The sequence below is a fragment of the Taudactylus pleione genome, unplaced genomic scaffold, assembly GCF_031769625.1.
Source record: "Taudactylus pleione unplaced genomic scaffold, aTauple2 ptg000303l, whole genome shotgun sequence".
Taxonomy (NCBI): domain Eukaryota; kingdom Metazoa; phylum Chordata; class Amphibia; order Anura; family Myobatrachidae; genus Taudactylus; species Taudactylus pleione.
This window is the reverse complement of record NW_028284704.1, coordinates 3,734,706-3,861,278: the sequence shown is the minus strand read 5'-3', so window position 1 is coordinate 3,861,278 and position 126,573 is coordinate 3,734,706. Positions and strand designations below refer to the sequence as shown.

Sequence of the window (126,573 nt, the reverse complement as noted above, 5' to 3'; positions counted from 1 at the left end):
TACAATTTTGCAGTGAAATGGATGTAAAGTTGATTTACAGGGACAGCACCAGGTTTTAAAGATTAGTACATGGAGAGGTCATTGGTATTCAGACCGCTTCACAGTACATTACACAACATCCCATGAGGATGGGGATTGTAGTCCTCACACTGCTACTTAGGCTGTACCACATAGGTACTGGCAGTGAGCTGCCGAGCATTACCACAATGCCCAGCTGCGCACATATTAGACAGTTGCGGCACTCACCGACAGAAAGTTTTCCTGGGTACCTCTACGGAGGGCGGTGAGGCAGAGCTCGCCCTGTTTTGCCCACCGTACTGAATTGAACACCCCCTGCAATGGGTATGCAGTCGGGAAGCCGGCGGACCTAATCCCGACAGCCGGCTTCCCGACTGTCATATCCTGGCAAGGGTCTAAAGACAGGCGCCGATATGCTGACGCTTGTCATTAGACATATGTCGGGAGCCCCAAACGAAGGGACGCAGAGCGCGGATAGCCGCAGGGGGGAGGGTTAGGTTATGGTTCCCGGGAGGAGACTTAGGGTTAGGCACTCCCCCGGGAGTTTAGGCTAGGGGAAGGAGGGTTAGCGTTAGGCACCCCCGGGGGGGGGGGGACTTAGGGTTAGGCACCCACCCTGGGGGCCTCAGGGTTAGGTGGCAGGGAAGGGGGGGTTAGGCACCCCTAAGGGAGGGTTAGGGGATAGAAATAGGTTAGTATATACTTACCTTGGGACGATCAGGATTTCCTCCTCTGCCGGGATGCCGCTATCGGGATTCCAACCGCCGGGCATGGTTCTGGTGGTAAATCATACTGATTCCAAGCCATGTGTTGAGGTGCACTTACTCTCCACCAAATAGTCTCTGGAAATTATTTTAACATGGTTTTAACTATCTTTTTTTAACATAGAGCACTCCAGTGTAGAGATGGCCTTTTGTCTTCCATTGATGGTGTTATCGGAGGTCTACACTGATGGCATGAAACCATAGGTGGTTTACACAGATGGCATGAAAACTCCATCAACAGCCATCTGTGGAGGAGAGGACTTCACGTCGAGGGGTGGATCTCCACAATCAATGGCACAACCATTGCCCATCATTAGCAACCCATCGATGGTTAATGGCCTTCCCCACTCCAGTGCTTTGCCATTAGGAGGATGTATTCCATATGATAGGATGACAATATGTCCATCACTAGCTTTTTTGGGACTACATTTCCCAGCTTTCTTGTGTGATAATGAAATAGAATCACCACGAGACTGTGACTGATTTAGAGGTGGACACAATGTGGATGTCGAAGGCAGTGGACCGATTTTATGCCACTGCTCATGCTCCACAGACAAACTGCTCATGCACGGAGATTGATTAGCGATGTTGGAAGCAGTGAAGATTTATTTGCAAAGTTAGTGACAGGTAGTGATCATTTGGGGGGAATAACGGGGTGTGGCTAGAAAAGCGCGTCACCCACGGTTTCTGGGCATGTCCTAGTCAGACACTGCAAATTCGTTCGCAGTTGGACTGACCTCGGCGCCTTAGTTGAGATGGACACTCTGAGACACCCTAGGGTTGCTCAGAAGTTTGATGGTGTGACCGATTTTCCCAATGTTCCATCTCTTGTGTGTAAGCAGCGTATGTGACATGCCGGCAGTGGGTGTCTCTGTACACAAAACATCGGCTGAGTCATTAGCATATTTTTGCAAGTCCGCTGTGTTCAAAATCTCAGTTGCGATTGCACCTGCATCGATCTCTGAATCAGGCCCTGTGTCATGTGATCCTATGTGATGTGTTACCTGACGGGTCTTAATATGAAACATGCATGCTCCATTGCTTCACTGACTATGCATTCCTGCAGAGTAAATGCTTTAGGGCCTGATTGAGAGATGTATGCAATTCTGATATTTACACCATTGTTAGCCATTGGGCACATGCAGTGTTTGGTTTGCGATTACACAGGCACAGAGTATTCACTCTCAAAGTGAGTGACAAGTAGTCAGCGTTTGGGGGAGGTAACGGGGGTGGTTAGAATAACGACGGCGCATCGTACCATTTAAACGCCGTTTTCTGGGTGTGCATAAATCAGCCACTGCGTTAATGCTTGCAGCAGATGAGCCCTCTCCATGTCTGGAGACTTTCTCGGGGCTGGGGGCCGCATGATCTGCATTTGATTATTCCGGTATTTCTGGTTTTGTGCGAGAGCGGCGGACGTGAGATACTTTCAGTGGGCGTCTCTAAGCACTGGACGGCAAGTGAGTCATTAGCATAGTTTCGTGATTCGATCCGTGAGAGATCGCAGCTGTGCTGACATTTGCGAACAGATCTGAATTAGGCCCCGAGTATCACGAGTCATACAGCCAGACCGTGAATGTGGAAAGGCTGGAGGGGTGGCTGACCCTTTTAATACCTTAAGTTTTGGCATTGATAAATACTTTTGGGATACACATTCCTGCCAGCATAACAAAATTCTATAGAAAACTCCCACCTTTGTATGACTGGCATTCAGGACAAACACACGAGCAACAGAAGGGGTCTGATCACAAGCCATGGGCCATTTCCACAATTTCTGTAACACTGGACTGTCTCCTCTATCCCATCCGCTTTCCCTGGGTATCCGGTTGATAGATCTACAGTAAAAAGGTCGACATAGTATAGGTAGACAGGTCCCCACACATGGTGCAATCTACAGACAAAAGGTCGACATGAACAGCCGGTCGACACAAAAAAAAGGCAGCCCTGATTTTTTTGTATATTTTTTTGGGATTGGGCACTAGAATGGACAGTTAGGGTCAGGCACCTACCCCGACGTTTCGGGTTAGGCACCTGGAGGGATGGTTAGGGTTAGGCACCAAGGGGAGGGTTATGCTGGCTATGCACGGTGCGATAGGCACCGTGCGACGGGGGATCCGACGTATCAGGTGGTCCCCACACATGGTGCAATCGGGTGGCCGACCACCCGATATGCCGGCTCCCCCCTCCTCCTCCCGCATAATGCTGCATGGGATCGCACATCGCATCCCCTGATCAACTGAACCTGCAGTAAGATCAGGGGGTGCGATGTACGCAGGGCCGGCCCTAGCCCAAATTTTTTGGTAAGCAAGTATTTTTTGGCGCCCTCCTATGCAGTGCCCCTTTTACAGTGCCCCCGGTAGTGGTCCCCCCTATGCAGTGCCCCTTGTGCCCCCATTAGTAAGCCCCTTATTTAGTGCCCCCAGTAGTAATCCCCCCATGCAGTGCCCCCAGTAGTGGTACCCCCTATGCAGTGCCCCCAGTAGTGGTCCCCCCTGTGCAGTGCCCCCAGTAGTAGTCCTCCCATGCAGTGCCCCCAATAGTGGTACCCTTTATGCAGTGCCCTTTATGCAGTGCCCAGTAGTAGTTCCCCCAGAAGTAATCCCCCCTTGTAGTAGCCTCCCTTGTAGTGTCCCCAGTAGTAATCCCCCCTTGTAGTGTCCCCAGTAGTAATCCCCCCCCCGTAGTAGAGACGTAATAAAAATAACAATACCCCACTTACCTGAAACCCCACTCCTGGTCCCGCTGCCGCTATCAGCTCCTCCGTCCGTCCTTCCGGGCCGCTTTGCATCATGGGAGAGACGTCATGACGTCTCTCTCATTACCCACTGCGGGAGCCGGAAGATGCCCGGCTCTGGCAGTAGGAGCAGCAGCCGATGAGAGTCTGTCTGACTCTCATCAGCTGCTAAAGCAAGCACACAGCTGCCGGCGCCGGCGGCTGTGTGTTTGTGCTGTGTAGTGCTGACCGAACTCCGTCCGGTCAGCGCTACACACGCGGTGCAGCTGTGTCACAGAGACACAGTCTGCCCGCGGCCCGCATGGTACGCAGCTGAAGCGCCCTCCACTATGTGGCGCCCTACGCAGCTGCGTACCATGCGTAATGGGAGAACCGGCCCTGGATGTACGACCCCATGGGTGCGCGCTTGGTCCAACATCAGGCCCATACACGGTGCGATATAGCAGCCAAATTGTACCAATCAGTCGGATCGGCTGCTTTATCGCACCGTGTATGGGGACCTTTAGCGTTAGGATGAAGATTAGAGCTAGAAAAAAAAAAATTCAGGTGTTGACTATTTTTGTGTCGACCATTTTTGTGCCGTCCTTTTGTTCATGTCGACCATTTGTATTTGTCGACCTTCTTACATGTTAACCTTTAGAGTGTGTCGACCTTTTGTCTGTCTAACATCTGGTGTCTACCTCGACATAGTCAACCTTTTTACTGTAGATTTATTAATCCACAACCCTTTCCCTGAATACACTCTTTGAAGGCCAATGGCTCCCGTAAAACGGCTGCTCTGCTTTATACATATCTCCCAATCTTCCATTCCAGTTGGGACAAAGCTGCCTCAATCGGGACAGACCTCTCAAAGCTGTTTGTTACAGTCATTTTTAAATGACCAGTAGTATACATAATTCATTGATAGAAAGGGGACTTGTACTGTGGGGCAATGTATCACTATAGTGATGTTGGTAGCAGGATTGGCACAGCAAAAGTCCAGTTGGATATGGGGCAAATGTGTTTTATTTTGGGCAGGATGGGCCTGATCCTGAGTCACACGCAATCCGCACGCAGTGTCGAAGTTCACGTAGTTATGTGATTTTTTTTTTGTTGCAAAAATGCATGTGAGATAATTCCTGAAAACCCAAAATAAAACAGAAAAGAAATATACCTACTATCAGTTTTACCCCTATAGTGCATGGTTCCAGCTGCGTGCCAATATTAATGCTACAGGGGGATTTTGTTCATATTTTGATCAAAACATTTAAGCTTACAGCCCGTCTTCAAGAGACCCCAATCTCTGCAAGTCCCTTACTCTAGCACAGTGTTGGCTAACCTTGACACTCCAGCTGTTGTGGAACTATATATCCCAGCATGCCCTGCCACAGTTTTAGCATGCCCTAATAGCAAAACTGTAGCAGTGCATGCTGGGTTATGTAGTTCCATAACAGCTGGAGTGTCAAGGTTAGCCAACACTGCTCTAGCAAATAGTGATAGTGCTGACAACAAATGTCTTTCTGTTCTAAAAAAAAAAGAATATATATTACTGTTTGGTTAGCATTACTTTGCCGCCCTGATATCTGTCTGAATCATTACCTCCTCGTATATCCTGGTGTCTATATAACTGTACAATATTACCTAGATAAATACAGCATATATGAATGAAGACACATACTATACAAAGCAACAATGGAATTGAGAAGGGGTGGTGCATAGCCACGCCCCAAAGTTGTCATGGCCACACCCCTCCAGCGACAGCACAGGATCTATGTATTGCCTATGAGACATTGCCACACACCACACAAACTTGGCCATGCCCCCCAAATTACCAGGGCCCAATATTTTTCTTGTCGCCCCTGCACAGCAATTAATTTTTCTTAATGTCATCTTTTAAGTACAGTACACTTTATGATACACACATGGATTCACAGTACTATACATACTGTAGATAAATATACAGTGCTTAAATCTTTTGCAAAAACTTTGGTAAATACATCCATAAATTATTATTTACATACAGTACGGAGAGACGGATAGAGACATGGCCAAACACACACACACATAAAGTACATACACACAATTTGTTTTTACAGTTTCTATACATTTGAATGGTACTTGTAGACTACTGTAACAATGCATTCTGTATCATTCCCCACTTCACACTATTACCTCAAGTCACAAATGTACGAGTTCCTGGTGAACAACAGCAGGAGATATGCAGTGCAACAATTAGTTGTTAACAACACTGTTACTATACCAATATTTTGTATTACAGGGCAGTGCCACTGACAGCTCTATTACATGATTGTGAAATGATTACTGATCTGGTCTATGAACTGCAATGTTCTGGCTTACATACCTGTAATGTTTCCAGGCAAAGCTGCAAACATTTTTAATAGCCAGGAAATAGGGGAGAGAGCATACTACTACCCAATCCTGGCACCCACAGAATCAGAGGTACCCTTCTCAGATGCGATCACCAGGGGAACACCCCTGCATTGCAAAAATAATTATACATTCCAGCAGTGGCGTAACTGGGGCAGGGGGAGTTGGGCACGTGCCCTGGGCACCGTGGGACCGGCTTAGCAGGGGGCGTGTGTGTGTGCCGCCGGCCACGGTACCGGCCCGTCCTAGTTATCCAGTGTACTGCCGACCACAGTGAGTGCGGTCAGGGCTGCACATTTACACAGGACCTAGCGCCGGTCCTGTGTTGCACAGCTGAGCCCCTTCCCTCCCCCTGAGCGCTTGCCCAATAGTGCCAGGAGGAGGGTGGGAGGCGGGCGGGCTCAGGCTGTGCTAACACACACATCACCGCCACGCGGCGGCGATGTGTGTGTTAAGCAGCAGCCAATGAGAGTCAGACAACTCTCATTGGCAGCTGCTGCTGCACACACATCTCCGCCAGCGCTGGCGGAGATGTGTGTGTTTAACAGCAGCCAATGAGAGTCAGATAGACTCTCGTTGACTGCTGCAGCGCCCAATGCAAGAGCCGGCTCCCTTCCAGCTCCTGCAGTGGGTAATGGCGTCTCTCCCATAATGCAAAGCGCAGCGGCGGGAGCTGGAGCAGGAACGTGGATGCAGGTAATTTTATTTTAATTTAATTTTTTTGCTATGTATTTTGGGGGGGGGCAACTCTACTGGGGGCAGTAATCGGGGGGACTACTACTGGGGACAGTAATCGGGGGGACTACTACTGGAGGCACCACTGGGGGGAACCTCTACTGGGCGCACTAATTTGGGGGACTACTACTGGAGGCACCACTGGGGGATCTCTACTGGGGGCACTAATCAGGGGGACTACTACTGGGGCACTCCATCAGGGACCACTACTGGGGAGACTTCTACTGGGGGCACTATATAAAGGGCACTGCATAGGGGGGGACTACTACTGGGGGCACTACATAAAGGGCACTGCATGGGGGGGACTACTACTGGGGGCACTATATAAAGGGCACTGCATAGGGGGGAATACTACTGGGGCACTATATAAAGGGCACTGCATAGGGGGGAACTACTACTGGGGGCACTATATAAAGGGCCCTGCATAGGAGAGGACTACTACTGGGGGTACTATATAAACGGCACTGCATAGGGGGGGGGACTACTACTGGAGGCACTATATAAAGGGCACGGCATGGGGGGACTACTACTGGGGGCACTATATAAAGGGCACTGCATGGGGGGGACTACTACTGGGGGTACTATATAAAGGGCACTGCATAGGGGGGGACTACTACTGGAGGCACTATATAAAGGGCACTGCATAAGGGGGGACTACTACTGGGGGCACTACATAAGGGCACTGCATAGGGGTACTACTACTGGGGGCACTATATAAAGGGCACTGCGTGGTGGGGACTACTACTGGAGGCACTATATAAAGGGCATGGCATGGGGGGACTACTACTGGGGGCACTATATAAAGGGCACTGAATGGGGGGGACTACTACTGGGGGTACTATATAAAGGGCACTGCATAGGGGGGGACTACTACTGGAGGCACTATATAAAGGGCACTGCATAAGGGGGGACTACTACTGGGGGCACTACATAAGGGCACTGCATAGGGGGGACTACTACTGGGGGCACTATAAAGGGCACTGCATAGGGGGGGACTGCTACTGGGGGCACTATATAAAGGGCACTGCATAGGGGAGGGCTACTACTGGGGGCACTATATAAAGGGCACTGCATAGGGGGGACTACTACTGGGGGCACTATATAAAGGGCACTGCATAGGGGGGGACTACTACTGGGGGCACTATATAAAGGGCACTGCATGGGGGGGACTACTACTGGGGGCACTATATAAAGTGCACTGCATGGGGGGACTACTACTGGAGGCAGTATATAAAGGGCACTGCATAGGGGGGGATTACTACTGGGGGCACTATATAAAGGGCACTGCATGTGGGGGACTACTACTGGGGGCACTATATAAAGGGCACTGCATAGGGGGGACTACTACGGGGGGCACTATATAAAGGGCACTGCATAAAGGTGGACTACTACTGGAGGCACTATATAAAGGGCACTGCATAGGGGGAACTACTACTAGGGGCACTATATAAAGGGCACTGCATGGGGGGGACTACTACTGGGGTACTATATAAAGGGCCCTGCATAGGAGAGGACTACTACTGGGGGTACTATATAAACGGCACTGCATAGGGGGGGACTACTACTGGAGGCACTATATAAAGGGCACGGCATGGGGGGGACTACTACTGGGGGCACTATATAAAGGGCACTGCATGGGGGGACTACTGCTGGGGGTACTATATAAAGGGCACTGCATAGGGGGGACTACTACTGGAGGCACTATATAGGCACAGCATGGGGGGACTACTACTGGGGGCACTATATAAAGGGCACTGCATGGGGGGGACTACTACTGGAGGCACTATATAAAGGGCACTGCATAAGGGGGAACTACTACTGGGGGCACTACATAAGGGCACTGCATAGGGGGGGACTACTACTGGGGGCACTATAAAGGGCACTGCATAGGGGGGGACTGCTACTGGGGGCACTATATAAAGGGCACTGCATAGGGGAGGGCTACTACTGGTGGCACTATATAAAGGGCACTGCATAGGGGGGACTACTACTGGGGGCACTATATAAAGGGCACTGCATAGGGGGGGACTACTACTGGGGGCACTACATAAGGGCACTGCATAGGGGGGGACTACTACTGGGGGCACTATAAAGGGCACTGCATAGGGGAGGACTACTACTGGGGGCACTATATAAAGGGCACTGCATGGGGGGGACTACTACTGGAGGCAGTATATAAAGGGCACTGCATAGGGGGGGATTACTACTGGGGGCACTATATAAAGGGCACTGCATGTGGGGGACTACTACTGGGGGCACTATATAAAGGGCACTGCATAGGGGGGGACTACTACTGGGGGCACTACATAAGGGCACTGCATAGGGGGGGACTACTACTGGGGGCACTATAAAGGGCACTGCATAGGGGGGGACTACTACTGGGGGCACTATATAAAGGGCACTGCATGGGGGGGACTACTACTGGGGGCACTATATAAAGTGCACTGCATGGGGGGACTACTACTGGAGGCAGTATATAAAGGGCACTGCATAGGGGGGGGATTACTACTGGGGGCACTATATAAAGGGCACGGCATGGTGGGGACTACTACTGGGGGCACTATATAAATGGCACTGCATGGGGGGGACTACTACTGGGGTACTATATAAAGGGCACTGCATAAAGGTGGACTACTACTGGAGGCATTATATAAAGGGCACTGCATGGGGGGGACTACTACTGGGGTACTATATAAATGGCACTGCATGGGGGGGACTACTACTGGGGGTACTATATAAAGGGCACTGCATAGGGGGGACTACTACTGGAGGCACTATATAGGCACGGCATGGGGGGACTACTACTGGGGGCACTATATAAAGGGCACTGCATGGGGGGGACTACTACTGGGGGTACTATATAAAGGGCACTGCATAGGGGGGACTACTACTGGAGGCACTATATAAAGGGCACTGAATAAGGGGGAACTACTACTGGGGGCACTACATAAGGGCACTGCATAGGGGGGGACTACTACTGGGGGCACTATAAAGGGCACTGCATAGGGGGGGACTGCTACTGGGGGCACTATATAAAGGGCACTGCATAGGGGAGGGCTACTACTGGTGGCACTATATAAAGGGCACTGCATAGGGGGGACTACTTCTGAGGGCACTATATAAAGGGCATTGCATAGGGGGGGACTACTACTGGGGGCACTATATAAAGGGCACTGCATGGGGGGGACTACTACTGGGGGCACTATATAAAGTGCACTGCATGGGGGACTACTACTGGAGGCAGTATATAAAGTCACTGCATAGGGGGGGATTACTACTGGGGGCACTATATAAAGGGCACTGCATGTGGGGGACTACTACTGGGGGCACTATATAAAGGGCACTACATAGGGGGGACTACTACTGGGGGCACTATATAAAGTGCACTGCATGGGGGGACTACTACTGGAGGCAGTATATAAAGGGCACTGCATAGGGGGGATTACTACTGGGGGCACTATATAAAGGGCACTGCATGTGGGGGACTACTACTGGGGGCACTATATAAAGGGCACTGCATAGGGGGGACTACTACGGGGGGCACTATATAAAGGGCACTGCATAAAGGTGGACTACTACTGGAGGCACTATATAAAGGGCACTGCATAGGGGGAACTACTACTAGGGGCACTATATAAAGGGCACTGCATGGGGGGGACTACTACTGGGGTACTATATAAAGGGCCCTGCATAGGAGAGGACTACTACTGGGGGTACTATATAAACGGCACTGCATAGGGGGGGACTACTACTGGAGGCACTATATAAAGGGCACGGCATGGGGGGGACTACTACTGGGGGCACTATATAAAGGGCACTGCATGGGGGGGACTACTGCTGGGGGTACTATATAAAGGGCACTGCATAGGGGGGACTACTACTGGAGGCACTATATAGGCACAGCATGGGGGGACTACTACTGGGGGCACTATATAAAGGGCACTGCATGGGGGGGACTACTACTGGAGGCACTATATAAAGGGCACTGCATGGGGGGGACTACTACTGGGGGTACTATATAAAGGGCACTGCATAGGGGGGGACTACTACTGGAGGCACTATATAAAGGGCACTGCATAAGGGGGGACTACTACTGGGGGCACTACATAAGGGCACTGCATAGGGGTACTACTACTGGGGGCACTATATAAAGGGCACTGCGTGGTGGGGACTACTACTGGAGGCACTATATAAAGGGCATGGCATGGGGGGACTACTATTGGGGGCACTATATAAAGGGCACTGAATGGGGGGGACTACTACTGGGGGTACTATATAAAGGGCACTGCATAGGGGGGGACTACTACTGGAGGCACTATATAAAGGGCACTGCATAAGGGGGGACTACTACTGGGGGCACTACATAAGGGCACTGCATAGGGGGGACTACTACTGGGGGCACTATAAAGGGCACTGCATAGGGGGGGACTGCTACTGGGGGCACTATATAAAGGGCACTGCATAGGGGAGGGCTACTACTGGGGGCACTATATAAAGGGCACTGCATAGGGGGGACTACTACTGGGGGCACTATATAAAGGGCACTGCATAGGGGGGGACTACTACTGGGGGCACTATATAAAGGGCACTGCATGGGGGGGACTACTACTGGGGGCACTATATAAAGTGCACTGCATGGGGGGACTACTACTGGAGGCAGTATATAAAGGGCACTGCATAGGGGGGGATTACTACTGGGGGCACTATATAAAGGGCACTGCATGTGGGGGACTACTACTGGGGGCACTATATAAAGGGCACTGCATAGGGGGGACTACTACGGGGGGCACTATATAAAGGGCACTGCATAAAGGTGGACTACTACTGGAGGCACTATATAAAGGGCACTGCATAGGGGGAACTACTACTAGGGGCACTATATAAAGGGCACTGCATGGGGGGGACTACTACTGGGGTACTATATAAAGGGCCCTGCATAGGAGAGGACTACTACTGGGGGTACTATATAAACGGCACTGCATAGGGGGGGACTACTACTGGAGGCACTATATAAAGGGCACGGCATGGGGGGGACTACTACTGGGGGCACTATATAAAGGGCACTGCATGGGGGGACTACTGCTGGGGGTACTATATAAAGGGCACTGCATAGGGGGGACTACTACTGGAGGCACTATATAGGCACAGCATGGGGGGACTACTACTGGGGGCACTATATAAAGGGCACTGCATGGGGGGGACTACTACTGGAGGCACTATATAAAGGGCACTGCATAAGGGGGAACTACTACTGGGGGCACTACATAAGGGCACTGCATAGGGGGGGACTACTACTGGGGGCACTATAAAGGGCACTGCATAGGGGGGGACTGCTACTGGGGGCACTATATAAAGGGCACTGCATAGGGGAGGGCTACTACTGGTGGCACTATATAAAGGGCACTGCATAGGGGGGACTACTACTGGGGGCACTATATAAAGGGCACTGCATAGGGGGGGACTACTACTGGGGGCACTACATAAGGGCACTGCATAGGGGGGGACTACTACTGGGGGCACTATAAAGGGCACTGCATAGGGGAGGACTACTACTGGGGGCACTATATAAAGGGCACTGCATGGGGGGGACTACTACTGGAGGCAGTATATAAAGGGCACTGCATAGGGGGGGATTACTACTGGGGGCACTATATAAAGGGCACTGCATGTGGGGGACTACTACTGGGGGCACTATATAAAGGGCACTGCATAGGGGGGGACTACTACTGGGGGCACTACATAAGGGCACTGCATAGGGGGGGACTACTACTGGGGGCACTATAAAGGGCACTGCATAGGGGGGGACTACTACTGGGGGCACTATATAAAGGGCACTGCATGGGGGGGACTACTACTGGGGGCACTATATAAAGTGCACTGCATGGGGGGACTACTACTGGAGGCAGTATATAAAGGGCACTGCATAGGGGGGGGATTACTACTGGGGGCACTATATATAGGGCACTGCATGTGGGGGACTACTACTGGGGGCACTATATAAAGGGCACTGCATAGGGGGGACTACTACTGGGGGCACTATATAAAGGGCACTGCATAAAGGTGGACTACTACTGGAGGCATTATATAAAGGGCACTGCATGGGGGGGACTACTACTGGGGTACTATATAAAGGGCCCTGCATAGGAGAGGACTACTACTGGGGGTACTATATAAACGGCACTGCATAGGGGGGGACTACTACTGGAGGCACTATATAAAGGGCACGGCATGGTGGGGACTACTACTGGGGGCACTATATAAATGGCACTGCATGGGGGGGACTACTACTGGGGTACTATATAAAGGGCACTGCATAAAGGTGGACTACTACTGGAGGCATTATATAAAGGGCACTGCATGGGGGGGACTACTACTGGGGTACTATATAAATGGCACTGCATGGGGGGGACTACTACTGGGGGTACTATATAAAGGGCACTGCATAGGGGGGACTACTACTGGAGGCACTATATAGGCACGGCATGGGGGGACTACTACTGGGGGCACTATATAAAGGGCACTGCATGGGGGGGACTACTACTGGGGGTACTATATAAAGGGCACTGCATAGGGGGGACTACTACTGGAGGCACTATATAAAGGGCACTGAATAAGGGGGAACTACTACTGGGGGCACTACATAAGGGCACTGCATAGGGGGGGACTACTACTGGGGGCACTATAAAGGGCACTGCATAGGGGGGGACTGCTACTGGGGGCACTATATAAAGGGCACTGCATAGGGGAGGGCTACTACTGGTGGCACTATATAAAGGGCACTGCATAGGGGGGACTACTTCTGAGGGCACTATATAAAGGGCATTGCATAGGGGGGGACTACTACTGGGGGCACTATATAAAGGGCACTGCATGGGGGGGACTACTACTGGGGGCACTATATAAAGTGCACTGCATGGGGGACTACTACTGGAGGCAGTATATAAAGTCACTGCATAGGGGGGGATTACTACTGGGGGCACTATATAAAGGGCACTGCATGTGGGGGACTACTACTGGGGGCACTATATAAAGGGCACTACATAGGGGGGACTACTACTGGGGGCACTATATAAAGTGCACTGCATGGGGGGACTACTACTGGAGGCAGTATATAAAGGGCACTGCATAGGGGGGATTACTACTGGGGGCACTATATAAAGGGCACTGCATGTGGGGGACTACTACTGGGGGCACTATATAAAGGGCACTGCATAGGGGGGACTACTACGGGGGGCACTATATAAAGGGCACTGCATAAAGGTGGACTACTACTGGAGGCACTATATAAAGGGCACTGCATAGGGGGAACTACTACTAGGGGCACTATATAAAGGGCACTGCATGGGGGGGACTACTACTGGGGTACTATATAAAGGGCCCTGCATAGGAGAGGACTACTACTGGGGGTACTATATAAACGGCACTGCATAGGGGGGGACTACTACTGGAGGCACTATATAAAGGGCACGGCATGGGGGGGACTACTACTGGGGGCACTATATAAAGGGCACTGCATGGGGGGGACTACTGCTGGGGGTACTATATAAAGGGCACTGCATAGGGGGGACTACTACTGGAGGCACTATATAGGCACAGCATGGGGGGACTACTACTGGGGGCACTATATAAAGGGCACTGCATGGGGGGGACTACTACTGGAGGCACTATATAAAGGGCACTGCATGGGGGGGACTACTACTGGGGGTACTATATAAAGGGCACTGCATAGGGGGGGACTACTACTGGAGGCACTATATAAAGGGCACTGCATAAGGGGGGACTACTACTGGGGGCACTACATAAGGGCACTGCATAGGGGTACTACTACTGGGGGCACTATATAAAGGGCACTGCGTGGTGGGGACTACTACTGGAGGCACTATATAAAGGGCATGGCATGGGGGGACTACTATTGGGGGCACTATATAAAGGGCACTGAATGGGGGGGACTACTACTGGGGGTACTATATAAAGGGCACTGCATAGGGGGGGACTACTACTGGAGGCACTATATAAAGGGCACTGCATAAGGGGGGACTACTACTGGGGGCACTACATAAGGGCACTGCATAGGGGGGACTACTACTGGGGGCACTATAAAGGGCACTGCATAGGGGGGGACTGCTACTGGGGGCACTATATAAAGGGCACTGCATAGGGGAGGGCTACTACTGGGGGCACTATATAAAGGGCACTGCATAGGGGGGACTACTACTGGGGGCACTATATAAAGGGCACTGCATAGGGGGGGACTACTACTGGGGGCACTATATAAAGGGCACTGCATGGGGGGGACTACTACTGGGGGCACTATATAAAGTGCACTGCATGGGGGGACTACTACTGGAGGCAGTATATAAAGGGCACTGCATAGGGGGGGATTACTACTGGGGGCACTATATAAAGGGCACTGCATGTGGGGGACTACTACTGGGGGCACTATATAAAGGGCACTGCATAGGGGGGACTACTACGGGGGGCACTATATAAAGGGCACTGCATAAAGGTGGACTACTACTGGAGGCACTATATAAAGGGCACTGCATAGGGGGAACTACTACTAGGGGCACTATATAAAGGGCACTGCATGGGGGGGACTACTACTGGGGTACTATATAAAGGGCCCTGCATAGGAGAGGACTACTACTGGGGGTACTATATAAACGGCACTGCATAGGGGGGGACTACTACTGGAGGCACTATATAAAGGGCACGGCATGGGGGGGACTACTACTGGGGGCACTATATAAAGGGCACTGCATGGGGGGACTACTGCTGGGGGTACTATATAAAGGGCACTGCATAGGGGGGACTACTACTGGAGGCACTATATAGGCACAGCATGGGGGGACTACTACTGGGGGCACTATATAAAGGGCACTGCATGGGGGGGACTACTACTGGAGGCACTATATAAAGGGCACTGCATAAGGGGGAACTACTACTGGGGGCACTACATAAGGGCACTGCATAGGGGGGGACTACTACTGGGGGCACTATAAAGGGCACTGCATAGGGGGGGACTGCTACTGGGGGCACTATATAAAGGGCACTGCATAGGGGAGGGCTACTACTGGTGGCACTATATAAAGGGCACTGCATAGGGGGGACTACTACTGGGGGCACTATATAAAGGGCACTGCATAGGGGGGGACTACTACTGGGGGCACTACATAAGGGCACTGCATAGGGGGGGACTACTACTGGGGGCACTATAAAGGGCACTGCATAGGGGGGGACTACTACTGGGGGCACTATATAAAGGGCACTGCATGGGGGGGACTACTACTGGAGGCAGTATATAAAGGGCACTGCATAGGGGGGGATTACTACTGGGGGCACTATATAAAGGGCACTGCATGTGGGGGACTACTACTGGGGGCACTATATAAAGGGCACTGCATAGGGGGGGACTACTACTGGGGGCACTACATAAGGGCACTGCATAGGGGGGGACTACTACTGGGGGCACTATAAAGGGCACTGCATAGGGGGGGACTACTACTGGGGGCACTATATAAAGGGCACTGCATGGGGGGGACTACTACTGGGGGCACTATATAAAGTGCACTGCATGGGGGGACTACTACTGGAGGCAGTATATAAAGGGCACTGCATAGGGGGGGGATTACTACTGGGGGCACTATATATAGGGCACTGCATGTGGGGGACTACTACTGGGGGCACTATATAAAGGGCACTGCATAGGGGGGACTACTACTGGGGGCACTATATAAAGGGCACTGCATAAAGGTGGACTACTACTGGAGGCATTATATAAAGGGCACTGCATGGGGGGGACTACTACTGGGGTACTATATAAAGGGCCCTGCATAGGAGAGGACTACTACTGGGGGTACTATATAAACGGCACTGCATAGGGGGGGGACTACTACTGGAGGCACTATATAAAGGGCACGGCATGGTGGGGACTACTACTGGGGGCACTATATAAATGGCACTGCATGGGGGGGGACTACTACTGGGGTACTATATAAAGGGCACTGCATAAAGGTGGACTACTACTGGAGGCATTATATAAAGGGCACTGCATGGGGGGGACTACTACTGGGGTACTATATAAATGGCACTGCATGGGGGGGACTACTACTGGGGGTACTATATAAAGGGCACTGCATAGGGTGGGACTACTACTGGAGGCACTATATAGGCACGGGATGGGGGGACTACTACTGGGGGCACTATATAAAGGGCACTGCATGGGGGGGACTACTACTGGGGGTACTATATAAAGGGCACTGCATAGGGGGGACTACTACTGGAGGCACTATATAAAGGGCACTGAATAAGGGGGAACTACTACTGGGGGCACTACATAAGGGCACTGCATAGGGGGGGACTACTACTGGGGGCACTATAAAGGGCACTGCATAGGGGGGGACTGCTACTGGGGGTACTATATAAACGGCACTGCATAGGGGGGGACTACTACTGGAGGCACTATATAAAGGGCACGGCATGGGGGGGACTACTACTGGGGGCACTATATAAAGGGCACTGCATGGGGGGGACTACTGCTGGGGGTACTATATAAAGGGCACTGCATAGGGGGGACTACTACTGGAGGCACTATATAGGCACAGCATGGGGGGACTACTACTGGGGGCACTATATAAAGGGCACTGCATGGGGGGGACTACTACTGGAGGCACTATATAAAGGGCACTGCATAAGGGGGAACTACTACTGGGGGCACTACATAAGGGCACTGCATAGTGGGGGAACTACTACTGGGGGCACTATAAAGGGCACTGCATAGGGGGGGACTGCTACTGGGGGCACTATATAAAGGGCACTGCATGGGGGGGACTACTGCTGGGGGTACTATATAAAGGGCACTGCATAGGGGGGACTACTACTGGAGGCACTATATAGGCACAGCATGGGGGGACTACTACTGGGGGCACTATATAAAGGGCACTGCATGGGGGGGACTACTACTGGAGGCACTATATAAAGGGCACTGCATAAGGGGGAACTACTACTGGGGGCACTACATAAGGGCACTGCATAGTGGGGGAACTACTACTGGGGGCACTATAAAGGGCACTGCATAGGGGGGGACTGCTACTGGGGGCACTATATAAAGGGCACTGCATAGGGGAGGTCTACTACTGGTGGCACTATATAAAGGGCACTGCATAGGGGGGACTACTACTGGGGGCACTATATAAAGGGCACTGCATAGGGGGGGACTACTACTGGGGGCACTACATAAGGGCACTGCATAGGGGGGGACTACTACTGGGGGCACTATAAAGGGCACTGCATAGGGGGGGACTACTACTGGGGGCACTATATAAAGGGCACTGCATGGGGGGGACTACTACTGGGGGCACTATATAAAGTGCACTGCATGGGGGGACTACTACTGGAGGCAGTATATAAAGGGCACTGCATAGGGGGGGATTACTACTGGGGGCACTATATATAGGGCACTGCATGTGGGGGACTACTACTGGGGGCACTATATAAAGGGCACTGCATAGGGGGGACTACTACTGGGGGCACTATATAAAGGGCACTGCATAAAGGTGGACTACTACTGGAGGCACTATATAAAGGGCACTGCATGGGGGGGACTACTACAAGGGGCACTATATAAAGGGCACTGCATGGGGGGGACTACTACTGGGGGCACTATATTAAGGGCACTGCGTGGCGGGGACTACTACTGGGGGCACTATATAAAGTGCACTGCATGGGGGGACTACTACTGGAGGCAGTATATAAAGGGCGCTGCATAGGGGGGGATTACTACAAGAGGCACTATATAAAGGGCACTGCATGTGGGGGACTACTACTGGGGGCACTATATAAAGGGGGACTACTACTGGAGGCACTATATAAAAGGCACTGCATAGGGGGGGACTACTACTGGGGGCACTATATAAAGGGCACTTGATAAGGGGGGGACTATATAAAGGGCACTGCATGGAGGGGACCACCTCTGGGGACATTACATAAAGGGCACTGCATAGGGGGGACTACTACTGGGGGCACTATATAAAGGGCACTGCATGGGGGGGGGGACTTCTACTGGTGGCACTATATAAAGGGCACTGCATTGGGGGGACTACTACTGGGGGCACTATATAAAGGGCACTGCATGGGGGGGACTACTACTGGGGGCACTATATAAACTGCACTGCATGGGGGGGACTACTACTGGAGGCAGTATATAAAGGGCACTGCATAGGGGGGGATTACTACTGGGGGCACTATATAAAGGGCACTGCATGTCGGGGACTACTACTGGGGGCACTATATAAAGGGCACTGCATAGGGGGGACTACTACTGGGGGCACTATATAAAGGGCACTGCATAAAGGGGGACTACTACTGGAGGCACTATATAAAGGGCACTGCATAGGGGGGGGGACTATAAAAGGGCACTACATGGGGGGGACCACTTCTGGGACACTACATAAAGGGCACTGCATGGGGGGACTACTACTGGGGGCACTGCAGAAAGGGCACTGCATAGGGGGGGACTACTACAGGGGGCACTATATAAAGGGCACTGCATGGGGGGGACTACTACTGGGGGCACTATATAAAGGGCACTGCATGGGGGGACTACTACTGGGGGCACTATATAAAGGGCACTGCATGGGGGGACTACTACTGGAGGCAGTATATAAAGGGCACTGCATAGGGGGGATTACTACAAGGGGCACTATATAAAGGGCACTGCATAGGGGGGACTACTACTGGGGGCACTATATAAAGGGCACTGCATAGGGGGGGACTATATAAAGGGCACTGCATGGGGGGGACCACTTCTGGGGACATTACATAAAGGGCACTGCATAGGGGGAACTACTATTGGGGGCACTATGTAAAGGGCACTGCATGGGGGGGACTACTACTGGTGGCACTATATAAAGGGCACTGCATGGGGGGGACTACTACTGGGGGCACTATATAAAGGGCACTGCATGGGGGGGACTACTACTGGAGGCAGTATATAAAGGGCACTGCATAGGGGGGGATTACTACTGGGGGCACTATATAAAGGGCACTGCATGTGGGGGACTACTACTGGGGGCACTATATAAAGGGCACTGCATAGGGGGGACTAATACTGGGGGCACTATATAAAGGGCACTGCATAAAGGGGGACTACTACTGGAGGCACTATATAAAGGGCACTGCATAGGGGGGGGACTATATAAATGGCACTACATGGGGGGGACCACTTCTGGGACACTACATAAAGGGCACTGCATGGGGGGACTACTACTGTGGGCAATATATAAAGGGCACTGCATAGGGGGGGGATTACTACTGGGGGCACTATATAAAGGGCTCTGCATGGGGGGGACTACTACAGGGGGCACTATATAAAGGGCACTGCATGGGGGGACTACTACTGGAGGCACTATATAAAGGGCACTGCATGGGGGGGACTACTACCGGGGGCACTATATAAAGTGCACTGCATCGGGGGACTACTACTGGAGGCAGTATATAAAGGGCACTGCATAGGGGGGGATTACTACTGGGGGCACTATATAAAGGGCACTGCATGTGGGGGACTACTACTGGGGGCACTATATAAAGGGCACTGCATAGGGGGGGACTACTACTGGGGGCACTACATAAGGGCACTGCATAGGGGGGGACTACTACTGGGGGCACTATAAAAAGGCACTGCATAGGGGGGGACTACTACTGGGGGCACTATATAAAGGGCACTGCATGGGGGGGACTACTACTGGGGGCACTATATAAAGTGCACTGCATGGGGGGACTACTACTGGAGGCAGTATATAAAGGGCACTGCATAGGGGGGGGATTACTACTGGGGGCACTATATATAGGGCACTGCATGTGGGGGACTACTACTGGGGGCACTATATAAAGGGCACTGCATAGGGGGGACTACTACTGGGGGCACTATATAAAGGGCACTGCATAAAGGTGGACTACTACTGGAGGCATTATATAAAGGGCACTGCATGGGGGGGACTACTACTGGGGTACTATATAAAGGGCCCTGCATAGGAGAGGACTACTACTGGGGGTACTATATAAACGGCACTGCATAGGGGGGGACTACTACTGGAGGCACTATATAAAGGGCACGGCATGGTGGGGACTACTACTGGGGGCACTATATAAATGGCACTGCATGGGGGGGACTACTACTGGGGGTACTATATAAAGGGCACTGTATAGGGGGGACTACTACTGGAGGCACTATATAGGCACGGCATGGGGGGACTACTACTGGGGGCACTATATAAAGGGCACTGCATGGGGGGGACTACTACTGGGGGTACTATATAAAGGGCACTGCATAGGGGGGACTACTACTGGAGGCACTATATAAAGGGCACTGAATAAGGGGGAACTACTACTGGGGGCACTACATAAGTGCACTGCATAGGGGGGGACTACTACTGGGGGCACTACATAAGGGCACTGCATAGGGGGGGACTACTACTGGGGGCACTATAAAGGGCACTGCATAGGGGGGGACTACTACTGGGGGCACTATATAAAGGGCACTGCATGGGGGGGACTACTACTGGGGGCACTATATAAAGTGCACTGCATGGGGGGACTACTACTGGAGGCAGTATATAAAGGGCACTGCATAGGGGGGATTACTACTGGGGGCACTATATATAGGGCACTGCATGTGGGGGACTACTACTGGGGGCACTATATAAAGGGCACTGCATAGGGGGGACTACTACTGGGGGCACTATATAAAGGGCACTGCATAAAGGTGGACTACTACTGGAGGCACTATATAAAGGGCACTGCATAGGGGGAACTACTACTAGGGGCACTATATAAAGGGCACTGCATAGGGGGGACTATATACAGGGCACTGCATGGGGGGGACCTCTTCTGGGGACACTACATAAAGGGTACTGCATAGGGGGGGACTATTACTGGGGGCACTATATAAAGGGCACTGCATGGGGGGGACTACTACAAGGGGCACTATATAAAGGGCACTGCATGGGGGGGACTACTACTGGGGGCACTATATTAAGGGCACTGCGTGGCGGGGACTACTACTGGGGGCACTATATAAAGTGCACTGCATGGGGGGACTACTACTGGAGGCAGTATATAAAGGGCGCTGCATAGGGGGGGATTACTACAAGAGGCACTATATAAAGGGCACTGCATGTGGGGGACTACTACTGGGGGCACTATATAAAGGGGGACTACTACTGGAGGCACTATATAAAAGGCACTGCATAGGGGGGACTACTACTGGGGGCACTATATAAAGGGCACTGCATAGGGGGGGACTATATAAAGGGCACTGCATGGAGGGGACCACCTCTGGGGACATTACATAAAGGGCACTGCATAGGGGGGACTACTACTGGGGGCACTATATAAAGGGCACTGCATGGGGGGGGGACTTCTACTGGTGGCACTATATAAAGGGCACTGCATTGGGGGGACTACTACTGGGGGCACTATATAAAGGGCACTGCATGGGGGGGGACTACTACTGGGGGCACTATATAAACTGCACTGCATGGGGGGGACTACTACTGGAGGCAGTATATAAAGGGCACTGCATAGGGGGGGGATTACTACTGGGGGCACTATATAAAGGGCACTGCATGTCGGGGACTACTACTGGGGGCACTATATAAAGGGCACTGCATAGGGGGGACTACTACTGGGGGCACTATATAAAGGGCACTGCATAAAGGGGGACTACTACTGGAGGCACTATATAAAGGGCACTGCATAGGGGGGGGACTATAAAAGGGCACTACATGGGGGGGACCACTTCTGGGACACTACATAAAGGGCACTGCATGGGGGGACTACTACTGGGGGCACTGCAGAAAGGGCACTGCATAGGGGGGGACTACTACAGGGGGCACTATATAAAGGGCACTGCATGGGGGGGACTACTACTGGGGGCACTATATAAAGGGCACTGCATGGGGGGACTACTACTGGGGGCACTATATAAAGGGCACTGCATGGGGGGACTACTACTGGAGGCAGTATATAAAGGGCACTGCATAGGGGGGATTACTACAAGGGGCACTATATAAAGGGCACTGCATAGGGGGGACTACTACTGGGGGCACTATATAAAGGGCACTGCATAGGGGGGGACTATATAAAGGGCACTGCATGGGGGGGACCACTTCTGGGGACATTACATAAAGGGCACTGCATAGGGGGAACTACTATTGGGGGCACTATGTAAAGGGCACTGCATGGGGGGGACTACTACTGGTGGCACTATATAAAGGGCACTGCATGGGGGGGACTACTACTGGGGGCACTATATAAAGGGCACTGCATGGGGGGGACTACTACTGGAGGCAGTATATAAAGGGCACTGCATAGGGGGGGATTACTACTGGGGGCACTATATAAAGGGCACTGCATGTGGGGGACTACTACTGGGGGCACTATATAAAGGGCACTGCATAGGGGGGACTAATACTGGGGGCACTATATAAAGGGCACTGCATAAAGGGGGACTACTACTGGAGGCACTATATAAAGGGCACTGCATAGGGGGGGGGACTATATAAATGGCACTACATGGGGGGGACCACTTCTGGGACACTACATAAAGGGCACTGCATGGGGGGACTACTACTGTGGGCAATATATAAAGGGCACTGCATAGGGGGGGGATTACTACTGGGGGCACTATATAAAGGGCTCTGCATGGGGGGGACTACTACAGGGGGCACTATATAAAGGGCACTGCATGGGGGGACTACTACTGGAGGCACTATATAAAGGGCACTGCATGGGGGGGACTACTACCGGGGGCACTATATAAAGTGCACTGCATCGGGGGACTACTACTGGAGGCAGTATATAAAGGGCACTGCATAGGGGGGGATTACTACTGGGGGCACTATATAAAGGGCACTGCATGTGGGGGACTACTACTGGGGGCACTATATAAAGGGCACTGCATAGGGGGGGGACTACTACTGGGGGCACTACATAAGGGCACTGCATAGGGGGGGACTACTACTGGGGGCACTATAAAAAGGCACTGCATAGGGGGGGACTACTACTGGGGGCACTATATAAAGGGCACTGCATGGGGGGGACTACTACTGGGGGCACTATATAAAGTGCACTGCATGGGGGGACTACTACTGGAGGCAGTATATAAAGGGCACTGCATAGGGGGGGGATTACTACTGGGGGCACTATATATAGGGCACTGCATGTGGGGGACTACTACTGGGGGCACTATATAAAGGGCACTGCATAGGGGGGACTACTACTGGGGGCACTATATAAAGGGCACTGCATAAAGGTGGACTACTACTGGAGGCATTATATAAAGGGCACTGCATGGGGGGGACTACTACTGGGGTACTATATAAAGGGCCCTGCATAGGAGAGGACTACTACTGGGGGTACTATATAAACGGCACTGCATAGGGGGGGACTACTACTGGAGGCACTATATAAAGGGCACGGCATGGTGGGGACTACTACTGGGGGCACTATATAAATGGCACTGCATGGGGGGGACTACTACTGGGGGTACTATATAAAGGGCACTGTATAGGGGGGACTACTACTGGAGGCACTATATAGGCACGGCATGGGGGGACTACTACTGGGGGCACTATATAAAGGGCACTGCATGGGGGGGACTACTACTGGGGGTACTATATAAAGGGCACTGCATAGGGGGGACTACTACTGGAGGCACTATATAAAGGGCACTGAATAAGGGGGAACTACTACTGGGGGCACTACATAAGGGCACTGCATAGGGGGGGACTACTACTGGGGGCACTATAAAGGGCACTGCATAGGGGGGGACTGCTACTGGGGGCACTATATAAAGGGCACTGCATAGGGGAGGGCTACTACTGGTGGCACTATATAAAGGGCACTGCATAGGGGGGACTACTACTGGGGGCACTATATAAAGTGCACTGCATGGGGGGGACTACTACTGGGGGCACTATATAAAGGGCACTGCGTGGCGGGGACTACTACTGGGGGCACTATATAAAGTGCACTGCATGGGGGGACTACCACTGGAGGCAGTATATAAAGGGCACTGCATAGGGGGGGATTACTACTGGGGGCACTATATAAAGGGCACTGCATGTGGGGGACTACTACTGGGGGCACTATATAAAGGGCACTGCATAGGGGGACTACTACTGGGGGCACTATATAAAGGGGGACTACTACTGGAGGCACTATATAAAGGGCACTGCATGGGGGGACTACTACTGGGGGCACTATATAAAGGGCACTGCATGGGGGGACTTCTACAGGGGGCACTATATAAAGGGCACTGCATGGGGGGACTACTACAGGGGGCACTATATAAAGGGCACTGCATAGGGGGGACTACTACTGGGGGCACTATATAAAGGAGAACTACTACTGGAGGCACTATGTAAAGGGCACTGCATGGGGGGACTACTACTGGGGGCACTATATAAAGGGCACTGCATGGGGGGACTACTACAGGGGACACTATATAAAGGGCACTGCATGGGGGGACTACTACTGGGGGCACTATATAAAGAGCACTGCATGGGGGGACTACTACTGGAGGCAGTATATAAAGGGCACTGCATAGGGGGGATTACTACAAGGGGCACTATATAAAGGGCACTGCATGTGGGGGACTACTACTGGGGGCACTATATAAAGGGCACTGCATAGGGGGGACTACTACTGGGGGCACTATATAAAGGGGGACTTCTACTGGAGGCACTATATAAAGGGCACTGCATAGGGGGGACTACTACTGGGGGCACTATATAAAGAGCACTGCATGTGGGGGACTACTACTGGGGGCACTATATAAAGGGCACTGCATAAGGGGGACTACTACTGGGGGCACTATATAAAGGGCACTGCATAAAGGGGGACTACTACTGGAGGCACTATATAAAGGGCACTGCATACGGGGGGACTATATAAAGGGCACTACATGGGGGGGACCACTTCTGGGACACTACATAAAGGGCACTGCATGGGGGGACTACTACTGTGGGCAATATATAAAGGGCACTGCATAGGGGGGGGATTACTACTGGGGGCACTATATAAAGGGCTCTGCATGGGGGGGACTACTACAGGGGGCACTATATAAAGGGCACTGCATGGGGGGACTACTACTGGAGGCACTATATAAAGGGCACTGCATGGGGGGGACTACTACCGGGGGCACTATATAAAGTGCACTGCATCGGGGGACTACTACTGGAGGCAGTATATAAAGGGCACTGCATAGGGGGGGATTACTACTGGGGGCACTATATAAAGGGCACTGCATGTGGGGGACTACTACTGGGGGCACTATATAAAGGGCACTGCATAGGGGGGGACTACTACTGGGGGCACTACATAAGGGCACTGCATAGGGGGGGACTACTACTGGGGGCACTATAAAAAGGCACTGCATAGGGGGGGACTACTACTGGGGGCACTATATAAAGGGCACTGCATGGGGGGGACTACTACTGGGGGCACTATATAAAGTGCACTGCATGGGGGGACTACTACTGGAGGCAGTATATAAAGGGCACTGCATAGGGGGGGATTACTACTGGGGGCACTATATATAGGGCACTGCATGTGGGGGACTACTACTGGGGGCACTATATAAAGGGCACTGCATAGGGGGGACTACTACTGGGGGCACTATATAAAGGGCACTGCATAGGGGGGACTATATAAAGGGCACTGCATGGGGGGGGACCACTTCTGGGGACATTACATAAAGGGCACTGCATAGGGGGGACTACTATTGGGGGCACTATATAAAGGGCACTGCATGGGGGGGACTACTACTGGGGGCACTATATAAAGGGCACTGCATGGGGGGACTACTACTGGAGGCAGTATATAAAGGGCACTGCATAGGGGGAACTACTACTGGGGGCACTATATAAAAGGCACTGCATAGGGGGGACTACTACTGGGGGCACTATATAAAGGAGGACTACTACTGGAGGCACTATATAAAGGGCACTGCATAGGGGGGACTACTACTGGGGGCACTATATAAAGGGCACTGCATAGGGGGGACTACTACTGGGGGCACTATATAAAGGGGGACTACTACTGGAGGCACTATATAAAGGGCACTGCATAGGGGGGACTACTACTGGGGGCACTATATAAAGGGCACTGCATAGGGGGGGACTATATAAAGGGCACTGCATGGGGGGGACCACTTCTGGGGACCTTACATAAAGGGCACTGCATAGGGGGAACTACTATTGGGGGCACTATATAAAGGGCACTGCATGGGGGGACTACTACTGGTGGCACTATATAAAGGGCACTGCATGGGGGGGACTACTACTGGGGGCACTATATAAAGGGCACTGCATGGGGGGGACTACTACTGGAGGCAGTATATAAAGGGCTCTGCATAGGGGGGGATTACTACTGGGGGCACTATATAAAGGGCACTGCATGTGGGGGACTACTACTGGGGGCACTATATAAAGGGCACTGCATAAGGGGGACTACTACTGGGGGCACTATATAAAGGGCACTGCATAAAGGGGGACTACTACTGGAGGCACTATATAAAGGGCACTGCATAGGGGGGGACTATATAAAGGGCACTACATGGGGGGGACCACTTCTGGGACACTACATAAAGGGCACTGCATGGGGGGACTACTACTGGGGGCAATATATAAAGGGCACTGCATAGGGGGGGGATTACTACTGGGGGCACTATATAAAGGGCTCTGCATGGGGGGGACTACTACAGGGGGCACTATATAAAGGGCACTGCATGGGGGGACTACTACTGGAGGCACTATATAAAGGGCACTGCATGGGGGGGACTACTACCGGGGGCACTATATAAAGTGCACTGCATCGGGGGACTACTACTGGAGGCAGTATATAAAGGGCACTGCATAGGGGGGGATTACTACTGGGGGCACTATATAAAGGGCACTGCATAAGGGGGACTACTACTGGGGGCACTATATAAAGGGCACTGCATAAAGGGGGACTACTACTGGAGGCACTATATAAAGGGCACTGCATACGGGGGGACTATATAAAGGGTACTACATGGGGGGGACCACTTCTGGGACACTACATAAAGGGCACTGCATGGGGGGACTACTACTGGGGGCAATATATAAAGGGCACTGCATAGGGGGGGGATTACTACTGGGGGCACTATATAAAGGGCTCTGCATGGGGGGGACTACTACAGGGGGCACTATATAAAGGGCACTGCATGGGGGGACTACTACTGGAGGCACTATATAAAGGGCACTGCATGGGGGGGACTACTACCGGGGGCACTATATAAAGTGCACTGCATCGGGGGACTACTACTGGAGGCAGTATATAAAGGGCACTGCATAGGGGGGGATTACTACTGGGGGCACTATATAAAGGGCACTGCATGTGGGGGACTACTACTGGGGGCACTATATAAAGGGCACTGCATAGGGGGGACTACTACTGGGGGCACTATATAAAGGGGGACTACTACTGGAGGCACTATATAAAGGGCACTGCATAAGGGGGACTACTACTTGGGGCACTATATAAAGGGCACTGCATAGGGGGGACTATATAAAGGGCACTGCATGGGGGGGGACCACTTCTGGGGACATTACATAAAGGGCACTGCATAGGGGGGACTACTATTGGGGGCACTATATAAAGGGCACTGCATGGGGGGGACTACTACTGGGGGCACTATATAAAGGGCACTGCATGGGGGGACTACTACTGGAGGCAGTATATAAAGGGCACTGCATAGGGGGAACTACTACTGGGGGCACTATATAAAAGGCACTGCATAGGGGGGACTACTACTGGGGGCACTATATAAAGGAGGACTACTACTGGAGGCACTATATAAAGGGCACTGCATGGCGGGACTACTACTGGGGGCACTATATAAAGGGCACTGCATGGGGGGACTACTACAGGGGGCACTATATAAAGGGCACTGCATGGGGGGACTACTACTGGGGGCACTATATAAAGGGCACTGCATGGGGGGACTACTACTGGAGGCAGTATATAAAGGGCACTGCATAGGGGGGATTACTACAAGGGGCACTATATAAAGGGCACTGCATGTGGGGGACTACTACTGGGGGCACTATATAAAGGGCACTGCATAGGGGGGACTACTACTGGGGGCACTATATAAAGGGGGACTACTACTGGAGGCACTATATAAAGGGCACTGCATAGGGGGGACTACTACTGGGGGCACTATATAAAGGGCACTGCATAGGGGGGGACTATATAAAGGGCACTGCATGGGGGGGACCACTTCTGGGGACCTTACATAAAGGGCACTGCATAGGGGGAACTACTATTGGGGGCACTATATAAAGGGCACTGCATGGGGGGACTACTACTGGTGGCACTATATAAAGGGCACTGCATGGGGGGGACTACTACTGGGGGCACTATATAAAGGGCACTGCATGGGGGGGACTACTACTGGAGGCAGTATATAAAGGGCTCTGCATAGGGGGGGATTACTACTGGGGGCACTATATAAAGGGCACTGCATGTGGGGGACTACTACTGGGGGCACTATATAAAGGGCACTGCATAAGGGGGACTACTACTGGGGGCACTATATAAAGGGCACTGCATAAAGGGGGACTACTACTGGAGGCACTATATAAAGGGCACTGCATAGGGGGGGACTATATAAAGGGCACTACATGGGGGGGACCACTTCTGGGACACTACATAAAGGGCACTGCATGGGGGGACTACTACTGGGGGCAATATATAAAGGGCACTGCATAGGGGGGGGGATTACTACTGGGGGCACTATATAAAGGGCTCTGCATGGGGGGGACTACTACAGGGGGCACTATATAAAGGGCACTGCATGGGGGGACTACTACTGGAGGCACTATATAAAGGGCACTGCATGGGGGGGACTACTACCGGGGGCACTATATAAAGTGCACTGCATCGGGGGACTACTACTGGAGGCAGTATATAAAGGGCACTGCATAGGGGGGGATTACTACTGGGGGCACTATATAAAGGGCACTGCATGTGGGGGACTACTACTGGGGGCACTATATAAAGGGCACTGCATAGGGGGGACTACTACTGGGGGCACTATATAAAGGGGGACTACTACTGGAGGCACTATATAAAGGGCACTGCATAGGGGGGACTACTACTTGGGGCACTATATAAAGGGCACTGCATAGGGGGGACTATATAAAGGGCACTGCATGGGGGGGACCACTTCTGGGGACATTACATAAAGGGCACTGCATAGGGGGGACTACTATTGGGGGCACTATATAAAGGGCACTGCATGGGGGGGACTACTACTGGGGGCACTATATAAAGGGCACTGCATGGGGGGACTACTACTGGAGGCAGTATATAAAGGGCACTGCATAGGGGGAACTACTACTGGGGGCACTATATAAAAGGCACTGCATAGGGGGGACTATATAAAGGGCACTGCATGGGGGAGACTACTACTGGGGGCACTATATAAAGGGCACTGCATAAGGGCGGACTACTTCTGGGGGCACTATATAAAGGGCACTGCATAGGGGGAGGACTACTACTGGGGGCACTATATAAAGGGCACTGCATAGGGGGACCACAACTGGGTGCACTGAATGGGGGGGGGACTGCTACTGGAGGCACTATATAAGGGGCACTGCATAAGGGGGGTCTACTACTGGGGGCTTACTACTAGACGCACAAGGGACACTGTACTTTGAGCACTAAATAGGAAGGACCTCTACAAGGGTTACTGTATAATGGGAACTAATGGGGAGCTGCGCAAGGGGGACCACTACTGGGGGTACTGTACAAGGGCACTGCATAGGGCCTACTGTATAAGGAGCACTACAGGGGTTAAGATGCATATGGAAAGGAATGTTAAGCGTGTCCTGTCAACACGCCCCATTGTTAAGTGACCCTGCCCCTTGTGACCACACCCATTTTTTGCAACAAACGCCTTCGGCACGGGGGGGGGGGGCGGCTCCATTTTAAAATTTGCCCTCTGCTCCAAATACCTTAGTTATGCCACTGCATTCCAGAGATGGGGATGATGTCCCCCGTGCTGGGTTTAAGAAAGTCAGAGGCAGCTTTAATTGATAGAAGAGTCCACTCTTCCAAATTATATGGCTCCCTTGTGATTATTGCCTGCTGATCACCTGTGATGACCAGACAATGGGCCTGATTCAGCAAGGATCGCTATAGCGATTACGCACGCAGTCTCACTGCGAAGATATGCTAATGATTGGAGGGGGCAGTGACAGTCTCCGTTTCTCAACTCTTTTCCGTCATAACTTTTTTTTCTCAGCGCCTAGGTTTCATTGTTAGTTACTCTTCAGCAGGGCTGCCATGAGAAATTGTGGGGCCTGGTACTGACAAAATAGACAGCCCCCTCCTCTTCACGGGTATGGGGCAGAGGTGGGCAGAGCTGTGGATAATGTGGGTGGAGCTACTTCAGGGGTGGGGCATCAAAAACAAGATATAATTTGTGTGGCTACCACATAGAAAATCAGTGATATTGGTGTTGGAATGTGATGAGCGCTAACTTCAGAAAATGGCCTCAGCACAAGAGTGAAAAAAATCCTCATCAGCAGAGGTTAAAAAGGAAATAGAAAAAATGCTAAATCAGATTTACTTAGATTTAAAACCGCAATAGAAATTAATGCTATCTGTCTAAAGTCGCCCATACATCAGGCATCCAATCTTATGATCCGGCGATTGGATCGGAAACGCCGATCCGAAATGCCGACCAGCGGCCATTGATGTTCCACGATCCGTCACATGTTAAATATCACCGATGTGCCATTTTTTTGATCGTGATCGGCATATCTGTGAAATCACCGATCCTGCGGTGCAGGATCGCAGGAACGCATTGATCCGTCACTTATGTATGGGGGCCTAAAGATGCCGATGATCGGGTGGCTTTGAAAACATTCTGGTTAGTAAATCTATCCCTTTGTGTTAAGCTGGGTACACACATTGCCAACGAATCCGCCGATGGGCGACACAACGGCTTATCAGGAAAGCTATACAGACTTTCCAATTGGCTGATTGATGTGTGTTCCCTGACATCACAACTAGGTGGGCATCTGAATTTGCCTGCTCAGTTCAGCTGTCAGTTACCAGCGGTCCCTGTAGATATTTCGGCCATCTGTTGTTCTGCAGAGCACATGCGATATGGCTGTGAACTACGTCGTTTACAGACATAACGGGGGTACACACCCGCTGACGTGCTCGTGATATATAGCACAGTTGACATAAATACGCCCACTGCTGCCTTCTCATATCCGTCCAATATCACACTCCTGGTAATCATCGGTACCATCTAGGCAAATGAAGCAGTCAGGCAGCATCTACGGCAGGTCTGACCAGCCGCAAACACTGCAGCTCTCCTCACACGCAGAGAGGTCTCATGCTGCAAATGTAATCGCTACGGCTAATTTTTGCATGCACATTAAACGGCGTTGAAACTATCAGGCACGCCTGCGTTTACTTAACCGCCCGCCGTTACCTCTCCCAAAAGCTAACCACATAACACTTACTGCAGACCCTCCAACATGACCCATTCCATTAGGTACAAAATGCTCTGCTCCTGGACTTCTATCTTAATTGATGATTGCAGCCACCTGTGGTGAAACACATGTCTCATCAATTACCTACTCAACACAGGTGTCTGCAATCAAAAATTAGGTGGGAAGTCCAGAAGCTGAGCATTTGGTACCTGAGGGAAGGGGTCATGTTTGAGGGTAGGTTACTGCTGAATCAGGCCCTGAGACCTCTGCATTGCTATTATTATGTAGTATGGGAATCTCATTTACTGGCCTTTGCAGTGTGCTGGGCAATTCTGTGTTTTTTCTTGTCTAGATTAGCCCCTTCCTTATGGAGCGTACACACGGTCAGATTTGTCAGATGAACGACTGAACGATTAAACGATTTGAACGATTTGGACGATTTGACCAAAGTTTTGAACGATTTGAACGATTTGAACGATTGAACGATTTTTGACTGCATTAAAATGAATGGAATCGTCCAAGTCTGACTGCAAACCCATCAGATGTCAGATATCGTTATCTGACAAACGGGAACGCGCATCGTTGATCGTCCATCGTTCAGGCATGTCAGATATGAACGATTTTCCTTCAGATATGAACGACTGAACGATTTTTAAATCGTTATCGTCCATATCTGAAGAAAAAATCTGATCGTGTGTATGCACCATTACAAGCATCTTTGATGGAGCAATAAATTGATTTGAGCAACTGGCATTCTGTGTAGAACACCTTATTAAAACCAGGTGAAATGGAGACTTGGGGGTAAATTTTATCAAAGGTCGATTTTGCATTTTGAGTGATTTGAGGTGCGATTTTCATTCAATTTGTATTCGATTTTGCTTTTGGGTATTCACTAAAGGGCAAATTGAATGTAAAATCGAATTTCAAATCGAATTTTTAGTCAAAGCGGCCTCAAATCGACCATCGGAAAAACATTGGTACTTTTACATAGCCCAACACGCAAAACCCTTATTTACTATCATTCGATTTGAAATCGACCTCAAAATCGGACTTCAAATCGAACTTCAAATCACCAAATGAATAGACCTGTTTCATGCTTTCGATTTGAGCATGAGCAGGTCGGATTGACACAGATACATGCAGACGTCAGTGAGATGCCTGCGTGTATCTGACTGTAAAAAGTAATTAAACAGTTAAGCTGCATACACACACAACGATTTTTTTAATGAACGATTTTAGTAAACGATTTTTTCCCTTGAAAAAATTTACTAAAATCGTTTACTAAAGTTGTTCATTTACTAAATGTCATGAACCATTTTTATGAACTACAAACGATTTTTGCATATTCCCTTAATGAAAATCGTTGAGTTGACAAGTCTAACTGAACGACAAACTACAAACGACAAACTACAAATGTGAACGCGCATGAACGATAATCGTTCATCGTTTGACTCAGAAAGTGAACGATTTTTGCCATCAATTATCGTTAAACGATATCGTTTAACGATAATCATTAAAAAAATCGTTGTGTGTGTATGCACCTTTAAAGTTAAAAAAAAAATTGACGTGAGGTCCACCCCAAAACAGAACCAGCCCCGGACTGTTCATACCCAGGTCTGGTTGACTAAGTACAGGGAAAAAATTACGTAGGGTCTCCCTGTAATTCACAGAAGCAGCCCTGGACCCTTTCTAATGGGGGACTGATGCCACAGCCAGGGGAGCCCTATCACCGGGCCCCCCAGCTGCAGCATCAGCCCTGACCGCTAGTCAGCCCAGGCCAGGGATCCCTGGGGAGTTGGAGACCCTTCCAATAAAGGGGTCTCCCTCTCCAGGGCACCCCTAGGCTAGGCTAATGTGTTAGTGTAGTGTAAAAATAGAAGAATAAAAACATTGTCTTTACAGTACAACTGCAGGTCCCAGCAAGCCTCCCCCGCATGCTTGTACTTGGAGAACTACAAGTACCAGCATGCAGGGCATTAAGGGCCCACTGGGACCTGTAGTTCACCTGTAAAGAAATGTTGAAAGAAACACACACACCTTACACAGTATAAGTTTAATACATACATACATACACACTCACACATACTCACCTATATTACCTCCAGTGGTCCCCTTGTCCAGTAGGCATCCACGGTATTGTTAAAATAACAATACGATAAACGCGACCCTTGTACATAAGCAATAACCATCCTAAAAAGGATGATTATTCCTTCCCGAATGAAGCGCACAGACGCGGATTCCTCCCTTGAAGGTCCGGGTCTGAGCGTTCATTGCCTGAGAGAGGTCAGGCGCCGCCTCTCAGCCAATGAACGGCTCCCTCCATTGAACTCAATGGTGGGAACCGCAAGATAAACTTTAGTTACCCTGTGGCTCCCACCGTTGAGTTCAATGGAGGGAGCCGTTCATTGGCTGAGAGGCGGCGCCTGACCTCTCAGCCAATGAACGCTCTGAACCGGACCTTCAAAGGAGGAAGCCACGTCTGTGCGCTTCATTTGGGAAGGTATATTCATCCTTGTTAGGATGAATATTGCTAAGTACGCATTTATCGTTTTGTTATTTTAAGAAGACCCATGGAATGGGTCATGTTGGAGGGTAGAGTATAGAATGTTGTGATATATGACTAAATTGATCCTGAAACTAATTGTAAATAATAACGCAAGAAAAAAAATGTATGCATCTATTTTACTCCTTTTCTCATGTCTCAGGTATGTGATATCCACATTCCTGTAATCTTCATACTCTGAACTTTATTCATTCAACTTATTTAAATGTATGTGATATCTTAAATTGTTGCAATAGCCATTACCTATTTTTGTGATGTTGTCAGTGAAGCATGGTTTATGATGGCATACTGGGCTGTTGTTTACATAGTCAAACACAAGGCAATTTAACACCTTAAGGCCCCCATACACTGCACGATACACGTGCCGATCCGACGGATCGGCGCAATATAGGTGCTATATCGTGCCGTGTATGGGCACGATATCCTACCTGATATCGTGCTGCGTGCTCCCGTGGGGTCGTACATCGCATCCCCAAATCTTCCTGCAGAACCATCTGACCTGGGATGCGATGTACGATCCCATTCAAATGGAGGAGGGGGGAGCCGGGATATCATGCGGTCAGCGGGGACCGCACGATTGCCGGCGGTGACAGCATGATCCGTCTGCCGACGGATCGGCAGTCGCCCTACCCAGTGCGTTGCACCGTGCATGGGCACCATTAGGTCAACTGTCTCAGATGTAGCCTGTGTTAATCAGCCACAGTATATCTTACTAGTTAGATCTAAGAGAGCTGTGCTTAATTGAGCTTTGCATCCCTTGCACGAAGTAGCTTATGCACAAAGTATCCAAAATTAACAGTTAAAAAAACTGTTGCACAAACATTGAACAACATCAAAAAGCAGGTGATTTCTAAATGGAAACTATATGTATTTTGTATTCTAAATCATCATGTACCAAATATTATTCATTCTTATTTCACTCCATGGCATGTTCTCTAAGGCTATTACATCCTTCACTCTCCCTGCAGCCCACCCCTCTGTGCACATTGCTGCCTCAATAATCTACACCCCTCTTGTGAATTCACATGAGCTATTTACTTATCTTTCTAAATAGACAATAACATCCACAACCTGACGCCATAAAAAACTTTCATACAAAACCCACAACTATATTTATATATCTCTCCTTCTACTTCTATTAGCTGGTGATATATCACCAAATCCAGGCTTTCACACATGCCCTACTCACAACGCAATATAAATCCAGCAAACCTCAGACACATCACATGCCTCCCATCACCCTCCAAAACACTGAAATGTGCCTTATGGAATGCACACTTTGTCTGCAACAAACCAACATCCACCCATGACCTCTTTATTTCAAATAACCTCAATCTTCTGGCATTAACAGAAACATGGCTCACACAAACAGACACTTCCTCCCCTGCAGCGCTCTCACATGGTGGCCTACACTTCACACACACCTCCAGGCCTGGTAACAGTAAAGGAGGTGGAGTAGGAATACTACTGTCCCAATCTTTTACATACACAGTTCTCCCACAGGTACCATCCCTTACATTTACATCATTTGAAGTACATTCTATTAGGACTTTCTCTCCTTTCTCTCTGCACATTTCTGCTATCTATCGCCCACCTAGACCACCCAATCAATTTCTGGAAAATTTTTCTGCCTGGCTCCCTCACTTCCTATCTTCTGACATCTCCATTATCATCATGGGTGATTTCAATATCCCCATTGACAGTCCACAATCCCCTCATGCCTCCAAACTTCTCTCCTTAACATCCTCTCTTGGCCTCTCCCAATGGACTGACTTCTCTACTCATCAAGATGGCCACTGCCTTGATCTCGTATTTACCAGACTATGCTCAGTCTCTGATTTCACTAATTCTCCTTTCCCTCTCTCAGATCATAACCTTATCACCTGCACACTCTCCTCCATTAACGTCAACCTCAATGCCAAGTAAATCAACCAAACCTCCTCAAACCCACAGAGATATTAATGCTATTCATTTTCAATAACTATCCACCTCTCTGCAACAATCACTCTTACCTATTTCTAATTTCACTTCTCCTGAGACTGCTGTATCACACTTGAACCAGACCCTAGAACTAGCCCTTGAAGTGGCTCCAGCTACCCATCACATTCCGCGTAGACTTAGACGTCAACCATGGCATTCCAAATTCACAAGACGCCTACAAAAACTCTCATGTAAAGTAGAACGTCAGTGGCAAAAGTCTCATACTCCAAGTGACTTCCTTACATATAAGACTATCTACCACTCTTATCGTAATGCACTGGATAATGCCAAACAGACATATTTCCAATCTGTTATCTCTGCCCAAGCCTCTAACCCCAAGCAACATTTTAATACATTTACATTACTACATTACTACCCCTCCGTCACCCAACCCACCTGCTACTATCAGTGCACAAGAGCTTGCTTCCTATTTCAAGAACAAGATTGATAATAAACAAAATGAAATGGTATGCACTTCCTCAGCCAGGTACTTGTTCAATTCTCTTCCTGAACCCAGTGGCATGTTCTCATCATTTGACCCCACTAATGAAGATGAAGTATCTACACTCTTCTCATCCTCCTACTCTACTACCTCTCCTCTTGATCCTATGCCCTCACATATCAGTAAAGCTCTGTCTCCTGTGCTCATTCCACACTTAACTAAATCTGTAATCTATCTTTCTCTACTGGTATCTTTCCATCACTGTTCAAGCATGCAGTGATCACTCCCATTTTGAAAAAAAAAACAATTCTGACCCTAACTCTCTCTCAAATTACCGTCCTATCTCCCAGCTACCTTGCCACTCCAAGCTACTGGAGAGACTTGCCTACACTCGCCTCACACACTTTCTTAACACCCACAACTTATTGGACCCACTTCAGTCAAGCTTTCGTTCTCAACACTCCACTGAGACAGCACTGACTAAGGTAGTAAGTGATCTGGTCACTGCCAAGGCTAAAGGCCATTATTCACTTTTAATTCTTCCAGATCTCTCTGCTGCCTTTGACACTGTTGACCCCTCTCTTCTCATACAAACACTACAATCCCTAGGTCTTCAAGACACAGCCCTTTCTTGGTTCTCATCCTACCTATCTAATCGCTCTTTCACTGTTCGCTTTTCTGATTCTACCTCCACTTCGCTACTTCTATCAGTTGGAGTACCACAAGGCTCAGTATTAGGTCCTCTGCATTTCTCAATCTATACCACCTCTCTTGGCAAACTAATTAGCTCTTTTGGTTTTCAGTATCATCTGTACGCAGACGATATTCAAATTTACCTATCCTCCCCAGATTTGTCACCATCTGTGCTGGTCCATGTTACTGAATGTCTCTCTGCCATTTCATCTTGGTTTTCATCTCCGCACCTCAAACTTAATATATCCAAAAAAGAATGAATTATATTTCCACCGGCCAATAGTAGTTACCAACCTGATATCTCTATCACTGTTGACAACTCGACAATCAACCCCACCCCACAAGCTCGCTGCCTAGGTGTCATCCTTGACTCTGAACTGTCTTTTGTTCCCCACATTCAATCTGTCTCTAAATCCTGTTACATACATCTAAAAAACATAGCCAAAATTTGACCATATCTTACGCCAGACACTGCAAAAACTCGAATACATGCACTCATTATTTCCCGCATTGACTATTGCAATAGTCTCCTTATTGGTCTTTCCAAAAACAGGCTCTCCCCACTACAATCCATTTTGAATGCAGCTGCGAGGTTGTTCTTTCTCACCAAACGTTCAGTGTCTGCTGATCCACTCTGCCAGTCCCTCCATTGGCTGCCGGTCTTCTGCCGTATTAAATTTAAAATACTTACACTCACACATAAAGCTATTAACCAAACCATACCAACATACATCTCTTCACACATCTCAAAATATGTTCCAAGCCGACATCTCCGCTCTGCACAAGATCTGCGTCTCTCATCCCCGCGCACTACTTGTTCCCATGCACGGGTACAGGACTTTTTTCGGGCTGTACCCACCCTGTGGAATGCCCTCCCATGCATAATAAGACTTTCCACTAGTTTCCAAACATTCAAGCGTTATCTGAAAACTCACCTCTTCAGACAAGCTTATCAAATTCCAGAACTGCCCACCTAACCTTTTTTTATAGCTTCCCTATCTAACTCTCTTCTCATAGTAAACACCTATCACATCTTCTCTTTCTTCAATTTAACATCCTCCTAACCCTAGGCCAACTTTCCAGTGTGATTGGCTTATACAGCCCACCAAGAACATCTGCAAACGGGCTGGACCAATTTGCAATATGTAGCACCTATCCTTGTGTATCAACACCTATTTCCCTATAGATTGTAAGCTTGCGAGCTGGACCCTCTTACTCTTATGTATGTCTTTTACGTATGTCTTGTATGTATGTATGTCTTTTACCCAGTAAAATGTTAATGTTGATTCAAATTGTAAAGCGCAACGGAATTTGCTGCGCTATATAAGAAACTGTTAATAAATAAATAATAATACTCTCTTGGAATTAAAAGAACCTTTCACCTCTCTAGTGAAGGAGGATATCAGGTGACAAAGCTCAAACAAAAATGAATCGCTCCATGCTCCGATGCTGAAGTAGATGGAGAGGCTGCAGAATACTGGCAAGTCCTCTCCACAGTAATACCCCTTTTATACTAAAGTCCTGGGTCTGACCCAGGATTTGGAACACTGTTCCAAATCAAGTCAGATCCGGGACATACCCCTTTTACATCCCGTCGCCAATCCAGGTTATTCCCGGATCGCCATTGTTCATACTGCACCCAGGTGGGACACTCCACCAAAACAATGGTCTCACAAATCGATAAATGCTCCTCACCTGGAATGAGTGGCATAAAGAAAGGTCCACCAGATGACAGGATGGATGAGTCCACGATGGAGTGTCCCACCTTGGGGGGGTTACCTGTGGATTTTTTAAGATTTTTATGAACTCTTTCTGCTATGAAATACATTTTTATGGAGAATGCCTTTTTATTGTTGTATGCTGCTTCATGAATTTCAACTATGAGGTCATTTCTCGTATATGGTCTCTGATTGGAAGCACAAAGAAACCTTTCGAGGAACGTCTACACCTGTACGGTGAGCTCAGGGCCTGATTCAGAGCCAGACGCTCTTTCAGAGCCAGCTCGCTCTGAATCAGTGCCCTCCCTATCTTTTTTTAGAGTGGCCTCCTGGCCGCTCGCATAGCTGTGGGTGACCATCGCGACCATCGGCTTGCGACGAGACCCTTGTGGTAGGGTCTCGTCTTCCACCAGCACTGGAGTGCTTTTGGCTCTACTAGAGCCAAAAGCACTCCCACTGACTCCGTCAGGCAGCAACGCCCCCGGCACGCCCACCAAAGGGGGCGTGCTGTCACTCAACATTGACAGCACGCCCCCTTTGTAGCGAGACCCATAACGACAGCTTGCCCGTTGCTATGCGGGTCTCGCGCATGCGCACTTGGCCAACATCGACCCGCTTGTGAGCGCTCACGAGCGGGACTGAATCAGGCCCTCAGTCCCAAAAGGGACATTGTTTGTGCTAGATGCATGCCTGCTGTTAACGTGTGGTGAACACTAAAGGGGATGCAGTCAGGAAGACGACGGTCGAAATGCCGACTGCCGGCTTCCCGACTGTCTAATCCCGGCAAGGTACTAATGACAGGCGTCGAAAGCCTGTCATTAGACCTACGCCGGGAGCCTGACGCCCGGCATACCGAATGAAGGTAAGCCGGGCGCGGACAGCCACGGGGGGAGGGGGAGGTTTTAGGGCTCCCGAGGGAGGCACCGCCCCTAGAGGGTTAGGGTTATGCTAGGGGAAGTTAGGGTTAGGTACCCCCGGGGGAACGTTAGGGTTAGGCACCACCCTGGGAGACAGGGTTAAGCTGCGGTGAAGGGGGGGGTTAGGTTTAGGCACTTAGAGGGGGGTTAGGATTAGGCACTTAGGGGGAGGTTAGGGTTAGGCACCCCTAAGGGAGTGTTAGGGGGGGGAGTAAGGTTAGCGATACTTACCTTAATTATGCGGCCGGAGCAGGGGATGGCTGGCAACTTTTAGCCTGAGGGGAAAATGCATGCAGGCGGCCCTGGCAGAGGAGTAGCGTGTAGCCAGGGTGCCCGAAGAACGTGCGTGCTACGGCGCCCCCCCCCAAGTGTTCCAGGGAGGAGGCGGGTCCATATGGGATTAATAAAGTAAAAATAAAGATTAGGGGCAGCCCCGTCATGGTGCCCATATGCAGTGTCCCCCTGTGCCCCAGGAGAGGACCCCCTTATGCAGGCCTCCAGTAGTGATCCCCCCTATGCAGTGCCCCTTATACAGTGCCCCCAGTAGTGGTCCCACCTATGCAGTGCCCCTAGTGCCACCAGTAGTAAGCCCCTTATATAGTGCCCCCAGTAGTGGTACCCCCTATGCAGTGCCCCTTATATAGTGCCCCCAGTAGCAGTCCACCCTCATGCAGTGCTCCCAATAGTGGTAACCCTTATTCAGTGCCCCTTAAATAGTGGTCCCAGTCGTAGTCTCCCCCCTATCCAGTATCCCCAGTATTGCCCTTTTTATAGAGCTCCCAGCAGTGGTCCCTCGATGCAGTGCCCCCAGTGGTAGTCCCCTCCCCCCTATGTAGTGCCCCAAGTAGTAGTCCCCTCCCCCCTATGCAGTGCCCCTAGTAGTTGTCCCCTCCCCTTGTAGTGCCCCTAGTAGTAGTAGTCCCCCCTTGTAGTGCCCCTAGTAGTAGTAGTCCCCCCTTGTAGTGCCCCCAGTAGTAGTCCCCCCTTGTAGTAGTAGTCCCCCCCTTGTAGTGCCCCCAGTAGTAGTCCCCCCAGTTGTAGTCCTCCCCTTGAAGTGCCCCCAGTAATAATCCCCAGTAGTGGTCTCCACCTTGCAGTGCCGCCAGTAGTGGTCCCCCCTTGTAGTGCCCCCCCTTGTAGTGCCCCCCGTAGTGATCTCCCCCTTGTAGTTCCCCCAGTAGTGGTCTCCCTCTTGTAGTGCCCCCAGTAGTAGTCCCTCCCTCTTGTAGTGCCCCCAGTAGTGGTTCCTCCTTTGTAGTGCCCCCAGTAGTAGTAGTATCCCTCCTTGTAGTGCCCCCAGTAGTAGTAGTCCCCCTCTTGTATTGCCCCCAGTAGTAGTAGTCCCCCTCTTGCAGTGCCTCCAGTAGTGGTTCCCCCCTTGTAGTGCCCCCAGTAGTAGTAGTCCCCCCCATGTAGTGCCTGCCCCTCCCCAGTAGACACACGTAATTAAAAAAAAAAAAACACCTCAATCCCCGCTCCCGCCGTCGCCATCCGCTCCTCCGTCTGTCCTTCCCGGGCCGGGCCGCTCTGCATTATGGGAGAGACATCATGACGCCTCTCCCATTGCCCACTGTGGGAGCCGGAAGATGGAGCGGCTCCTGCAGTGGGCGCAGCAGCAGTCAGTGAGAGTCTGACAGACTCTCATCGGCTGCTGATCAAATCAAACACAGCTGCCAGTGCCGGCGGCTGTGTGTTTGTCACTTGTGTAGCGCTGACCGAACTCCGTCTGGTCAGCGCTACACACGTGGTGCAGTCTGTGGTGCACCCTGCCCCCCGGCCCAGCCCGTCACTGCGCCGGAGGTATTACATACTGATTCCCACTAAAGATACCTTTCAGGGAATGCATCTCACTGTGATTAGGTGGGTGGAGAAAAGTTCTCCACCTTTAGATACAGAGTGTATATAGACTGTGGATTAACTACGTGCTTTTTTTCTTCTATGAGATGTAATACCAACATCTGAATTTAGAAGAGATCATCCTAATGATAGCGAATTTGGGTGCTGTGGCTGCAGTCAGGGAGCGCAGGACGCTTGAACATTTCTTTGTATGGGTCAATATCTCTCCGGAGGTCTTCCGTCCCCTTGTGGAATCGATGCCCCGTTGAGTTGCTGCATTTCGCCAGGCTAGAGGGGGTCTTGCAGAATACTAGCCATCTATCCCATGACTTTTGCCACTTCAGTGTCTTCTAGCTTTTGTAATCGTACCTGTTATCTGCATAGACAGTGACGGTTTATTTAATGACCCAGATAATTTTTTTAATAAACTCTGGAGAATTTTTTTTTTATATAAAATACCAATTTGTTTTGCAATTCCCCCATGTGTGATAAACCATAGGATGCATGTGCATACCTGATTCCATGGAACTTTATGTACAAGGGAGAGATGTTTCCTGGAAATGACTTGGAATCATACGGTCACTCTCCAGCCCCTGCAGCACAGCTCCCCCCCAAGCCCAGTGTACTGAACAAGAGGCTGGGCTGAGCTTACACACTGAGCAGTGTGCAGGCCGGGCTATACCAGCATTTGTCTTTTCTTTTCTAACGGAACATGATGTTACTGAGCACTGTCTGCCTGGTTCTGCTGGCCTCCTCTGTGCCCATGACTGCCCTGTCTGAAGGGCAAACTTGTAAGTAATGTCAGTTTGACTTTATTTTCTTCCTCTCTTTAGGCACTTACTTGTTTCTATGTTATTGAGCATAGTAATATTTAGTCAAGATAAAACATCCAGGAAGCTTTAGAATTCTGTAACTCAGTGACTCAGGAGCAGTCTGCTCACACACAGCGAATTATTTTGATGAAGTAATATATATAAGAGCATTAATTGCATCTTAGTGTCTGAGAGGAATGTAATCCAGCGTACGTTTGTGTATCCTGTGATCTGAGAGGATGTTCAGCTGAGCGCTTAGCCTGTGGCCTGTAAACATTGATCAAAAGTTCATATCACGTATCTAGTTTGTTCCCGGTATTGTTCACGGACATCCTGTTGTTTTTCACAGATGCAACTCTCTAGAGCAAGGATTGTACTGCAGATTGGATTATTTATTTTATACTGTCACTTGTATGTTATTCTCCTTGTCTTTTCCTTCTGTTTATTGCTCTTAACAATACAAATCCCTTTGGAAATGGTTATTCAATTCTGGCAAACTGTTGTCTAAACTCTGAGCCTGATTCAGAGCCGGACGCTCTGACCAGAGCGCTCGCTCTGAATCAGGGCCCTCCTACCTAAACTTGGAGCGGCCTCCTGGCCACTCGCATAGATGTGGTTGACCACCCACAGCATATGCGAGCGGCCAAAAAGATGGTCGCGATGGTCAAGACCATCGCGACCATCGGGCTTGCGACGAGACCCTGCGGTAGGGTCTCGGTGACCGCAAGCCCTGGAGTGATTTTGGCTCTATCAGAGCCAAAATCACTCCCACTGACATCACTAGTGATGTCAGTGGGGCCGGACCCAGATGGTAGGCGTTCCCATAGGAACGCCTCCGTCTGGCAGCCACGCCCCCGGCATGCCCACCAAAGGGGGCGTGCTGTCACTCAGTGTCGACAGCACGCCCCCTTTGGTGCGAGACCCGGAGCGACGGCTTCCCCGTCGCTAGCCGGGTCTCGCGCATGCGCACGATGGAGCAGCCTCCGTCGTGCGCATGCGCAGTAGGGCACCATCGACCCGCTTGCGAGCGCTCGCGAGCGGGTCTGAATCAGGCCCTCTGTGTCATCCCTGCCTGTCTGCCTCTCTCCGATAGATTGTAAGCTCTCACAAGCAGGGCCCTCTTCCCTCAGGTGCTTTGCCTTCCAAACCTTTGGGTTCAGCTTGCATGGCTTTTGTGGGCATTACGACTGCAAATATAGCATTTAGTATATAGCTTGTATCTCATGTTCTGCAATGTTATGTACTGTAAATCTTTTGCACTGTTTCTCTTTAAGGCCCCCGTGTATCAATGATCACTTTTGCAACGCGATCAGGGAATGCCAGTAACGCCCATGATCGCATTGCAGAATGCGATCATAGCGGCCGGATGTATCATCCGGGACATGCAGGGACGCGGGCTCTGATTGGAGCCCTCCCGCGATGTCTCTGGAGAGCTGCCGGCCAGTGCAGGGCGTGCTGCAAGTTCACAGTCTGAACATGCACACCCGCAATTGCCGGGTAGGGTTCCGCCGAATCCCTCCGCTGGCTAATTATGTGCGCTGTAGCCTATAGGTTGCGGGGACCAATATCTGGAATGCATCGCATATCGCATCGGATATTGGTAAATTTGGCAGCATCGCTTCCCCCATAGAAACCTATGGGGGAGGCGGCTGCCAGCGGCACTGGAGAAATCACAGCAGGTATCGGAGATACCTGCTATGGTCCCGCCTTAATAAATACGGGGGTTACTTAATATTTGAGATAAACCACCAAAAACGGGTGTTTTCAAGGATTATGGGGCATATGTATCAAAGCTTGATGTGAGATAAATTGTGAAATATATATCACCAGCCAATCAGCTCCAAACTATCATGTCTTAAACACAGCCTGCAAAATGTAAGTTAGAAGCTGATTGGTTGGTAATATATATCTCACAATTTTATGTCACATCAAGCTTTGATACATATGCCCCTATACCTCAAATACACTTTGATAAATGGGCCCCTAAGTACTTTGTAAGGCGCTGCGGACCCCTTGTGGTGCCATATAAATAAAGCATGCTAATAATAATAATCATTATTATTATTATTATTATTATTATTATTATTATTATCCTTAATTTATAAAGGTTCCGCAGCGCCTTACACAGTACATAAATGAGCACACAAGAAAAACAGTTATTAGCCGTACAATACAATGCAGGACAAGGACATGGTTTATAGACATAGCTGCATAACACAAGCAGCAGGACATAAGCAACCAAGTGTTAGGTGCTGTTGTGGGGAGTTAGGAGTAAATGATACTATCTGTAGGGGGAGGAGAAGCACATGAGGGACGAGGGCCCTGCTCGTGAGAGCTTACATTCCAAAAGGGGAGGGGCAGACAGACAGTGGGAACACAGATGGGGTAGATAGTGAGGAAGGAGCATGGAGCAGTGGGTTAGGATGTGTGTGCTGTGGAATGTGTGTATATAAGATGACCTGATGTTATGTCAAAATTAATTCCTTCATTCATTTATCTCTATGTCAACAAATAGATTTTGATTATGTGTTATTTACATGAGAGATGTACAAAATAAAGTTGTAGCACCTTAATTATTGTGTGTTACATTGTAGCATCTAAATACAGTACATCCAGATAAAAATGCAGCTATTATGGGACTGTCCCGCCATCCTGATACAGTAGTGACTACTTTAATCCTAGCTGCTGGGTACTATGCCATGCTCCTATCAGTGGGTGCATCTCACATGCTAGACCCACCCACAAATGGGTGCAGCCATGCCCAATCATCATCATCATCTAGCTCTTACTTGTGAATAAGAGGAGTATTATTTATTTTTCGTGGACTCTAAATATGCTTAGAAGTTATTTTTATTACTACAGGTTGAGTTTCCAATATCCAAATATCCCGAAATACGGAATATTCCGAAATATGGAATATTTTTAGCATGACTCAGATAGTGACACCTTTGCTTTCTGATGGTTCTATGTACACAAACTTTTTGAAGACGTAAAGTTATTGAAAATATTGTATAAAATGACCTGCAGGCTGTGTGTATAAGGTGTATATAATACATAAATGCATTCTGTGTTTAGATTTGGGTCCCATTCCTGAGATATCTCATTATGATATGCAAATATTCCAAAATACGGCATATGTCATATTAGAATAACCCTGTTCCCAAGCATTTTGGTTATGGGTGACTCAATCTATATATTGATTGTATCCATGAATGTCATATCTGTAAGATGAATTCGGGAAACGGAATGTGTGGCACCTTATCAATAACCGTTGATGATGATGATGATATTATTTCCTTTGTGACGTCTCTCTTTACAATTGATCCCCCTAATATCAGCTCCCACACAAGTCATCATCCTACATATCCGCCTCCTAGTGCTGCTTCAGAGCTCTTCATAAAGGGAAACTGGTATTTTACACTGATTCCCATCAGTTCTACAATTCCATAGTTTATTGAGCATGTTTATAATGTATAGGTGGTATTATACTAAGGAGATACACAAAATACGTTAACCTATTTCTCAATTGTATAAATTATTTGATATGTAAAGGAAAGTATAAAGGGCCATGGGTTTGTAATTTTGTACGCTAAGATGGCAGCATCTGTGGGGGTGCAAAACATTACACCAGGTGATGTGAGGGCTTTGCGGACTGACACTGGCCCTGATTCAGAGCCGGACGCTCTGAATCAGGGCGGCATTTTTTTTTTTTTTTGAGCCGGCCTCCTGGCCCCTCGCTAAGCTGTGGGTGACCACCCACAGCTTTTGCGAGCGGCCAGGTGATGGTCGCGATGGCCGCGACCATCGGGCTTGCGATGAGACCTTTGTGGTAGGGTCTCGTCCATCGCAAGCCCCAGTGGACTTCCTGCTCTAATAGAGCAGGAAGTCCACCTACTCACATCACTAGTGATGTCAGTAGGGCCACCCACAAACGGAAGGCGTTCCCTTGGGAACGCCTCTGTTTATCCAGCCACTCCCCCTGCCCACCTCCAAAACTGGGCGAGCTGTCAATCACAGTCAACAGCCGCCCCGTTTTGGTGCGAGACCCGTAGCGACGGAGAGCCCGTCGCTGGCTGGGCCTCGCACATGCGCACGCCGGATGGCAGCACATGCGCATAGGGTAAACATCGACCCGCTTGCGAGCTGGTCTGAATCAGCCCCAGTGTTCCTTGCCAGGTGCAGTTGAGGCACACAAGTTTACCTATTTTGGCAGTGAAGTGCAGAAATGTGATTTAATTTTGTAGAACATGAGTATTTAAACATCACGCGGTACATACAGGCAGTGGTGTAGCCAGGTTTTGATGGGGGAGGGGGGTGAAGATGGGAAAATAGGTGCCCCAGACCCAAGTGCTTCACAATTCAAATATCACTAAGTAAACAAAAGCAGTTATAGTTACATAATATCTGGACACTCCTCTGGTTAGCAGGACGTCCTCTGATTCCTACCAGGTCGTGGGGTGCAGGTTCCTTACACTGCACAGCAAGAGGGGAAGGTTCGGGTGCCCCAGCAGCTGCGTAGCCAACCTTTGTCTCCACATTTCCAGATTTACACAATTTCAGATGGGGAGCTGCATGTAAGGAACCATTCCCTGCCTTTTGAGCAATAAAGGATTTCAATTCTCTACCACTTCTGGGTTTTTAGAGATTTGGGCCTCTTCTATACAGTATGCAGTTTGTAATTTCCAGCTTGTGTAGCAAAGTTAATTTTTTGTGACCAATGTAATAAAAAATTGTAAACATACACAAGTGACACATGTAATAAGGACAGTCCCCAAGGACCATACTTTTTGTTAAGCAATAAATATGGATAAATTGCATAGTATTTCAGGAGGAAACCTGGAAAGGTTAAATTAATGAAATGTGTAGCCCATCAAGTGGGCATGCGTCCTAAAATGTGCACCCGGCCTGGACAAGTAGGCACAAATGCACACATAAAGATCCTCTGTGGCAAGGAGTCTGGGACACACTCTGACATATATACAGTATGGCAGTGTGCACTAAGAAACTTCTATATGATTTTCATTGTAAAATAAACTGTTTTGATATTTGAGGAAACAAAAATCACTGTCACATGTTGTGGAATTTTTGTTAGTTGGGATTTTTGAATCCTCCCTCCTGAACCCATCAGTAATTATACATAGTTACAGAGTTTATTATCAGTGAACTCTGTGTGGGGGGTGGAAGGAGATGTAGGAGGTGTGAATAGGACAGAACTCAGTATTCCTTTCTCCAGCAACTCATCCCCCATCCTCCTAACAACTTTGTTTCCTGTCTCACTTAGGGCCTGGTTCAGAGATAGTTGGTAATGCAGTCGCATTTGCAGCCGCTCTCGCAATAACAGTTGCGGGAATATACAAATGCTAATCTCAGCCTTCCCTTTGTACGGAACTGTGCAATGACGTGTACGAGCGGTAAGACGCCCACTTTCAGGCTGCGAAGTCTGTGCATTTGCCATAGAGATTGTAAACACTCCAACATCGACGAAACATCGGTCATGCCATTGCCACTTGCAGTAGTCTAGAGTTTACTCTAGCTGCTCTAATCAAATGCAAGTAAACATGGCCTCTGTAGCTATAAATTTGCGATAATGAGCACAGCAGCGTTCCCAGACATGTCTGTGACACTCCCATAACACGCCCATAAATCAGCCCCTTATTTGCAAACACTTTAGTCTCCACTCTGATAAACACAGGGATCACAAACACCTACTCAAGTGTTAGCAATGCCTTACGCAACTAAGAACAGCATAGGACCAGGGGCGTATTTAGTCTGGGTGCAAGGCATACTTGCCTACCCTCCCGATTTGGTCGGGAGCCTCCCGAAAATCGGGTGCCACTCCCGACCTTTCTGGAAGGCGGGCAATTCTCCCGGCTGCCGCCCAACCCTCCTATCTCCCCCGCAATGACCCCTGCAACCCCCGCAGCGGGGGGGCCGGGGGCCCCGCCCCCTGCTACACAATGCCTATTTTATCGGCATTGCATAGCGGGGGCGGGGCCAAACTGACCCGATCGCGTGACCCCGCCCCCACCACGCCTTCAAGTGATGTCACCCACCCGGCAACTCCCCCTTGTACCGGCCACGCCCCCCCCTGTTCTGCCGATCTGGCTGCTCCCTCCCGGAAGGAGCAGCCAGAAAGTCGGCAGGTATGGTACAAGGTGTGCGGTGCACATGGGCGCTGGGTCCAGGGGGGCCCACGCACCACACACCCTGCACCCAATATCATCTACTTACCTCTCCGTCGGCCCAGCGCTAGCTGCAGTACTGCAGAAATCACTGGGAAAATTGCCACCACGGCCATTTCCCCAGTGATTCGTTCATGCGCAGTAGAGATGTCCCGGCAACACGGCGCGGATGCCATGTTCCCGGAGACCTGCGCATGTGCAGTAGACTCTGGCACAATGCCAGAGTCTACTGCAGCGCCGGAGAGGAGGGGGCCCAATCGGACACTGCAAACGGGCCCCCTCCTCTCTTAAAGCACTTCTGCATAGGGCACTCAGTTCACACGTGCGCAGTTAAAGGTTGCTGAATTTTCAGCGCTTGTGCAGTTGCAAAAACATCGCTCATATGCGTAAGCATCGCAAATACGTCCGTCTCTGAATCAGGCACTCTGTCCTTTTTCCTAATTCTGTTTTTCGAGATGGTGGTAGTGCAGCTTTAAGTTACTATCAACTTTACGTCTGTGGCGTTGGAGATTCAGATTTTTGATATCGCCAATTTGTCTAACTAGATTTAATGCAACGTGTCCTGGTTGCGGTGCTATGTAAGGGAAAGCAGTCGTTTATAAAACAAAATTTGTTTTGTGACAGTTTTTAAATAATTGTGTGTGAATAACCTTTTTGACTGAATACTGCATATAAGTACAATTACTGCCCTTTGGTTTGGAGCCTTCTGCGGGTGATGTTTGCTCAGAATTAGTTAAAAAACAAAACTGTGCATAAGACAGGGCTTGCTGGTTGAGTGTTTGTTCCCTTGCATGCTAATGTAGTTTTCTTCTGTACAAAAATCTCTGAACAATATCTTTACAAATGAAAATAACTTTGTTCCCTGTACAAAGTTATGTCTCCTCAGGCTGCATCACAGTTTCTTCATCGAAAGCGGCGTGCCAACTCATTTTTTGAAGAGAGTAAAGGTGGGAACCTTGAAAGAGAATGCATTGAGGAACTGTGCAATAAGGAAGAAGCCCGCGAGATATTTGAGAACGTTCCTGAAACAGTGAGTAGAGCAAATACTTGTTCTGTTTTATCTTCTTCACTTTAGTGATTCCAAATTCACAGCTTTATTTGGTTGGAAGAAATGTTCAATTTTCAAAAAGTTGGAAACTGGGTGTACTGCACCACTGATCCTTCACTTTGCATAGATGTATAGTTATATTACGGTATACTTCTTTTTGCAATCAGTACTTCTCAAACAAATCAGGGAAAACTGCACAAATAAGATTTCCATTCTGCCCTTCTATATGTGACTACGGGAACAGTCCAAGCCTGTAACTTTTAAGGTGAGGAGTGTTTACCATTATCTAAAAACAATATTGCAACACGCACCATCAGCAGCGGAGAGCCCAGGACACACCGCTCAACAGGCGTGGTAGTCTGAACAAAAGTCCATGCCGGTGTGCAATTGCGACAGTTGGATTCTTGGGGAATGGTTACTGTGACAACCAGAAACGCTGACTTCATTTAGGGACATATCTATGTAATAAGCGAGAAAGCGTGTCTGTCTGCCTGTCCGTCTGTTTGTCCTTTATGCACGGCCAGAGTTTTGGACTTAGGGCCTGTTTCAGCAAGGAACAAACGCACTTGCCCGATGTTTTAGCTCTGCGTATGCATCGCATTTCACGTGCGCGAACTAGCTATTGCGATGGGTACTGCGTCTGCAGAGGCAACGCAGACCTAGAGATAAGTGATTGACAGGAAGTGCCGTTTTGTGGGGATGGACGGGCAAACGCAGGCGTGTTTGTGCGTTTGGACAGCATTTTGCATATTCATATACTCGCAGCAGATGGATGCGTTCGTCTGCATCCATGCGTTCCTTGCTGAATCAGGCCCTTAGTTCCGCCAAATTTGGCACGGTGGTATAGTTTGACCAGGATTAGGTTTTTGCCTAGGTTTGAACTTCTTTAGGGCCACACGCTGTTACATAATTCCTAAAAATGGAGACACTCTTACATTACACAAGTTCCAGGGCTGGCTCAAGTGGAAATTGGCAGTCTCACAAAAACCAGTGTAATGACGGCCATACATGGTGCGATAGCACTGTGCGAGGCGACAGGGGATCCGTCGACTGACATCGGGTGGTCCCCACACCCAGTGCGATCAGGTGGCTGACCGCCCGATATGCCGGCTCCCCCCTGCCTCAACCACATAGCTCTGTATGGGATCGCACATCGCATCCCCTGATTGACTGGTTTTGCAGTACGATCAGGAGATGCGATGTACGACCCCACGGGAGCGCACTTGGGCCGACATCAGGCCCATACACGGTGCGATGTAGCAGCCAAATCGCACCAATCAGTCGGATCGGCTGCTTCATCACACCGTGTATGGGCCGCTTAAAAGCTGCAAATGTATCCTTTTAAGCTTACAGGCTGAGCAAGTTTAAAATTTTATGATATATGCAAGTTCATATTAAATCCAGAGTTAAGCTGGGTACACATTCAATGATGTGTACCCAGCCGACTTGTCGTGCGACGGGGCCCGGCGGAAGTCCTGGCATCTGCAAATGCATACACACTTGCCGATGTCGGACGCATGCATGTCCGACGGGCGACATCGTCAGCAAGGGCCATGCTGCCGAATGCAGCATGACCCTCGTTGACGATGTCGCCCATCGGACATGCATGCAATGCAGGTCCGACGGTCGAAGTCGCTGATGATGCGTGGGAGCGTGCATCATCAGCGACATCGAGTGTACTCACTAGACGATGTTGCCGACATGTCGTTTGATCCGGCTGAATCGGACAACATATCGTCTAGTGTGTACCAGCCATTAGTCCTTTTTAAAGTGACCATAATGAGTCAGCCCTCTGTGTTTGCATGCTAGTACGTAACTAGAAATTTATGGGCCACATAGCAAGATCTTAAAAGGACCCCCCCAGAGGTAAAAAAACACATACATTTGCCCACTCACAGAACCCATTCATTTATGCCACACAGAACCCATTCAGGTTATGCCTCACAGTAGTACCCCTTATACACATTATACCACACAGTAGTAGTGCCCCTTATACATTATGCCACACAGTAATGCTCCTTACACTACACAGTAATGCCCTTTACACATTATAACACACAGTAATGCCCCTTACACTACACAGTAATGACCCTTACACATTATAACACAAAGTAATGCCTTTTACAGATCATGGGCCGGACTCAATTAGCCACGAAAAGCTGCGGTTTGGTGTAAAGTTTTTACAGGTGAGAACTTTCAGAGCAGGTGAAAAGTTGTGCAAAATCCCTATTTTTGTTTAAAAATTTGGGGCCTGTTTCAGCAAGGAACGCACGGTAGCAGACACACGCACCCGTCCGCTGCAAGAATATTCTAATCAATGCACACACACGGAGAACGCAGCACAAGATGCAGACGCCCATCCCCATATTAAGCCGCTCATCTCCCTTTACTCACAACCTGATCAGTATGCAAGATAGTAGAGCAGGAAGCTCACTGGGGCTTGCGACAGATGAGACCCTACCACAAGGTTCTCGTTACAAGCTTGATGGTCGCGTCCATTGCGACCATCACCTGGCAGCTCGCAAAAGCTGTGGGTGGTCACCCACAGCTTAGCGAGCGGCCAGGAGGACGTTTTTTTAAAAAGAGCGGCCGCCCTGATTCAGAGCGAGCACTCACTTTTTGCGAACGGCTCTGAATCAGGGCCTTGATTCACTCCCCCTAATGACAAGTTAGGCAAAACTATTTTTTTATCCAGTTTAGTCAATTTTGGGGTTAAAAAAAAATTAAAAGTAGTGAAAATGGGATTAAAGTAGTGGGTGATGTGTTTTGGGGGGCTGTGTGGATAGCCCCATTGCAGGTGTCTGCAGCTGGTGTATTTTTAACATTTTGCACTTTTTACTAAAAAATATACTTGCACCTATTTTAATGTACCCTCAATTTAACTGCAGCATTTATTATGTCCAAAAAAATTGCTTTTATAATTTTTCCACACTTATGCAAATCTGCATAAAACAGCCATTTGACACAATTTAAGAACCCCAAATACTTTTGTTAGGGCCACTAATACACTTCTAAAATGATAACCTATGCCAGTTCCCTAAGGGGTAGAGACAGATTTTCCCAAATTCACCAGTACTTTTTGCTGGTTACTCCAAGAATAGTTTTCACGTCTTCTATTTTTGGATAGTACGAAAAACAGGAGTGCGCATAAGGCGTGAAAATATTGCGCCAAAATACGCAAATTGTATGAAAACTTCTCAGATGTTAAGTTTTAGCTTTTTCGCGTCTAATTGAATTTCCCCCATGTCACAAAGTAGTAGTGCCCCAAATAACACATTATTCCACATAATAGTAGTGCCCCTTACACATTTTGCCACACGGAATCCCGACCCGGGACTAAAGTTAGGCATCGAAATCCCGACGCCTATTTGTAGCCCAACAACGAAATCCCGACAGCGGGGATCCCGAACAAAGGTAAGCGGGGCCCTGTAAGCTGTTAGCCGGCAGGACGGGAGGGTTAGTATTAGGGGCCCAAGGGGGAGATTAGGGTTAACCCCCCAGGAAGGGTTAGGGTAAAGCTATGGGGGGGAGGGGGTTAGGCTCAGATACCCCCGGGGGGAGGTCAGGGTTAGGCAGCCCCCCCCTGAGGGTTAAGTGTAGGGTGCGGGAAGGGAGGTTAGGGTTAGGCTCCCCCGGAGTGAGGTTAGGGTTAGGCACCACCGGGGGGGGGTGTTAGGGTTAGGCACCACTAAGGGAGGGTTAGGGGGGGAGAGGGTTAGGGCTATTCAGCCGCCGGGACTTCATACCCATACCCATTATGCCACACAGTAATGCCCCTTACATATTATGCCCACCCTAGCAACTCACCTTCCCGTGTCCCTCCAGCAGCCTCTCGCCTCCCCCTGTGTGCCATCAGAAGCCAGCAGGTGTGGATTTGGTGCCGGCCGCCAGCTAATTACAGGTGGCTCACCAGAAAGCAGCGGCAGACATAGACAGCGTCGACATACTTTGAATCTGGTGCCAGTCGTGAGGCAATCAGAGCTAGCAGACCGGCTGCACTGTTTTTCCATGTCTGTCTGTCCATGAGCGAGCTGTAATCAGCTAGCGGCCGGCACCAAATCAACATTGCTGACAACCGGGCCCCCCTCAACAGCCATGACTGGACCGGCCCACCTTGTGCGTGTGACTGGGTGCAGGGGAAGCAGCGGGCTACAGAGGCAGCTCGGGCACCATAGCAGCTGCACCCCTATAACCCACGGTAGTTACGCCACTGTTTGCATGCATGTTAGCAAATACTGAGGTCCTTTTCAGGATCAATGGAATGGGGTTATAGGCAAGGACAATGTAAACAAATAAATAATTCAGGAGTACCTCAAGGTCCAGTCTTCAACCTGGGCAACGCCGGGTATCCCAGCTAGTTTGTTATAAATTGCGGTCTGTCCCTGAATATTAATAATCCTTATCACCACATATCGCAGCAATAAGTGCTTGAATGTATCAGTCTGAATCTCCGCGATTCGGGACACGTGCTCTTATAAGAGTCCACCCTGGCAATCAGTAAGAGGTATAGTGATCTGCTTATAGACCCATTTTGCGGCTTTTGCACATGCGCAGCTTTCCAGCTGCGTATGTTTAAGGCGGAAAAGCCTGCAATGCGCATTGGGATATCCTAAAAGATCCCTCTCCAACAAGGCTGCCCCAATGCAGTCAATGGACTAACGCATCTGAAGATGGAGTTAGTCAACGCAGGCAAGATCTTGGTTAAATACCGTTCCCATAGAAAACTATGGAAATGGCTGCTGTCAGAAAACAGGGATAAATTCTGCCCATAAACATGCGTAAACAGCAGTTCTGAGGACAGAATTGATTAACAAACAGGCCCATTTCTCTCTGAAGGACACTTAGGTGACTGTCACATGTGTAGGTGGTAGCTGGTCCTGCATTAAAGATGTGGCTGGGTTACCCTGGGACATTCAGTCTTGTTTATAACATGTCAGTGTGGTTTTGCAATTGGCTGCATTCCTCTACTTATACAGTATATATAACTGTTTTTTTAATTATTGATTTATCTTTCACCTAAATCCAAAGTCTTTAAATGTGTAGCAATAACATTGGGCTTGTGGGTGGACTTTCAGAAATTCCCAGTCATGTCAATAGTGCTTAGCTCAGTGGTTCCCAAACTGTGCGCTGCAGCTCCCTGGGGTGCCTCCATGGCCTAACAAGACTGCCCAGTGTATTTTTATATTTTATTTAATTTTTCTGTCCTTGGGGAGTGGGGCGGAGCGGGAGGGGGTATTTATTTGTGATGAGCAGGGAAAGCGTGCAGGAGCAGTCCTATCAGCTTAAAGCAACAGCCAGTGAATCCTGAGGCTGCCTGTTGCTGAATGGGGTCCTACAATGCATTGTGGGAGATTAGACAGGAAATGTCTGATCTGAGGAGCGATGCTGCAGAATGGTGCTGGTGTTCACAACTAAAGGTAAGTAAGGGCGGTACATGGAGAGGGGCAATTGAAGGTACTTGGTGGTGGAAAAGAGAGAGACATGGGGGGCATAGGGAAAGACATGGAGAGGGGCATAGGGAAAGACATGGAGAGGGGCAAAGGGAGAGACATGGAGGGGGCAAAGGGAGAGACATGGGGGCATAGGGAAAGACATGGAGAGGGGCATAGGGAAAGACATGGAGAGGGGCAAAGGGAGAGACATGGAGGGGGCAAAGGGAGAGACATGGAGAGGGGCAAAGGGAGAGACATGGAGGGGGGCAAAGGGAGAGACATGGAGGGGCTAAAGGGAGAGACATGGAGAGGGGGCAAATGGAGAGACATGGAGGGGCTAAAGGGAGAGACATGGAGAGGGGGCAAAGGGAGGGACATGGAGGGGTTAAAGGGAGAGACATGGAGAGGGGGCAAAGGGAGGGACATTGAGGGGGCAAAGGGAGAGACATGGAGGGGCTAAAGGGAGAGACATGGAGAGGGGGCAAAGGGAGGGACATGGAGGGGCTAAAGGGAGAGACATGGAGAGGGGGCAAAGGGAGGGACATGGAGGGGCAAAGGGAGAGACATGGAGGGGCTAAGGGGAGAGACATGGAGAGGGGGCAAAGGGAGAGACATGGAGGGAGCAAAGGGAGAGACATGGAGAGGGGCAAAGGGAGGGACATGGAGGGGCTAAAGGGAGAGACATGGAGAGAGGGCAAAGGGAAGGACATGGAGAGGGTCAAAGGGAGAGACATGGAGGGGGCAAAGGGAGAGACATAGAGGGGAGAAAATGGTAAGGGTTATAAATACTTATTAATTTGGCTTACGGGTGCCTTGAAAAAAATATGGAGAACCTAAGGGTTCCTTAAATGGTATTTGGGAACCACTGGCTTAGCATATTCTCCTCCTTATATCTCTCTGTGCTCTGATGAGTACACCTTGATTGGCATACACTGTTTCTTTTAGATGTTTTCTGTGTTTAATATCAGACTATAAAATTTGCCTTTAGAATTAGGGAATAGAATTATTCTAGAAAACTATATTTATTCTATATTTATGTTTATATAACAAAATATACGAGGGTGGTTCAATAAGTAAGGTAACAAGACCTCTCATGTGTGTAATGTTCTCTGGACCTGATTCAGACCTGCTCGCTAGCAAGCGATCGCTCGTTGCTGGCAATGTTTGCAAATGTGCGCATGCTTATAGTTCACAGTGCGCGTGCGCAAACCAGTACGAGCGATCGTGATGCGTTCGCTCGCCCTGCAAAGACAGCCCAGTGGAATGAGTGACAATGGAAGCCGTTTGTGGGTGGTAACAGGGGCAGGGCAGTAGTTACGGAGGGGTGGAGTTGCGGACGCAGGCGTGCCTGAGTGTTTAAACACCGTCTCAGAGGCGTGCATAATTAACAGGCAGCGTCATAGTACACGTCACCTGGTTGAATTATACACTGAAGGGATCGCAGTGCTTGCGAGCACATCCGATGGTGCTCGATGTACCAATGTTTTCTTGTACTTCCTGGAGATGACGTGCGCAAGTGGGCGTCTTATGAATGGCTGGTGGGCGTCTACTTACGCAAAGTGATCACTCGTCAAGACATAGTGGGCGTGCTAATGCCTTGCCGAGCGATCACCTGCCTTGCTGGGCGTGCGCTGGATTTGCATACGCTGGGAGCGAGCGATCGTATCTAGTGAGCGGCTCTGAATCAGGCCCTCTATCTCATTCCAATTTCTCGCCAGGCCAGAGCAGGTAGATCACTATTTCCCCTCATGGGCATTAGACTGTGCCTCATATCAGTCATACTGTCACAACATCAGTTATAAGATGGTGGGGCTGGCAGAAACATGGCCAAACACTGAGGTGCGAAGTGTGATCAGATTTCTGCGTCTTAAGGGCATATCAGCAGCTGAAATTCATTGCCAAGTTGTCGAGGTATACGGTGATAACTTCTTGTCACGGAAACAGGTTTGGGTTTGGTATGCTGCCTTTGATAACGGCAGGACAGACCTTCAAGATGGGCAGAGATCCGCCTGGCCATGCACGTCCACCACAGATGACAATTTGTGCCGCATTGAAAATCTGTTTCAAGAAGACAGACGCATTCGTGTTAGTGATATTGCTGACGAACAGAACATCTCAGTGGGTGCTGTGCACAACATCGTTCATGAGCAACTGGGGTACAGGAAAAAGTGTTCACACTGTGTACCAAAGCAACTCACAGAAGTTCACAAAACCAATAGTATAGAATTGTGACCATCTACACCTAACTTTATGGGTTTGTGGGTACATTTTAGGGCCAATCCCTTGTTAGATTTTATTGTGCTTTCTCCGAATAATGAGTGATACAGGACATCAGGGCTACTGTTTCACTTTCATGTGTACTAATATTTATTATGTGGGTTACCTAGTAATGCACTTTCCAGTGAAAAAACATTGAATTAAACGTATAGGTTGAGATATCCGATATCCAGTACCTGTTACTCACGTCCTTGTGGGGATACTGTGAAAACGCTGTGTGATGTCCCACAATGCAGGGAACGAGCTTGTAAATGCACCTTCTCCAGCCCTTTATCTAATTCAAATAGTTTTGTACCACAAAGTGTGTGAAAAGTAAGAGCATTCATGTGCCTAACCTGTACAAAACGCGTTCCGCCCCATATCCACCCTACTCGTCCCATCTGCTCATCTGTAAAATCATCACAAAGGGACATGTTGCATAGCATTTGTGCACTTATCACTAGACCGACACCTGACTACACACCTTACATTTCTCTATGCAGCCTGTTATAGACAAAAGGTCTTATTCAGATATGTACGCTATGCCAATATTTTCGCAGTTGATCGATTATCTGTAAACTGTGTCTAAGGGCCGTATTCAATTAGATGCGAAAAGCCGAGATCCGCGAAAAAGTATCGCCGATTGCAACTTTTTGCTTGTTGGAAACTCATCTCCGTATTCAGGCCCTCATTCAGAGCCGCTCGCTAGCGGCAGTACGCTCGTTCCGAGCGATGTTCGCACATCTGCGCATGCGTACGGTTTTTAGTACGCATGCGCGAACCAGTCAGTGCGGCCGAAAATCGTTTGTACGCTATATAGCGAGTGCCTGCTATTTTGAGTGACAGAATGAGGCGTATGTGGGTGGTAACAGGGGAAGGTGCTTGAAAACTGGGGAGTGGAATTCGACCGCAGGCGTGCTTAAAGGTCAAAATGGGCGTTTTAAGGGAGTGTATAATTAATACAGCAGCGTCATTGACCACGTCACTTGTTTTTTTTTTAACTCAGAACTGCTCGCAAAATAGCGGTTGAAAAAACCAACCACAAGAATAGCGAGCAGTTCATACGCTGTACGATGTACTCGATTAATCTAATAAATAGCGGACATGACGTATGCTGCGAGCGGCCAGGGGGCGTTTTTATCAAATAAACGAGCGTATGTTTTGCTCTCTCGTTCAGACTTAGAGGTGTGAACAGACTGCAATGTGCGAACGGATCATTTGAATAGCCACCTCTTGTTTTTGAATGAACGACCGCAAATAGCGAACGGCTCTGAATGAGGGCCTCAATTCCATCTGCTTTTCGTGTACGCGGAAAGTGAATGCAATGTAATAAGTGGAAAAGATTCGCCTCTGAATAGCAGGAGAAAAGAAGTGCAACATTTTTGTTTTGGGGTACAAAGGTGGGGAAACCACTCTGACCCCTGGGGACAGCCCCCAAAGGACAACTGCATCAAAAAATTCCTGAAAAAAACTTAAGAACACCCCAAAAAAGTACTTTGAATTTGGGGGCAAAAAAGTACAAAGTGGAGGGACAACTTCGCAAACTAGCGAAATAAGGGTCTGGGGGTGCTCTAAGAAGGGGTCAAGTGTTTTGGGATTGCAGGTGCTTGTATGATGGAGGAATTTCACTTTTATTAAAACTTCACTTTAGAGACATTACAAGATACTTGCACCCATTTTCAGGTACCCCAAATATGACAGGACTACTTATTTTCACCCCAAACATACTGCTTTATGCCATTCTTCACCACTTGTGCAAAGACGCTAATCAGAGGCAATTGTGCGAACTTAAGTACCAAACAGTTTTATTAGGGCACTACCACATTGGTCCCGATGTTTCTGCATCTAATTGGGGGGGGTTCATGCTGAATTCACCGATTCTGACACAACTTTCCGCCTGTTCTGACTTCGCGTGTCGCCGTTTTCGTGTCTTTTGGAATTGAATAGCGGGGACGCGAACGATAAAATATGCGATGTAGGCGAAAAGTCCATGCAAAACTTTTTCGCGGGTGCGAAACTAATTGAATACCACTCTAAGTTACACTACGCATGCGTCAAGGTAGATTACCATAGTCGCTTGCAGCAACTATTTACTCGTGTATGATTGACAGCCAGGGACCATTTGGGGAAGGTAACGGGGAGTGGCGGTAAAGAACGTAGGCGTGTCGCAACCGTTTTGGGGGCGTGTCACATTGTGCATCACCATGAATCAGACCCACAGTCCTTTAGCAATCAGCTTTGGGACATATTTACTTTCTCTCGCTTAAAATAATGAAATGTTAAGTAACAGTATACCAAAATATAATGTAATAAAATAAAAAAAAACTAAAATACTGTTTGATTATTTTGGCAAGAACTACTATTCATGTTTATAAGGAATACATCATCACTTGGCATAAGGGCATGAACAAAGGACCTGATTAAGACCCGCTCGCAAGCGTGTCGATGGTGTGCTCTGCGCACGCGCAGCGGCCGCACTACGCGTGCGCAAGCCCCGGAGCGAGAGAGAAATTCTCTCGCTCCGTGGCTCACTACAAAAGGGGCGGCTGTCGATGTTGATTGACAGCTCGCCCCATTTTGTAGGCGTGGCGGGGGGTGGCTTCACAAACGGAGGCATTCCCATGTGAACGCCTGCCATTTGTGGACGGCCCCACTGACATCACCAGTGATGTCAGTGGGAGAACTTCCGGCTCTGTTAGAGCCAGAAGCTCTCTGGGGCTTGCGGCCATGAGACCCTACCACATACCTCCCAACATGACCCTCTCCAGGAGGGACACCATGCTCTGGTCCTGGACTTCCCTGGTAATTTATGATTGGTGGTGGCTCCAGAGGTGGGGCTGCAGCACAGTCCAAAATTCAAATAGGGGAGTCACACCAACTGCCAGTGAGTCCCAGCCAGTGATGTTTGGCAGGGTGTGAAATGACAGTTGGTGTGGCTCCCCTATTTGACTTGTGAACTGTGCTGCAGCCCCGCCTCTTACCAGGGAAGTCCAGGACCAGAGCATTGTGTCCCTCCTGGAGAGGATTCATGTTGGGAGGTATGCTACCACAAGGGTCTCGTCGCAAGCCCCGATGGTCGCGACCATCATCCTGGCCGCTCGCAATAGCTGTGGGTGGTGACCCACAGCTATGCGAGCGGCCAGGAGGCCGCACAAATAAAAAAAAAAGCCCTGATTCAGAGCGAGCGCTCTTTCAGAGCGTCCGTCTCTGAATCAGGCCCAGAGTTTTTATGGCAATGGCACTCCTTGGTGATATCTAATATCCTTTATATTTGATAATAGGCGGTAAATTTACTAAAGTGAGAGTTTTAGAAGTGAGTTTTAAAAGTGATGTTGCCCATAGCAACCAATCAGATTCTAGCTATTATCTTCTAGAAGGTGCTATTTAAATGTTAAGTAGAATCTGATTGGTTGCTATGGGCAACATCACTTTTAAAACTCACTTTAGTAAATTTACCCCTAGGTGTGTGTGTGGGCGGGAGCATTATCCCATGTATAATCTGGAAGAAATTATAACACATTGATTCATCATAATGTTGCAGTGAATTTCATACAATCAATATTAATCTGGACTTTTTTGTATTATTCTAGGAATATTTTTATCCAAAATACTTGGGTAAGTTGATTACATATTTATTATAAATAGCACTACTTATTTGTTTCATTACCATATTATTACTGCTTAGACCGGTATCCAAATAGCAGCAGCAAATTACCGCGGCTAATTACCTCGCCCTGAGCTATCCAATTAGCCCCGATGCCGGCACTTATCGGGGATTTTGTTTCGCCTGCCATGATTAAAAACCATTTTCTCCCGATCACGGCAGTGGAAATATACAGTGCATCCGGAAAGTATTCACAACGCTTAACTTTTTCCACATTTTGTTATGTTACAGCCTTATTCCAAAATGGAATAAATTCATTTTTGTCCTCAAAATTCTACACACCATACCCCATAATGACAACGTGTAAAAAGTTTTTTTTACGATTTTTGCAAATTTAATAATAAAAAAAAAACAAAAACTAAGAAATCACATGTACATAACTATTCACAACCTTTGCTCAATATTTTGTTGATGCACCTTTGGCAGAAATTACAGCCTAAAGTATTTTTGAATATGATGCCACAAGCTTGGCACACCTATCTTTGGGCAGTTTCGCCCATTCCTCTTTGCAGCACCTCTCAAGCTCCATCAGGTTGGATGGGAAGCGTCGGTGCACAGCCGTTTTCAGATCTCTCCAGAGATATTCAATTGGATTCAAGTCTGGGCTCTGGTTGGGCAACTCAAGGACATTCACAGAGTTGTCCTGAAGCCACTCCTTTGATATCTTAGCTGTGTGCTTAGGGACGTTGTCCTGCTGAAAGATGAACCATCGGCCCAGTCTGAGGTCAAGAGCACTCTGGAGCAGGTTTTCATCCAGGATGTCTCTGTACATTGCTGCATTCATCTTTCCTTCTATCCTGACTAGTCTCCCAGTTCCTGCTGCTGAAAAGCATACCCACAGCATGATGCTGCCACCACCATGCTTCACTGTAGGGATGGTATTGGCCTGGTGATGAGCGGTGCCTGGTTTCCTCCAAACATAACGCCTGGCATTCATGCCAAAGAGTTCAGTCTTTGTCTCTCATGGTCTGAAAGTCCTTCAGGTGCATTTTGGCAAACTCCAGGCGGGCTGCCATGTGCTTTTTACTAAGGAGTGGCTTCCGTCTGGCCACTCTACCATACAGGCCTGATTGGTGGATTGCTGCAGAGATGGTTGTCCTTCTGGAAGGTTCTCCTCTCTCAGAGGAATGCTGTAGCTCTGACAGAGTGACCATCGGGTTCTTGATCACCTCCCTGACTAGGGCCCTTCTCCCCCGATCGTTCAATTTAGACAGCCGGCCAACTCTAGGAAGAGTCAAATATATAAATAAAATTACCAGCGCTAAACACTCATAAAAATATATGATATAGTGGATGGTTAGATAAAAAATCACATATTTATTGACACATAGAAATAATAAAATCACCGTTAGTATATCAATGTATGCGATTGCACACTAGATAAGTGTCCTAAGACCTATATCTCATGGTATATAAATTCCTAGAACAGTCTTGACTCTGTAATAATGTGGACTATAAACTCCCTTTATGGCAACATGACATCTATTACACCTGGATCCGGTAATCCTATATGTTGCCATAAAGGGAGTTTATAGTCCACATTATTACAGAGTCAAGACTGTTCTAGGACATTATATACCATGAGCTATAGGTCTTAGGACACTTATCTAGTGTGTAATCGCATACATTGATATACTAACGGTGATTTTATTATTTCTATGTGTCAATATAATGTGATTTTTTATCTAACCATCCACTTTATCTTATATTTTTATGAGTGTGTAGCGCTGGTAATTTTATTTATATATTTGATATTTCCTCAAGAGGCTGACACTATACCAGCTGCTCTCTGTCAGCGCTTGTGGTTCTTTTTCAACTCTAGGAAGAGTCCTGGTGGTTCCGAACTTCTTCCATTTACGGATGATGGAGGCCACTGTGCTCATTGGGACCTTCAAAGCAGCGGTTATTTTTCTGTACCCTTCCCCAGATTTGTGCCTCAAGACAATCCTGTCTCGGAGGTCTACAGACAATTCCTTGGACTTCATGCTTGATTTGTGCTCTGACATGCACTGTCAAGTGTGGGTCCTTATATAGACAGGTGTATACCTTTCAAAATCATGTCCAATCAACTACATTTACCACAGGTGGACTCAAATTAAGCTATAGGAACATCTCAAGGATGATCAGTGGAAACAGGATGCACCTGAGCTCAATTTTGAGGCCGTGAATATTTATGTACATGTGATTTCTTAGTGGGTTTTTTTTATTAAATTTGCAAAAAGCTCAAAAAAACTTTTCACACGTTGTCATTATGGGGTGTTGTGTGCAGAATTTTGAGGACAAAAATGAATGTATTCCATTTTGGAATAAGGCTGTAACATAATAAAATCTGGAAAAAGTGAAGCGTTGTGAATACTTTCCGGATGCCCTGTATATAGGTCCGCCACTTTTCGCTTATCCTATGTGTTTCATGAGAAAAATAGAAAATTTTCGGACATAAAAATCGGGGTTTAATTGGATACCATGAAAAAAACATTGTGAATAAGACCCTAAAATCGTTGGGAAAGAAAAGGACGTTTTGTTTTTGCCTCTGAAACTTTTACGCTGCTACTTCGATACCCTTAGTCTGTAGTATGGGCATGTACTTTAGTCACATACCAACCAATTAGCTTCTACCTATCATTTTATATCACGTACCTGATAAATGCTAGAGAAAAGCTAATTATTTGCTAAGGGGCAACTTCTCCAGTCGCCCACAACTCTACTCTTTACACCACTTGATACATCTCCCCCTTAACATTGAGCTGCTGCTCATAAATGGTCAAACTTTTTTCTGACCGGGTGCTGATGGGAAACACCTACCAAGAATTAGTGGTATCTGCCCTCTATGTGAGATCTAGTCATGATATGTACTTATATACCATAGGATTGTTTTTCTAAACGACTATAGGCAAATATTGTATCTTTTACATTTACATTTTAACTATAATTAAAGTTTCAAAACAGCTAATATTAAATTTTCTCTATCATTTACAGCCTGTCTTGGTGCCCATCGTAATGGAAATGATAATAGGATTACCTATCTGAATTTTGATGGCCCAGCCGATCTGAGATCATGCATTAATGGTTTGTATAACATTTACTCATTTGTATTATAGGCAGGGCTCTATCTGCCTCTAGTTATGTTGCATAGACACAAAGATCATGTACAGCATGGCAGGATATGCAGCATCATGCAGTGCAGTAATGTCCATTCGACAGAACAGTGTAATTATTATTTATCAGTGAGTGTAAATCACTAGATTCAGTGTTCGCTGAAAGGGTTGCATCACACCCTCCATAGGAAAGGTGATAACTGCATAGACCTAATAGAAAGGTGCGGATTATACACAACATTCATCCATGCACCATACTGTATTTTTTGACCCATGAATGCATGAAGTCTAATGCTGCATACACACATCAAGTTTATGGCCCCCTCAAACGACCCAACGATGGTCAATGCGCGGGCACGAATGGTCGATAACGATATCGACCATCGCCCGTGCATGCAGGCCAACATGGTAAATATCGACCATGTTAGCCTGTTTACTATAGGGCCCGCGATCGTTGATCGCGGGTCATTATAGTACTTGGGGGGTTGCTGCATGGTTCGATCCAGCAGAATGCAGGACGAAAGAGATAACGATCGTTATCTGACCGTCGAGCAGTCTGACAGTGTGTATCCTCCATAAGAAGTGTCCGCCAGGTCTGATAGTCTAAAGGTGTGTACACACTAGACGATATTTTACACGATTTGCCAGATTCCAACACATCGAAACGACAGGTGGTGTAAAATATGTCCAAATTGTGAGTGTCCACTCACGATGCTGATGTGCGTCCCCGCGGGTCGTACATCGCATCTTCAGATCTTGCCTACAGCATGCAAGATGTGCCAATCTCGTACATGATCCGGCGCACAGTGTTTATGCCTGAACGATATGTTGTTCGGATCCGCATACGATGCTTTCAGGCATGGATCAGGGAGATCTGTGCTGCAAGCATGAAGTCACAGATACATGGACATATCTCCGTCCGTGCATCTGTGTCTAAAAAATGTATAACATGTGAAAAAAAAAACAGCCTGCTCCCCCCCACCCAAAAGAGCAACCAGCCCCGGGCTTAGTGACCCAGTGTTGGTTGTGCAAAATACAGGGGACAAGTGATGTAGGGTTCCCCTGTATTTAAGCACATCCAGCACCGGGCTCTGATCCAGTCCTGGTTCTAGAAATACAGGGGAAAAAAATGCGTAGGGTTCCCCTGTATTATTAAGAACCAGTGCCAAACTTTTTCTAGTGGGGGGGCTAATGCCACAGCCAGGGAAACCCTATCACCGGGTCCCCTGGCCGAAGCATTAACCCTGATTGCTAGTCAGCCCAGGCCGGGGATCCCTGGGAATGTGCATGTATGTTTAATAAACTTTAAATTTGTACGGTGTGTATGTGTCCTGTGCTTATTTTAATATTGCTTTTGCTGTGGAACTACAGGTACCAGTGGGCCCGTAATGCCCTGTATGCTGGTACTTGTGATTCTCCAAGTACCAGCATGCGGGGGAGGCTTGCTGAGACCTGTAGTTCCACAGCAAAAGACAATATTTTCAACACTTTCAAATGCACTACACTACACTATCAACCTGGCACCCACCGCTCCCGGAGTGCTGGGGATAGACCCGGGCTATCAGCCTAGGCCTGGGGTGCCCTGGAGAGGTGGACCCCTTTTTGGGGGGACTCCCCAGGCATCCCCGGCCTTGGCTGAATAGTGGTCAGGGTTAATGCTTCACCTGGGGAACCCGGTGAAAGGGCTTCCCTGGCTGTGGTCTTAGCCCCTGCTAGAAAAAGTCTGGTGCTGGTTCTGGTAAATATAGGGGGACCCTACTATTTTTTTTCCACTGTATTTCCAGAACCGGATCAGAGCCAAGTGCTGTTTGCGCACAATACGTTGTTTGTCACCTGAATTTTGGCAACCAGGGCTGGTTCTGACTAGCCCGGTGCTGTTTGTGCTTAAATATGTGGGACCCTACATCGTTTGTCCCCTGTATTTTGCACAACCGGCACCTGGCCACTAAAGCCCTGGGCTGGTTGCTCTTTGGGGGGGGGGGGCTTTCATTTTTTTTAAAACATAGCAGCACAGACGGATAACACTGATCCGTCCGTGCAGGGCCGAAACTAGGATATCTGTCGCCCGGTGCAAGGCAGCAATTTTGCACCCCCCTCCCTTCCCGTACCTGGATTTTGTCCTTGCTCCTCCATAAGGCAGTGCATTACTCAGACGTCCCTGGTATAGTGACTTACATTATTCCATACACCATAATGCCCATTACACATTATGCCACACACAGTAATGCCTATTACCAAAGTGCCACTTACATATTTGCCTGACACCATTTTATGCCCCACAGTAATGCTTCTAATTACTTTAAAATGACCTGCTCGTTGCCATGGGGTTTCATGCTCGTTGCCAGGGGTTACATGCTCATTGCCAGGGGGTTTCATGCTTGTTGTCAGGGGATTTATGCTCATTGCCAGGGGGTTTCATGCTTGATGTCAGGTGTTCCATGCTCGTTGCCATGGGGTTCCATGCTCGTTGCCATGGGGTTCCATGCTCGTTGCCATGGGGTTTCATGCTCGTTGCCATAGGGGTTTATGCTCAGCCCGGGGGGTTTATGCTCGTTGCCAGGGGGGTTTGAAGGGAGAAGATGCAGCTCTCAGCATCTTCTCCCTGCAGCGCCAGCGTTCCCGGCACTTCAGAAGTGGCCGCCAGAAGTGTATATGTAAGAGCACATAAGGCAACTGACAGCCCCATAATACTAAAATTATACCCGCAATTAATGACATCTGAGACTATGGCGTTTATGCAGGAGTGGGCTGGGCCGGGGGGCAGATGGCACCCTGCCCCCCGGCCCAGCCCGCCCTGCATAAACCCCATAGTCTCAGATGTCATTAATTGGGGCAACAGGTGACCAGACTAACAAGAGAAAGACATAAGAACTAATTTACTAATGCTGGGCATACACTATACATTTATCTGTCAGATATCTGTCCAATCTGGCTGATTGGAATGAAAATATGGTAATGTATGGGAGCAAATGACAATCAACCATTGGCTCCAAACACTGGAAAACATACAAAAATGGTTGGTCAGACAAAAAAGGTTAAATCAAAGTAAAGGCACACATCCACTAGACGTTTAAATTGAGCAATTGAACGATTACGGTATCGTTCGATAATTGTTCGATAATCATTTGCAGATTGCTGGTTGTTTAGACATCTATCATCGTACAAATATGTTGTGCAACCTGACGATATCGTCAGGTTGAACATGTTTGCAGATGATTGATGTGCCTTCACTGAACGACTGCTTGTTCAGTGTAGGCACATCACAGACTGACAATCGTCTAGTGGATGTGTGCCTTTATTTAACCAATTTGAACCATCATTTTTCCAGTGTTTAAGAGCATTTGATAGATTGTCATTTGCTTCCATGCATTAGCAGATTTTAATTTCAACCAGTCAGATTGGACAGATATCTGACCGATAATTGTATAGTGTATGCCCAGCACAAACACACTTTAGAGGTGGATGCAGTGACAGCTGCTACTGCTTATTTGCTAATGCAGACTGCTGTAAATGGTGTACGGCGTATTCATTTGTTAGCTTATTTCTCTTTCTCACTTTTTTGTCCATCACATAATGTATAATACGCAGTTCATTTCTTACACAGCACTGCCGGATCAGTGTAAACCTTTACCCTGCAAAAAGGATGCCTATAAGGAGTGTATAGATGGAAAAGGAAATTTTACTTGTGTCTGTAAACCAGGATGGCAAGGAGTGCGCTGTGATGAAGGTAAGTGGGAAAACTTTCCATTTAGTATATAAAGGAGATGTTAACTCATTTTTGAAATTTGTATCCTCTAGTTTAGGGGTAGGCAACCCTTGGCACTAGTGCCACAAGGTAACACTTGATGATTAGAGTGGCACCTGCAGGGTCAGGCCCTCTCCAACTACGCTGGCTGCGCTCCTCCTCTGCTACTCCACCTCCTTCCTTTAAAGAGGAGACTTTTTTGGTACGCTAGACGCTCTCCAAACTGAAGAACCCAAGCATGGCCTGCACAGTGCACACCCAGGAGAGTTTGTGCCTCTGTTGAGTGAACTCTGCCACTCTCAATCCTGCCCACAGTCTGATAACAGTAAAAATTCTGAAGCATCTTTGTCTCCAGACTATCAATCTCATCTGAGCAAACAAAGGAAGGACAGGGACGCCACTAAGATTTTTTAGTACAATTTTCTAGGTACCAGCAACCCCAATGACTAAGAGGTACCTGCTCATAGAGAAGCATTAAGCCATATGATTCAGCCGAAAAATGTGTGTATGTGACAGGTTGACCTTAAGGTTAAATATTAATCAGCGTACAGAAGCATTGTTTGAACATAGACTGCCTGCCAAATTTACCAGGGAAAGGTGGGTGGTGAGAGAGCCCAAACTACAATTTGTGTACATGTTCCATAAATTGTCTTTAAAGCTTGATTCAGAATGGGACGCAGTAAAACATCGGGCACCTTAGACTGATGTTTTACTTATGACCATGCGTCCAAAACGTACTGTGCATGTCTCCCAATGCTCACCGCTGGCGAACGCAGATCGGAACTGAACATGCAGTTCCATAGGGTTGCCAAAAGTCCCATGGTGCTGCCGATCTCTGCTCTTCGGTGCACCTTTGTGCGAACCACAGTGGATTAGAGATGCAGCGGGTGGGCGTCTCAGTAGACATCCCATCAGCTGCAGCATTAGCATCATTTCACAGTACCAGCTGCAGCAAAGGTCACAGCTGCTACTGTTTTGCGTCCACCTCTGAATCACCCCAAAGGCTATAATGATACATTTTTTATATTTTCATTTTAGATTGTGTGCAAGACTTATGCCTAATCACAACTCCTTTTTTACACCAGGGGGTATATTTACTAAAGGTCGATTTTGTATTTCAGGGTCCAAATCATACATGTACTAACAGTCAATTTTTGACATCATTTTTTTTAAGAATGTCAAAAATCATCTGATAGTAAATGTGTGATATACGGGTGTATTTCCTGAAAGTCGATTTTTGTTAGATTTTTGGTCAGTGTCGGGTCAATTTTTGGTCGTTTTTGTGTTTCAGGGTCTAAATTACACATTCACTTAGAGATGATTTTTTTTTTACATCATTTAAAAAAAATCATCAATTAGTAAATGTGTGATATAGACCCTGAAACACAAAATCGACCGAAAATCGACCCAACATTGACCAACAATTGACCAAAAATCGACACAACATTGACCAAAAATAAACTTTTAGTAAATATACCCCCCCCCGGTATCAAAGGCCATCTCCCTACACAAACTAAGAAGAAATCGGAGGAGTTTCCCTAGGCTTTGACCTGCAGTTTATAAACCAAGTGAATTAATAAAGGCCATACTGCACTTGTAGTGCCACACGTGTGCTCTACAAGTATTGGCTCCGAACATATATAAAAAAAATGAACAGTACGCCTGTATGTATTTAAATAAATAGTTAATATTCTTCCATATGCTAATGAATAATAGGGCCTCCGTATGCACCTAGCCCTACTTTGGCAGAATTGCCCTATTACCACTGGCCTTGGATATAAGGAGGGACCCAGTGCTGGATATCTCTATGGGTGCGACTGTATCAAACCTTCGAGAGAAATAAAGTGAAGAAGTTGGCGATAGCAACCAATCTGGTTCTAAGGGTCACTTTATAGACTGTGCTAGATAATGACAGTTAGCAACTGATTGGTTGCCATAGGCAATTTCTCCATTTCATCTCTCTCGAAGGTTTGATACATCTCCCCCTTTGTATGGGGAACCAATAGTTGTTTTTTTTCAGGCCTCCACCAGGCTGAACAGCACTCGTCCCTTACACAATGTGTAGCATTTGGTGTTACCATGCAGTTTGGGTCGGTACTTAGTCAGTCACCTTCCTATGTACAGAGAATTGTTTATAATAAGTATGTTTAGCTGCATAACGTCTCTTTAACAGCACCCTTGGCTTTTATTTCAGACATAAACGAATGTGAGGATACAGAAAAACCCAATGCTGGCTGCAGCCAGAAATGTATGAACATCCAGGGCAGCTATCGGTGTGCCTGTGACGATGGCTACTACTTGCTCGCGGACAAGCATACCTGTAACGGTAATTGTCACCTCTGCTGTCCTGTACTGTAGCAGCATCCTTGTGTCATCCCCCAAATCATCCCTACATCAGCTCGGGCGCATGAATTAAGAATCTGCCCATAACATTCAATAACGTTCCCTCATGTCATCATCAGACACTCACATTATTTAACATCAGAACTGGAATGTGTTTTACCTCCTTCCTCTACATTTCTGTGTTGAATGTAGAACTTTGATACATTTATCTCTGCTGGGTACAGAGAAGCCATCAGCCACTGCCACAAGAGACCTCATCAAAGACTCTGCTGTAGCTAAAAAGCTTATTCTGTACAGTACAGAGCGCAGGTCCTCTGTGATTAAGAGCCATATCCTTCTGTATCTCCAAAGTCTCCCAGAGCAGCCGGGGGAGACAGGTCTGGTGCTATATCATTGTAATCAATTGATTTTCATTGCTGAGAATCTGAGAGAAGACCCAGCCAGCAGACCTCACATAAATCTAGTATCTGTTATTATCCTCATCCCTTGACACCGAATAGAGATCATCCAACTTTCGGTTTAACGTAATATATACATTTTTTTTTCACTTATTTGCTCCCCTGACTCTCTTTTGACATTTCTATATATTTTATTAGTATGTTTGATGCTTTCCCTGACTCGTATCCGTTACATCTATGTTTCATTTGTTGCATCTGTTTTACAAGTGAGACGATAAATGTAAGTGCACGTATCTTGCTGATTGCAAAACAAAGGTAAGGGAAGATGAATGACGAGCTATCGCTAGGCAGAACATGTAACATTGTATGTCATGCAGCACAGAGGCCATTTGTCTCCCAATTTATCCATGTAGACAGGACCTGGATTCCAACATATCTGGTACTTCATCACTCTAACGCTGGGTACATTGGCGGGCGTGTACACCTGATATGTAGTTCACAGACATATCAGGTCGGCCCTGCAGCACAGCCGATGACGCATCTGGCGGTGTGTACAAGCGATCCGCCGACTGCCCGTGCACTGGGACCGCAGACACTGACATCTCAACTGGACAGGCAAATTTAAATGTCCGCCCAGTGGTGATTTCAGCCAGACATATCAAGGTGGCCCATTGGTAAGTGTATGTAACTTACCAATCAGCTCCTCGGATGGCGGATCAGTCAACAGACCAATCCGTAGTCTAAATATGTACCCAGTATTAGGGCTGGATTCAGAGGTGGATGCTACTCCTGTTGCCACTGCATATCTCTGTGTAGCGGTACTGCGAAAATATCAAATGCAGCAGCTTTTGGGACTTGTACAGATAGAGACGCCCACTGGCGGTGTCTCTGATTTGCTGCTTGTGTAAAGTGATGCACTATTGGTCGCACCTTCGAACATATGAGCAACCCGATGGCTGCTTATAAACGCCTTTGGAAGTAAGCTGCCAGTACCAATGCACCCGCTGGCAAAGACAGGCCCACAAAACAATTGGGACAGGTCTGTGTTCATCTAGACACCCAGAACCTCCATTAAACGTTTACCGATTGTCACTCACCGCCATTGCTAATTAATCCCGATGCATGCGCTGTGTGACTCATTCAGATGCGCAGTACAAAAAATAAAATGCTCAACTCCACAAACATCGCCCAATTGTGCCACCCCTGAATCAGACCCTCAATCCCTTTTATTATCAATTGGATGGCAGGTAACAACCTGGTCTCCCTTCCTACTGTATCTATATATTCTGTAATATGTCTTTGTTTTCAATAGATAGAAATGAATGTGAATTGAGCCCGGTAATCTGTGGAGGGGCGCGATGTGTGAACACGCAAGGGAAGTATGATTGCATTTGTGATGCTGGATACCAGTTTAATACATCATCAAAGATGTGTGAAGGTAATAGCATGTTTATACTATATAGTGTGCAGCTGTTATTGGGAGTGTAAGTGGGGAAATAGTGTGTTCATACTATACAGTGTGCAGCTGTTATTGGGAGTGAAAGCAAGGTAATAGCATGTTCATACTATACAGTGTGCAGCTCTTATTGGGGGTGTAAGTGAAGTAATAGCATGTTCATACTATATAGTGTGCAGCTCTTATTGGGAGTGTAAGTGGGGTAATAGCATGTTCATACTATATAGTGTGCAGCTCTTATTGGGGGTGTAAGTGGGGTAATAGCATGTTCATACTATATAGTGTGCAGCTCTTATTGAGAGTGTAAGTGAGATAATAGCATGTTCATACTATATAGTGTGCAGCTCTTATTAGGAGTGTTAGTGAGGTAATAGCATGTTCATACTATATATTGTGCAGTTGTTATTGGGAGTGTAAGTGAGGTAATAGCATATTCATACTATATAGTATGCAGCTCTTATTGGGAGTGTAAGTGGGGTAATAGCATGTTCATAGTATATAGTGTGCAGTTGTTATTGGGAGTGTAAGTCAGGTAATAGCATGTTCATACTACATAGTGTGCAGTTGTTATTGGGAGTGTAAGTGAGGTAATAGCATGTTCATACTATATAGTGTGCAACTCTTGATGGGAGTGTAAGTGAGGTAATAGCATGTTCATACTATATAGCGTGCAGCTCTTATTAGGAGTGTTAGTGAGGTAATAGCATGTTCATACTATATATTGTGCAGTTGTTATTGGGAGTGTAAGTGAGGTAATAGCATATTCATACTATATAGTATGCAGCTCTTATTGGGAGTGTAAGTGGGGTAATAGCATGTTCATAGTATATAGTGTGCAGTTGTTATTGGGAGTGTAAGTCAGGTAATAGCATGTTCATACTACATAGTGTGCAGTTGTTATTGGGAGTGTAAGTGAGGTAATAGCATGTTCATACTATATAGTGTGCAACTCTTGATGGGAGTGTAAGTGAGGTAATAGCATGTTCATACTATATAGTGTGCAGCTCTTATTTGGGGTCTAAGTGGGGTAATAGCATGTTCATAGTATATAGTGTGCAGTTGTTATTGGGAGTGTAAGTCAGATAATAGCATGTTCATACTATATAGTGTGCAGTTGTTATTGGGAGTGTAAGTGAGGTAATAGCATGTTCATACTATATAGTGTGCAGCTGTTATTGGGAGCGTAAGTAAGGTAATAGCATGTTCATACTATATAGTGTGCAGCTCTTATTGGGGGTGTAAGTGGGGTAATAGCATGTTCATACTATATAGTGTGCAGCCCTTATTGGGAGTGAGAGTGAGGTAATAGCATGTTCATACTATATAGTGTGCAGCTCTTATTGGGAGTGTAAGTAAGGTAATAGCATGTTCATACTATATAGTGTGCAGCTCTTATTGGGGGTGTAAGTGGGGTAGTAGCATTTTCATACTATATAGTGTGCAGCTATTATTGGGAGTGTAAGTGAGGTACTAGCATGTTCATACTATATAGTGTGCAGCTCTTATTGGGAGTATAAGTAAGGTAATAGCATGTTCATACTATATAGTGTGCAGCTCTTATTGGGAGTATAAGTGAGGTAATAGCATGTTCATACTATATAGTGTGCAGCTCTTGATGGGAGTGTAAGTGGAGGTAATACCATGTTCATACTATATAGTAACGATACTGAATTAGAACCTCTATACACTCCTTCATATACCTTCTAATATCCTGCCTATACCTTCTAATATCCTACCTATACCTTCTAAGGATGACGCTAATTTGCGTACGCAGTCATACAGTAAATAAAGACTTCAGACCTGGAATCTGTTGTTCCAAAGCACAAAGTATTATTCAAGTAAAAGTACAGTCAGTTACACGCTATTGATCCAAACACAATTAGGCGCAAAGAAAATATACAGACCCAAGTACAGTATACATACGCAGCGCTTCCGGACCAGATGTTAGGCATCAGCAAGAAACCCCTCGTCAATCAGCATTCAGCACGAAGACTAAAAACCCAGTGTTGGAGCACACATATTTATACTCCCCAGGAACAGACAAAACAATAGAGAAGTTTGTTGCTGATGCCATTGGTTCCCAAGGGGGATGCATCTGTTACAGAGTTTTAACAGGCTGATTCAAATAGACCCAACCCAGCCTCTAACAACTGGGGGTCTCTGGAATCCCGCCCCATGCAACATCCTAACAGTTGTTCATATAATGTACATTTTGTTGCTTGAAGTCTCTGCGGTCCATAAGTTGAGAATGCATGATACGATCTCCATACCGATGATACCGGAATACTGTGAAAAGAGTACGCATCAGTACAAAACCAAACACGGCTTACTTATCATGTATAAAACCTTAGTTACCAAATAATCTTTATTTCACAGCATATATACTAAATGAACAAACTTAAATCTTTTACCTTATAGCTTATGGAACCTTGGCCCTCATTCAGACCCACTCGCAAGCGGGCGCACGTACGTTAGACGTACGTACAAAATTATTTAAATTCAATGGCTCGCTCGTATTTTCGTTCGCATCTAAAATTCCTCCCTAAACTCAGGCGACCCCTCCTCTAACTAACGAGCGTGCGAAATAGCGAGCGTACATCCCCGAAATGGCTTGAAGGGAACGCACGCACAAGTGAAACCGGAAGTGGCCTTGTCAGATGTCGATTACCTGCTCCTTTATTCTGCCTACCTCCCTCAATCGTATCATGCCAATCAATGTATCAATTAGCTTAATTGTTTTTTTTTTTCAACACAATGCAAGAAACTTTACTCTTGTCCGTGTTTGTGTTTACCCGCAGAATACGTACGGATGGAACATTCGCTTTTATTGTTCTAAAAACATGTGAACCACAATTAAACAATTGTTCTATTGGTGTGGATCCCCGCATATTTTCCGGGGTTCATTTCTTTATTTAAATTTGCAAACGCATGTCACTGCATCAAGCCTATCATAACTCTCCAGAGATTTCTGGCCCTGTTGAACACATGACTCATACACTAACCAATAAAATTGCTCCTGTTAATTTCCAAAATACATTAGCCAATCAGAAATTTTTTGCACACTTTATCAAAAATGTTTTGTATGAAAAACTCCATTGCCATCATGAGAGCCTCCGCATTCACCAGGCGCGAGCTGCTGGTGCTTACGGAGGTGATGGATCGCCGTATCACCAGCCAGCCTCCACCCATCACCAACCGGCAGAAGCGCTCCGCGTATGCGGAGGCCCGGTCCCGCCTGCGGTCCTTGGGTTCACGCCGCAACATCGGGCAGCTGGAGCGCAGGTGGTCAGACCTGCAACGGCGAACGCCCCGCTTGCTGGCATGCTTTCGCATGCAGATCCTTGAAAGTAAGTGTTATGTATTGTGGTTTTCATGTTTGTGTTTGTGGGGCAAACTGCGTGTGCATGTTTTCCTGTCTGTCCTATTTATTATTTGTCCTCATATCTGCGTGTGCATGTTTTCCTGACTGTCCTATTTATTATTTGTCCTCATCTCTGCGTGTGCATGTTTTCCTGTCTGTCCTATTTATTATTTGTCCTCATATCTGCGTGTGCATGTTTTCCTGTCTGTCCTATTTATTATTTGTCCTCATCTCTGCGTGTGCATGTTTTCCTGTCTGTCCTATTTATTATTTGTCCTCATATCTGCGTGTGCATGTTTTCCTGCCTGTCCTATTTATTATTTGTCCTCATCTCTGCGTGTGCATGTTTTCCTGTCTGTCCTATTTATTATTTGTCCTCATATCAGCGTGTGCTTGTTTTCCCTCTATTTCTGTTTTTTTCATTCTACTCCTATTTGCATGTTTTTTGTTGGTGATTTTTTTTTTTTTATTTGGGCCCCGGATTTGCCCAGAAACTAACCTCAATTTGTTTGACATATTTTAGGAGGACAGCCAAGACTACGCCGTCACCGTCCGGCCAGACGGCGTTCCCGGCCACTATCCCCAACCCCCAGCCAACACTCCACCCCAAATATTTCCCCTATACCCCACTCCTCCCCAGCCTTCCAAGACCCTCTCCCGGAACTGTCGGCCCTCCTTCCCCTTCGTCCCACTTCCCCCTCTCCTCCACCCACCCCTCTTCCAATTACCCCCTCCCCGGAGTCCGTCATTACCCCTCCCCGTTCTTTGGGGAATGAAGGCTCCTCCGAGGAGGAACATGGAGGGACTTCCGGAGCTCCCGTTTTGGCTCCCGGTATGTTTTTCTTTCACATTTTTTTTAACCACAAACTGTTTGTATGTAATCATGTGTCGTGCCTTTATTCGTGCTTGTTTGGTTTACTTTTGGTGATTTAGCAGTTTGCCTTTACCTCTTCCTGCTGATTTCAACATACACATATCACACCTGTGGGAATTTGTACATAGGCCTTGTATTTTTGGCAGCACCCCCTTTTTGTTTTTTTTTTGTTTTTTTTGGTTTAGGAGTGATTTAGTTGTGTTTTTGTTTTTTTAATGTGGATTCCCTATTGTTTTATTAATCCACACACTTTTCTCACCCACAGAGGAACAGAGGCGTCGACAAGAGGTGGACGATTGTGTTGGCCAGATGCGCCAACATGTCATTGGCATTCTTGTGGGCCTTGACCGGCTGTCTGGCATCCTTCGCCAGTAGTTTTTTTTGTTTATTTTCGTTTTGTAATTAAATTTTCTAGTTCTAATATACGTTCTGGCTCATTCTTTTTTTCCAAAACAAAAATAGTTTTCCCTGACATAAGTAGACATAAGTAGACTGTTCCTGCAAGGATTTCCCTTTTTTAAAAGTTAGATTGTGTTTTGTATTTGTATGTTAAACAGCCACAAGAAACACATAACAGTAACAATGTCATTTCCCTTTTTGGGTGTAGTGTCAATTAGATATTTCGACATTTTACAGGTTCCTAGTTGGTGTGCAAGCTGCTTAGGCCAATCTTCAAAATCCAAAGGTTTGGACAGGCTTCCTTTTGGTGTGGGTTGGGAACCTGAAAACATATTTCAGTTTACATCAACTGGTGTCAGTACTGGATTACCCCTTAGTCAAATGTAAGGTGTGTTAACCTGGTTACACTTGGTGTTAACGTCCAAAAAAAGGAAGACCATTTCACTCTCCAAACATTTATTCACAACATAAATGAGAAATCAAAGTGGTCAGTCCCAAAAAAAAAAACCAGTGATAATCTCAAATACAACACATACAAATAAAATATTTAAATAAAAAAAACAATCAAGAACTGGTTGACGAAGGACCATGCCAACATGATTCCACAAACATGGCGTTGCGATATGGGTTCCAGAATATATGGCCAAAATCACCAGATCCAGGTTTGGTAAGGGTAGCAGGAAGTAGTGAGCGTTGGAGTGGCAAAGATTATGTGAACAAACAGAAGATGGTGAAAAAAATAAAAATAAATTAGATGTTCGCAAACAAACACAAACACATTAGGTATAAACACTGTAGTTTGGGTCAAACTTACCTAAAAAATCTGGCCACCACATCATCGCGTATGGCCCCCCCACATACTGACCTCTGACCAACCTCGGGGGGGCCATCCTCAGGTAAGGCATCCTCTGGCTGCATTGGGACACCACTCCTTATGGCGATGTTGTGAAATATCCCACACAGGACCACAATTTTCGACACCATATCCGGCAAATACATGAGCTCGCCACCAGAGCGGTGGAGGCATCTGAATCGGCCTTTTAAAAGGCCGATACAGCGCTCCACCACTTGCCTGGTGGCTGTAAGTGCGGCATTATACTCACTTTGTGGGCCTGGCGTGGGAGCCAAATAAGGAGTGAGCAGCCAGGACATGCAAGGGTATCCACTGTCTCCTGTGAAAAATAAGAGACAACATCAGGAACACTGTGTATCAAGCTTAACATTGTTATGTACTAAAGGTCTCCACTTACCCAGAAGCCACGCATCACCAGCTTGTAGGTTGGTTAATTTCTGCCATATCCCTGATTGCCGGATGACGAAGGAGTCATGTGCACTTCCTGGTAACTTAGCATTCAGGGACAGGATCTGGAGGGAGGCATCACATACCACCATTACATTCAGGGAGTGATAGTGTTTCCTGTTTCTAAATATTGCCTCCAGCCGTGCTGGAGGCTGAAGTGGTATGTGAGTACCATCCACAACCCCTATGATGTGTGGGAAGCCAGCTATTTGGTAAAAATTGGCCTTGGCCACACTAAGGGCACCCATATCCAAAGGCATTTGAATAAAATGATGGAGGTGCTTGAAAAGTGCCTCCATCACTGCCCTCAGGATCCGGGAAAAGGAGGATTGGGAGATGCCCGCCACTATTCCCACCGTTGTTTGAAACGATCCTGAGGCACAGAAATGTAACACCGCCATAAATTGCGTCAGTGGTGGTATTGCTGTTGGACTGTCAATTTGCCGCTCAAGATCACTTTCTATTAATGAGAGAGTGTCTATGATGATTTTGGGAGGTAGACGGTAGCGTCTTAAAACCTCATCATCGGGCATTCCAAAAAGGGTGACACGTGTTCGAAATATCTGGGGCCTTGCATGCCTACGATGCCTACGCCTGGGATGAGATTGAGGTTGGTCGGCTTCCGGGAGCATGGCCAGAACAATCCGCCCCAGATCAACCTGAAATTCAAAGATTTCAAAGTAAGGCTTTTGACCCACCCCAAAACTATATTAAAACAACTTAGCTTGATGATACCATCCATTGCTGCTTACATGCCGGGGTATTGTCATGATACGTCCAAACTGAAAATAAACAACAAAATTACTTGACACATTTCACTCTGTGCATTTTTGTTTATACATTTTGTGCTAGACCAAAGTTAAAATATGCCAAACACCCATTTAGCAAAACCGCAAAGCGACATTTAACACAGTACATCAAAACGGGTCGAAATGTTGGCTCAAAAAGCGAAAGATAAACCACCAAAAAGTTAGAATGATTATTAAGCTGTTTAAAATGCGCTAATTAGTTCGCTAATACAAGTCACAAGAGTAACTACTAAAAATGCGCTAATTAGTTCGCTAATACAAGTCACAAGAGTAACTACTAAAAATGCGCTAATTAGTTCGCTAATACAAGATAAAAAATGGACTTACCAAGAGCAAATATCTAAGATGCAAAATCAAAAGGTCTTTGGGGTCGAAAATAAACAAAATCTAAAATAGAAGAAATTAGGGATCTAAAAATTACAAAATATACGAAACACAATGAAACAACAATTGAACAAAAGTTAGACTTCACAAAACTTACCAAATCAACAAACGAGGTCCCAAAAATATAAACCAACAAAGATAACGGAAAAAAAAACGCAAATCTAACCAACAAACGAATCTCCAACCTCCAACTCCTTTCTACGCAATCAATAAACTCCAGCCAAGATAACCTCCAACAATCCAAAAACGCCACCTCGACTTGAGACACACCAAGCCATAAATAGTGTTTCGTTTCCCGCACAAATTAAGGAGGGATCATAGGGCCGCACAATCAATGATGCGGCCGCAAAATAAGGACGCATGTATAAATACGTCACGAAAACACATTCAAATTCTGGTGTATTTCTTGTTTGGACCTCAGACATGGCGACAGACCAGGGAAAAAATGCCCAAGAGTCAGGCGGTAAGTCTTTCATGCATTTTCTATCAACGATTAATTTGAAACATAAGATTAGGCAAGTTGTGATTTTGTGAATTCTGTAAATTTACACAAATAGGTGAGGAGGATGACATGGAAGAGGCTGCTGGGCCCAGTATTCCGGCCAAAGCGGGCAAAAAAAAAAGGCAGCCACATTTCACAAGAAAGGAGATGGAGGTTTTGATCCAGAAGTGTGTGGACATCCTGCCACAGGCAGACAGGAATATGAGTCTAAGCCAGAAGTGGAGAATGTGGGAAGAGGTAGCCGTTGCTGTCAATAGAGTGGGTGATTATGTCCGTCTAGCCCGGGATGTCAAATGGCGGTAAGTAAACCCTTGCCCCCCCTAAAAACAAACCCCATTTTAAACCAAAGGATAATGGCTTCCATTTTTCCCCACAGATGGGGCGACTTCAAATATCGCCTAAAGCAAAAACTCGCGGACAGGGCTAGGCATGCAAGGGGGACAGGTGGGGGTCCCACCCCTGTGTCATTGGAGTTGACGGATTTAGAAGAGCTGGCAGCCTGTGGAGGTGTTTGGCGTGTCCAACATGGATACGGACATGCCAGACTTTGCGGCTCCTCATGTTGGCCCAGGTAAGTATTGTGATGTCACCAACTCTGAAATGCTATTGTGCCAATATGTAGATTCTAATGTGACTCTTTTCTCATTTTTCCAACAGAGACACAGGCGGATGAGTCTGCTCCAGAGGGAAGCCTTGGCCGCTGAATTTCTGCTGGCTCTGCAGGGGAGGAACCAGTACATCCGGCTGAGGACCCTGCAGAAGCCAGTCCAGGGCGTGCCCCCTCGCAGGCAGTGGGCCTCCTCACAGAACTCAATTTAAAATCGGATTTCCATACGGAGATTCTGCAGAGGATGGACGCCAGTCTGATACGGGTGGCTGAGGCCCTGGAGCAAAATGCTGCGGCCAACGTGACCATTGGTCAGGCCCTGGCGGAAAATACCAGGGCCAACATCCGCATCGCCGATGCCCTGGAGCAGCTCGTTCGCCAGCACATGGTGGAGCCGACCTCCCTTCCTGCCGGAACATCAGGATCCTCCACCTCTGGCACAACATCAGCCAATCCTCCAAATGTGCCTAGCCCTGTGCCTAGTCCAGAGGCCACAACATCTGCCTCTGGACAGGCCAGCCCGATGGCATCCCGGACCCGGTCTGGCGCCCACCCTCCCCCATCCAAACGGGCGAAAAAACGGTGACAGCAATGGCGACTTTTCCCACACTCCTTCTGTGCTTTGTGCTTAGCTCATATTCCTTTCTGGTCAAAACTTCCTCTCCTTTCTTGTGAAATGTTTTTAATTTATTTTTGTACGTTTATGTTATCAGTTATTGATTATTTATTTTTGATAAAAAGTATCTTTGCCAGAAAAAAAAAAAAAAAAATATTATGCCAATTGGTTTGTGTTTAAACAATAAATTTATGATAAAAATCTGACATTGTATTGTGACATTATTGAACAAATGGGTTACATTTAATCCTGGCCCTAAAGGCAAAAAAGGACACAAAAAACCATTTCATTTGTAAAAAAAAAAGGCCTCTTGAAGGAACGTTTAAAAAATCACATAACGATGCAAATTCCACATTAAAAAAAAAAAGGGGAGCTAATTAAAACATGATGACATTATTGTCACAATAGGCCATAAACAACAAATTGAGGCCAAAAAACCCCCCCAAAAATGTACGCCAATTGATTGTGTAATCCTGACATTAGCAGGTATGATTTCCACCTGCGTACGGTTTTGTGCTATCCCAATAAACTGCTTTCCAAACACATACCAAGCCGGTTTTCAATACAACACTAATTGCTTTTGTGACCACCCGCGATTAATCGCTGCAACATCATGGAGTCCCGGGACGGAGGAGAAGGCCATCGCCAATGTGGTCGAGTAATCCAGACCCTAAACTGTGCGAGCATTTTGAAGGGAAAGAGGATGTTCCAGTGACGTATGTGACGGTCCGAACACATTTGACGTTCGCATCTGCTAATGTATGTACGCCCCAAAAACGCCTCGCCACGCCTGCGTTTTTCCATCTCCACCCCCGTCAACACCCAAAAACGCCCTGTTCTGTCAATCACATTTGACATGTCACTTCCTGTACGCTATTTTAGGAACGACAGAAAAAAAGCTCGCAATCTGCCGTACGCACATGCGCAGTGTAACACCGACGCATGCGCGGTTAGTCAACATCGGAACGCAACGAGCGTACTGCTGTTTGCGAGTGGCTCTGAATGAGGGCCCTTGTATGTGGATATGTAATGTGTGAGTATGCAGGGTTTGATATAAGGACGCTAGTTAACTTGGGACAGATGCGCGCGCATTTAGCTAATAAACAGCGTTTTCATTCAGGGTCTTATGCATTCGCTAATATGCGACTAGTTAACAGCGCAATTGTGCCTATTAATGTATATATGAGAAATGGTGAAAGATGCAATCGTATGGTGCTAATAGTAATATCGCCATATGTACTTAATTCTGAGTTTATCTAAAATGGCACTTGGGCGGCCACTCGCAAAATGGCGTCTTGCGATCTCATTTCCAAGATGGCGTCTTGCGGCCAGTAGCAAGATGGCGTTGCTGCGATTCAATTTTAAACTGATCTTGTCTCAGCCAATAATCCAGCTTCGACAATAGTGTGCAGCTGTTATTGGGGGTGTAAGTGAGGTAATATCATGTTCATACTATATAGTGTGCAGCTCTTATTGGGAGTGTAAGTGGGGTAATAGCATGTTCATACTATATAGTGTGTAGCCCTTATTGGGAGTGTAAGTGGGGTAATAGCATGTTCATACTATACAGTGTACAGCTCTTATTGGGGGTGTAAGTGAGGTAATAGCATGTTCATACTATATAGTGTGCAGCCCTTATTGGGAGTGTAAGTGGGGTAATAGCATGTTCATAGTATGTAGTGTGCAGCTCTTATTGGGAGTGTAAGTGAGGTAATAGCATGTTCATACTATATAGTGTGTAGCCCTTATTGGGAGTGTAAGTGAGGTAATAGCATGTTCATACTATATAGTGTGCAGCCCTTATTGGGAGTGTAAGTAGGGGGAATAGCATGTTCATACTATACAGTGTGCAGCTCTTATTGGGAGTGTAAGTGGGGTAATAGCATGTTCATACTATATAGTGTGCAGCTGTTATTGGGAGTGTAAGTGAGGTAATAGCATGTTCATACTATATAGTGTGCAGCTCTTATTGGGAGTGTGAGGTAATAGCATGTTCATACTATATAGTGTGTAGCCCTTATTGGGAGTGTAAGTGGGGTAATAGCATGTTCATAGTATGTAGTGTGCAGCTCTTATTGGGAGTGTAAGTGAGGTAATAGCATGTTCATACTATATAGTGTGTAGCCCTTATTGGGAGTGTAAGTGAGGTAATAGCATGTTCATACTATATAGTGTGCAGCCCTTATTGGGAGTGTAAGTGAGGTAATAGCATGTTCATACTATATAGTGTGCAGCCCTTATTGGGAGTGTAAGTAGGGTAATAGCATGTTCATACTATACAGTGTGCAGCTGTTATTGGGAGTGTAAGTGAGGTAATAGCATGTTCATACTATCTAGCATGTAGCCCTTATTGGGAGTGTAAGTGGGGTAATAGCATGTTCATACTATATAGTGTGTAGCCCTTATTGGGAGTGTAAGTGGGGTAATAGCATGTTCATACTATATAGTGTGCAGCTCATTTTGGGAGTGTAAGTGAAGTAATAGCATGTTCATACTATACAGTGTGCAGCTGTTATTGGGAGTGTAAGTGAGGTAATAGCATGTTCATACTATATAGCGTGTAGCCCTTATTGGGAGTGTAAGTGGGGTAATAGCATGTTCATACTATATAGTGTGTAGCCCTTATTGGGAGTGTAAGTGGGGTAATAGCATGTTCATACTATATAGTGTGCAGCTCTTTTTGGGAGTGTAAGTGAGGTAATAGCATGTTCATACTATACAGTGTACAGCTCTTATTGGGAGTGTAAGTGAGGTAATAGCATGTTCATACTATATAGTGTGCAGCCCTTATTGGGAGTGTAAGTAGGGTAACAGCATTTTCATACTATACAGTGTGCAGCTCTTATTGGGAGTGTAAGTGGAGTTAGCTGTTATCTAGAAAAGGCTTCCTTTGCAAAGCACACTGTGGGATCCCTGTAGAGTCAGATTAATACATTTTACAGCTAAGCACAATCCTTTTGTTGTACTGTGCACCTCATTTTATATGCAGAACGCAAAACCTTTCCACCAAATTATTGCTAATCTTAATCCTGGGGTCAGGGAGGAGGGGGTCATTTTGGTCCCATGTAGACACCCATGGATTGTCAAAATAGGAAACCATTGACAAAAAGGACTCGCTCTATGATGCGAATGACTTGGAAGTAGGGATGTGCAGGCTCGGTTTTACTCGGATTTACTCGGTTCTTATCGCCACTTTACCGCAAATTCGGATTTATTATATTGGCTATCCAAAACACATGATAGGCGATAGCCATTAAAATGCCGTTTAAAGATCCGAGTAAATCCGAGTAAAACCGAACCCGCTCACCCCTACTTGGAAGTGAAGTCACTTCTGTTTATACAGTTCACCTTTCCCACTGTCTCAGATCAGATCATGAGTGTTTCCCCCTGTAACACTCTGAAGTGACACACACCACTAGGTAAGATACACTACTCTCATTTAATGCTTATTTTAAATGAGAGTTAGGGGTTACTGGGACTGTCTGTATTATGACACTTTTGTGTGTATGAAGCTTTGTTACACTGGGTAATGTAATGCTATAAATGTGCTTCTCCGCTGAGCGGCAGTTATAAGAAGCAGAATGTGTCCCATTTATTTATAGGATAAGATCTGATCTTCATCAGCTCTACATCTAATCAGGTCAGCACTTTGTACATGGGTCTTATCAGTTTAATGTATTGTGCAGAGATCATTGTTAGCAATTAGGAAGGAGATCCCCTTCAGGATTTTCATCGGTACTGTATAGTACGAATTCTACTCTTGCGTTTTGTTACTACCATATTATATTCATTATTCATCTATGTGTGGCCCATATATACACAGAGAGGCTCAGGCAGATTTTGCTGTATGTCCCTAGGATGCACCAGCAGACTGTGTTGATTAATTTGATATGTGACACGTGAATACACTGTATCTGTGTGATACCTGAGTCTGTATATGAACCACAAAGGAACTTGGAATGAAAAAAGCTGCGGCCACTACATTGTAGCACTTTGTGTCAGATTCAGAGACTCAGTTGCACACAGATAAACAAGTGTTGCATATCAAATTAATCAGCACAATCTCCTGGTGCGTCCTAGTCGCATGTCATTGCAATTTTGGCACATTTTCAGTAAAAGAGGCCCAGCTCAGGCAGAGTCTCACTGGACCTGCCGCGCCAATAGGGGCTTTTTAGAGCGACTCCATCAAACGTGTATAAAGACACATCTATCTGGCCAGGACGTAATCATTTAATTGCAGTCCTATTAAAGCTAGTCGGATCCGCAGATATCTCTGTCAGTGAGCATATCTCTTCTTGGTGCTCAACCCCTGGTGCAGAGATCTGCCTCGGTGATTATCTCTATCTGCACCTGAGAACTTTACAATGCAAACAATAATTAAAAAAAAAATTAATAACTGGACACTAGCGCTCATAAGCTTAGCTAGTTACCACTAATGCAGAAAGGAAACAGCATTGGGTGTACACAGCATTTAAACAATGTGACAGCACCAGAGTGCTTCCGCATTGCCACAGAAGATTCCAGTAGCATCATGGGCATTCCTCCTGATAGCCAGGGCTGGCATCTTGCCGTGGATAAGTGAATAAAAGTACACATTTGTGTTGTCAGACATGGAGCCTTTTACCTGTGTTGCACTGTAGGAACATTGTGGGGGCACTAGCAGATAAGCAGACCTGTACCTTGCTATCACCACCATGGCTGCAGGTCAGATGCAGGACCTTACCTCAGAGTTTCTCATTTATTTTATAGACCTAGATGAATGTTCGGCAGATATCTGCAGCCAAGTGTGTGTCAATATGCCTGGAAGTTACCAATGTTACTGTGAAGGAAGGAAGAAGTTTAAGCTTGCTCAGGACCAGAAAGCATGTGAAGTAAGTAGACCAGAATTTTATATTCCTTATAATAATTATAGCACCTGTTAGCCTCCAGTTTTATTACTGTGCTGCCTCTGTTGGTTGGTTCCTTCTAAATATTCCACTGGAAGGGTCCCTCAAAAATGTTCTTTGTCATAGACAGAAGAGTATAGCTATTATATTAGAATATTATGACAAACCCTCTAATTTTAGAGCTCGATATGATGTGAAAGCTATATGAAAACAATCAGGGGTATATTTACTAATGGGCAGGTTTTTAGAAGTGGAGATGTTGCCTATAGCAACCAATCAGATTCTACTTACCTTTATCTTGCACTTTCTAGAAGATAATAGCTAGTTTGTGACTGGTTGCTATGGGCAACATCTCCACATCTAAAAACCTGCACTTTAGTAAATATACCCCTCATTGTTAGTGTCAGAATTACAATGTCACCCTGACAGATAGGAGTCCCAGAGAAATGAGACATTTATTTCAACTATAGCCTCAATGTTTAGTTATGGAAAGGTTTATCTAGTGTTTGCAGATGGATAAAGACACTGATATGTGTTGAGCTAAAGCCAATTTGACATTTGGTTGATTCTTCATAGGCATAGCCAAGGCTGCTAAGAGGCATAGCCATTTGTGTGGGAGTGATACTCTGCCCCATTGTAAATTCAGGGGTCCTCTTTATATGCTGCAGGGGGTTCTGTCATGCCACTTTGGGGATGTGGGTGTGCCCTCCTTGGTTGGCTCGAGTACTGGAATGCTGAAGCCAGAGACACCCTTACAACATTACTCCCCGTACTCCGCCTGATGGCGCCCTGGGAGTAGCAGCTGCTTTGTGGCACAGTGATATAAATAGGCAACCATGCTTTTTTTTTACCACCATTATATTGTCCCTTCCCTCAATCAAGGCTGCCATTGTGTGTATAACATTAACACGTTACAGTATGTAAAGTCACCTTCCGTGAGAACAGTCCAAGCACCTCTCCAGCAAGTTTATACCATGTCAGGTTTGCAGTTCAGAATTGCCATAATCTCCGTGCATCTAACAGTCGTTGATGAATGAATGTTAGGCAATATATATGGAATAATTTATCCCTACTGTACTGTAAATTCTAAGTCATCAAGGAATTCAGTGACCATATAATGCTTCTATACCACATAATGCACATAACATTGTATAATATTTATTTATTATTTATTACCAGTTATTTATATAGCGCACACATATTCCGCAGCACTTTACAGAGCATATTTGTCCATTCACAATCAATCCGTGCCCCAGTGGAGCTTACACTCTATATTCCCTATCACATGAACACACACATACATAATTTTGTTGTGAGCCAGTTAACCTACCAGTATATTTTTGGAGTGTAGGAGGAAACCGGAGTACCCGGAGGAAACCCACGCAAGCACATTAACCATTACACCGTCTGTGCTGCCCTTGCAATAATAGGGTTTAATATTTTGTGAAATAGGGCAATTAAATTAAGAATATAGTTGAGCAAATTGACTAATTTAATGGTGGTTAAAATATGCTCTCAGCGTGCTCTGCAAAATTTGTCTCTAGAAAACTGTCATGCGATGTTGGAAGCTGCACATTGCAAAGTAACTCCTATAAACCGTATCCAAAATGTATTCTGCTACGCTAACCTGTGATCACTTTAATGACTTGTGCTTTAGGAACCGTAAAAATACAAAATGGGTTTTTATAAAATTGATAGATACTGTAGAAAGATATAAGATGGATATATATGAGATAGATAGATAGATAGATAGATAGATAGATAGATAGATAGATAAGAGATAGATATGAAATAGATATAAAACCGATAAGATATGAGATAAAAGGATAGATATGAAATAGATATGAGATAGATATATGATAGATATGAAATAGATATTTATGAAATGTATATAAAACAGATAGATAGCTATGAGATAGATATGAGATGGATAGATATGATCTGTTAGATCAGGCCTGGTCAACCTCTGGCTCTCCAGCTGTTGTGAAACTACAAGTCCCAGCATGCCTTGCTACGGTTTTTCTATTAGGGAATGCTAAAACTGTTGCAGGGCATGCTGGGACTTGTAGTTTCACAACAGCTGGAGAGCCACAGGTTGGCCAGGCCTGTTTTAGATGATTCAAATCCTGACACCGGAAGTCCAACAGATGAAGATCCCAATGGAAGGTGGTAAGTACCCTATCCCTCCCCTCTCCCCCCACTAACCTTCCCTTGGTTTTGCCTAACCCTAACCCCCCCTGCCCGCAGCCTAACCCTAACCCTCCTGGGCGGGTGCCTAACCCTAATTTTCCCCCAGGGGTGCCTAAACCTAACCCCCCCTTCCAGAGAGAAATGGACAATACTTATCTGTCCGGACGATCGGGATTGCGGCGGTTTGGGATGCCGACGCCACTATCCTGTTCTCCTTCTGGGATATTGGCATCAGCATTTTACTGGGCGGCGGGATTCCGGCATCGGTATGTCGCCAGCTGGCAATATAACTACATCCCGAGTTCGGTGGATAGATATGAAATGGATATGAGATGGATAGATATGAAATAGATAGATGATAGATATGAAATAGATAGATCAATAGATAGATATTATATAGATAGGTAGATTAATAAATATTTGTATAGCATATCCTCACTGTAGTGCCCCATACCACTGTATAAGTTGCAGATGTGTTGGCGGGAGAGGAAATGCGTAAAGAAGGCAGAAGCTGTATAAAACGTAATGGAGGGAAATAGATAAATCTGGCAGTGTGGCCCTTTTGGACAATGTAGTTTATAGTTATGCCCTGGAAATTAGGTAAATATGAAGAATTCTAAATGTTATATTCAGAACCTACAGGCAGTGGAATAACTAGGGTTTTAGAAGCCCAGGGCAAGATGAAGAACGGCGCCCCCCTCCACACACATACATGTAAAAGCAAGAGTGTGCGCCGAGGGAGCACGGCAAAAAATGGGCATGGCCATATATCAGAAAGGGCGTGGTCACTGAAAATGGGGCATGTCTACATGACACGTCACCCATTTCTCTTCACTCTGGGAACATTCCTTTCCATATGCACCTTACCTATATGGTGTTTTTTCACAATGTGGAACCTCTGAAGAAATGTATCCTTCCTGGGAAGACTGCGTCTTCAATCGGTATTCACTATTCATGTAGGTCACATCGACTGGAAGATGGTTGTTTGTGTAGGAATATTAACAAGGTCATCATTATCATACAATATCAGTACAACCAGATTTGTGCTCCCTGTGTAACTTCCTGCCACCTGCATCTCTCAGCCACACCATCATCTCCCCCCTGCGTCTCTCAGCCACACCACCTCTCCCTTGCGTCTCTCACCCACACCATCTCCCCCCTACATTTCTCAGCCACACCACCTCTCCCCTGCGTCTATCACCCACACCATCATCTCCCCCTGCATCTCTCAGCCACACCATCATCTCCTTCCTGCATCTCTCAGCCACACCATCTCCCCCCTGCATCTCTCAGCCACACCATCATCTCCCCCCTGTATCTCTCAGCCACACCATCTCCCCCCTGTGTCTCTGAGCCACACCGTCTCCCCCTGTGTCTCTCAGCCACACCATCATCTCCCCCCTGCATCTTTCAGCCACACCATCATCTCCCCCTTGCATCTCTCAGCCGCACCATCATCTCCCCCTGCATCTCTCAGCCGCACCATCATCTCCCCCCTGTGTGTCAGCCACACCATCTCCCCCCTGCGTCACTCAGCCACACCATTATCTCCCCCCTGTGTCTCTCAGCCACACCATCATCTCCCCCCTGTGTCTCTCAGCCACACCATCATCTCCCCCCTGCATCTCTCAGCCACACCATCATCCCCCCTGCATCTCTCAGCCACACCATCATCTCCCCCCTGTGTCTCTCAGCCACACCATCTCCCCTGCATCTCTCAGCCACACCATCATCTCCCCCCTGTGTCTCTCAGCCACACCATCATCTCCCCCCTGCGTCTCAGCCACACCATCATCTCCCCCCTGCATCTCTCAGCTGCACAATCATCTCCCCCTGCATCTCTCAGCCGCACCATCATCTCCCCCCTGCATCTCTCAGCCACACCATCATCTCCCCCCTGCGTCTCAGCCACACCATCATCTCCCCCTGCACCTCTCAGCCACATCGTCAGCTCCCCCCCCTGAGCCACAGCCACACAATCATCTCCCCCTGCATCTCTCAGCCACACATCATCCCCCTGCATCTCTCAGCCACACCATCATCTCCCCCTGTGTCTCTCAGCCACACCATCTCCCCATGCATCTCTCAGCCACACCATCCTCTCCCCCTGCATCTCTCAGCCACACCATCATCTCCCCCCTGCATCTCTCAGCCGCACAATTATCTCTCCCCTGCGTCTCTCAGCCACACCATCTCCCCCCTGCGTCTCTCAGCCACACCATCATCTCCCCCCTGCATCTCAGCCACACCATCATCTCCCCCCCTGCGCCTCAGCCACACCATCATCTCCCCCTGCGTATCTCAGCCACACCATCATTTCCCCCCTGCATCTCAGCCACACCATCATCTGCCCCCTGCATCTCTAAGCCACACCATCATCTCCCTCCCTGCATCTCTCAGCCACACCATCATCTCCCACTGCATCTCTAAACCACACCATCATCTCCCCCTGCATCTCTAAGCCACACCATCTCCCCCCCTGCTTCTCTCAGCCACACCATCATCTCCCCCCTGCATCTCTAAGCCACACCATCATCTCCCCTTGCATCTCTAAGCCACACCATCATCTCCCCCTGCGTCTCTCAGCCACATCATCTCCCCCCTGCGTCTCTCAGCCACACCATCATCTCCCTCCCTGCGTCCCCCCCTTTATTCTATGTTTCTGTATGTATCTTCCCCCCCCCTTCATTCTATGTCTCTGTGTGTCCCTGGGGCCCATTTATCATTGCATATTTGCGGCTTAATCTCCCTTAGATGTATGAAGGAGAGACCTTCATTCCCACAGGCAGCCGCATCCCCTATAGGTTTCTATGGGAGAAGCGATCTGCATTCCGGATATTGGCCCCCACGGCTAACACCATCTGCGCATAATTAGCCGACATGTGCTGTCCGTGGGACTGTGCATACGCAGCAGCCCCCGGAGCACCTTTCGGAGCCTGTATCCCTGCATGTGCCGGCATGGGTGCCGAGAAGGGGGGTACAGTTTACCCGGGCTTGCTAGAGGGGCCCGGCACTGCAAAATTGATTTGTTTATTTATGTTTTAGAAAGGGGGCGTGGTCATGCCTCCCACGATTAAGCCATGCCCCCTTAACCAGGGCCCGGCCGGGCTCTATGGTCCTGTGTGCCGGATGGTGCATTCAGGTGATATGATCACATCTTGCAATGCGATTATGGGCAGTACTATCTTGCCCAGATCGCATTGCAAATGCATTCATTAATAAATGGGCCCCTTAGTGTGTTCCCCCCCGTCTATATGTCTCTGTGTGTGAGTCCCCCTCAGTCTATATGTCTCTGACTGTGTGTCTTCTCCCACTCCCCTTGCCTTCATTTGTGTCTCTGTCTCTCCCACACCCTTCTCCTTCTCTGTCTCTCCTCGGGTCTCCCACCCCTATCCCACTCTACTTCCCTTCAGACGGGAGCCGCCGGGGATGGTGAGGCCAGGTAGCGTCGCAGCAGGCTGAAGCTCCGGGTCCAGGGCATCGCCGTCACGCTCCTGGCAGCAGCGCTAATAGTGGGTGCTGCTGCACTACAGTAATGCCGCTGAGCACGGGCCTTGCCCGGCCCAAGCGATGGGGATAGACGGCTGCGGCAGCATGGTGGCAGGGGGGCCGTGGGTGGTCGGCGATGACCTGGTCGATGGCGCCTCTCTCTGCTGAGCCTGCCAAGGTGCCCAGGGCATGATCCCTGCTCGACACCCCCCCCCCCCCTGGTTACGCCACTGAGCCTACAGGTATCAAGTTCATAACAAAAATAGATACCAGGAAATACGTTATGTTAGATTGTTTTCCCCATTTGTCTCAGACTGGTGAAATGTTTAGACCATCTGTTCTCTCCAAAAGTTTTAGAACACACTCAAGAAAATAAACTAAGATATATCGTGCTGGCACAGCAGCCTGGCGCGTGGCAACCGGACAACTATATTATGTATTGTCAGCGTCTAACAGATTTATCATTATTCTCCTCATCAATTGTAAAAGCTTTCCACTTTTATCCCAAAGATAAGATATGGTGCGTTTCTTACTTTAAAATAAGTACTTAACTTTATTGTAATAATTATAATAATGTCAATTTCCTTCCCTTACTTATACCATTACAGCGGCATCTAACCCTTGGTTTCTGTTGCCCTGCTGCTTATTTGAGTAGAAGCAGCAGGGCAACAGTTTTATACTGTAAGTCACTGTTTTCTATGCACTTTGTAAGGTGCTGCGGAACCCTTTTGACACCATATAAAGGACAATAATAATGATAATACGAATAATAAATAATGACCAGATGCATATACCCAGTGCCTTAGCTATCGTGCCCGGTGCAGGCCACGCCCCCTCCATATGACATCACATGGGGGAGTGGTCTGCACCCGGCGCTGGGAGCGGGTCATTACAGCAATGCCCGGAGCAATGCTGTAAGGGCAGCGTTGCGACTGTCTGGAGTGTCCTAAGGATGGCAGTAGGGTGCAGTTACAGGCACCCTGCTAGCCAGATGGCTGTGGGTGAGCGCCGGTGCCGCCCATAGTTTCGGTTCTACCTGTATCGCTAAGAACTTCAATGTGTCTGTATCTAAGGACTTCATTGTTTTCACTGTATAATACATATATCTAATTATTTGGTATTACAGTCGTGGCTTTATAATACTGTTAGGTCATGTTGATGTCTTGTATACTATCGCTGTATATCACTTCTACAAGTAATATAGTAATTTTCTCTGTAAATCAGTCAGTATGCTTTTAACCTTCCAGCTGTCTCACCTTAGTTTGTTTACTATCATACATGTAGCTTTGCTGATTGTCAACTCAGGATAACCAAACCTACATTTCAGACTTGGGGAAACAGCATTTTTTGTGCTTCCTGCAATACCATAATAGGAGGCTTGGGCGTTAAATTGGGCAAATCATTTCATTTGTTTGAATGTCAGGCCACAGCACGCAGCACTATTACACGCTGTGAGTCCATGGTCCTCTTCTACACAAATACAGCACTGTACCAAAATGTAAGCACATTTAAAAAATGGTGAAATATAGTAATTTTATATAGATATAATTACACATTCTGGTTGATGTTCAGATCTTACATCGTTTGGTTTATACAGGATAATTGAAATGAACACAGCATTGTTATAACTAGGGGTCTGTTTTACAAAAAGCTGCAGTAGTGAAGCTTTTCTATTGCTGCTTGGGATCTAGTGATAATGTCGCCACCACAATGTTGACAGTTATGATGTTGTACATTGTTGAAATGTTGTCATTGATCATGCCAGCACCTGCTGAAATGTCGTCATTCTGCGACTGTGGGTTAGGCTACGGAAGGGGAGGGTTAGGCTACGGGTGGTGATGATTAGGCACTAGGGGGAGGGTTAGTGTACGGGAGGCGAGGGTTAGACTATAGGGGGAGGGTTAGGCTATGGGAGGCGAGGGTTAGGCAGTAGGAGGAGGGTTAGGCTACGCGAGGGGAGGATTAGGTACTAGGGAGAGGGTTAGGCTACAGCAGGGGAGGGTTAGGCTACTGCAGGGGAGGGTTAGGCTACGAGAGGAGAGGGTTAGGCTATGGGAGGGGAGGGTTAGGCTATGGGAGGCGAGGATTAGGCACTAGAGAGAGGTTTAGGCTACAGAAGAAGAGGGTTAGGCACTAGGGGGATGGTTAGGCTACAGGAGAGGAGGGTTAGACTCTAGGGGGAAGGTTAGGGGTTAAGATTAGTAATACCACCGGAAGTCATTAGGACGTCACTGCCATCTCCAGAAGACACCACTTGAGCCGTTGTACCAGGTAAGTCTTCACTAGAACACCAAGGACGTTTTCTCGACATTCTAATCACGTCGACATTTTATCAGTGTCGACCTGGTATGTGTTATTGTATATGTATGTGTTATATATAATATACATGTGTGTATATTTTATGCTACTAGCGACCCGCCCCAGCTTTGCATGGGATCAATTTCATCTCGCCACAGCCCCCTGCATCTCACTACAACCCTCCTGCTTCTCACTCCTGCCCCCTGAATCTCATAACAGCCTCCTGTTTCTCACTACTGCCCCCTGCATTTCACCACAGCATTCTATTTTTCACCGCAGCCCCTTGCATCTCACCTCAGGCCCCTGCTTCTCACTCCTGCCACTGGTACTTACCACAGGCCCCTACACCTCGCCACAGGCCTCTGCATCTCACCACGACCCCCAGCTTCTCACTCCTGTCCCCTGCATCTCACCACAACCCCCAGCTTCTCACTCCTGTGCCCTGCATCTCACCACAACCCCCAGCTTCTCGCTCCTGTCTCTTGCATCTCACCAGTGCCATGACAACCCCCCCCTCCCTTCCCTCCCCTCTGCCCCCTCCCCTCTGCTGCTGGGCCTTGCCTGTGGGATGTGCTGGTAAGAGCAGGAGGATCATGGATGAAAGATTTGTATTGCAGCTACCGTAAGCATTGCCTGCAGCATGTCCCCAGGGCTGGGGCTTCTGTGCATATTTCCACGGCCTCCATGTGCACCCCCCCGGCTGCAGAACATGGCGATGAGCAATGTTCTCTTTGCACAATGTACCCTGTATTTCCTGTTGAGCTTCCTCACCGTAGTGCTGAGAACAGCGCTGACTTCCATGGGGAGGTGCCTCCTTTTTACCAAGGGTGTGTGGCTGAGCGGGAACATCACGCTGGAGAGAGAGCTTCTCACAGTGGAGGAGTGATGGCTGGAGTCCGCCTGCAAGTTCAGTTTAGGGATGGACTTCAGAATCCGATGGTTAACCATTGATGTTTTTGTTCCCATGGTAGTGTTTTTACCATTTGATGGTGGCGGTCCGATGTTTGCCACCATCAAAAGTAAATCATTCAGTGGTGTTCCGATAGTTGTTTTTTTTTTTAAATTCCTGATAGCTATGCCTTCCCTGGCTCCTTCCTGGCTACTGTGTCTGCATCATGGCATCTTCATGGGTTCGTTTGAGGCTGTCTCTCACTACCTGTCTGTCTCAGACGTGACCCTGCTCAGTCCCTGACTCTCTCCCATCTCTAGGCTGCTGCTTAGCAACAGGGCACATTGCTAGCTCTAATTGTCGCTCATTGTCTCAGAGAGCCAATCAGAGCGCAGCCCTAGCCCCTGCAGCAACAGCAGCAGTCAGTCATTTACGCAGCACTAGCTACAGTTTATTTTGTGACTTGTTTCAGTAAAATCATCACTGCTTGTGTTATATATAATATATATGTCTGTGTTATATCCCCCATCCACCTCCACTCTCTCTCTCTCAGGCTAAGCCACAGCCTAAATGACAGGCTGCGGGCGTTTGAGCACACAAATTCTTTTTTAAGTGCCCAGATACTGCCCAATTGCTTGGTCACGGACACAAATAAGTTTTTAAAGTGCCCACATACTGCCCAATTGCTTTGTGGATGCTAAGAATTTTTTTAACAGCTCCCAGATACTGCCCCCAATTGCTGGCTGCACAGAATGCCCCCCCTGTAACAATCACGTGAAAGAGTGTTGTTAGAGGAGGACCACTCTCTTCAGTGTGCACTGGCGATTGTTCCCGCCAGACAGCGGGGAGGGATCTCTGCCCTCCAGCCTGACGCCGCCCTGCATTGTGATGCGGCCGAAAGTCACGCGGCGCCAACATCACAGCGCCATCTTCCATGAGTGGGTAGAACATATTATAGATCGATTGGTTTTTTTTTTGCCAAAGGGACATTTCGCCCTGGGCTCTACTTGGTCTAGAACTGGCCCTGATTAGCATATGCTGTATGTACACCATACTGGTCATCTCTGTACTAGCCCCAGTAATAGTACAAGAAAGCGGATTTCTCAGTGCATTTCCACAAATGTAAAAAAGGAAAAACACACAGAAATGACACTTTTCCTTAATTGACATGTCAGTGTGCACCTATATATGCACTATACGCTCTATTTAGTTAAAATCCTTTATTGCCTTTATAACTCTGGGCTCTAGTCCTCTACATGACAGCAACAGCTACTAGTATTCATAGACATGGGGCTTATTTCAATGCATCATCAGTTCTCAAACATTTATGGCTCTTCGGCACTTATTAGAAATGTTGCTGGTAGCGCCAGTTTTAGGTTTTGTGATCTATTGGAATGAAATACTACATAGGACTGTTGCTTAAACCCTCCTCTATATTAACCATTTGTATGTGGGACATTCATTATGGAGACTTAAGTCAGGCGAGACGCAAACATTTAGGATTAATCTCTGTTACAGGCGTAGCCACGTCTTGTGCCCAGTAATAAACTGGAGTAGACACTCAGATGGAATGTGCTAATAACAGATCCTTCCATTTAGTATGGCATAAAGAAGCACTCAGATTTGTCATTACATATCCAATAATCTTCCTGCCACAACCGGCCGCTAAACTACATTACACCCCAGCCATTCAATCCAACTGTACTTGGACAGGGAAGCAAATTAACAGCATAATAATAAGTAATGACACTGAGTTACAGGGGTCATTGACCACACTGTAATGAAACACACAGCCGTAGGCAATTGTCAGTTATTGAGGTCTGCATGAGGCATTGAACTATTCATCTCTGTAAAAATCCCAGTTACAGGTGTTATTTTGTGCCCGAAAAGCTACAATGGGTCACCTAGGGACACCTAATGTTCTCCTGTTTCTTATTGAGTGATTTGTGAAATCGGCATTGACTCCCTGTTGCCCCCGGGCTATAGACTTCTCAGTATGTTTTATTGCAGGCTGCTCAAACAGGCAATGATCTATGCCACGCATTATGTGCCTCCCTCCTTTATTCCAATACTTCATTACAATGCTTCCCAATGCCTCTTTGTAAATGCTGTCAGCAGGTTGCTGTTTTTGTTATTATTTTTAGGACATTTTTCTTTCTTTCTTTGTTACTTATTCTCTCCACGCCATGATGTTTTGTTTTCTTAAGAATGCTTCAATACTTGGCACATTTTAAGAGTGACTTGGCAGACAATGCACACCCAGCAGGCTACAGAATTGTATAATTCCTTCTAAGCCCTGGCACTGAGGCTGGAACGTGGCAGTATCTTGGATCCTGATTAAGCCCCTGAAAGTTCCTGGGGTATAGCTTGCAAAAAATATGTATTCCAACCACCCGGCTTAAGTTTCTATGAATGGCAGATTTTTGCACAGCACAGAAGAGACATTGTTCCCATGTAGAATGTGTCCTGGACTATAAATGTCACTTTTGGTGAAGGTGACATATTTTTAGTAGCAAATGTCAATGGGAACTTTATATATAGACAGGATGTTAATTCAAGTGAAAGCTGTCTGCCACGGTTCCCAGCTAAATTGATATTTAACATATAGGGCCTCATTTAGGGGTCTATTTATCAAGGTTTTTTTTTTTAAATTATGTAGGAACAGCAGTTTCTGCATGAATTGTTGCTATGTACACAGAAATTTTCAGAAGAGTGCTATTTAGCACTGGAGATCACAGTCCCCATTATTATCAATGGGGACTACGGCCCTGATTCAGAGCCGGTCGCTCTGACAGAGCGCTCGCTCTGAATCAGGGCCGGTCTTTTTTTTTCTTTAGAACGGCCTCCTGGCTGCTCGCATAGCTGTGGGTGACCACCCACAGCTATAGCGAGCGGCCAGGAAGATGGTAGCGGTGGTCAAGCCCATCGTGACCATCGGACTTGCGACGAGACCCTTATGGTAGGGTCTCGTTGCCACAAGCCCCCCAGAGAGATTTCGGCTCTATCAGAGCCGGAATCTCTCCACTGACATCACAAGTGCTCCGTTTGGACAGCCACCCCCCTGGCCCGCCCACCAAAGGGGGCGTGCTGTCACTCAACATCGACAGCTCGCCCCCTTTGGTGCGAGACCCGGAGCGACGCATTGCCCGTCGCTATCCAGGTCTCGCGCATGCGCACGATGGAGCCGGCTCCGTCGTGCGCATGCACTCTGGGCCACCATCGACCCGGTTGCGAGCGCTCAGCGCTTGCGACCGGGTCTGAATCAGGCCCTACGTTCTGATTCTCTATGTACCAGACTCCAAAAAAGCAAAGCTTTTCGGAGTTTGGCCCCGTTAGTTTAACTATACACCATCTACAAATATCTCTCCCGCAGTCTGTGGGCAGCAGCGGAAACTAACACTGTGCGTTAGCTTCCCCCAGAGTAGTCCGAAAGACTTCTTGTCCCTGCAAATTCCCAGAAGAACATAGCGGCAATATTTTTAATTAAATATGAAAATATCCGCCACGAAACGGATCCTTGATAATCATGGCAGTTCCGCGATTATTAATACACAGAGTTGGGCATACATCCACAGCACAGTTCATGCCTATGGCAGACTTGCAACGTTACTTGCGATTTTACTCCTAGGGAGTCTGAACAGGATTGGACATCTAAGTTTAGTATAGTAAGCGCTTGTAGTGTCACCCCCTTCGGAGACGCAAGATAATTAGACATAGGTGCATCCTTATATATACACCTTTCTTGAATACATCACAATATGTCAGTGACAAATCAAAGTGCGGAACTAGACAATAGCTATAAAGGTGCAAAAATATGAAACCTCTCTTTTGTCTTATGTCTGACTTATGTCCTACCAATTAGACCAGGGGTGGGGAACCTTTTTCCTGCCCAGGGCCCTTTTGATATATATAACATTATTCGCAGGCCACGCCCCCTCTGTGTGTTATCGCACGGGGGCGGGGCCACAATCACCGGTGATTACTGCAATGCCCAGAGCATCCTGAGGATGCTCTGGGGAGCTGTAAGGGCAGCGGTGTGACCATCTGAAGTGTCCTTAGGACACTCCAGGCAGCACTGCTGCATAGATTCTGGCTGCTGGATGCCATTCTAGGTACCCTGCTAGCCAAACGAGGCTAGCAGAAAAAAGCTCATAGGGCCAGACCAAATGATTCGGCGGGCATTGTACGGCCCCCGGGCCTGAGGTTCCCCATCCCTGAATTAGACAGTATTAGAGAAATGTTTGTTTAGTGCAAAAAATAAAAAAAGTGCAATTGTCCACTATTGGGCCTATTTCTGAAGAGGGCCTGGAACTGCAGTTCCAACAAACCCTACGTTAATGCAGCTCTGGTCAACTGTCAAAAAAACCCCCAAAACATTTCTGTGAGGCATGGAGGAACATGGCTTGGCCAGCTCTTCCCAGTGAAGAGGTAAAAACATTCTCCTGCTGCAATTAAATACATAACATCACGTCAATCCGTGTATTCGTCCATAATCACAGGTGTGACTGCACGAAAAACACTGGCTGATTATCCAAGTTTGATTAATGACTAGTGCTCTGTATCTTTACTTTATTCTTCATTTTGAAATGACCCCGGTAGGTTAGGCGACAGAGCCGTCTGCCATTCTGACAGTGTATTGTCACTATCTTATTATAAATGTGAAAACATGAAACAAAACCTAGATAATCTGTTTTTTTTTTTAATATAGATTTTTGTTGACAGTATCTCTAAAATATCTAGTTAGTTTAATATGTACTTGTTTAGAGATGTCTTCAGGCTGTTTTATTTATAATGAAAGCAATATTATAATTAGTATTGCAAAATATGACATCAGACAGGACTTTAATTTCCTGATGATTTAAATTGCACATGAAAATTTGGTTTCCTGGTAACAGGATTCAGTGAAAGCCCAACAGCGCCATCTTCTGGGACGCTTCTGTTAGTGTTCCTGAAACGGAAATGCTACAGGATCAACATTTGAATAAAGTACATAAAGATATAGTTGATCTCTTACTAAAACCCATGAGCATACAGAATATCTCTGATCTTTCCTCCTCGCTCCTTGTTATTTTTCACTAACATGTAATGAATAAGACCATGGGGCTTCTTTATTATTCTCCCCCCATTCAAGGCGTTACGTTTTTTATCGGCTCAAAAAAACAAAATAAAACATCAGTGTGACACAGTCAGTATATATTTATAAGTTTGTATTAATAGGGGGAGATGTACGGGAGGCAATCGGGAAGCCGACTGCCTAAATACCGGCAGCCGGCTTCCCGACTGTCTTATCCCGGCAAGGGTGAAATGCCGGGCGTCTAGATGTAGACGCCCGCATTTCCCCGATGCCGGACAGCCGCGGGGGGGAGGGTTAGGTTTAGTGCTCCCGGGGGGGACTTAGGGTTAGGCACCCCCCCGGGAGGGTTAGGGTTAGGCTAGGGGGAGGGAGGGTTAGGGTTAGGCTAGGGGGAGGGAGGGTTAGGGTTAGGCACCCCCGGGGAGGACTTAGGGTTAGGCACCCCCCGGGGGACTTAGGTTTAGGTAGCGGGGAAGGGGGTGGTTAGGGTTAGGTACTTAGAGGGGGGATTAGGGTTAGGCACCCCTAAGGAGGGTTAGGGTTAGGGGGGTTAGGTTAGTGGATACTTACCTATCCACGATCGGGATTTCCAGCGCTGTCGGGCTTCCGCTGTGTCGCACTCTGCTCCTGTCGGGCTGCCGCTGACGGGAATCGAACCACCAATCCCAGATGTACTAAGCTCTGAAAAGTGATAAAGTGGAGAGTGATAAACTGACAGCCACTCAGCTCCCAACTGTCATGCCACAGGCTATGTTTGAATAATGACAGTTAGCAGCTGATTGGTTGGTGCTTTATCACTCTCCACTTTATCACTTTTCAGAGCTCAGTACATCTGGCCCTAAGACATACTGTAAGGAGGTGAAAGTTGGTGGAGACTTAGGGTCTCATTCAGACCCGCTCGCAAGCGCCTATGCGCTCGCAAGCGGGTCGATGTTGAGGCCCTGCGCACGTGCAGCGGCCACACTGCGCATGCGCAAGCCCCGGGACGAGAGAGAAATTCTCTCGCTCCGGGGCTCACTACAAATGGGGCGGCTGTCGATGGTGATCGACAGCTCGCACCGTTTTGTAGGCGGGGTGGGGGGGTGGCTTTCCAAACGGAGGCGTTCCCGAAGGAACGCCTGCCGTTTGGGGGCGGCCCCACTGACATCACTCGTGATGTCAGTGGTGAGCTTCCGGCTCTATTAGGATTAGGAGTGCGAGGTACTAGGGATGTGAGAAAGCAGCAGTGGGCGTCTCTATGCTGGCTGAGTGATGGCAGATATTGGCATATTTTCGCAGATGCATTGCGTGCGTGATCGCAGGTACGATCCTTGCTGAAACAGGCCCTAAATTCATTATTGAAAATTACAACAACAAATAAATTGATTCACAAAATGACTCACTATTTTTACAAACACTATGACACTGCATTATAGCCGCCCTGTCCTTTTCCGTACGAGTGAAGCTGACAGATGCCCCCACGGGTACTCTCTCTAACGGTTTCATCTTTCTGGCTGTAACACCTCTGTAATGAGGAGAAATGAGCAGGGAGTGTGAAAGTCGCACCGACTCCAGCCCCACCGCGCAGAGTCAATTAGCTGCTGAACTAGATAGTACACCGTCCGTGATTTTCAATTATTGATATCACCCGCTAGTCTATTTTTATTTCTCCCCCAGGTGCTCAGAGAAGCTGAGAGCTCTCTCCTGACCACCGTCACTTTTCCTGCGGCTTTCTTTTACCATTACAACTTTATACAGGATTACAGTATGTGCACACACCTTTTTCTATATGTATAAGCCAGTGATTGGCAATTTCATACATTTCAAAGAGCAGTGCATTACAATCAGGGCTGGTGCAATGTTTCTCGGCACCCTAGGCAAGCCTACCTACTGCCCCCAATCCCCCCCCTCCAGGCATACCCTGTAAAACTGACAGTGCCAGCTACAATTAGTTTCAAAAGTTACAAACAGAGATATTTTTTTATTGTTTTTCTTTATTCTTCCCTGCAGTATACCCCTCTGCTACTGGTATATATTCAACCAGCGCCAGACATCCTTAAATATATATACTACAGCAACAGCACAGCAGTACGCTTACTAATTTACTCTCTATGAAGACTCAGGAGTATATTTACTATAGTATGGGTGTATAGAATTGGAGGTGTTGCCCATAGCAACCAATCAGATTCTACTTATCAGTTATCTAGCATCTTCTAGAACAGGGATGGGGAACCTCAGGCCCGGGGGCCGTATAAGGCCCGCTGAATCATTTGGTCTGGCCCTGTGAGCTTTTTTCTGCTAGCCTCATCTGGTTAACAGAGAGCCTAGAATGGCACCCTGCAGCCAGAATCTATGCAGCAGTGCCGTTTGGAGCGTCCTTGGGACGCTTCAGATGGTCACACCGCTGCCCTTACTGCTCCCCGGAGCATCCTCAGGATGCAACAGGTATTGCTGTATTCACCAGCTATTGTGGCCACGCCCCTGTGTGATGTCACTCGGAGGGGCGTGGCCTGCACCAGTCCCGCGAATAATGTTATATATATATCAAAATGGCCCTTGGCAGAAAAAAGGCTCCCCATCCCTGTTCTAGAAGATAATAATCTGATTGGTTGCTATGGGCAACATATCCACTTCTATACACCTGCACTTTAGTAAACATACCCCTTATGTCTCTTCTCAGCCCGGGCAGCATCCCTGCTCCTCGTCTCTGAAAGGAAGAGGAGGAGCTAAAGGAACGATAGAGGAGGCCCCCACGGGGGTTGAAAGCGAGCGCACATCAGCACACAATGTTATGTATGTTACATTTATCGTGGGCATCCCTAAAGCTGCCTAATGGTAGCGTCGGCCCTGATTACAATAACATATCAACAACATTTTAAACAGTTGTTATAGGCTATAACAAACAAATCTGACAGTAAAGGAGGAAGGAGTTACACCAATGAAAGCTCGGGAGGGCCACCTGTTGCCCATCACTAGCATAAATAGAAAGGTTAGTTTCACAAAGTGCTGTGGAAGTGCTCTTCTGTGCCGCTACGCCTATACATGTTCGTTAGCGCAATTGCTTTGACAGGAAGGAACATAGATTTGTTGGGTGGATCCAGGGCTACTGTTGCTATGTTTGGATCAGCAGGATGAGTGTGCCAAGTATGGATATATTTCACCCAATCTTTTAGAATTAATAATAAGTTTTATTTTAGAGACTATTTTTCCTACCCCCCCCCCCTTCTTCTTTGACCGTAAGAGTGCTCACCAAATAGAGTTTATTTCCTTTTTTTCTTTGATTTGCCTTACTCTTCTTGTAAGGTACACTAATTTAACTATTTCTTTATTGAGTATTTTAATACATTATTAACATGTTATTAATGTATCATTCATATTTGTTCTTTCTCAATTTAGGAAATTCCGGTTTGTGTTCCACTCAATCTTGAGACTAATTATGAACTTCTGTACCTGGCAGAACAGTTCAAAGGCATACCTGTTGTATATTTGAGATTCAAACTGCCAGATGTAACAAGGTAAATAGTAGTATTGTTATCTCCTGCTTAGCATGTTATGAATAATCACTGCCTGATGACAGGCTGTAATTTCTCCTAAAAGTGCTTTGGCCATGGAAGGTCCAAATCTCATCCAATTGGGATAGAAACGTGTCTAGGATACTGGGACAGGGATCCTGACATTTGTCCGTTACACTGGATCTGCCCATGTACAACCAGCTTTTGAGACTGTTTTTGGGGAGGCGACATGTGGGGTAAGACTGGCACTTAAGACATCTCAGACAGGTGGCTTGATTCTCTTTACTCCTACCCTAGCCAAGATAAGATTAATATTCAAAATAAAATAAAAATATAGTAATAAACAGTTCAGAACAAAGAAAAAAGAACATATGGACCTAAAATTAAAAATAAATGCTCTAGTGTATCTTGCCAACCAGTCAATCCGTGAAGCAAGGGATGCTGGGAAGGCAACAGTGGCCCTCAGCATCTTGCCGGTGGCTCTTTAAGATCCACCTGAATTTCTGAAATGTTAATGCACTTGTTGCCATTGATGAAATGATTCCTATCCTTTATTCCTTCTTACCTTGTATTTGGTATTAGTGACTTGGTGGTGCACCTGTCTTGCAGAGGCCAGACTCTCAGATATAATTGTAATTCCGCTACTTATGTATCAGTGGTTTCCCAAAGCTCTCATAGGAGAATTACATTCTGCATGTAGGACGCAAAGGGCCTGCCTCAGGGGTGCACACAATTCCGATATTCACGTAGCTGAGAGATTATTTGCAACTGCACATGCCCAAAAAGTTCTGTAAACTCCTACGTTATGCTTTACACTGAGTGCACGTGCATAGGTGCTGTTGAAAGGGTCTGTGTTTCCAAATGCACAGCAGCAGCAACAGAGGTCATGGTCAGAAGAAGAAACTGCACCTGACAAACTGAGAAACTGCATCTGCTACAAGTGTGGTTGGTGCACTCATGGTGGAGTGTTATTACCGGCGATGTTACAGCATGCAGAGATGCAGCTGAGATTGTCTGCCATGATAAACAGTAATGTGCACAGTCGAACTTCGCAGTGATGTCTGGAAGCACATTGCAAGGGATTGAGGACCTCATTCAGAGTCGGTCGTTGCGGCCGCACGGTCGTACGCCACCGATGTTCGCTAAACTGCGCATGCGTAAAGTTCGCAATGCACGTGCGCAAACTAGCCGCTACGATCATAAATTTCTCTCTCCTTGAACACAGCCAGGTCGGTAGTTTGAGTGACAGATTGAGGTGTTTGTGGGTGGTAACAGGGGAAGGTGCTTGAAAACGGGGGAGTGGAGATCCGAACGCAGGCGTGCCTAATTATGCGAACGGCGTTTTATGGGAGTGCATAATTAACAAAGTAGTGTCATGGCACACGTGACATGGGAGGTTTTTACAGTGACATGATCGTAGAGCTTAAGAGAGGGTATGGTCAACCTTAAGCTCTACGACCAGTTCCGATGGTTCCCGATGGTCTCGATTAATCCTTATATGGCCGGAGATGACGTGTAATGCGTACGAGAAGGGGGCGTATTTTTTATCTTCCGGCCGCTTCCTCCCCTGGGTTGGGCAGCTAACGATCCGAACTTAGGGACGCAACATGCGAGTGCATCATTTGCATATCCGGCCCCTTTTCCCGTATGACCGTGCGGCCGCAACGACCGACTCTGAATGAGGTCCTGAATCTTTATTATGCATAATTTGTTCTGTATGATTTGTAGTGTCCGGTGCTCCAGAACTATAATATATAAACAATGATGCTGAGAAGTGTTTATATGTTCTATGCAGCCCCAGCCATGGAAATGTGTTTTGCTGTAACATTTAACATCAGATTAGATTACTGGCTGCTGCTCTTGACAGTATGCCTCCAGTACTTTACAAGGCTGTCATTGTGGCATTCATTTTCCAAATAGGTTTTCAGCCGAGTTTGACTTCCGAACGTACGACGAGGAGGGGGTGATTCTGTACGCCGTGTCTGCTGACAACGCCTCCTGGTTTCTTCTTGCTCTGAGAGATGGGAAGATTGAGATTCAGTTCAAGAATGATATCTGGACAAAAGTTACCACCGGAGGCAAATCCATCAATAATGGAGAGTGGCATATAGTAAGTTGCGTTTCCTGTTTTTTACATTCTTTGTGCCTGACTTATTACGGATCGCAACTGCAACAGCGTACACAGATTGGCCGATGGTGAGTACCGCGCATGCGTATACACCGAAGTGTGCGTGAGTTGGCATTGCGATCGCACTGCCTTCACCTACACAGACACACAAAGCCATCGCAGATCAAGGAACGGAACGTCAGCATTTGGGGGTGGTGACGGGGGAGTGGTAGGAGAAACACAGGTGTTTGAACACTGTTACATGGGCGTGCATAAATCAGCCACTGCGATGGCATACACAGCTTGTGTGCTAGCTGTGTGCAACGAGGTTAGCAATTTCTAAGTAAGGTCAGACCTCTTGTTATTGTGCGTGAGGGGCCGATGTTACTCGATGTTACCGATGTATACTCAGGACTGCGAGGTATTTATAGCTCTGCGATTGCAGTCATTAGTATATTTTCGCAGCATACCTGCGTGCATAATTGCAGCTGCGATCTCAATAGTGATCCGTAGTGAATAAGGCCCTTTATTTTCTACCTTTAAATGTTAAAAAAAACCACACAGATGACTCTGGGCCCTATTTACTACAATCAGCCTTTAAAATACGGTTGTAGTGTGATATTTGAATTTAGGAAATCTCACAGGTACAGAGCGTGCGATAAAGGTCTGTCCCCGCGATTCCCGTCCTCACACTTCTGGATTTTTTTGAATAAATACAGGGAGGATTTGGGTGCGCATGCGCTGCTGCCGGCTACCGCAACCCCCTCCTCGTGACCCCCCCCCCCACACACACACCCCCAGCTTAGCCTTCACTTACCTCCGGTGATCGGTGCTCCCCCTTTCACTTTATTTTAGTAAAAATAATGTTAATAAATAGCCCCCTATAAAACAAACAAGCAATGCTCATCTTAATACTCTCATTGCCAACGTTATAATACGTTTAGGTACATTGAGTTTCAGATGATAAATCAGAGGCAGATGCAGCGAGGTTTCCAAATGCTTTATTTTACAGCGAGTGTGGCCATAGAGGGGGCATAATTAGTAATTAAGCTAGCTAAAGTCTGCCTCATAGAAACTGCAGTGTATGTAATATCTCAGGCATAAAAAGCCTAAACATATGATTATTTTTCTCCTAGGTGTCGGTGGAAGAGTTGGAAACCAGCATCAGTGTTAAAATTGCAAAAGAAGCTGTTATGAATATAAATAAACCCAAGCATCTGTTTACACCTGTAAATGGTATTTTGGAAACCAAAGTCTACATTGCAGGATTGCCACAGAAAGTAGAAAATCTCGTTAAACCGGTAATTTCAAGGAATGTTTACTCACTGGGTTTTAAACGCCTGAAATGATAATGCCTTCACTGACAGAAGAGAGACCACAAAAATAAACTGGTATTTGCCCAGTAGTCAGAGCAGCCCGTGATTAGCTGCAGAATCACACTACCTGTACCATGTCACACGCAGCCCTTCATGTACTGTATGTGACGTGTTCTCTTATTGCCCCTGCTATATACCCCCACATATATCCAGAGCTCCATACACCATTTCACTAATACATAGCAGCAATAAGATACTATTATCCAAAACACATTTCCAGAGTCACAGGACAATGTATGTGCTAAATGTTTTGGCAGAATAGTCATTGGGCATATTTCCAATATTAAGGTCATGTATCCTAAATTAGTAATTGTACTCAGCAGATGCTCCTGCATTCTAGCCAACACTTCCTTTCCATTATTGTTCTAATTATAATTAAAAAAAATGAGAATTAAAGTGAAACATTAAAATGTTTTGTGTGATGCCCCTGAAGAGGTCTTGCCTATACATGCTGCCCTGTTAGTGGTCTTGATGATTTCCTCTAAGTTATTGATGCCCATTGGTTACCCTAATATTTTTAGGGACCCCTCAATTGGCCCTTGGTCTCACAAAAAGACTTTTGTGACAAAGAATTCCGAAACCAGTAGGAAAATGATGCAAAAGATAACACTAGGTTACTTTAAATAAATGCAGACCTGCACAATGCTAGTCTATAGCAGCTATGCTTGTTACCATATAAAGGGCCTCATTTATCAACGAGTTTTATCACTTACAACAAGTGATAAAACTCGCTGGCTATGATAAATGATGCTCCAGCCAATCAGCTCCCAACTTCAAACAGCTGATGAAGCCCAAAGTGAGTTCTTTATTACACAGCCACAGTTTTTCCCTTTGTTTCTTTTTGGTCCATTTAGTGACCAGTACATGTGGTTCTCTGTGGAACACAAGGTGTTTTGGGTAGGGATGGCCATCGGTGGGGTGTCATCGATGGTTACAATTGATGTGTCCATCGATGGCACACAAACCATCGATGGTGAACCAACGATGGTTTGCACCCCTCGATGGCCACCGCTGCAGGGGAGAACAGTCGGCCGCGGGCCAATCAAAAAACAGGAGGGCAAGGCTAATCTCCGTCCCGACCGGGCAAAAAAAACCCATTGGCTCCCACTCGTTTCATCGATGGCTAAGAACCATTAACTCTTAGCCATCGATGGTAAAAATTTCAACATCTGCCATAAACCATCGATGACTTCAAATCATCGATGGTCGATAGCCATCCCTAGTTTGGGGCATCAATCTTCCCGGGTGTATTTTTATAAATACAGGGGCCCAGTAAGGTGCTGCGGTGATAGCTGTACAAACTGAAACGTTGATGAGGATGGTATGAAGTTTTGTTTATATTTATATATATCTATGTGTGTGTGTAGCAGAGTAACATGAAAATAGATAAGCAATATATATGGAAGAAAAGTGGAAGAAGTGCATCACAGATTATTATAATTACTATTATTAACTTTTATTTATATTGCGCCAAAAACCTATGTAGCACCTTACAGAGAAAGTATACAAAACATTTCTCATTAACAGGGAATTCAATCCTAAGTACAATACATAGCGAGTGCCATAGCACCTAGCATTACTATCACACTACAGACTGGGTATGGCAGATGACTGGGGCATAGGTTGGGCAACTCAATAAAGTTAGCAAGAGTCACAGATGAGAATCAGCTCAGTACTCTGTGATTCTGTCATTGTCAGCGCTGCTATCCTTCGATAGGGTGCCAATGTGGTGAGGCAATATATGACCGGTGACCATTCCGACAACTACAGCGCACCACAGCATTGTCCCTGGCTGGCGGAATATGCAGCCAGGGACTGTGCTTACAAAAACAATAGTTTTTCTTTTTCAATAACGCTGTGGGTCTCGCTGGGAAGTTTTGACTGGAGCATGCACAGATTCAGTGCAAACGCCGGTCAGGGGAATTGATACTCTCCCTTTTCGACAAATGAAATAATAAAACATCTGGGCGCTGTCTGGACCTGCTTCATCACGATAATTGGCTAAGCAAGTCCAGACATTTTAAGTTCTTTATCAGGATGTTAATACATCTCCCCCTGTATCACTAGCGTGAGTGTGGAGGATCTAGTACAATAACGCTATGTCAGGTACTGTAGACATGTCCGAGGTTAGGTAACAGAAAATTTCATGGGCATAGAAAAAGGAAGTAAAAAAGGTTTAACATTTGGAGATCTAAAAAACAAAAGATGAAAGTTTGAATTTTATGACTGTTTTGATTTCTCTTTTTTTAAATTGAAGGGAAAGGGATTAGTGGGACCAGGCCAGAAATATTTGGGTGCAGAGGAATGTTGAGTAAGAGGATAGGAAGCTGGGGATGGGGTGGGGGGTGCACAGGGAATGGTGAATCCAGTTATCTATATAGTTACTATTGTTACTTTGCCTTCACTACTTTCTTATCTTGCTGTGATGTTGCCGTAGATCAACCCTCGATTAGATGGATGTATCCGTGGGTGGAATTTAATGAAACAAGGAGCGCTGGGGGTAAAGGAAGTCATCCAAGAAAAGCAGAGCAAGCACTGTCTGGTTTCAGTGGAGAAAGGGTCCTATTACCCTGGAGGGGGAGTGGCACAATTTTTACTCAACTACAGTACGTAAATGTATTGCAGGCTGCAGCACATGTAAAGGGAATTAAATTAGAATATATGGAAATTGCAACTGCCCAATAAAAGGCTTAATTTATCCTTGTCCCTTACAGCAGACAACACTTTATCTAATGAAGATTGGTCAGTAAATATTACATTGGACATTCGATCATCTACGGGCACCGGGGTGCTGTTTGCTCTGGTTAATGAGGACACTGCCCCGCTAGCAATAGCTATTGAAGACCAGTCATCGGACATTGTACAAGTATGTTTATATGTCTTATTTGCATTTACTATAGCGTTGTTATTATTATTACGAGTGCTCCTAAACCACAAGCCAAAACTGGTACCATAGGACACTATGGCAAAGGGGACATTGTAAAAAGTGGTGTATTGTTCTGGAATTAATACAGTGAAATGCACTATTGCTAAAATAATCCCCCCAGCAGTAAGTTAATGTGGTGATAGAATAAAGATGGGCACCTTTTGCCAGTGAGACCCAGTTCCTCTGCTGGAGACTTGGCATTCCTACTGTACATTCAATAAGTACACCCCTAAATCTCACAAGATAGATGAGTGAGCCAACAAAAATAATACAGTAGTCTTTCCGAAGATGGTAAAGTAGAAATTCGTAGCAGAATTTAATGTCTACATCAGTACAGTGCACGGTCAAGTCTGATTGAAATATAAATCTGATATCCATTTCATCACCTCCAATGAGAAGGTTTTATTTACCATGCCAGCAGATCCACCGCAGCTGTACCTGCCCTTATTGAAGTGTAAAGGGCTCAGGAGTGTATCTAGGGGTCCGAGCACCCCAGGTAAAGTAAGAGATTGTACGTATCATGTTTAAAACTAAAAAAAAACTTAAAATATAAATTAGTATAATATACAAAAAAGTATTTTATGATGGATGGATATAATAATAATAATAATAATAATAATAATAATAATAATAATAATAATAATAATAATAATAATAATAATAATAATAATAATAATTTAAATAAACCCTAACCCATTTCCTGCTTCCCCAGATGCCTTCCTTCCAATTCTATGTTGCTGCTGCTGTCACCCCTACAGAGCAAGGGAAGCAAAGGAGTTAGTAATGTGACATTAAACCTGCCAGTTGAGAATAATCTCCAGCCACTTTCCTCCAGTTCTCTTGAGCCTCATCCCCCGTGTTCCTGCAGCTCCAGCCTGACAGTGTCTCTACAACTCCAGCCAGCATCCCATCTGTCTCACCAGCCAGTACCCCTTTCTTGTTCACCAGCCAGCACATCCTTCTGTCTCACCAGCCAGTACCCCCTTCTAGCTCACCAGCTAGCACCCCCTTCTTGTTCACAAGACAGCACCCCTTCATGTTCACCAGCCAGCACCCCCTTCAGTCTCACCAGCCAGCACCCCCCTTCTGTCTCACCAGCCAGCACCCCCTTTCAGTCTCACCAGCCAGCATCCCCCTTTATCTCTCTAGCCAGCCCCCCTTCTGTCTCTCTAGCCAGCCCCCATTTTGTCTCTCTAGCCAGCCCCCCTTCTGTCTCTCTAGCCAGCCCCCCTTCTGTCTCTCTAGCCAGCCTCCCCTTCTGTCTCACCAGCCAGCCCCCCCTTCTGTCTCTCTAGCCAGCCCCCCCTTCTGTCTCACCAGCCAGCATCCCCCTTTGTCTCACCAGCCAGCCCCCTTCTGTATTTCCAGCCAGCGCCCTTCTGTCTCACCAGCCAGTACCCCCTTCTGTCTCACCAGCCAGTACCCCCTTCAGTCTCACCAGCCAGCACCCCCCTTCAGTCTCTCTAGCCAGCCCCCCTTTGTCTCTCTAGCCAGCCCCCCTTTGTCTCTCTAGCCAGCCCCCCTTCTGTCTCTCTAGCCAGCCCCCCCTTCTGTCTCTCTAGCCAGCCCCCCCTTCTATCTCTCAGCCAGCCCACCCTTCTATCTCTCCAACCAGCCCACCTTTCTATCTCTCCAGCCAGCACCCCCTTCTGTCTTTCCAGTCCCCCACATTCAGTCCCAATAGCCCAACGACACTTACCGTCTCCTGTTTCTTCTGACTGTGGCTGTCCCCTTCACGCTGCAGCCGGCTGCTCTGTCTGACAGTGGCGCGTGTGACGTAATGACGTCACTCGCACCTTGTCTCAATAAAAAAACAATACAACAAACTTTATTGATTGTACCAAGCAGCAGCCGGCAAGCACCAGCGGCTACCTGGGCCCCACACCACAACACCACAGTTACAGTGGCGTCCCTGATTGTACCCCATGGCCGCGAGTGGCACCGTGCCTCCACCTCGTCCGGCACCCCTGGCAGGTGTCATCCGGGACAAGGGTTAGATACACCACTAAAAGGGCTGATTCTTAGTTGGGAGCTAAGCAAATAACTTTGCGTCTGGACAAACCATAATGCAATGCAAGAGGTGAAGATACATTTATTAGTTTCTCATGCAGGGTAAATACTGTTTACAGTTGCATGTAGCCCACAACCATGGTCGTAACTACCATAGGTGCAAGGGGGCAAGCTGCCATGGGGCCCAGGGCTTAGAGAGGCCCATTTTCCTTGTCAAAGTTACATGTGTTATATACATTTTTCACCACTGGGTGGTACATAGGGGCTCTGACAAACTTTGGCTATGGGACCTTTAAATACCTAGTTACGACCTGCCCACAACTGCTGGTGGCTTTATTTTTACACTGCAATTTAGAATTAAAGAATATTTACTTTTTGCCATTACTTCCTCGTAGATAGCAATGTATAAGAATCCAAGCATTATCTTTGCAATATAACCAATGCTTATTTTTTCATTGTCTTTGCTATCCCTTAAAAATATACCGTCTCCCAATGGTCTCTTTAATTTTTCTATTCGCTGTTACATTTTCTTCCTCTCAAACATTGAGTAGCTACGTTGCTCTTGTGTTTGTGTGTGTGTGTGTGTGTGTGTATATTAACTGCAATACATATATATTTCCCTAGGATATCATTGTCAGCATTAAGAGCGTTACTGTGGCCCGACTCTCAACGAAAAGGATATGTACTGTCAAAACTCTATTCATAAGTTTCACAGCCACAAAGTCGGCAATGGAAATAACGTCTAATTCCTATACTGACATTAATTACGTAGACAAGGAGGAAATGAAGAGGCAGCTGTCTATCCTGGACCAATCGATGAAAGGACAGCTGGACACATACTTAGGAGGCATTCCAGGTAAGCTTTTATGCTAAGGAGTTAGTAGAAAATGTTTTGCTGAATATGAAAACTGAATCTTTTTTGAAATGATGTTTAAGTACTATTATACAGAGAGATATGAAATAGTATATTTCCACCACACACCTTTAGGCATAAGGATTGGAATATGGGATAAATAGAGGTAATAAGGACGTACAGGTTGAGTCTCCCATATCCAAAATGCTTGGGACCAGGGGTATTTTGGATATCAGAATATTCCGTATTTTGGAATATGTGCATATCATAATGAAATATCTTGGGAATGGGACCCAAATCTAAACACAGAATGCATTTATGATTTATATACTCCTTATACACACAGCCTGCAGGTTATTTCATACAATAGTTTTAATAATTTTGTGGCTCAAGCACAGTTTGTGTACATACATGAAATTTATTTATGTTTCATATACACCTTATACACACTGCCAGAAGGTTATTTTATACTATATTTTTAATAATTTGGTGCCTTAAACAAAGTTTGTGTACACTGAACCATCAAAAGCAAAGCTTTCATTATCTCAGTCATGCTAAAAATATTCCGTATTTCAGAATATTTGGATATGGGAGGCTCAACCTGTATTGATTATCATTATATTTATGTACACAGGGCCTGATTCAGAGTTGGGAATAGAGAGATATCTCTCTCAACTGATCATCTTGGTGAAACCATGCTGCACTGCAGGGGGGGCAGATTTAAAATGTGCAGAGAGATTTAGATTTGGGAGGAGTGTTTCCAAACTGACATCTAAATTGTAGAGTAATAATAAAGCTGTGCAGTATATGTGGGCTACATGCAAAAGCAGCCAGTATTTACCCCACATGTAAAAAATGTATGTATTTACACCCCTTGCATTGCAATATGGTTTGTTCAGGTTCACAATTGAGAGAGATATCTCACTCTATTCCCAAGTCTGAATCAGGCCCAATGTGCACTGAACCCACAACAGCGAATCATAAATGAACTTTTATTGGTCTAGTGCAAGTAAGTCAACTTGGACTGGTTGCTTTATTGCAAAATGTCTACCTACATGCATTGTTACTTCATGACACCTATAAATGGTAAGTGCCACGGAAATAAAACACCAACACAAATCAGATTTGTTTGACAATAATATTATACAGTAGTCGCCTCTCAGGGGAGTCCTGCAACTTAACTCACTATTAAAAAAGTAATTTTATGATGTATACATGTATTTAAAATTTTTTTTTAACATAATATCTGTGTTAGTACTTTTAGTTTGACTCTAAAAACAGGGCCTTATTCAGAGAGGGTCCTAAGCACATTCTGAGACTGTTTTCAGTTTAAAAATTGTGATTTTTGTTTTACTGCGCAAGCCGAATTTAAATTTTTTGTGGCTGACTTAAGAATCATTGCAGAAAGGCGGTGCGTACACACTAGACGATTTTTTTTTTAACAATTTGCCCGATTCCCACACATCAGAACGACAAATAATTCAGATCGTCTAGTGTGTGCGCACTATGTGATGCGGTGCCCGTGGGGTCGTCAGCTGCATCGTCATGTTGGCCCTACATGCAGGCCAACCTGACGATTCGGCTAACGACCCCATGCAGCAGGATTCAGGAGGGTCTGTGAACCAGCCATCTGATATGTCAGCCCATCGCCGAGGGAGGGGGGGGGGGTCGCCGGTCGCATCTCTGGGTACACACGTATTTTAGTGTGCACCCAGTTTAAGTCTCATATTACAATGATGTGAAGTGAAACCTGTTACTGCATTAGGCAAAAATAAGACCGGAAAGACCATAAATATGGGGAGAACATACAATTACCGGGAAATGAACTCATGACCTCAGTGCTGTGAGGCAAAACTGCTAACCATTACACCAACCGTGCTGCTTAATGACACTGTTTACTTTCATCCTCAGATATCCCAGTTACAGCTACTCCAGTCTCAGCCTTCTATATTGGCTGCATGGATGTCACCATTAATGGTGAATTGGTGGACCTCGATGAAGCTCTGCTCAAGCAAAATGATATTCGATCACACTCCTGTCCTTTAATTTCATACTTTCAAGGGTAGTGTTGTGGGTTTTTTTGTTGTTTTTTTTTGTATTTTATTTTTGTAGCGCCTACTACTGAATAACCAACCAAACTTATCTGACTGGTAAGAGAAGTGCCAGTGACGAATCGTCTGTGCAGTGTGTTTGTAATATGCTGTAATGTATCGAGTGCTGAAATTAATTCCTTTGTATTTTCAGCCCTGTTAATGTTACAAGAACAAATGTCAAATTTGTAGCATTAAAAGAAAGTTAACAACAATATAGAAAATATCATATTTTGTTTTTATTTTGTTCTTTTTTTTAAAATAAATTGTGTGGTGGAATCTTACTTATAGTATGTTACACTGCCTTTTTAGTTTTGGGGTTGGGCGTAATGCTTTTGGGATACAATGTTATGATCATTGTATGAAACACTTTGATGTAATGAACAGAGGGCCTACTTCAGACCCGCTCGCGAGCACTGAGCGATCGCAAGCGGGTCGATGTTGGCCAAGTGCGCATGCGCACGACGGAGGCGGCTCCGTCGTGCGCATGCGTGAGACCCAAATAACGACGGCCAAGCCGTCGTTATGGGTCACGCACCAAAGGGGGCGTGCTGTCGATGGTGAGCGTGGCTGCCCAGACGGAGGCGTTCCCATGGGAACGCCTACCGTCTGGGGCCGGCCCCACTGACATCACTAGTGATGTCAGTGGGAGTGCTTTTGGCTCTGATAGAGCCAAAAGCACTCAAGGGCTTGCGGCAGCCGAGACCCTACCACAAGGGTCTGGTCGCAAGCCCGATGGTCGCGATGGTCTTCACCATCGCGACCATCATTTTGGCCGCTCGCTATAGCTGTGGGTGGTCACCCACAGCTATGCGAGCGGCCAGGATTGCGCTCTTAAATTCAGAGGGACGGCCCTGATTCAGAGCGAGCGCTCTGTCAGAGCATCCGGCTCTGAATCAGGGCCAATGATTTATCAGCCTGGTTTTGCCTTTAAAAACAAAATTGCTAAATCACAACAGAACCGTGAATTAATGCATAACTATAATTAAATTGCCTTTTTAAAAAAAATTAAAAATGGCGGGGAGTGTCCAAGGCCTCCGGCATTTGCCATGTACTTATCCCACAGTTGTATGTGTAACAGTCAAATACATTATCAGAAAAAGCAGGAGAAAATTACTTCCATGAATGAGTGCTGGCGACTGCAGCAATATCCATTCAGTGCTCGACACAAGAAAGCAGAGGTGCCACTGGCTCTTAATCTGGCTGGCTGAACTATGCATGGCAGATGCAGTGTTAGGCCCATTTTGCATGCCTGGCACCATGCCAGGCATGCAAACTTGGCCTAACACTGTCCCTGGCATGCACTGAACACATAGTTCAGCCAAGGCCAGATTAAGAGTCACATGGACCTGTGGCTGAAAATGTTCAAGGGTTTATACTGAGAAGGGGAGGAGCTGTGACCAGTGCTGGGTGTGGCCAGGGTCAGATGGGCATGTACATCCCTACACTATTATCCCGAATGTCTCTCTAAATACTGAAAAATAGAAACATTTCATAATTTTGTGAGAAAACTAGAATGCAATTTTAATACCTATGATGTATGGTTGACTGTGTGGCTAGGCGGTTGGTCATCATCATGCTGTCATTATAATGGGCCTACATTAATGTGGAGGCCTGGATGTGTAGCTCCATCCGCCCCATTGTTAATCTGGCCCTGAGTTCAGCTACTCGAGGCCAAATAACATTTACTTTATAATTTACAGTGAGAGTGGAGTAACTGTATAAATATGCTGTAGGTATTGATAAAACGTTTTGCATTTGGTCTTAATTAAAAGCAAGGAAAAGTTTTCAAAATATATTTTCTACTTCAGGTTCCATAGGGGGTCCACAGGGTTGACCTTGGGGTATAGCTGGATCTGGATCCACGAGCATTTTGCTGCTCCCAGGATGCACTGGGTCCATCCTCCTCTATACTCAGGCACCTCAGTTTTAGCTGGTGCCCGGCCGGGGTCGGGTCACCTTAGCGCAGGGGGGCTGCTTAGCAGCCCCTAAACTTCTTTTTAGAGTTTATTAATTTCCTTTTTTAGTGACTCTTCCGAGCGGCAGCATCAGACTGTCCATTGGACGTCCAAGCTGCCGCTCCTACACACCGCTGGCGCCGCAACGCCAGTACAGGTCTGGGGATTGCGACGGGACCCCAGACTCTGTACTAGCACGGGCTCTGGGCTCTCCCACGACTGCTGCCGGAGCGCCGGAGATAAGGTAAGCCGCGGGTCACTGCTTGCAGTGACCTGCGTGTAAAAATGCAGTCGCATGCCTCCGGTCTCTGGGGACGGACCGGAGGCGCTAGCAGTGGCGGCGGGGTCCCCCTCTCCGGAGGCATACCTCGCGGGACCACTAGACCTCCAGGGTATTAGGGGGCAGTGGGAGCCAGCGTCCCTGGGGTTAATCGCTAGCCAGGGGAGGCAGCCTTCCCTGTTTAGCGGCTCCTCCCCTCAGCTCAGCGAGCCTTTCTGCTTAGGTCTGGCAATGCTGAGCTGCTTCCTCCTGCGGCCACTCCTCCTCTGAGGTCTTCGGCGGCCATCTTTTCTCCGGTGGCAGCTCAGGTCTCGTAGGCAATGTGCGGTCGGTCCCCCTGTGTACCTCTCCCCGGCTAAAGGTCAATGTACACAGCACTATAGCCAGACACTGAATCTGGGCAGTTGATTGTAGTGACAAGGTGCAGTGAGTATTAACTTTCTGCATTGTATGTGACTTTTGCTAGTGCTGACTGTCTGTGCTTTATTTCTACTTACTGTCAGTCTATGACTATCCCTTTCCTTCTCCTACAGCCCTGGCAGGTGTGTGTGGGAAGGGCTTTTCTTGGATCTCACTTATATAAATTCATGTATTTGTGAGGTTGGTCACATACTGTGGTCTGCTACATGGTGCCATATTTGTGGGCTTGTGTGCTGCATACTTGGGGGTGTGCCAAGAGTACATTCTGAGCTTCCCTGTTGTATTGCTATATATATTTTGGTATATACAGTTAGGTGCATAAATATTGGGACATTGACAGAATTTTCATATTTTGGCCTCTATTCACCACCATAATGGCTTTGAAATGAAACAAACAAGATGTGCTTTAACTGCAGACTTTCAGATTTAATTTGAGGGTAATTACATCCAAATCAGGTGAACGGTGTAGGAATTACAACGGTTTCTATATGTGCCTCCCACTTTTTAAGGGGCCAAAAGTAATGGGACTATCAACTCAAAAGCTATTTCATGGACAGGTGTGGGCTATTCCCTCGTTATTTTTTTTATCAATTAAACAGGTAAAAGGTCTGTTGTTGATTCTAGGTGTGACATTTGCATTTGGAATCAGCTGCTGTCAACTCTCAATATGAGATCCAAAGAGCTGTCACTATCAGTGAAGCAAGCCATCATTAGGCTGAAAAATCAAAACAAACCCATCAGAGAGATAGCAAAAACATTAGGTGTGGCCAAATCAACTCTTTGGAACATTCTTAAAAAGAAAGAACGCATCAGAGAGCTCATCAACACCAAAAGACCCGGAAGACCACGGAAAACAACTGTGGTGGATGACAGAAGAATTATTTCCCTGGTGAAGAAAAACCCCTTCACAACAGTTGGCCAAATCAAGAACACTCTCCAGGAGGTAGGTGTATATGTGTCAAAGTCAACAATCAAGAGAAGACTTCACAAGAGTGAATATAGAGGGTTCACCACAAGATGGAAACCATTGGTGAGCCTCAAAAACAGGAAGACCAGATTAGAGTTTGCCAAACAACATCTAAAAAAGCCATTACAGTTCTGGAACAACATCCTATGGACAGATAAGACAAAGATCAACTTGTACCAGAGTGATGGGAAGAGAAGACTATGGAGAAGGAAAGGAACTGCTCATGATCCAAAACATACCACCTCATCAGTGAAGCATGGTGGTGGTAGTGTCATGGCGTGGGCATGTATGGCTGCCAATGGAACTGGTTCCCTTGTATTTATTGACCATGTGACTGCTGACAAAAGCAGCAGAATGAATTCTGTTGTGTTTCGGGCAATATTATATGCTCATATTCAGTCAAATGCTTCAGAACTCATTGGACAGCGCTACACAGTGCAGATGGACAATGACCCGAAGCATACTGCAAAAGCAACCAAAGAGTTTTTTAAGGCTAAAAAGTGGAATGTTATGCAATGGCCAAGTCAATCCCCTGACCTGAATCCGATTGAGCATGCATTTCACTTGATGAAGACAAAACTGAAGGGAAAATGCCCCAAGAACAAGCAGGAACTAAAGACATTTGCAGTAGAGGCCTGGCAGAGCATCACCAGGGATGAAACCCAGCGTCTGGTGATGTCTATGCGTTCCAGACTTCAGGCTGTAATTGCAACAAAGTATTAAAAAGTGAAAGTTAGATTTAGGATTGTTAAGTTTGTCCCATTACTTTTGGCCCCTTAAAAAGTGGGAGGCACATATAGAAACCGTTGTAATTCCTACACCGTTCACCTGATGTAATTACCCTCAAATGAAATCTGAATGTCTGCAGTTAAAGCACATCTTCTTTGTTTCATTTCAAAGCCATTGTGGTGGTGAATAGAGGCCAAAATCTGACAATTCTGTCAATGTCTCAATATTTATGCAACTGACTGTATATATATTTTATCATGTCTGATGAGGAAGTTGAGCACTCTACGGCTCCCACTCTGCTCTCCTGCAGACGCTGCGCTGCAGGGGGGAATATGGAGGATTTATCACAGGATGAGCTGTGTATGAGGTGCCGTCAGTTACCTGGTCCCTCTAACCCCCCAACTTCGGGACAGGATCCTCCTTGGGCGGTGTTTTCTCAGATGTTGGCGTCCATCGTGGACCGTCTGGCGGTCCCAACTGCTCTCCCCCATAGGGGGTTACCCCAAACAGCCATCCCCCCTTCTCCGGGTGTACTGCTATTATTGCAGGCTCCCCCTGGGCCTCAGACTGTTCATCCATATGCGGGGTTCCCTATGTATGTTCAGTCTCCTCCAATGACGCAGCAGTCCGTCATTCCCTTCCAGGGTCTCCCGCAAGCGGGTCAACCACCTTGGATGGATGTGTTCTCCAATTCAGTCCAGAGTTTGGCGGCCTCATCTTCAGCTTTTCAAACCATGTTGCGTAGTGCCAAGCCTCACAAGGCATCAAAACGCACTGTTATGTCATCCCAGTCTGCGCAGCTATCAGACTCAGATGCGTCCTCGGATGATGGGGAATTGCCTGAGGACTCTGATTCGGATTCCCCTGTCCCGGGAGTGGAGACAAAATCTTCCATTAATGTGCCGGCATTGGTGCTGGCGGTGCGGTCCATTCTTGATATAGAGGATGACGCCCCGGCCCATAAGTCCAGGTATCCAAATTTTAAGCAGGCAAAAGTGACTTCGGCTGTTTTTCCTCTCTCTGACCAGCTGACTGATCATATGGCGGAGGCCTGGCAGTCACCTAGTAAGAGGTTCCAGCCGCAGAAACATTTAGCATCTAGTTATCCGTTTCCTGCAAGTCATTGCAAAAAGTGGGAAACCCCGCCTGCGGTGGATTCTCATGTTACTCGCTTTATCAAGAGTGCTACCTTGCCTATGCCATCCATTTCATCCCTAAAGTATCCCACGGACAGGAAAGTGGAGACTTGTTTAAAATCCATGTATTCTCTCTCTGGGGCGGTGGCCCATCCGTCCATGGCCATCTCTTGGGTGGCTAAAACCATTGAGAGCTGGGCCAATGTACTAGAGAATACTCTTCCTGAGGAAGCTCTGGTGGTTCAGAGAGCTTTGGTTGAACAAATGAGGGATGCCGCATCCTATATTGGAGAAGCGTCTTTGGATGCCAGTCTTCTGACTTCCAGGGTTTCGGCGGCAGCGGTCTCTGCTCGCCGGTCTTTATGGCTTCGTTCTTGGAGAGCGGATGCGGATTCCAAGAAGGGCCTGGAGGCTTTACCCTTTAATGGGGAGATTTTGTTCGGTCCTGACCTGGACAAAATTGTTGATACCTTGGCAAAGTCTAAGTCGGCGTTTCTGCCATCAGCAGCTGCGCCTTCTAAAGCTAGGACCTCAGCCTTTCGGTCCTTTTGGACTCAGGGTAAGTCCAAAGGTCAGTCTTTCCTGAGGCAGTCGTCAACCAAGGCTGCCCCTAAACCAAAGAAGCAGGCCTGGAGCACTAGATGCCTTGCTTCCAAGCCAGACGATAAGCCTTCAGCCTGATGGGATGGGCCTCTCTCTGGGGGATCCCAGAGTGGGAAGCCGACTTCTTCAATTCGCCCAGTGCTGGTGCAATACCACCACAGATGCTTGGGTACGAGAAGTGGTCTCTTAGGGGTATGCCCTGTTATCCCGTCACAGACCCCCCCCAACAGTTCTCTGCACAAGTCTTTCTCAGGACAAGCCAAAGGCCTTGCAGATTCAGGAAGCCATAGAGTCCTTGCTGAAAGCAGGGGTTGTTGTTCCCGTTCCGCTTTCTCAAAGCGGGACGGGTAACTACTCTTCTCTATTTCTGGTTCCGAAACCCAATGGGTCTCATCGGCCTATTCTCAACCTGAAATTGTTGAACAAATTCCTCAGAGTGCCCACTTTCAGGATGGAAACTTTGCATTCCATCATTCTGGCTATGGAACCAGGGGATTATATGGTCTCCCTGGACAGCCGGGACGCATACCTCCATGTTCCTATAGCCCCTTCACACCAACGGTAGCTGAGGTTTGCTATACGCCAGCTTCACTTCCAGTTTCAGGCTCTGCCCTTTGGTCTTTCCATGGCTCCAAGGGTGTTCACCAAAGTTATGGCTGTCATGGCTGCCCATCTGCGCAGCCAGGGTATACGGCTTCTGCCATATCTGGACAACCTCCTATTGCTGGCAGGCTCTCCGGACGTACTTTTGCAAAATCTGCACCTGACGATCGCTTGTCTGCAAGCGCACGGGTGGCTGATAAACTGGAAGAAGTCATACTCATTTCGTAACAGAGGATGGCTCATTTTGGAGCACTTCTGGACTCTCGTCAGCAAAGGATCTTTCTGACTCCAGAAAAGGTTTCCTCCCTACCACTATAAGTGAGCAGTTGTCTGAAGAGTTCACAGGTGTCGGTTCACTCGGCAATGAGAGTTCTGGGGTCCATGGTGTCGACATTCGACATGGTGGAGTATGCCCAGTTTCATTCCAGGTCCCTGCAGGGGCTGATTCTATCCAAATGGAACGGGTTACCACACCGGATCAGGACTCAGATGCTGGTGTTGTCTCCGAAGGTGCGCCTGGCTTCAAACATCTCATCTCACCAAGGGTCACCCCTTTTGGATCCCGGACTGGGTTCTGCTCATGACAGATGCCAGTCTCCGGGGCTGGGGGGCAGTGTCGGGTCCACTTTCACTTCAGGGCCATTGGACGGTGGAAGAAGCGGTTCTTCCCATCAATATTTTGGAACTTCGGGCTGTGTACAGGACCTTCTAGTTGTCCGGTCACGCTCTTCAAGGAAGGGCATTGCAAGTTCAGTCCGACAACGCCACCACGGTGGCGTACATCAACCGTCAAGGGGGGGACTTGCAGTCGTGCAGCAATGTCAGAGGTATCATGCATCCTGTCTTGGGCGGAGTGCCATCTTACAGCCATCTAGGCCATCTACATTCCAGGAGTTCTCAACTGGGAAGCGGACTTCCTCAGGAATGGTCCCTTCACCCAGAGGCATTTCAACTACTCGTGGACAGGTGGGGACTGCCGGAGGTGGACCTCATGGCATCCCGTCACAATCGCAAGCTGCCTATGTATGGGTCCAGGACAAGAGACGCCGGTGCAAGCCTGGTGGATGCACTGTCAGTGAAATGGACATTTCAGCTGGCGTATCTATTCCCTCCGATATCCCTGCTGCCTCAGTTCCTTCGGAAATTCAAACAGGACGGCGGTATGCTTCTGCTGGTGGCTCCGGCTTGGCCCAGACGTCCTTGGTACTCCGATCTTTGGGGCCTATCCATCGACGTTCCGTTTCTTCTGCCTCAACGTCGGGACCTGTTGTCTCAGGGTCCCTGCCTTTACCCGGATCTGGGTCATCTGTCTTTGACGGCGTGGCTCTTGAGACATCCGTCTTAAGGTCCCGGGGTTCTTCCAGCTCAGTCATCAGCACAATGCTACAGGCGCGCAAGCCTGCTTCCGCCAGGATTTACCACAGAGTGTGGCATACTTATTTTTAATGGTGTGAGTCCAGAAACTATGATCCTCAAGCGTTACGTGTTTCTAGGATTTTGGCGCTCCTTCAGTCTGGGTTGGACCTAGGCTTACATCTAGCTTCTTTGAAAGTTCATGTGTCTGCACTTTCTGTGTGGTTCCAGCGTAGGATCGCCTGATGTCCGCACCTTTTTCCAGGGTGTTCTCAGGATTCAGCCTCCCTTTGTTCCCCCAGTGGCTCCTTGGGACTTGAAAGTGGTGCTTCGGGCCCTACAGGGTCCTCCATTTGAACCTTTTGAGTCGGTGGAACTCAAGTGGTTGACAATTAAGACTGTTTTCCTCCTGGCAATTGCTTCGGCCAGAAGAGTGTCAGAATTAGGCACGCTTTCTTGCCGTTCTCCTTTTCTGATTTTTCACCAGGACAGGGCAATGCTTCGCACCCATCCGGGTTTTCTTCCTAAGGTGGTCCCTACGTTCCACATTAATCAGGAAATAGTTGTGCCGGCATTTCAGTCACCTGACCTCTCGGCTGGGGAGGCTTCCTTAGTTGTTGTCCGTGCTCTCAAAGTTTATGTGGACCGGACTAGTTCCATTCGGAAGTCTGATTCTTTGTTCGTCCTCTTTGGTTTTCACAAGAGGTGTTGGCCTGCCAACAAACAAACTTTGGCCCGTTGGCTTCCTTTGGTTATTTGTAAGGCTTATTCACAGGAGGGTTTACCTGTTCCGACCTCTGTTAAGGCTCTTAACAGCGGTCGGAACAGGTAAACCCTCCTGTGGGTCCCTCCTGTGAAGGACCCACAGACCGAGCCTGTTAAGGCTCGGTCTGTGGGTCCCTCGTGGGCTGCTGGCCATGGTGCCTCGGCTGTTCAGCTGTGTAAGGCGACCACCTGGTCTTCCATACAGACTTTCCTAAGGTTCTATGCGTTTGACACCTTCGCCTCTCAGGATGCATCCTTCGGGCGTTGGATTCTCCTTTCAGCGCAGGAGCGTCCCCGCCCTTAGTTGTACTGCTTTGGGACAATCCCAAGGTCAACCCTGTGGACCCCCTATGGAACCTGAAGTAGAAAACAAGAGATATGGTAAAAATGTACCTTTTGTTATCTCTGTTTCTACGAGGTCCATAGGGTCCACAGGGCACCCGCCCTGATACACCTGGCTTCATATGGGCTATGTGGCTGGTCACCGGTTTTCAGTCTCCTATTTCTGTGAGTATGGTTCTTGTATGTTCCAGTCTTCCTTCTCTCTGTTTTTTTCCTCCTCCAGCTTTGGCTACTTACCAACTGAGGTGCCTGTGACTGGGGCGGGGTATAGAGGAGGATGGACCCAGTGAATCCTGGGAGCAGCAAAAGCTTTAACTGCGTGGTGCCCATGGATCCAGATCCAGCTATACCCCAAGGTCAACTCTGTGGACCCTATGGACCTCGTAGAAACAGATAACAAAGTTAAGTTCTTACCATATCTCTTGTTTTCATAGCACCTTCTGTATCCTCCGTGTCTATATTAGTGCCAGATCCAGATATAGGCATGACCCTGAGAGGGCCTTAGCGATATGTCATGCTGAATCCTACTACACATGTTGTGCCTGATTCTGCGAGGACGCAAGTCCAAATGTGGATGGACCTTGCAGATTTCTGCAAACTGAGCAAAAAGCGATCGCTAAGAGCAATAGCTGTACCCTGCATACACACATGGATGGAGACCGAAAGTGCAAATGGATTTATTCGTCTATTGGCGGAGCTTTCTTTGTGTGAAGACGGGTGGATATTCCCAATAGCATGAAGTAGCAAGCAGGCTGCTGCCAACGACTGGGAAGAGGGCTTCAGATGCCACCATTGGCCTGTAATAAAAGCTGCAAGTATAGTCCAATGCCGTCAAAAGTGGCTTGAAGTATGAAGGATTAAAAAAATAGCTTGAGGGGTTAAAAAATGGTTCTTCCAATTGATTTTTTTTAACTTGAAGACTAATTATTGTTATCCATTTAGAAAAACATTATATTGTGTTTCAGTTACAGTTTAATTACATTTCTCCTTTGAGGACTTTTTCATAATTTGTTTGTTTTTTTAAACTAAAATTCTGCACATAAATCAAACAATACTTATAGACCGGACACGGTGCAACTAATCTCTGCAGCTAGGTAGATTACTATATATTTAGAATATATATTGTTTCCATTCATTAGTGTTACTTTGCAATAAAAAAATAAAAAAATGGTATAATCTTTACCATTTACAATAAAGTGTTATTTTAGGAATGTTGTAACTTTGGTGATTTTTTTTTAGCATTGCATGTCTCTGGTACACTGTGAGTGATGGTGTTTCGCTGTATCTGCAATGCAAATAAGAAAAATACGATATGTTACTTTTGGAGCATCACAGGTGCGCTGGGAGTCTTGCGTCGTATGGTCTATAGATCAGGGGTTCCCAACCACGGTGCTCAAGGTACACTAACAGTCCAGGTTTCAGGGATAGCCATACTTGAGCACAGGAGACTTAATTAGTACCTCAGTTAATTTGATTTAACATCTGTGCTCAAGCCTGGATATCACTAAAACCTGGACTGTTAGTGTGCCTTGAGGACCAAGGTTGGGAAACACTGGTATAGATGCTAGGTGTATAAGGACACATCTGTACAATACTTGTAAAATGGTCACCTTAGCCATCCTCACTCACTGGCAGTGTGTAAGAATTTTTTTTCTCTCTTGTAAAGCTTGGCAGAAAGGCCTACACCGTACACAATAGGTCTGATTTGCATGCACAGGCCACAGCATGATGGCATAATTGTTATCCTTCAGTTTCATGTAATCTACTGTATATACTGTACATAAAAACAAATGTCCTGACTGATTGAATCACTGACTCATCAATGCCCACCCATAGAAGACTGAGCCAGCCTGTTCCGGTTCCTCTCCTATCTCATGTATGACACTCAGCTAATGGCTAGAGAGGTGGGTGAACTAATTGTGAGGCACCTGGTGGTCAACTGGGAGTTCTCCATCATGTCCCATGGCAGCAAGGAGGACAAGTACACCAACTCCGCTGAGTACCTCCTTGACATGTGCCAACCCTTTACTTATGGTGGTTTATGCAAACTGGTGGCGGCTGGGCAACTGTTCGAGTTCAACTTCAAGGTTTACCGCAATGGTGAGCTCTATGAGAGTTTTGGTGCTGAACATCACCCCATGAGGAGGCTA

General features: G+C 47.1%; 1 protein-coding gene across 3 annotated transcripts; it reads left to right on the top strand.

The window, feature by feature from the left end:
* The first annotated feature begins 32,347 nt into the window (after positions 1-32,347).
* Positions 32,348-115,493, top strand: PROS1 (protein S). 3 transcript variants are annotated; one of them, XM_088442051.1, is made up of 15 exons: positions 32,348-32,390; positions 50,172-50,329; positions 61,626-61,650; positions 64,676-64,765; positions 68,399-68,521; positions 70,734-70,865; positions 72,593-72,718; positions 86,338-86,459; positions 103,790-103,908; positions 105,826-106,015; positions 107,149-107,313; positions 109,826-109,994; positions 110,103-110,254; positions 112,949-113,180; positions 115,089-115,493. In XM_088442051.1, exons 1-15 carry the CDS (start codon positions 32,381-32,383, stop codon positions 115,241-115,243), a joined length of 1,968 nt encoding a protein of 655 aa, XP_088298177.1. In that variant the 5' UTR covers positions 32,348-32,380; the 3' UTR covers positions 115,244-115,493. The 3 variants fall into 3 exon arrangements, with proteins under 3 accessions (XP_088298177.1, XP_088298176.1, XP_088298175.1); XM_088442050.1 differs by lacking the exon at positions 32,348-32,390 and adding an exon at positions 42,938-43,096 and having other exon boundaries at positions 110,106-110,254; XM_088442049.1 differs by lacking the exon at positions 32,348-32,390 and adding an exon at positions 42,938-43,096.
* Positions 115,494-126,573: the final 11,080 nt, after the last annotated feature.

Coding starts and splice junctions, on each gene's coding strand:
- PROS1 (XM_088442049.1), top strand. CDS start 43,018: ATGATGTTACTGAGCACTGTCTGCCTGGTTCTGCTGGCCTCCTCTGTG. Junction 106,016..107,148: donor ATAATGGAGAGTGGCATATA/GTAAGTTGCGTT, acceptor TTTTTCTCCTAG/GTGTCGGTGGAAGAGTTGGA. Junction 109,995..110,102: donor ACAATTTTTACTCAACTACA/GTACGTAAATGT, acceptor TGTCCCTTACAG/CAGACAACACTTTATCTAAT.